The sequence below is a fragment of the Muscardinus avellanarius genome (assembly GCF_963383645.1).
Source record: "Muscardinus avellanarius genome assembly, chromosome: 2".
Taxonomy (NCBI): Eukaryota; Metazoa; Chordata; class Mammalia; order Rodentia; family Gliridae; genus Muscardinus; species Muscardinus avellanarius.
This window is the reverse complement of record NC_137787.1, coordinates 48,966,325-49,110,503: the sequence shown is the minus strand read 5'-3', so window position 1 is coordinate 49,110,503 and position 144,179 is coordinate 48,966,325. Positions and strand designations below refer to the sequence as shown.

General features: G+C 36.9%; 2 pseudogenes across 2 annotated transcripts; both read left to right on the top strand.

The window, feature by feature from the left end:
• The first annotated feature begins 21,578 nt into the window (after positions 1 to 21,578).
• On the top strand, positions 21,579 to 24,626 carry LOC308258702 (ubiquitin-associated protein 2-like; annotated as a pseudogene). The gene is made up of 3 exons: positions 21,579 to 22,068; positions 22,174 to 23,582; positions 23,626 to 24,626. The product of its transcript is annotated as a ubiquitin-associated protein 2-like (transcript).
• A 23,537-nt stretch (positions 24,627 to 48,163) lies between these two features.
• LOC308258701 (caspase-3-like) lies at positions 48,164 to 133,339 on the top strand (annotated as a pseudogene). Its single transcript has 2 exons — positions 48,164 to 48,855; positions 133,199 to 133,339. The product of its transcript is annotated as a caspase-3-like (transcript).
• Positions 133,340 to 144,179: the final 10,840 nt, after the last annotated feature.

Below are 144,179 nucleotides of genomic sequence, written 5' to 3'. Positions count from 1 at the left end.
AACTTTTGAATCCTATTAAGAATTTGCATTTTATTCTCAATTTTTTTCCTCCTTTTACATTTTGCTAGAAATTATAAGAAATAATACATCAACTGGAATAATACAATGACAGAATTTCCTCCATTTATGTCATTTTTATTACTGCTTAAAAGTCCTAGAATTGCAGGAGAGTAAAGTCAAATACTTTTATTCTCTTAGATCTACTACCAGGATCTAGGACCCTGTTTCATTCTGTCCCTGGGCCATTCCATTATGCTTATAATTCTGCAAATATGCAATGTTGTCTTTAGCCTCCGGTCTTTTTGTACTCACTTTCCCTACCTCCCCTTCCTGTTAATCTTATTTATCCTACAGATAGAATACTTTCTAGAAAAATCAGCCTTTCTGCACCCTTAAGTTTGAATTAGCTAATCTTCGTCTGTGCTATATCTGAAAGAATCTAGCACTTACGTTATCAGTGTACACACAATGTTGCGTAACTGCCTATGTACTTATCTATATTCATTACTACTTAGAAGGGCCGTAAACATAGGAAATGCACACAGAGTGTGGGATCATTAGACCTACCACTTTTATTCATTGGGGATATGCAAAAATTAATTATTTTAAGCCGCCTTTTTCTACAAAAGATTAATATGTCTTTCTTCCACTAAATTAACTAATTAGACTGGCAAAATCTCACTTTGCACATTTCTCGCTCCGGAGAATAGTTTTCGCACATTTAGCTTTTATACTGTTTTTCCCCTAAGAAACTCGTTTGTCTTTTTCTTTCTGAATGAGGAGGTAGGCCATGAAAAGGAGGATGGAAAAGAGCTATTCTTCTCATCTCAGTCCACTGACATATTTTCAATATTAAGCAAGTAATTTTTTAAAGAAGCCTAAGTTAATGGCTGCCTCTCCAAGAACTCCGGCCTGCCCTGGACTCTCTGCCCTCTCACACAGTACAGCATATTTGCCTGATGACTTGAAAGTTTTAATGGTGGCATCACATGACTTGAATAGAGTACAAGAACAAGATCCCAACCAATGCTCTGAGTTCATTATGGGAACTATTCAAAAGCATCCTGCTCAGAAATACAGTGAAAACATAGATGGCATTGTCCTTAAATTAGAAATTTTTGTCTGGTGCTTGAAATGAATTTGTAATTATGCGAATTTACAAAGGCCTATTTATTCACACATTTTCTGAAATGTTCAAACTTAATGTTCATTTTAAACCCAGCAATGACAGGAATGATATGCAGTTCTGAACCAAAACTCTCCTTTGCCTTTCTGTAACAGATTGTTTGAATCAAATGTTCTTGGTCAAATTCACTTTTTATCTCCTTGGCAGAAAAACATTTTCAAGACAAATAAATAGTGGTTTCATAAAAATGCAAATATGATCAGGGTAGTCTCCTACTTAAAACCATTCTGTGGTTTTGCTCTGATCTTGGCCTGAATTCCAATTATTTTCAACTAGCCCATGAGGCCCTTCCTTTCTCATTTCATCTTATGCTACTTTTTCTTTTGCCTTCTGGATTTTAGCTATGCTACTCTTATTTCCTTGGATGTCAGTGTCCCTTCTAGCCTTACAAATTGAACCTGTCAATTCCTCTGCTATACTACCCTAACTCTTAATCAGTTTATCCTAAATCCATCTCTTATTTAGAGAAGAGTTCACTGATCTGACAGTCTAGTCAAGTTTTTTCTATTGTCTATTATCTAAAATGTTTCTTTGATAATGTGTAATTTTATAATTTGTGTCATTCTTTAACTTGAGACTCCTTCAAGTTAGTGCTTAAGTATACTGATAATGGAGATCCAATATGGTTATTATTATATTCCTAATATTTAGCCTTGCTTCTGATATCTGGCAAACACAGAAGTGTTTACCAAATGGATGCATAATCTAAGGTTTTAACAGAGTTGGAAGAGACCGATGGGAAGTCGTTTCTTCTAGGCTCCAATTTTTAGGACAAAATAGTACTGTTGGTTAATTTTAGTATTTATCATAGTTTGCTGTAAAACTGTGGTTTCTACACATTACTTGGCCATGAAAATAATGGAGACTCAAGTCGCATCATTTCATGAAAAACATACTCATTCCAAAAAAGATTGCAGGAATGATCATATTATCAAGTCTTTTGAATTGTGACATGTGATATCATAGCAGCTCTCAAACTCCTCATCCCAGGCTCTGTTTGACTCTTGTGTAGGTCTTATTAATACCAAATGGACAAAGCATCACTTATGGAAAGTAGTTTAGAAGGCAAAGTCCTATATCGTAAAATCCGTTATAAAACAGAACATGTGGTCTGTGGACACAACCTAAAGTTTCTAGTTATAAGAAACAGTGGTAAGGGCATCATGAAAGAAAATGTCATCTATTAGAAACTCATCCATGCTAAAAACATAAAAAAACAGGCTATGAGTGTGTAAACTGCTTGGAGTGACAAGGTAAGAGGTTAAAGCTTTAGACAAAGCAACCAGGAAAGGTCCTAAATAGGTAATGTTATCTGCAAAAATTAATTGAAGAAAGTGTTTTTAAAACATTATTAGATATCTCAAGTACAAATGAGAAAGGTAAAGAAGTTGAGGATGTATGCATGGATATATTATATTTATATTGATGCTATGACAAAACACCATAAATTAAGCAGCTTGAAGCACTATTTTATATTTCTGTATTTAGAGTTCTGACAGGTGTCTCCCTCTGAGCTAAAATCAAGGATTCAGGTCATGTTCTTTTCTGCAGGCTCTAGGAGAGAAAAAAATCCATTTATTTGCATAGCCCCATATGCTTAAGGCAGTTCACATTCATTGCCCCATGGTTCCCTTCTTCCATCATCCAACCCAGCAATGAATGTATGTATCTTCATGCTTTTCTTCTAGAGTCACATGTCTCTCTGACAAGGGCCAACAGAGGCTGTACACTTTTAAGAACTTGGGTGATGATATTATATAAATCAGGATCATCTCCCTTTTTAAATCCTTACCTCTAACCATGTCCATCATATTTTTTCCTCCATGGCTTTCTGTTAATTCAGAGCAGAGATCTAATTTTGACAATTTTGCAAATACATTGGTTGTTTTTTATTTTATTTTATTGGTGGTACTGCAGGTGGAACCCAGAGGCTTTCTACCTCCGGGCTATACTCCCAGACCTATTTTATATTTTTTATTTGGAAACAGGGTCTCACTAAGTTGCTGAGAGCCTCGCTAAGTAGCTGAGGTTGGCTTCGAGCCTGTGCGATCCTCCTGTCTCAGCCTCCCAAGTACAGGGATTACAAGTGTGCGCCACCACGCCCAGCTCTCATTGGTTGCTTTTTAAAGTAGATTTTGAAAGACCCACACTCCACCTTTAAAGAAGCTCCCTGCCTTGATGCTATGGAGTACACAGACTCCAGGATGGATGGAGCCACAAATGAAGTGATTTCTGTGGTGCACTAGGGAGTTCTTCTCATCCTTGAATGAGGTGGTTGCAAGGTTGTGAAAGTGAGATTAGAAGGACTAGAGGCCCGGCCGGATGGTGCATGCTTGTAATCCCAGCATTTGGGAGGCTGAGACAGGCGGAATCCTGTTCAAGGACAATCTCAGCTACTTAAAGAGGTCCTTTGCAACTCAGTGAGACCCGGTTTCAAAACAAAGAATAAAAAATAGGGCTGGGGGTGTAGCTCAGAGGTAGAATGCCTCTGGATTCTATCCCCAGTACTGAAAAAAAAAAAAAAAAAAAAACCACTAGAGGCATGTTTTCCCTTTCCACTGACTGACTTCAAACCCTGTCAGTGCTTATTTTCTCTTTCATTCAATATGAGTATGAGAAGAAGCCATAGAATTTTCATGCTTTCACTTACCCCTATTACTAATTTAAGAGATAAAAATGCTTCACTCTTTAGCTTTATCCTGATGTCAATAGCTATTTTTAACTTTCAGTTTGTAAACAAGAGAAACTTGTTCTCATGTAAACCATTCTGGATTGTATTTGTTCTTCTCCTTAGAGTATTTCAGTTATTGTGTAATTCCCAAGCACTTGTCATATCTGCACCTTCTGCTCCTTGGCTCAGGTGCATACATTTGTGAGGTTCTGCTGCTCAACTGAGAGTCACGGTTTACACAAATATCAGCTGCTCTATAAAACTTCAGGCTTTCTGGACTAGGAAGTCCTTGATTTATTGAGTTAGCTTTACTTGATTCAACCATGAGTCAAAGAGTTAGTGGCAAAAATATTGGAAAAGATTATTTTTTTCTAAATATAGAGTGAGCCAGTTGAGGGAATTTCCATTCTAGAAACACAGTTTAGTAGCAATTCCCTTCAAAACATATGCTTAAAAAACTAACATAGTGTTTTATTCTGTCTTTCCACAATTTGTTATTCCCATCTTAACCTGAAATTAGTAATGAAATATTGACTACATTTTCTCTAATGAAACCAATGCTTTTTCTTGCATTGTGTCATCTGTTCCTCTATGAGATTGGAAAAATATAGGGGAAAGAATTAACATGGAAACAGCATATATTTTACTATTTTTCTTCTAATTGGGGAAAATTAATTTGGTAGACCAAAATCATTTTAGTCATACTTTACTTTTTTTAGTATATTTAGAAATCTATGTCATGGTAAGTCAAATCTATAAATGCTTTGTACAATTCAGTAAGCCTAAGAGATAGTTATTATTATTATTATTATTTTTTTTTTTTTTTGGCGGTACTGGGGATGGAACCCAGGGTCATATCCCGGGCCCTATTTTTTATTCTTTATTTTGAAACAGGATCTCATTAACTTGTGAAGGGCCTCACTAAGTAGCTGAGGATGTCCGCTAACATGAATCCTCCTGTCTCAGCCTTACAAATGCTGGGAATACAAGCATGCACCACCACTCCTAGCTCTAAGAGATAATTTTAAATGAAAGCCAAGTAAATAAATACTTTATAGTATCTGACTTCATACTTATCTCTGATAAAAACTGGACTTATTTGCATTCAACAAAATATTTTCATCTTTCATCTTGAAGATATTTTTCTTCAGGCAAAAGGAGTCTTTAACAAGATATTTGTTGTATTATAATTTTAAAACATAATCGCTATATTTTTTTTGTCCTTTTTTTTTGGAACCAGGGATCGAACCCAGAGCACCACACCTGCAAAGCAGGCGCTTTGCCACTGAGCTACATCCTGGCCCCAATCACTATATATTTAATAACCTACTACCAATGTCTAGTAAAATATTAATTCTTTTTATAATTTACATAAAATATTTATCCCAATAGATTAGGCAGGGGTCTTTACCATGTGCTGAACTTTAGACCCATCATGTCAAGCATTCTCTCTGCTTTTGCCAGAATATCTACAGATGCTTCATCCCAGATTAGCTATGTTCTATCCTAATCTATTGAGTAAAAATCCTTTCCTGATTCAATCTCCTGTAAATTATATCCAAATCAATCACTTGTAATAACCTGTTTCTTAATCTATTTGGAAAGTGGCTTCATACAATGTGCCATCTATTCACTTATTTTCTGCAACATTTCATAAAATGTTACCTTTGTTTTGTGGCTCTTCCAATAGCCTATTGAATAGAGAATAGTAGGTATGTTGGTGCGTTACCTTTTGTTTTTCAGGGATTTACTTGTGTGGCTAAACATTATTAGACCATTAGTCACCCTCTTGGAGAAGACATGAAAAGTAATATTAGTTTATGATCAGATAGGTCTCACATAAGCAAACTTTCCCAATCTTTCCTCATTTATGAAATAATTGAGTACTAATAATTTTCACTTGCCTTTCACTTACTCTTGTTAGATCATTACCTTTTTACCCATTAGATCATTACTTTTAGAAAACTTTGGGTCTTATGCGTGTGTATATGTGTGTGTGTGTGTTGTGTACTTTTATGTTTGTCTGTCCTGTGAATCTCTTGTCCTTCCTGTTTATTTCTTCAGAGCTTTAGTACTTAGTCTCTTTGAAAGTCATAAACTCAGCAAGGAGATTTTTAATTGGCCTTGTTTTTTCACATATTTCCACATCCAATTGGATTTTATGATGTTTTTATAGAATTAATATTTTTTAAAATTTCTCCTATTGTAGGAAATTTTAAGGAATTATTATTGCTCAAAATTATCTCAAAGAAAGAACATCCCAGGTTATGCAATGTTGCCCAATCCTTTTAAGCAATCATAACCCATAGGCACTTTAAGGAAAGCATATTTTTTAGAAATGGTAATTGCAACAAAATAACATTTTGTAAACTCTATATCCTAAAGTTGGATATTCTTAATTTGCTGTGGTCTCCAATGCCAATAATTTTTTATGAAATAAATTGAGAAGTGGAGTTGATTACCCATCAAACAGATAATTCAACTCAGCAGTTCTGCCTGGTACTAAGATACAGGTAGAGTATTTTCTCCAGTTTCCTATCAGAACTGGAGACTTTTCTCCACTGATCTTCCTCAGAGTTCCTCTTACATCTCAAGAGATGATGTCTCCTAAAAGATATGTCCAGCCGGGTGAGACAGGAGGATCACCGGCTTGCAGCCAGCCTCAAAAACTTAGCAAGGCCCTCAGCAACTTAGTGAGACCCTATTTCCAAAAAAAGGGAGATAGGGGTATAGCTTAGAGGTAGAATGCTTCTGTGTTCAATCCCCAGTACTACACAAAAGAAAATATGTCCAGTTTGGTGAATAACTTGAAATAAGATGCTGTTCCAACTTACATACTTTTTGTGGAAATACCACTTATTAATTCTGTAATACAAAGCAATCATGGACTAAATGACAACATTTTTACTTTATCTTATCTGGTTTATTCACTTAAAGTATGCCTTCTGAGCCATAATATTTTAAAATGTCCCATGTTCCTCACTACTTCTCTTACCTAGAAATCAGTCACAAAACAGGCTTTAATATTCTTACAGACAGATGCTCCTAAATATAGTGGGACTAAAATATCCATGTATGGGGTTCAGACATCCTTAAAGTAGTAGTAGTATAGCAGTAGTAGTAGTAGCAGTAGTATTATTTGATACTAGGGATTGAGCACAGGGACAATGTACATTTGAGCTTCTCCCTTTTGCCTTTTTATTTATTATTATTATTACTATGATGATGATGATGATGTGTGTGTGTTATATGTGGTATGTATGTATGTGTGTGGTATTGGGGATGGAACCCAGGGGCATTGTATCTCTAAGCTATAACCCCAGGCTTATTCTATTCTTTCTTTTAATTTTGAGACATAGTCTTATTAAATTGCTGAGGATCTTGCTAAATTGCTAAGGCAGGCCTCGAACCTGTCTCAGCCTCTCAAGCTGGGATTACAGGCCTGTGCAACTACTCCCAGCTTCAGATATCATTTTTAAAATGTTCTTTAGGTTATTCTGATGGGAAACCAAAATGGAGAATCATACAGCTCTGTTGATTGAGAGAAGGAACATTTACCCCCACAGCATTATTATATGATTTCAAATATAACAAATATTTTTAATACTGAAATATAATATAAAGATAATCACTTTTTATAGACAAATACTAAAACCTAGAGAATTATAGAGATTTTTTCAAGTATAGAGAGTGTGTTGGGTCAGAAACAGGAATTTACCATACATCCACTTTAAAGCAATTCAGTTTATTGCATTCAAAGCCTCTAAAATAACACACATCTGAATACCTCCTCTTTAGTTAATATACTAAATTAAAGAACAGTAAAAATAATAAAAAAAAGTTGAGCTGAACATGGCACATACCTATAATTCCAGTACTTAGGAGGCTGAGACAGGAAGATCACAGGCTTGAGTCCAGTGCATAGTAATTTAGAAAGACCCTATTTGAAAAAATAAAATAGGGTTTGGGATGTGCTATAGTTAGATAACAATGTCCCTTAGAGAGCTCACTTGTTAGTGTTTGGAGCTGATATAATTGAGTCATGAGAGTTTTAATCCCAGAAGTAGATAAATTCATTTTAATGTATTTACCTGGGTGGTACCCAGAGGCTGGTAGGGTATGGCTGGAAGAGGTAAATTCTGGGGGTGGCCTTGGAGATTAAATGTTGCTCCTCCCCCTGCGCACGGCTCCCTCCCCCTCCCTCTCTCCCTCCCTTTCTCTCTCTTTCTTTCTCCCTCTTTCTCTATCTCTTTCTCTTTTTCTCTTTCTCCCTCTCTTTTCTCTCTCTTTCTCCCTCTCTTTCTCTCTCTCTTTCTCTTTCTTTCTCTCTCTCTCTCCCTCTCTCCCTCCTTCTCTCCCTCCCTCTCCCTCTCTCTTGTTTCTGGCCTTTATAATGTGAGACCCTGTTTCAAAAATAAAGAATAAAAAATAGGGCTGGGGATGTAACTCAGAGGTAGAATGCCCCTAGGTTACATTTTCAGTATCACACACAAAAAAAGAAAAAGATATGTGACTCTATTATTTGTTTCTTCTAGATGCTTTCAACGTCCTTAAACTGTCCTTCGGCTTCATTTTCCTCATACAGCCTTCTTAACTTGCCTTCTATTTTTATTACTTAGAAAACTCCTGATATACAAGCATTTAGTATTAATCTTATTTCCCTAGAATCTTGGACAATGCCTAGCATATAGTAGTCTCCAATTAATAAATATTTAATAGTAAAAAAATAAAATTAAGTTTTTGAGGGAAGAAATCCAGTCTTATAGCATTCATTATGCTTCTAGGATCTCTGAGTACTTATTATCAATAACAAAGAACATTGATTGCCTATTAAACATAATTCCACTTAAGCAATGAGCAAGCATGCCCTCTAACTCCAAACCAGAACACTTTTTATCAGCAAGCATTGAATAGTGAAATGGTATTCATAGTGATTTGTTAATGAACACGCTAAAAGAAGAAGATAATTGCAAATAAGGAAAGAATATATTAGAAAGGGGAGAAAAAAAGAGAAAATCTGAATTTTTTTTCAGTTTTGTATTTGGTTTTTCCAGTGCTTTGCTTTGAAACGTAGGAGGGAGCCATAAGTTGGATGTTTGCCTGGTGAGTTGATCAGAAAATTTTTAAATTTTTAAACAGCTTATTTTATAATTCATCATCAGGGAATATTAACTGTCCTTACTTCCATTATTCCTGGACATTAAACACAATATGAATCAATGTTGATCATTTATTGCAACATCTGTGTAATTGTATAAAAGGAAAGAGTCATTCTGGGGCATGACTGTATTGCATTAGAATTTCATTAAAATTGCAGACTATTGAAACAGAGCAGGTGTTTTCCCAGTAGATAACTGTGATAAGAAAAACGATCACTTGTCTTGCATTCAAGTAAGCCAATGCAATAATTAGGAAGATAGCAGTTTTAAAAAATTATAAAGCTCCCATTTAGTCAGAGTGCATCCTTGACTATAACTTGGTAATCACTTTTTAATGGGTTATTTGAGTAGCTGTCTGTGTGCTATCAGTAGTTCTCAGAAACTAAACTGACCTCTTAAGGACATCGGAATATTTCCATCTTAAAAATCTGCCTGCTTTTTGTCTTTTTGTAAGTAAAATCCAGGAAAGAAAAATGTATAGGAAATGATCACTAGATCATTTCACTTACACACACATACACACCACACATACATACACACACAGACACACACACACACAAATGCATGCACACACATACAAAACCTTTATTAAAAGTTGAAATATCTAATTGGAACTATAACAGTACCAGAACTCACAGATATCTTGATGTTCTTTTAAGAATTTTAGCTTCAACAGAGTGTGATGGATCACCCTTGTAATTCCAGTACTTGGAAGGCTGAGAAGGGGAATCACAAATTTGAGGACAGTGTGTGGTTAGTGAAACTCTGTTTCAAAATTTTAAAAAATTAAATAGAGCTGGGGGTGTATCTCAGAAGTACTAACCCACTCCCCAAATCCGTAGCATGCACACATAAACACACATGCGCATCACACACACACACACACACACACACACACACACACACACACACGATTTTAGCTTCAGACTGGGAAGTCAGCACAAGCTACCATTATGGTTTTCCTCATTCAAGATCAACCTGTGAGCTACCACATCCTGTGTCTATCACCCCAGGTGTGTTTGAAAATGTAATAAAATGGTTCAGCGACTTCTGTTTTTAATAATAATGATTATAATACTAACAGTAATGCACTAGCTCCAAAGCAGACATCTGTGATAACTCATGTTGACATGACTGAAACTGGTTTGACTTTTAAAGCAAGTTTCCACCTGGCCTACAGCTCTTCACTATCAAAGGGTAAGAAATCATTTCCCCTACCTGTTTGGCTCAGCTTAAAAATCCAAGATCAAAACCTCAGCTGGAACAGCAGGTGGGGAAGTACAGTCTGGCATCTTCAGGTTCAGCCAACTCCAAATGCCAATGTGAATCCAAGGCCACGTGCTCCCTTCAGAGACATATCACCTATCAGACTTGAAAATCCACAGCTCTTCTTCAAACTCATTGAACCTATATAACAAAATAATAAAATGTTAGCTGTCATTCTAAGGCAAAGTGAAATGGCTTGATTTAAATGTTTCTGGTGCTTCAGTTCAATTCAGCAGACACTTTATTTGGAATTTTATGTATGTGCAAAATAATGTAATATTTATTAGTGGACCTGGGGTTGACAGAATCAGGGAACAATGTAAAACTCAAATTTGGACTTTTAATTATTTGGATTCATGGTTGCTTATTAAAAGCAGAACATGCTAAAATGCAGTGGATATTCAAGAAAGCAATAACTGATAGATTGGTTCACCATGGAAAGTTTTTGTTTGTTTTGAAAGTATTTATTTATTTATTTATTTTTATTGGTGCATTGTAATCATACATCACATTGGAATACAAGACTTAAGAGGATATATAAGCACACATCATCCAATTAGCCCTCATCCAGCCCCCATCCCATTCCGTCCCCCTCCCTCGATCCCATGCTTGTTTGGTGATTAACTTTGATACATATGTTTATGTACCTCCTGCTTTTTAAAGAGGCTCCATCCTCCCCTATTCCATACCCTCTGATTGGTCACCTTAATTGATTCACTATAGGAGCCTTTCTATAGCTCGACCACTTCCTATTGCCCCTTTCCTCCTAGTTATTGCTGATTTAGGGGAAGCATCTGGTTTTAACTTACTGTGATATTTCTCTGTGCATGCTGCATTGAAAATACCGATCACACTCTTGACGGCCCCAGTTGTAGCCTGGCTACCCGGTGGACTGATCCAGACCTCGCTGGCTCAAGCAGCGGCCTTGCCTCATGGGAGGCCCCGATTCTGGTCTCACTGGCCCCGAGACTGGCCTAACCCCTCAGCTGGCTCCAATCCCAGCCTCGGAGGCCCCAGCACCGGCCTTCCTCACGGCAGGCTCTGATGCTAGCCGATGGCCCCGGCATCAGCCTAACCCCTCGGCAGGCTCCGATCCAGGCCTCGGAGGCCTCAGTAGCGGCCTTGCTTCACAGAAGGCTCCGATGCTGGCCGCTGGCCCCGGCACTGGCCTAACCCCTCGGCAGGCTCCAATCCCGACCTCTGAGACCCCGGCACCGGCCTTGCCTCGCAGAAGGTTCCGATCCCGGCCTCGCTTGCCCCAGTACCGGCCTAACCCCTCGGTAGGCTCTGATCCCAGCCTCGGAGGCCTCAATAGCGGCCTTGCCTCACGGAAGGCTCCGATGCCAGCCTGTTTGTTTGTTTTTAGAACTGAGGATGGGACCCAGGGGCATTCTACCTCTGACCTACACCCCCAGCCCTATTTTTTATTCTTTATTTTGAAACAGGGTCTCACTAAGTTGCAAAAGGCCTCACTAAGTAGCTGAGGCTGTTCGAATAGCGATCCTCCTGTCTTAGTCTCCTGAATGCATGCTGGGATTACAAGCATGTGTCATCATGTCTGGTTTCACAGAAAGCTTTTTATTTTTTTTAATTTTATTTATTTTGGGAACATATTGAAAATGGTATACATTTAGACTGTGCTTGGTGCCAACCCCCTCGGTTCCCCTTCACCTTCTCCCAACAATGAGTATCCAGGTTGACCATGCTATATTCATACTTTTATACATATTTGGATGTAGCTCCTCCATTAATCAACCTCAGCTTTCTTCCTCTCCTATCCTTCCAAAGCTTTTTAAATGAGTCATCATTTTAAAGAAGGGTAGGAGCAGCTTGGCATGGTGGCACAAATCTGTAATCCCAGTACTTGTAGGCTGAAACAGTAGGATTGCAGGTTCAAGGATAGCCTTAACAACATAGTGAGACTATTAGCAGCCTAGTGAAACCCTCTTTCAAAACAAAAAATAAAATAAGGCTGAGGATATAGTTCAAAGGTAGAATGAACTACATAACCCCTAGTACCTAAAGGAAAAAAATAAAAGAAGAATGATAAAGAGCTAGAAGCATAGCTCAGTGTGTATGAGGTCCTGGTTTAGTCCCCAGCACAGGAATTTAAAAAAGAAAAAGAATGGTGCAAATGAAAAAATAAAAGCAAAATAAATCAAAATAAGGGAAAGTATAATGCAAGGTCATGTGAAATGTGTTAAGGCAATATTGAGGGGTCCAGGTTGGCCAGAGTGAGGCACCTATGAACAAAAATAAGAAATGAATCTGGAGAAGCAGGAAGAGGAGGCTGGATCTGGAATGCCTTAAATCCAGCCTTACAAGTTCCAACTTGCTACAAAAGTTGGAACTATAGACAGCAAGGAGTCTATAGACAGCGCAACTTGTTTTGTTTGGTTTTAGCGGGAGGGTAAAATTATTAGAGTTCTAGTTTTAGAAAAAAATAACCCTATAGTCTTATACAGGGTGGAAGGGGGCGGAAGAAACATTCTGTCCATGCAGAAATAAGCCCTGAATTGAAAGGATGACAGTAAAAACAGAAGAAAGGGAACTAATATAGGTAAATTATTTCTATTTTAAAATCTGGAAAGAAAAATACTTTCACATTTACATGTTCAACTATTACCTTGTCACATTTTGACATCACTAAAGTATATCACTAACATACCTGCAATAATTTATCCTGCTCTGTATTAAAATAGTTTGATGGCAACATGAAATTTTGCTTTTATTTGTTCTATGTATATATGAAAATATTCTGAAAGTTACAAAAATATTGGAACTTAAGGAGATAATTGGTGGCCAAACATATACGCGGTTATACATTTGTTTTCATTCAAAGGCTTGTTTGTTTGTTTGTTTGGTTGGTTTTGTTAGTGTGAGTACTACTAGAGGTGGAACCCAGGGGCATTCTACCACTGAGTTACACTCCGATCATTTTATTTTTTTCATTTTCATTTTCAGTTTTTGTTTGTTTTTGCAAACAGAGTCTAAGTTATTGTGGATTGGCCTCAAATCTGAGATCCTCATGTCTCAGCCTTCCAAGTACTGGAATTGTGGGCATGTGTCACCATGCCTGTCAAAATACTCAAAGGTATTTTTAATAATCAACTTTGGGTTTCAAGCTAGTAGCTGAAAGAAAATGGTAACAGTTAAAAGCCATCTACACATGAGTTAGTCAACCACTACCAGGGAAGAAACTCGAGACTAATAACAAACTTAATTTACCAGTACTATGATAGAAACTTGTTAGGAACTGCTAGATATGGGTTAGAAACCAATAGTGCTAGAAATTTATTAGGAAATTGAGGCATAGAAGAAAACAATCACCAAAAATAGAAATATTCCTTAGAACTTTCATTAAAGTAGTAAAAACATCGAGTCGGGTGTGGTGGCCCACACCTGTAATCCCCGCACTTGGGAGGCAGACACAGGAGAATCGCGCAGGTTCGAAGCCAGCCGCACTGGTTTAAGAGGCCCTGTTTACAAATAAAAATATAAAAATAGGTGTCTGGAAGTGTAGCCCAGAGGTAGAAGGGTTTCCAGGAACCCCAGTACCACACACACACACACACACACACACACACACACACACACACAAATATATATATATATATATATATATATATATATATATATATATACAGTATACTTATATAGTCACCATACATATATGTTTATATATAAAGCACATATTTATGTGCTTTTTGCTTCATATATGTATATGTATATTTAGATATTATAAACTAGGCTAAGATAAATAAGTTGTGACAAAGAATGAAAGGAAAAATGCAAAATCTTTTTTAACTTAGACCTGTTCCACAGTGGGAAAACTCTGTCACATGAATAGAATAAATATAAATCAAGTCAAAGCATATCTATAATACCTATAATAATATGCCTTCCACAAAGCCCATCGCTATAAAAATACATGGAGAAAATAAAGTAGAACTTTAATAAGATGAAGTATAAATCTGGTAAGATAATAATTAAATACAATAAACCACTAGTGGAGGTCTCCTTCTCCATGATGTAGAAGTAAATAGACAAATCAGACACTCAGATTTGAGAAGATTTATCAGAGACTAGACTAGAACAGACTTACACAAGCCAAATTATCTGCAGATATGACATAATATAATCCTAATAATGGGTGAGGATGTTTTATAGTCTGTTCTAAAAACAGATGGAGCTTGCAGGGCATGTTGTCACACACTTCTAATCCCAGTACTTGGGATGCTGAGAAAGGAGGACTGAACGTTCTATGCCAGCTTCAGCAATTTAGTGAGACCCTGTTTCAAAAAATAAAAATAAAATAAAAAGGCCTGGGGCTGTAGATTCGAGTTAGAATGCCCCTGGGTTCAATATTCAGTCCCCCCCACCAAAAAAAAAAGGAAAGAGAGAAATAGATGTAGCTTAACATGGCCATAACAGAATTTTTTCTGTTGAAAACATTTTTTATTATAATCTAATCTTAGAGTACTATTTACTTAAAATTGCTTTGGGGTGATACTGGTGATTGAACCAATAGTGGTCTACCACTGAGATAGAACCTCAGCCCCTTTATTTTTTTTATTTTGAAAAAGGGTTTCATTAAGTTACCACACACTAACCTAAAACCTGTGATCCTACTGTCTCAGCCTCCCAAATACTATGATTAAAATCCTGCAACACCACACCCAGCTCCTTTAACTAAAAAATTAAAAGCAAAACAATAAATAAATAAATAAATAACATACACACTGAACCTCATCTTTCACAAGATAAAGTTCATTACTATGTTTTAACACTTTTTAAGACTTTATTTTTAGGAAGAAATAAAGTTGTAGACTTACATTCCTTTGTAAAAAATAATAGAGAAGCTATTCTATACTCTTCATCCAATGTCTTCTACTAACAATATATTTCCTAACTGTAATACAAAGTCATAACCAGGAATTAACATTGATAAAATCCATTTACTTTATTCAGATCCATCAGTTTTATGTACACTCATTTATGTGCATATATGAATTGAATACTATGTAATTAGTCATGTGTCTTGATCTCTGTTCACCACCTCACAGTCAAGATACAGAATAGTTCTATCACAAGGATCCCTGAAGCTCCACTCTTATAAGACACAGCCATCTTCCTTCTCCCTTGATCCTGACAGTTCCTACCAGCATTCTCACAACTGTACTCTAAAACAACCTGCCCGCATATCTTAGAGGACGGAAGACTTATTTTCTTAAGGTTCTTGATTCAGTCCATGTGAGGATGGGGACCGCGAATCTCAGGGTATGGTGGCAGGAAACAGAAAAAGGGAGAGCACATGGGCTGCACTCACATCAGGAAAATCAAAAGCAAGAGAGAGTGAGCAGAGGGAGGAGGAACTATTTATATAATCCTCAAGGGACCCACCACTGGCCACACCCTACTGGCCTGAGTCATCAGGCCAATAAATCCATTACAATAGATATATCCACTGCTGGGACTGTAACACTCAAGGCTCAATTATATTAGCTCCAAACATTAATAAATGGCCCATTTAGGGGACACTTTATATCTAACTATAACACTGATGCTGTCAAGTTCTAATCCGGTCTCCTTTTCTGCAGTACTATTGTCTCAAGAGTGCTGTACAAATGGAATCACCCAACATTTTACTTTGTAACATGGACTTTTTTCATTCAGCATCATTTCCTTGAGAGCCCTCAAAGGTGTCACAGGGCTCCACGGTTTGTTTCTTGCTGAGTAATAATTAACAGTGTCAGGTAAAGTGATTCTTTCTCATTTTATTATTCTTTCTCACAGTTATTTTTAGCTGTTCTTATTCATTTTCCTTCCCATCTAAATTTTAGGATTTTTTCTGTCTAAAAAGAAAATCTTGCTAGGATTTTGATAGGAGTGGCATTCAACCTGAAGACCAGTTTTGAGAAAAGTGACATGTTTCCAGGTTGAGTATTTCAACTCATGAATAGAGTCTGACTCTCTTTGTTTATATACTTTAAAATTTTCCTTTTATAAGTATTTCATAATTTTCGGCATGCACATCTTATATTTTATTAGATTTAATTCTAGGTTTTTTTAAATTTTACTGGAGACATTATAAATGTTCTATAGATGTTCTCATTCATATGTAGAAATGCATTGGTTTTTATGTGTTCATCTTGTGTTCTAAAACTCTGTCCAAGTCATTTGCTGCAATTTGCCTTTTTTGTTTTTGTTTTCTCTAGATTTCTTGAATTATTTGAGTAGAAAATAGCATCTTCTACAAATATAGGCAATTTTTCCCTTCCTTACTAAAAAATCTGTAGGCCTTTTGTTTCTTTTGCTTGGTTCTAAAACTTTTTAAGTATGAAATTATGAATAGAAAACTATCAAAATTTATAATAATATGATCCACTCAATTTGATTTCTTCTGCAAGGTAATTAATTAATTTGGATAAAATTAATTATGAGAGAAATTAATAGTGTAAACATTTCTACATTATTTTGTAATTGATGCAAGTCAGAACTAAAAATAACATTAGTAAAATTGGTAATGCAGTTTTTAGCAGGTTTTTCTCAACTATGTTAAGAATGTTGTCAAGAAAGTAAAAACTTATTGAGGAAGGAGATAAAACAGGCTTGAGAAAGAAAGCAGGCTGAATAATGTTATGTTTGAATATGAATGTACCACCACTTTAGCATACACGAAAAGGGTGGAGGGGACAGAGAATGGTAAACAAAGGGAACCACGCCAAGATGTGGTGTGTGCAGATATGAGTGTATCACTTTGACTCTCACTACTGTGTCTAACTATAATACTACAATAAAAAAGAATATAAAATTTTTCTCAGTAATAATTTCTAAGAAACAAATCAGAATAACTAGAAATATAGCAAACACTCAACTCTACAGTGTATAATATTACTAAAGAGACTTTTATTTTAATCACTTTAAATAAAAGCTAATAATCTTATCACAAATTATTATACTCAATTTTGAATTTATTGTGAAATTATAGCCCCATAAATTCTTATTTTATAAAATAACTATGTGAAAGAAATAAAGTAATATTATAAACAAGCCTAATTCAACCTTCAAATAATACTTTCAAAAATAAAATTTTACTTAAGTTTAGCTTTGCCTTTCTACTAAAGAACTCTTGTATTGCCAAATATTTGGAATCAGGACTTCAGAGAGTGTATTTAATTATTAATTGGTGTAGGACATAATGTACCTAAGTGTAGTACAAAAAAGATTGGCCAAGAGGATGTTCTAGAGGAAAGATTTTTATTGATTAGTCTGTAATTAAAATATATGAATCCTTTTAGATCACTGTATCATCTATTATTGTACTATGAAAACTTCTTTTAATTCACTCATTTTCTGGTTTGTTTGGAAAATACCATGCTAAGATAATGAACATGTTAAATTTCTCATCATTCAGCTGGGGACCACTAACATAGGAAACACTGCTTTACTTGTTCAACAGTGCTTGGTTTTCAAAGGCTCAGTGAAATTGTAGCACTGTGTTCAGGATCCCCTTCCTCTCCTCGCAGCCACTGTTCCTCCGCTGTTGTGCTAGTGAATTGCGGAACTCGTCTTACTGTATAAATTCTTCTTGGCTTAAATAGCAGCTCAACAACTATTTATATCCTTAGGGTGGTGTTCAACACATGCTTACTTTCTTACACCCTCACCTGCTTCTCAATACTGAGACACAACCAAATTATACCTGTAAGCACATCAGGGATTGACACAAACATAAAGAACTGTTTTAGATCCATCAAGCTACCAACTTTTTACACATCATACAATATAGATCACTGTATAAAGAATGGAGAATAGCTATTCAAATAATATTAATTTTAGTTGCTTTAATTCATTTTAACACAATGCTAAAATTGTTAATTGTTAAATATTTCTTAATTTGCATTTTTCATACATGAGAAAGGATAGTCAGAATGTAGCATCTTATAAACTTCCATGCCACAACAGAATTTTACAATAAATTATATTTTATGTTATTGAGAGCTATTAGTTCTTATTTTTAAAAATTGCTTACCTATTATATTACTTTAAAGTAAACTAATAAACGAACAGATTATTTTGTAATATTTTATCAATTGTCCCTAATTATTCAAACCACTGTTTTGCTATTTCATTAGTCTTCCCAAGTTCAAATTCTTAAATTCTTCTCTCATTTTGTGTATGTGTGTGTGTGATGCTGAGGATTAAACCCAGGGGAATTCTACCCCTGAACTAAATTCCCAAACATTTTTTATTTTTTATTTTGAAACAGAGTTTCATTGAGTTGCTGAGGGCCTCACTAAATTGCTGAGGCTGGCCTCAAATCTTCAAGTCTCCTGTTTCAGCTTTCCACATACTGGGATTACAGGTATGGGCTGCCATGCTCGACTAAATTCTACTTAACAGAACATTTGCTGAACTTTATTATTCACTGCGTATAATAATAAAATGTTAGTGGATGCATTTTTACTCCAAATATTATCATACCAATTTTCACATAAAACTGTCCATTTCATTATCTCACCATAACCAATTGAATCCTCTTTCAATAAAAACATGCCAAAAAAATATTGGTTTGTTTTAAAGCAACTCCTGACTTGTATTTTACATAGTCATTTCTAGATTTCCCAGCTGGGTAGCATTTTTCCTGGCTTTTTATAACTAATCAAATCAACATATGACATTTAAAAATGTGACATATATTAAAAGAAAACTGTGCCCAACTTGGTGGTACATGCCTATAGTCCAAGTGACTCAGGAAACTGAGGCAGGAAGAACACAAGTCTGAAACCAGCCTGGGAAAATTAGAGAAAATTTGTCTCAAAATTAAAAAATAAAAAAGGGCTGTGGCCGGGCGTGGTAGCGCAGTTTGTAATCCCCACGCTTGGGAGGCGGAGACAGGAGGATCGCGCAGGTTCGAAGCCAGCTGTGCTGATTTAGGAGAACCTGTTTCCAAATGTAAAAAAATATTAAAAAAAATAGGTCTGGGAGTGTAGCCCGGAGGTAGAAGGGTTTCCAGGAACCCCAGTACCACCAAAAAAAGGGGGGCTATGAATTTAGTTCAGTGATAGAACATCCCTGATATCAATGTCCAGTACAGATAAAGAAAAAAGAAAAATAATCTCCCTTTTATATCTATACTGGAACCTTGGGTTTTTTTTAGAGTTTATAAAACTTTACTTTGACTACATTCCTCTCAACAAAAGATTAATCATTTGAAACACTGCTGAGGTATCTTAATGAGATAATAAAGTATGAAATATTACTAACATGATTATGAGGCAAAATTTTACTTAATCACGCAATCTTCAAATGCATAAAGAAAATTCTAGTGCATTTTATCATTTATTTTCAGACCCTGTAAAATGCCTTCACTTATCATAGGAAGTGTCTGTGTTTCCATCTCAGAAAATATGAGGCCTCTTCCTACATACAGACCTAGAACAGGTCATTCTATTAACCATTCCAGAGGAAGCCTGGTAGGATTTAAAAAAAAAAAAAAAACAGGTGTTAAGGCCATCTAATTATAAGGGGATTTTTGTAAGAATTTTCTCAAGGAATTAAAGATTATGAAACAAAAGATGAATAGAGCTTACCAGAAAAAATGCAGATAATTCTCTCCTCTCATTACAGGAGAAAGGCTGTGCTTTATCCCTGCTTATTATACATACTTTATAACAAATGGTATTAACTCTGACCTAACTTTGTTTGTGGCAAATTATCTAGACTTATTAGCCTGCTGTTCAGCTACCTCATTTAAAAACATATAGTCAGACACTCACAATATGCTGTGAAACTAACGGGATTTTCAAGTTGAATATGTATGAACAAATTAATGAAGGAAAGACTACCACTGATAGATGTTCATATATTAGAATACCAATACCAACCTCAATATGCATGAGGAGGCGGAGGAACTGGGGAGGGAGCCCGCAGGAAGTTCTTCAAGTACTAGGTGCACATATATGTCTCCATCATTCTGAACTACATCATGAGCTGAGACGACAATGCACCCGTAAAAGTAGATAGATAGATAGATAGATAGATAGACAGACAGACAGACAGACAGACAGATAGATAGAATTGTGAACTATGTATTGGACAGTTAACACTACAGGACTATAGAAACTCTGGATTCCACAATTCTTGACAAATATGAAGAAGCATTTTTGCCACCACATATAAATACTTCAAATTTAATATTTAGGTTAATTTAGCTTTTGCTGGCAATGAACAAACATCATTCTAGTTATCACAAATAATTAAAAGTTTGAAGAATAAATCTTATGATGCATACACTTTGGATTGTCTTCACAACCACTTTCTTAAAGTGCCCATCTTTGGCGTAATTTTCAAGGATCCTTATTCTGTTGTATAATTCCCTGGATATCATCAATCATATACCTTCATAAAGCTAATTAAATATTATTCCCTGTGAATTAGTAACTATAAACTATAAGGTCTGAGTTCTTATGACCTGAGTTATATTAATGGAAGCATATTAAGAGAATTTTCATTAAATTTGGCTTTTGTTGTCTTAGATGCCAATTTGATTATTGGAATCTATGTATAGATTCTAGTACATCACAATAAATATGCATTTTGAAATAAGTCATTTGTAACCAAATTAATTCTACCTTACATATATGGCATACAAATTCATAAAGCACTGAATGGTCAAAGTTGACCATGGACTAAGAAAAATCTGGAAACATGAGTAAATCTGAAATCTATGGAAATGCTGATCCCAAAATTGCACTCCATGTTTCACTATTAAAGAAGTTCAGTTAAGTTTTGTAAGCCTTCTTTGGGATGATCTATGACACTTTTTCTCAACTTTTTCTATTTTTTTCTATGTAATAGCTTCAACTAAGACAAAATTCCAACTTTGGAAGTTTTCACTTGTTATCATCCCTCATAGTCCAGACTTTCTACCCTAACTTCTTAGCTTCCATTCTTATTGCTGCTTTCATTTTTATAATTTTCTTTAAATTCCCAAGAAGAAAAAATTACTATTTCATGCCTAGGTTGCTATAGATGGATGGCCAGTGGGCTGAGTGCTTCTAAGCTACCTGATGACCCCTTGTTCATTTAGCTATGACATAACAGCATTTGTGTAGTAGCATGTTAAGACCAATATAGAACAATGATAAAAATTACTTTAGCTCCGCCACGGCTGCTGCTTTGTAAGAGGCACATTGGCAGGGAACGAGTGGCAGCGGCAACACTTCCCAAGCCCGGCGAGAGCAACAGTGATTTTCTATTTTGTACATACACCATTTTGTATATACTGTATATGATCACTTCAGTGAGCAATGACCGTTGCCGAGGTGGTTTGGATAAAACACATATTTCAGCGACACAGACAACCCAACCACAGAAACAAGTGGTACAGGCAACAGCTGAACAAATGCATCTCGCTCAGGTGATCTTTGATAAGAAGGATTCAGATTTTGAAGCTAAAGTTAAACAGCTTATAGAAGTGATGGGGAAACATCAGGATGAATGCAGAGTGGCCCTACATGACTGGAATAGAGATGTGAACAAAGCTATCAACATATTGCTGGAAGGAAATTCAGACATGACTTCGTGGGAGACTGTAGGGGAGGGAAAAGAATTTTGGAAAAGAACGTTCAGAAAACAAAGAGAAGAAGAGAGAAGAGAAATGACAAAGAGAAAAGCCAAGGATGGGGGAACAACTGGAAAGGAAGAGGTGGCAGTCATGGCAGAGTACAGAGGTGAAGAGAATGGAATTGATTCTAACCAAGGGGACAAACCTTCAGACCGTGACAGATGAGCCCATGGTACAGGATATGGACGTGGCAGAGGGAGAGGGGCTGGATGGTTTGCAACCCCAACTATGGAGACATTTAATCCTGCTGACTATTAAGATTCTACAACTACAAATGGGTGTGGGACAAAACTAGTAGTTTGGGATGCTACTCAGAATGGTGGCAATGAGGGACATGGTGCCTGGAAGAATTCTGTGGAGGAGTGGACCGAAGATCTTACTGAAACAGATGTCTTTACTGCCTCATCGGTGCCAGCAGAGAATCATGTCACACCTGGGCAAAGTATTGATCTAGTTGCCTTGCTCCAGAAGCCAGTTTCTCCCAGTCAAGCCTTCAGAGTCAACTCCTTTGAAGCCTCCCAACAGCAAGGTTTTGGCCAGGCGCTGGTCTTCACAAATTCTCAACACAACAATCAGATGGCACCAGGGAAGGGCAGCTCCACTACCGCCAACTCCTATTCTCCTCAGAGTCTGTCATCCATTCTTGGCTCAAGATTTGGAGAGCTTGCACCATCAAAAATGGCAAACATCACAAACTCCCAGATTTTGGACCAGTTGAAAGCTCCAAGTTTGGGCCAATTTACCACCGCCCTCAGTATCCCAGCCCTCAGTCATTTTGATTTCAAGTCTCAGCCTGAGCCATCCCCAGTTCTCAGCCAGATAAGCCAGAGACAGCAGCACCGGACCCAGGCAGTCAGCCTTCCTCCTCCTGGTTTGGAGTCTTTTCCTTCCCAGGCGAAATGCCAAGAATCTGCACCTGGCAATAGTACCTCAGCTGTGAGCAAACTCTTGCAGCTTCCTAACATGGCAGTTGAGAACATCACTGTATCTGCCCACCAAGCACAGCACAAACACATCAAACTCCCTAAGCGGCGGATACCTCCGACGTCAAAGATTCCGGCTTCTGCAGTGGAAATGCCCGGCTCAGCAGATGTCACAGGATTAAATGTTCAGTTTGGAGCCCTGGAATTTGGATCAGAATCCTTCCTCTCTGAGTTTGGATCAGCTGCAAGCATTGAAAATAGTAATCAGGTTCCCATCAGCTTGTATTCAAAGTCTTTAAGTGATCCTTTGAATACCTCTTTGCCAACAACCAGTGCTGTACAGAATTCCACCTATACAACTTCAGTCATTACCTCCTCCAGTTTGACCAGCTCATCGCTGAGCTCCACTAGTCCCGTAACATCTTCTTATGACCAGAGCTCTGGGCATACAAGAATCATGTACCAAAGCTTTGTGAGTCCATCAGAGTCAGCTAAGAAAACAGTTATGAATGGACAAGGTGGTGGTCAAAGTCAACAGACACTAGACACTATTTCCTTCATTCCAGCTCCAAAGACAACAACCCCCCCTCTGTCCTCCCAGCTGTAGGCTCCCTGCCCGGCACCACCCCCCTGCACTACATTTCTGCCATCTGCATCCCAGCCTGGTGACCTGTCCAGCAGCCCCCTCTCTCAGTGTAGTAATTCACTCTCCAGCCACCAGAACAGCCTCCCCTCTGGGCATTCAGTGCCGCCCTCCAGCTTGCCACACACAGCAAAGCATCCCAAACCTGCCTCAGGGGATGCTTCCCCTGCTACACAACTAGTACCTCATGGGCCCTGGAGGACTGCTGCCTGCCTACCCAGTCTATGGCTATGAGGAGTCCCAGATGCTGCAGTTGCGGCTGCCCATGGATTACTACAGGATCCCCTTTGCTGCACCCACAGCCCTTGCCAGTCGAGATGGGAGGCTTACTAATAATCCATATTCAGGTGACATCACAAAGTGTGGCCAAGGTGACTCTGCATCCCCTACGCCTCCCACCACACTATCTCAGCCACAGCAGAGTCAATCCCAGACCCACCATACAGCCCCACAGTCCTTTCTGAATCCTGCACTGCCACCAGGCTACAGCTACACTGGCCTCTCCTACTACACAGGTGTGCCCAGTACCTTCAACTATGGGCCCACCATGTTCATCCCCCTGGCCTCTGCCAAGCAGCACGGTGTGAACCTCAAGACCCCCACCACCACTTTCCAACAGGCCAGTGGGTATGGCCAGCACAGCTAGAGCACAGGTTACAATGACCTGACCCAGGGGACAGCAGCAGGAGACTACACCAAGGGTGCATATGGAGGATCTGCCCAGGCACCAAACAGGCCTGCAGCTTCTGGGCCTGGCAAAGGAGTGTCAGTGTCTTCAAGAACCACCTGCCTACCTCATATGACTGGCTCTGTCTACAACAAGACACAGACTTTTGGCAAGCAGGGATTCATGCAGCGACTCCTCCACCTTTCAGCCTGCCCTCAGCCTTGGGCTCCACTGGGCCCCTGGCCCCTGGCGCAGCCCTTGGCTATGCACCCCCACCCTTCATGCACATCCTGCCAGCCCACCAGCAGCCCCACTCCTAGCTGCTGCACCACCACCTTCCCCAGGATTCTCAGAGTGGCTCAAGTCAGCACAGCTAGCCCAGCTCCCTGCAGCCCAAGTCTCAAGCCTCCAAACCCACCTATAGCAACTCTTCATACTGGACAAACTACACCCCCAAAGGAGGGCTGGTTCTGGGGTAGGGCTTCCCCTGGGCAGGAGAGAATTCACGGAGCACATTTCTGGGAGCCCTGTACCCTTTAAACTTCTGAGATGTGTAGCATTCAGCCGAGCCTCTGTAGGGAGCTCCCAGACTCCCCATTGTATGTAATGTATTTATGTATATATTTGTAAATGTGATAAAAACCTGAGGGAATGGTTCTAGCTGCAGATGTCAGCCAAGTTTGCTCTCCATATCCAGATGCCTTCTCACTGTAGTAATGCCCCCAGACCCTTTTACCTTCAGCCTTTCCACATGGCCCCTGCCCCCTGACCATGGCTGCTAGGGCGGCCACTGGGAGGACTGGCTTAAGCTAGGTTGGGTATTGAAGTCAAGCACCAATGAAGAATCACGACTAACTTATTTCACTCCTTTATAAAACACTGAGTTTTCATCCACCTGTACTTACGTATACCTGTGGGGTTTTGGGCTTTTTTTTTTTTTTTTTTTTTTTGGATTGGTCCTTTTATCAACATCTCATTCTACCAAATCTTGATCTGCAAATAGCAGAGATGATCCCCTGCCCAACATAAACCTGTACTCAACTTTATAGAGTGGGGTTTCTGCCTCTGGTCTGATCCTGTCCCATCCTTAGAGACATGGCTTCTTCTGGCTGATATTTTTTTTTTTTTTTTGTGGTACTGGGGTTCCTGAATGCCCTTCTACCTCTGAACTACACTCCCAGACCTATTTTTACATTTTTATTTGGAAACAGGGTCTCCTAAACCAGCTCGCGCGGCTGGCTTCGAACCTGCACGATCCTCGTCTCTGTCTCCTAAGTGCGGGGATTACAAGCGTGCGCCACCATGCCCGGCCTGGCTGATCACTTTTAAAGTAATCTTAATTGGGTCTCAGAGATGTTCAACTGGTCAGCTCCCCTTTAAAAATCAAAGATCTGCTTCCAATTTAGTGAAAGCCCAGCTCCAAACAAAGGCTCCTCTGTACCAGTTGTCCTGAACCAGGTGGGCAACTGTTTCAGGGTTTTGTTTTGTTTTTGTTTTTGTTTTTGTTTTTTGGTGGTACTGGGGTTCCTGGAAGCCCTTCTACCTCCGGGCTGCACTCCCAGACCTATTTTATATTTTTTTATTTGGAAACAGGGTCTCTTAAGCCAGCAAGGCTGGCTTCGAACCAGCGCGATCCTCCTGTCTCCGCCTCCCAAGGGCGGGGATTACAAGCGTGAGCTACCACGCCCGGCTTTCAGGGTTTTTTGTTGCCCAAACTCCACCTAATAAAGTTCTGAGAGCAAAAAACAAATTAATTACTTCAGAAATATTAAAATTAGAAAGTGTTGAACTTACAAGAAAATTACTCCAAGCTAAAAATAATTTTGTTTTAAAATAGGATGGCAGCATAGCTCTCCTTGCTATTAGAATTTTAATAATTTCTAGAATTATAAGATGCCAATGCTTTATTTAATCACTAGATATTTCACATTATCATGGGAACCTAAAATTGGATAATTTGACAGATAAATTACCCTTTTTGGTTTACAGTGACTGGTTATCCTATATTGCTAAACTCATCAAAACTTCAAATTCAAATGACTTCTGGTTGTCTAGATATATTATCTATATTATAGACAAATACTGGAAAGGAAAGTACAAGAGAACTTTCTCCCATAAGTCTTATTTTGGAGAAAAATATCTTTTTTTAGGATTTGTACTTACAAATTATTAATCATTCATAGCTGTAATGGAAAGAAAGAAGTAAACTAATTTAGCTTTTTTAGCCAGAACAAAGATAATTTAGCATTCTGCTAGAACAACAAAGTAAGAGAAAAGAGTTATAAATGCCTTGGGAAACCCAGTCACAGTGTATACCTTGTCATATTAAGTTCCTCAGAAAATGGAGGATTCTAATTGAAAACTCAACAGAAATGGAGTAGAAAATTAAAAAATGTGGTCTAGGTATGGCCAATATTTTTTATGTAAAAATATCAGGTTTCAGAAAAATAATTTCTTTTTTTTTAGCTGCATTTGAAATCTTGTAAGCTAAAGATCCAAGTAGCCAAGTATCCCAAACAAAAATAACACAACTTCTGGGAAGAAGGCAACTGAAGGAAGCAGCACATACCAGTCCTGTTGACATTGACCTCCATTGTCTCAAGAACAGCACTCTACAAAGCCAGAACACACTATCAGTAGAGAAATATAAACAATAGGTACAAGGGAGAGGGAAAAAGAAGATTAGAAGACTGATCAGAGAGCAGAAAAGAAACCTACCTGCCTTGTAGTGGCAGGTGCCACAACAGCAACATCTTGCCTCACAGCACCTGACTCCAGAGACAAAAAGGAAAACTGAGGACCTGACATGAGCAGCTGCAGACCATCAGGGTTGTAAGCCATCAGTTCTTCTTGCACAAACACTGGTTACAACCTCCAGCAGTGGCAGCCTACTCGCCATGCCCTCCAGGAATCCAGAGCTGAACTCAGTACCAGAAAAGAAACCTGCCTGCCTTGTAGCTGAGGGTGCCCTGGTGGTGACATCTTGCTTCTCTGCACCCAAATTCAGAGACAATCAGGAAAACATCTAAGAACCTGAAGTGGGTATCTGTAGATCATGGGAACTGTGAGTCATCAGTTCCTCCTGTGCAAACAATGGCTATAACTTGCAGCAGTGACAGCCAGGCCTACCATGCCCTCCAGAGATCCAGACCAGTGTACACCAAAACTGTGAGTGAAGCTGCAGTCTCCACAGGAGAACACCCAGGGAAGTACCCCCAGGGACTCACACAGTCATGATAAACTCCCTGGGTCTGAGACTTTGAAGTTCAACTCAGTGAAGGAGGGGATGGAATCTACAATTTGCAGCTGTGGTGGCTGAGCTTACCACGCCCTCCAGAGATCCAGAGCTGCACTCAACAACACCATAAGTGAAAGTGTGGTTCCCATGGGAGAATGACCAGTGCTGTGTGAAATCAAGAAATTTCTAGAAACAAAAGGCTTATAAAACTGATCAACAAAGTCAGCAAAGTGTCTGGATACAAAATCAATACTAAAAATACAGAAACTTTTCTATACACCAACCATAAATCCACTGAAATAAAAAAATCCAGAAAACACTTCCATTCAGGATCTCCCACAAAAAAGTAAAATAAAATAAAATACTTAGAAATAAGCTTAACCGAGGAGATAAAAACCTCAATAAAGAAAATTACAAAACATTGAAAAAAGAAATTGAAGAAGACCTTAGAAGATAGAAAACTCTTTCATGTTCATGAATAGGGAGGATTAATATCATCAAATGGCCATACTTCCAAGAGTGAACTACAGATTCAATGCAATACCCATTAAATTACCAATATTATTCCTCACAGACATAGAAAAATCAGTCCTTAAATTCATTTGGAATTACAAAAAAAATCAGAATAGCCAAAGTAGTTCTCAGCAACAAAAACCATGCAGTAAGAATCACAATACCTGACTTTAAACTATACTATAAAGCCATTGTAATAAAAACAGCTTGGTACTCACACAAAAACATATACAATGACCAATGGAGCAGAATAGAAGAATCAGAAACAAATCTACACACTTACAACCAATTAATTTTTGACAAAGGGGCCAAAAACATACAATGATGTTGGCAAAACTGGTTAACCATATGCAGAAAAATGGAAATAAATCCCACTTTCTCACCCTGCACAAGAGTCAATTCAAGATGGATCAAAGACTTGGAAATGAGACCAGAGACCTTGAAGCTCCTTGAAGAGGGCATGGGTCCAACAGTGCAACACATAGGCACAGATAAAAAACTTTCTCTTCAAGACCCCAAAGGCACAAGAAACTAGAAAGCAAATCAATACATGGGATTGCATGAAACTGAAGAGCTTCTGTGCAGCAAAGAAAACTATCAAGAACCTCAACCGAGAGCCAGCAGAATGGGAGAAGATTTTTTCCAGCCACTCCTTTAATAGAAATCTAATATCTAGAATATACAATTCAAGCAACTGAGCAGTAAGAAAACAAATAACCCAATAAAAAAGGGGAAGTGAACTAAATAGACACTTCATGAAAGAAGAAATTCAAATGGCCAATAAATTCATGAAAAAGTGTTCAAAATCATTAGCAATCAGAGAGATGCAAATCAAAACTACCCTGAGATTTTACCTAATTCCAACTACAATGGCAATCATTCAAAACACAAACAACAACAAATGCTGGTGAGGATGTGGAGAAGTGGGAACTCTAAAACACTGTTGGTGAGATTGCAAATTAGTGTAACCATTTTGGAAAACATTATGGAGGATCATCAGAAGAATGGAAACAAGCCTACCACTTGATCCAGTAATACCACTTCATGGTATCTACCCAAAAGAAAGGAAACCAAACTAACAAAATAATACATATATATCTATGTTTATAGCTGCACAATTCACCATTGCCAAACTATGAAACCAGCCAAGATGTCCATCAACAGATGAATGGATTTCAAAACTGTGGGATACGTACACAATGGAATTTTACTCAGCTATAAAGAAAAACACAATTACATCATTTACAGGAAAATAGATGGAGCTGGAGGACATTATGCGAAGTGAGATTAGTCAGTCACAAAAAAATAAGAAATTGGATGCTCTCCCTAATATGTGAAAGCTAGAAAGAAATGGGTCATAGGAGGAACTCTAGATGAAGAAGGATATTCTATAGATGAGCACATAAGGCAACCTGAGGGGTGGGGAGGGGGAAATTCTCTAATGCACATTTATGTATTTTAACAAACATATCAAAGTCAATCACTAAGCCAAGCATGAAAAAGAGGGAGGGGAAAGAATGGGGTAGGAATTAGGTAAGGGCTAATTGGGTGATGTGTACATATATGTCTCCACCATCTTGTATCTCATTAAGATGTATGACTATAATGCACCAATAAAAAAATCTAAAAATTCAAATTAACTTAAAAAATAAACAATAACTATTTTGCTATACATGTAAGAGGATAAAATCTCTTATGAGTTTTAAGATTATTATTGGGTATTTGTGTCATTTTTAATAGATATTTAAAATGTGAAATTTTCAAAGTACATTATAAAGTAATGAAACAGTAAGCCTAATTCAAATGGGAATAAGTCAAATTAAATGTTAGTTCTATAAATCTCAGTGCAAAATTGCAAAAAGCAGAACCTTCCTTATATATACTTCTTACCATAAATAAACCATTGATCAAAATATTGGTCTATTTATTTTAAAGTTTTATATGGCACAAATGAATAGCTTGAATATCAGCAGCCATGACATTTTTCCTATCTTAAATCCTATAGTACAAAAAGACAAACCATATAGTGTAGTGTTAATTTTGAATGGAAAATAGAATATGTCAAAAGAGTTATAGCTATCAATCTTGGGTGTGATGAGAGAAGACTAAGATGCTCTAAGTAACCCAAATTTGACATGCTTATTTACTTATTTTCATTTTTCTGGGTCTGGGTATGGAACCCAGGGTCATCTGACCTCTGAGCTACACCCCCTGAACTATTTCTTATTCTTTATCTTGAAACAGGGTCTCACTAAGTTGCAAAGGGCCTCACTAAGTACTTGAAGCCATCCCCAATCCACGGTCCTCCAGTCTCAACCTCCAGAATGCTGGGATTACAAGTGTGTGCCACCATGGCCAGCTTCAAATTTGACATGTTTAGTAAGAAATCACCAGTTTTATAATAAGTTGTGTAAAAGGAATGCAAGAAATTTATCTACAGCCATGATGTAAAATCAGAACAGAACTGAAATAAAGATGGTATAGGAATATTTCTTCTGAAATTATTTTTTGCTTTACAATCATATAACTAAAACTCCTCAGGTTCCTCTCTGAATACCAATCAGTTGGATAAAAGGGTGAGTTATCATTTCTACATGTTGGAGCTAGATGTGTAGAGCTGTTTCTCTCAACCAAATTTTGCACAGCCAAATACTCTGCTGCACAGATTATGTAAAGGAACTGAGGACTGGAGGAAAAATACCACTGGATTTCACAATTGGTAGGACACAGATAACTTTTGAGTTTGAGTTTAAGTAAAGTGCTGATACCAGAAGGCAGATCAGAAGGCATTAAGAAATATGTGTGCATTAAAATAATTTGTGATAATATAGATTATCCTTACAAGAATAAAGAATAATTGGATAAACCAATGAGCCTGTTTTCTTCAGATCTTCAAGCATATCAACGCACCCTCCATACTGCTCTGCTTCTTTTTCGTCATCTTCCTTTCACACTGCCCTTCCTCCCTGCTTCACTTACGAGCATCCCCACACTCTGACGATTCATCACTTCCTCTCAAAAGCCTTCAGTAGCCAACATGGATAGGACTGCCTTCCATATAGTAGAAATATAGGAATAATTGTGTTCTATTTAATTTTCTGTATGAAATCCCTGATTCTAAAACCCTGCAAAAAAGATCCTATGTCAATTTCACTCTTTACTGTATTTTCAGTACATAGAAAGTGCCTGGCACCGTCAATACTGTAAAAAAATAAGTGAATACATAAATTCCTGAATGTATTATTGAGAACCATGTTTTGAGGTTTTAGTAGGTTCTGAGAAAGTATGTTTGTTTGCTTTTTTGTGAGTTTAGGGAGGAGGAAGATATTGAAGTTGCTATTTCAGGATAAGATTATTTAGTTTTCAGTTTTAATCAAACTGAGGCAGCCAATGAAGAGAATAAAGGCACATCTAACAGCTGTTTAGTGAATTAATGCCTTGGAGAAATGATTCTCAAACTTTAAGTGCTTACAAATGACCAGGAGAGCATGTTAAAAACAGAGCTGATCCAGGAAGTCTGGTGCATGTAACTCTGCGTTTCTGCAAAGATTTCAAGCAATAATGATGCTTTAGTCTGGAAGCTAACTTTTAGGCAACACTGTGCTGGGAAAGGTAGGAGCGAGTGGGTCTAAGTCAGCAGCAAAAGCTGTGTTTACCCTGGCAAAGAAGAGACATTCTGATCCACACAGACAGGGAGATAGATGAATGGAGACAGAGTTTCAAAAGTAAAAGGAGAAAACAAACTAAAGAATTTTACCAATAAATAGATGGTGTATTACTTAAGTGTTAAAGTCCTGAGGGAGACCAGGACTGCACAAAAGGAAATGTCTCAGATTTCCAATGCGGGAAAGGATGTAGGACAGTATTCTCAACTTTGGCCATCTAAGTCATTTGGGAACTTAAAAAAAAAAAAAAAAAAAAAAAAACCTCCTATGCTTAGACTACACAATAAACCAATTAATCATAATTTCTTGATGAATTCGGACTTCCAGGAAGATGGCGACTGAGAAAAGCGGGGCTTAAGAGCCCCGCTAACAACCAATCACCATTACCACAAAATCAGCGCCTTTCATCGCCAGAAAACACCATCACCAGAAAAACAAAGAAATCACCAGGCTCCAGAGAGAAAGCGGACTGAGAACAGAGCTCAGAGCCACAGAGGAGATACACCGGCCTCACACCTGAGGACACGGCAGCAGCGCTTTACTGCCGGCAGCAGCGGCGACTTCACCGGACGGCTACAGCAAGCCGAGGTGAGCTGCTGCGGAACAGCCAGGCAGGATTTCTTGGCGCAGGGAGCATCTAAAGCTCCCAGTGGCTGAGCTCAGCACATGCTGCAGGGATTCAGAGTGGAACTCAAAACCAAGAAGAAATAAGCCAGCCTCATGGCCAAGGGCATAGCAACGGTGCCATATTGCCACCAGCAGCAGCAGCAGTGAATTCACAGAGTCCAGTACAGCTACATCTGCGTACTCAAGAACAGTGAGTCAAATTGCGGGACACAGAGGAGAAATCCCAGTACTGTACTCCCTGGGACTTGACCCAGTGGGGGAGGGGCGGTGGCAGAGATATCACACCATAGGAGAACGTGCAACCTGGCAACCCCCACAGTCTAAAGCAGCCTCTATTGACTCTCTGGGTCGGAGACTCTGTGATACAACCCAGTAAAGGAGTAGTGGGGTCTGAGATACCACAGACTCGAGATTCAGAACACCTTAAGTGAAGTCATAGTGACCCAAGGGAAGAACCCAGAGAAGGCACAAACTTCTGAAATCATGGGAAAGAGGAATAATACTGGAGCAATGAATGCCCACAACCCCACAACATCAGAACCCGATAAAACAAAAAATCAGAGATTTCTAGAAGATCAAATCAGGAAAATAACTGTAGAAATAATAGAGGTGCTTCAAAAAGAACTCAGAGAGAGCCAAAGAGAGATAAAGGATGCAATTAATGAAGTAAAGGCCTCAATTCAAAGCACAAACAACCGATTAGACCACATGGAGAACAGAATCTCACTCTTAGAAGGTGATCATTCCAAAAATGAACGCATAGTTTCTAATCTAGAAAAAAATATCCGACAGCAGGAATCTGACATTGAAGAAATATGGGCCCATTTTAAGAGAGCTAACCTAAGAATAATTGGAATAGAGGAGGGAAAAGAAAGTGAAACCAAAGGGATCAACAATCTCTTCAAGGAAGTAATAGCAGAAAATTTTCCAAACATAGAGCAAGAGGTTGATACAAAGGTCCAGGAAACTTATAGAACTCCCTTTAGACAGGATCGGAGAAGAGGATCCCCACGCCACATAATTGTCAAAATGACCAATGTGGAAGCCAAGCAGAAAATCTTAAAGGCAACAAAAACAAAGGACCAAGTGACATTCAGAGGCAAACCAATTAGAATCACTCCAGACTTCCCAAACCAAGTCATGAGAGCCAGAAGGGCTTGGAGTAACATATTCCAAACTCTGAAAGAAAACAACTTCCAGCCAAAAATTTCCTACCCAGCAAAACTTTCTATCAAATTAGATGGAGAAATAAGAAGCTTCCATGACAAACAGAAACTGAAGGAATTTATGTCTTCAAAACCAGCACTAGAGAAAATACTCCAAGAGATTAACTACAAAGAAGAAATAGGTAACACACACCAGAACCAGAAAAACAAGATTTTCCATCCAACAGACAACTAAGATTGGTTATCTGTGGAGATTCATTATTTATGGAGTTTGTATACTCTTCTGTTGCCTGTGCCATTGAAATCATATCCAAGAAAACACTGCCAATTTCAATGTTGTGAGGTTTTATGATCCAGCTTTTCTCCTAAAAGTTTATAGTCTTAAGATTTATATTTAAGTCTTTTATCTATTTTGAGTTAATATTTGTATATGGGATTAGGTAAGGGTCCAATTTTATTATTTTCCATGTAATTATTATTTTTCAACAATATTTAGTTAAAAGATTATTATTTCCACCACCAAATGTTCGTGGAAACCTTGTCAAAAATAACTTGACAATATAGGGAAGAATTTAGCTCTAGGCTTGTATTTAACTCCAATGGTTTATATATCTGCCTTTAGAATAGTACTACACTGTTTCAATTATTGTAGCTTTATATGGTTTGAAATCAGAAAATATATATCTTCTAGCTTTTTTCTTTTTCAAGATCATTTTGGGTATCTAGAGTCCATATTCCATATTAGGATAGATTTTTTTTCTGAAAAATAAATATATAAATATATGATAGTTTCATCTAAAAAAATAGAAAAAAATATTCTCTGGTAAGAAAGAAAGTAAAAAGAAATATTGAAATGTTATCTTTAAGTCATCAAAAGCTTGGTATCAGACAAATGAAACTGTTATGAGAGATTATCATTTTTAATTTTGGATAAATTGCTATAATACTAGACGTCAACCACTAAGCCAAGCATGGGAGGGAGGGATGGGGAGAGAATGGGGTGTGGATTTGGTGGGGGCTGACTGGGCGATGTGTGCATGTATGTCTACAAAAGTTTGTATCCCACTATGATGTATGAATACAATGCACCAATAAAAAATAAAAAATAAAAAATAAAAATAAAATTAAAAAAATCATAATTTCTTGAGGTAAATTCAGGTATTAGTATATGTTAGAGATTCCTGAGTGAATATCTTAGGTACCCCAGGATGAGAAATACTGTAGTCAAGGATTATTCCAGACAATTGGGCAGCTGCCACAATTTGAAGCAGGTGGAAGCTATTGTTCTCCTTGGGAACCTCACTCCTTGGTGGAACATACATGACACTAAGTCTCAGAGTGAAATTTTCCACATTTAATAGAAGGCACAGAAGTAAAGCCATGTTTATGCAAACTAGATAAAATCTCAGCTTTTCAGCCTTTTAGGCATTCCAACTAGCTTCTTGATGAAACTTTCAACTGGAGCAAATGCAACAAATACTTTGCTGGAAGAATCGCTGTGCTTTCTAGTTGGATCAAGAAACAAAATCCTCTAGCAAAGGAAGAGGACAAAACTTAATGGGACGCTGGGACTAGGGTGCTCCTACAAAGTTCTGGGCTTGCTGAGGAGGTTTTCAAACTCCATCATCAATACACATATGTTATTTCTATTTTTAAATGTTTATATATTTTTGGTACATTGTAATTATATATTATAGTGAGGTTCAAAATGACACAGGCATACATACACACAGCACTTGATGTGTTTCCCGCTAGATGCCACCCTACTCCCTCCCCCATCTAGTACTTGTTAGTGAGATTGATAGTGAAACCTTCATATATGGACATAACATCATTTAAACCACTTCCTTCTCCAATTCTCCATTTCCCTCCCCACATCCTTTCCACACAGGTCACTTTTAACCAGTCACATATCTTGGACAACACTCATTTTGGATAATGAAAATTTATTTTTACCATTCATTGTGTTAATTAACAAGTTCAATAGCATAAACTTAGATAGCACTAATCGAATGGCTTGTGGTACCTGTGGCTGAAGTGCTGGCGTGCTGGCCTTTGATTAGAGCCTAATTAACCACCCTCAAATTTGAGGGTGCTAATTAACCACCCTCAAATCGTAAACAACTCATTCTGTTATTTCACACTTAAACAACACTTCACAAAAATCTGACTCAAGTTACTAGCAGTAAGCATCATCATCTTGTCTCCATCTGATTGAGGAGGAGTGGGGGTTAGGACTGTTTGTTTGTTACTAGTATGTGACTGGTGGATGCTCAGTGATCTGGAGTCAGAGTTTTAGATATCTTAATGACACAGAAGTTGCTTATGAAAACGAATGGTACAGGTCCAATGTGGTGGCACGTGCTTGTAATCCCAGTACAGGAGGATCACAGGTTTGAGCTCAGCTTCAGCAACTTAATGAGAACCTGTTTCAAAATAAAAATGAAATTAGGACTGAGGCTGTAGCTCAGAGGTAGAATTCCCCTGGGTTCAATCTTCAGTACCATAAATAAATAAATAAGTAAATAAATAAATAAATCTAAGTCCAATAATTTTTTCAAATTAGTGACCAGACAGATATTCTAGTAAGTACATATCTTATTTGCTGCTCATCTGAGCCTAGGATTCATCTCTACTTTACATAAAAATATAAGTGCTAGCTGGGCATGGTGGTGCATGCTTGGGAAGCTGAAAAAGGAGGATCACAAGTTCATGGCCAGTCTCAGCTACTTAGTGAAGCCCTCCGTATGCCCCTGTGTTTAATCTCTGGTACTGCAACAAACAAACAAACAAGTGTTTCTCCATCATTTTAGTGGGCCCTGACTTTCCAGCAATGCATATTACATGTGAGTCAGTGAGAGATATATTGTTTTGTTAAAATCTGTTAAGCACTGCTTAAAATTTCATAAAATAATGTTATTAATGGCAAAGTTGCTAGTATTAGCTGCATAATCAACACAACACACCTCTATCAGTCTGTATTTGTGTTATTGCAATTACAGTACTATTAGATATATGTGGAAATATCCAGCTATTTCATTGTGCTTTTGAGTATAAGTTGTAGATGATATCTTATAAGATAAAATGCATTTAATTGTATTATAGCTGTCCTTTTATTTTTCTTTTGTGTTACAGCCATATTTAATTTGTTATAGTCCTTCAACATTTTAAAAATCTTGTGTTTAATTAGGACATATTATTTATTAGTTTCATTTCATAATAGTAAAAAGAGTTCAAAGTATTATATTACTGGTCTATACTGAACTATTTGAAGGTAAAATGTGGATTATATAATAACTGAACAAATCTACTGAAATCTACTGTGAACATGGCAAGAACTAAGCAGAAAAAAGAGCATGCTTCCTAAATTAAACTCATTACAGTAGTTGGTTGATAAAAACAGTTGTTTCTGAAGATTATGACAGAAGAAAGGAGGTAATAATTGCTTTCAGTAAGCAATTAAACTTAAAGTATGCTAGATGTAATATATGTGTAGATAAGCTGCGGAGAAATTTTTGTCCACTATCAAAACAATACCAGACAAAGTTAAACAGGTAAAGCTATTATAAGAAAAAGAAAGGCCAGAATATAGTATGAACTTGGCCAGACATAGTGGCACATACCTGTAACCCCAGTGCTTGGGATGCTGAGACAAAAGGACCATAGGTTCTGAGCAGCCTCAGCAACTTAGTGAGACCTATTTCAAAATAAAAAGTAAAATAGGGCTGGAGGTATAGCTCAGTGGTAGAATGTCCTTGGGTTCATCCTCCAGTACCACCAAGTATTAAAAATAAGAAGATTGCAGTCTGGAGGACAGGCATAGCAATAAAGTGAGACTCTCAGTGACCTGGCAAGACTGATTCATTAATGGAGGGGCCTCGGAGTGTAGCTCTGAGGAGGTAGAATGCCCCTGGGTTCCATCCCAGTACAAAAATAATAATAGTAAAAATCATCATCATCATCATCATCATCATCTTATAAACTCAACTCCTCTGAAAAAAAGGGTGTTCAAATAGCTGGGATAAGGATCACAGGGCATTTGTGTTTGCAAATTGATCTTAAGCTAAGGAAAATAAATTTTTTCCAATCCTGATATTAGGGAGTGGTTTTATAACTTAGAGCAAGGCAATGACTAAAATTAGAAGCCTAATTGCTTATCAAGAGGAGAGAGGGTAATGCTACCTTCCTTAATGTTTACATTACAAAGAGATAGCAACCTGGTTTTGCAGAAAGACATTCCTGGATTGTAAAACTGGCCAGAAGTTTTTCAAAGGATTTACATCTCAAAGAAAGAATTTACAGCTACAATTTTTCCAAATAGAAGGCTAAAAGCAAAGGGAGGTCAGAACCTAGAGTCAGCAAGAAGGCTGTGTAGACCAGAGTTTAGTCAGTGGGGAAACTACCAGATTGCCACCAAATTATTCACCCCAGGAACCATATGTTTATTCTAACAATAATGCAATTCACCCAAGGTATTTAAAATTCTAATTTTGATTAAAGATTTGAGTGAGTGACCCAGGTTTCCTGGCATGTTTGTGCTTATTGAACTTTAGAGACTAAGACAAAGATTTAATGCCATATAAACTCTGCAGAAAATTCTGTGATTGATATTGTACATCAATGTTCTGATATGTTCTGATATGTCTGTTAAAAATGATCACATTTGCCGGGTGGGCGTGGTGGCGCACGCTTGTAATCCCCGCGCTTGGGAGGCGGAGACAGGAGGATCGCGCAGGTTCGAAGCCAACACACTGGCTTAAGAGACCCTCTTTCCAAATAAGAAAAAAGTATAAAATAGGTCTGGGAGTGTAGCCCGGAGGTAGAAGGGCTTCCAGAAACCCCAGTACCACCAAAAAAAAATTATCACATTATATTTATATCTTAACATACAGGACAGTTATTGCATTTTATTTCTATGCAAACATTACTATAAATGATATACTTTATTTATCCTGTTAATATAAACAATATTAATAATCATTTACATGATTTGCAATATCATAAATTTTTCTTTATAAATTTCAATTCCATAGACAGTAGGTGCATGTCATATACCCCTTAAAACTGATAGATTTCTGCTATACTTTCATTTAAAATACATTTTCATTTATATTATACTCCATTGCTAAATCATTGATGGCTTACTTCAGAAATATTCATTACAATTTAAACATATGGGAAAGTATATGAAGCCCTCATTATTATCTCTACTTGAAAATATCTATTTATGCAAGACTGGAAGTTGAATGTTCTCTTATGAAACTATTAGGCTAGGATTTATTTATCCCTAAGGATGGAAATAATTGTATCTGTATAGACCTAGCTTTATAATAGGTTTAATATTTCTAAATTTGCAGATAAGTTATATTATGTTTTTCCCTAGGCCCTAGGCACCAATAATAAGTATTTGAAACAGATAATGCTATTTCTTTCTCTCCCTTCTTTATTACTGTGCACATCATCTACCTTTCATATTTGTCAATGGTTGACTTAAACACAGTTTTGGAAGACAGAATATATTTTCTGAGAACAGGGACAAAAAAATGAGTATTTTCCTTTCAAATTCTTGTGGCAAATCTTTCTTATTTATTTTTTGAGTTGATATACTTCTAGAGGTTGCAAGCTACTTAAGTGAACCAAATGAACAATATTAAAATTATAAAATGCATAAATAAGTAATTTTTGTGTTAAATAAGAATTGGTAGAACTATGAAAAAAAACAAGATTACTGGGTACATTTACAAAAGATTATAATCATTCTTAAAGATACAAATTTTTTGTCCTCAACATCTCAGAAATAATAAAATAAAAATTGTCTAAAGTAAAGTAAATCTCTTGCATTTGAAATGGAAGTCTGAGTAGTTGTGTGGGAATTGGTGAGTCCGCAAACCTCTATGGCAAGCCAGGCTTGGTGATGCACTCTTGTGATCCCAGTACTTGGGACAGCTCCAGAAATTTAGTGAGACTTCGTTTCAAAATAAAATAAAATAAAACAGGACTGTGGGTATAGCTCAGAGGTAAAACGCCCCTGGATTTATTGCCCAGTATTACAAAAAAATAAATAAAATAAAAAACCTCCAAGGCTGCCTGCTGAGACGGCAAAAGCAATAGATTTAGAAACAGGCAGACAGAAGGAAACTGAAATTTAGTCATATAATTTACTGGCATATTTCTTATTTATCTTATATTGGAAATAAAGAATGACCTCTTTTCTTTTTTGCCTATATAAACATTGAATATGCCAGGCATGGTGACTAATGTCTGTAATCTCAGTACTTGGGAGGCTGAAACAAGAGGATCACAGGTTCCAGGCCTGTCTCAGAGAGACCCTGTTTCAAAATAAGAAATAAAATAAGGGCTGGGGGCATAGGATGAAGCTGCAATGCCCTTGGGTTCGATCCCCAATACAAAAATCTGAATGTGATTATAAAATTGATCTTCACATTTCCCATAATCTTAATTGTATCTAGATTTTGTATTGCTTGATCTTCTTTATTCTCTTGCAGTAGTTTGATATTTTTAATCTGTTTCTCTTTAGTTTTTATGTTTCTCTTGCAGTCTACAACAGAAAAGTAACAGTGCCCATAAAACTTTTTAATTGAAAATGTATGACTTGATGGGTCACCTTTCAACACATCATGTAGTAGTAACTATTGCTTCTGATGTTTTTCTTTATCCAATATTTTCCTTCACACTGTCCATAAATTCTACTTATGGGATAAGACAGGTTCTCTTCTATCCATGCTTTTAATTTCTTCTATTTTCTAAATTTTTATGACTATGTATTAGCATGTCAATATATCAAGTCACAAATTCATTGGGTTTAATATAATGACACTGATCTGAAGATAATAATAGTGTTGATTTTTTTGTATTTTTTTACTTTTATTGGTGTCGTAATTATACACATAGTAAGATTCAAAGTGATACAATCATAAATGTATACATCATTTGGTCTGCTTCTTTCCATACACCCATTCCCTTCCCATTTGCTTTCTTCCCATACATATTAGTGAAAATAGTAATGATTTTTAAAACAAATAAAACTATTTGCCTTGCGTCCGTTCTCTCCCTCTCTACAAGAATCACAATTCTCTCAGATTCCTCCTTGCTAGTTTTCATTTTCCCTAGGACAGTGTCTCTTAGCTGCTTACCATCTGTTTATCTTGATTATCATAGGCTGCATCTCTCTTTTACTCTTGCTCTATTTCCAAGTGATGTCTACTGCCAAAGTTATCAGTACTTACACCAAGGGCAGGACCATTCGTGCTAAAGACACAGAGACCCCGTGCCTGTTTCCCATTCTGAAATGTAAGCAAGTCTGAATGAACATTATATGCTGCTCTTGCAAATCAAAGGTTGCTCTTCAGTTATAAGTAGTGCTTTCAATTTCAATGCCTCATGTAAAAATTCAAGCAACGTGCACTAGAGCTTTCTTTTTCACTCATTGCAGCTTTCTCTTTCTAAAGTTTAGATGTAGATCGATGGAGTTGCCACACAAGATAATCTAATGAAAGCCAACGGCTTAATCTCAAATCAGTCTTTATCTGATGCAGCATCCTTAAGAAACATACTTGTGCTTTTTTTTATTTTTCAAGTTTTTTTTCCCAAAGAGACTTCTTTGTCCTTGAAGAAGCACTATATGAGCAGAAAAAAGAGACATATTTTGTCGCCCATCATAAGGTTTGCAGCAGACACACCTGCAACAAAACACATGCTAAGTAGACAAATGCATAATAAATTCACTCAGTGTTTTATGTAACACAGGCAGCTTCAGAAATGAAAACTCAAAGTCCCAAGAAAAGTTGTTTACTTTTATGCATAGTTTCCTTGAAGACTGGACAGCCACATAGATTGCACAAAAGGGTATGATCTAACGGTGATGGACTGAGAGGGGAAGCCCAGCCAGGCATATCTGTTCGGGTTTTTCTTCATTTCTCTGGGTAAATATTTTCTCCTTCTAGGAAAAGGATGGTATTCCTTCTGGAATGAAGGTCTTATGGCATACTGTCAGACAAAGTAGTGCAGAAATTTACTTTAGGACCAGTTCCTGAACAAAAAGCCAGAGGAAGGTTAAAATAATATTTTTAGGACTTATGGCTTTCTCCGGGAAAAAGAAGTTCTAATTTCTATGATCTGCCTTAGAAGAAGAATTCTAGTTTCTATTGCCTTCCTTAGGGGAAAAAAAGGGGGCAGAAGTTTAGGGGAGACTGCCTTTGAAGTGGCTTAGAAGGTCATCCTATTTTTTTTTCCTTTAAAGGTCTAGGCATTCCAAACTACCACTTGTTGGGTTATAGTTTTCTGGAGTCAACAACAGATATCCACAGGGATTAATTTTCCACATGCCTCTTCCTCCCTTTTACAACAGGTTAGATAAGAAAACAGGTTCAAGTTCTACTGAGATGATTTTGAGTATTTTTAGCACACATCAATTAAAGGACATCTTAAGCCTCAAAGAGTTTGCTGTTGATTGGCTGGTTTGCTTGATTTTGTATCAAACCTAAGTAGACAGTATCAGTTGATAGAAAAAAAAAGTACCTAATTCTTAATCACTGGAAGTTTTCCACCTGAGATGGACTTATTGGAATATCAGATCTATGAGAGTACCCTACAAACAGGACTTAACAAATCCCCTTTCAAAGAAGCAAAGGACATATCTCAATGTGTCACTAGCACACTAACATCAAGATGACAAAGACAATTTGAATTTATACTATTTTATATTTTATATTTTATATTTTAATTATTACTATGACTATGATAAATTCTAAACTAAAAGAATCTCATCTTTATCGCTTTTATGTTTTTGAATAAAAACACAAAGGTGTCAAAATAATAAGAAAATTACTCTAGTGGGTTACAAAAACTGTTTTAATTTAGCAATATGGAAAAAGCTTTGCTTCATAGGTAAGATACCATGGAACCAAAGTACTTATATGAAATTGATAACATGTTGCTCTATTATCTAATAAATAAGAGCTATTCTGTTAGCACTTGTTATAAAAGCTACTCAGCCAGTGCTGAAAGCAAATTATTCCAGGAGTGGTTTTTATAGAGTGTACTTTTGGCAGAGCTACTTTGGCTCTTCTCGTTTTCTTCATTTTACCATTTAAAGGTAGTTATTGCTGAAAGAAAAGAAAAAGTAATTTTTTTTGTACTGGGGTTGAACTCATATGTTTTCTAACTCCAAGCTACACCCCCAACCCAATTTTATTTCTTTACCTGGAAACAGGGTTTCACCAAGTTGCTGAGAGCCTTTCTATGCTGCCAAGGCTGGCTTTGAACCTGCAATCCTCCTTTCTCAGCCTCCCCAGTATTGGGATTACAAGCATGTGCCACCACATCTGGCTAAAACATAGTTTTGGGTTTATATATTTTCAAAGATATTGCACTGTAAACCAGTTCTCATGGCTTGTCCTTTCTCAGCTCTAAATAATATTTTGTACAAATAAGCAGATGATAAAAGGCCTCATCCAATCTGTTATTAGTCAACATCAAATATGGCTTCATCTCTTTCAGTACACTTTCTTTGGGTCCTGGATTATCTCCCTCTATCAATCAGCTGTTTTGCACAATAAGCCACCCCAAAACTCAGTGGTTCAAAACATCAATTATGAAACTTTAGAATTCTGCAGTTTGCTGGAAGGTTGACTAGTCTAGGTTGGCTTTCCTTGAAGTATTTCTGCTGCACCTTGTTTTTATCCTTATTCTCCATCAGGCATAAGGGAACCAGCCAAGACTCATGTCCATGGTAGAGGGGCATAAAGGAGGACAGGCTAACAGGAACATGCTAGCACATTTCAAATGTATAACACATCTACTTTCATTTTGATGGCCAAAGCAAATAACTTGGGTAAATTCACATCAGTGGAATAGATACTACATCCTTGAAAGTGAGGGCAAGAAAGAGAACATTTATGAATAAAAATTTAATCTACCACATTCTCCTAAATCCCTATATTCTGTCCTCATCTAGTCCTGTAGCATTATTTCTTCTATCAGGGCCATGAAACCTGGGATAGTTCTATGTTTTTTCTTTGTCTTTGTTGTTCAGAAGTTTCTTACTCACAGAGACAGTTTTTTGAGTAGTGCCATCTCAGAGTGACTCCAGCTTGTTACCTTCTACAGTGCTTTTATTGTCTACAGGTAAACTCAGAATCTTTGGGCCACCTGACTTTGAGAATTGAGGCCTCTTCCACAAACATCCTGTCATTTTGATTCACAATAAAAGGCATTTCAAGCAAGTATATCACCATTTGTTTTTTTCAAACAAAATATGGACATTGATCTCTATGCCCTCTCCACACTCCAGGAGAAATAGATTGAGACTTATCAACATATTCTCATCATGCTGGTATCAGAAATGCTTATACTCTTTATGTAGCTCTCTGAAGTAGAAAGGTATCACAATTTACTCTAAAAGTTTAAATATCCTCATTTCTACCACCCAGAAGATCTCGAAGCAGTAATGTATCACATTCAACAACCTTTTGTCCTTGTGCATATTTCAAGTCTCCAGCATAGAGCAGAGGTATGTCTCCAACATGCAGAAGACAAGTTTCCACACTTATGAATTTATTAGTGTTTTCTCTCTTGACCTGTCATTTAATACTGGTTACTAGACAGAAGCTTTCCTGTTATAATTTAAAGAGTTTATAGAATGCCTCATTGCTTAAGCATATTTTTTCTATCCATGTACAAAAATATATAGAACTATACAAATAAAAATGTTTTCTTTGAGTCATCAACTAATCTGTAGAAAGCCCACTTTTAAGAATTGTGGACTTCCGGGAAGATGGCGACCAAGAAAAGCGGGGCTTAAGAGCCCCGCTAACAACAAATCTCCATTACCACAAAATCAGCGCCTTTCATAGCCATAAAACACCATCACCAGTGAAACAAAAAATCACCAGGCTCCAGAGAGAAAGCGGACTGAGAACAGAGCCACAGAGGAGATCCACCGGCCTCGCGCCCGAGGACGCAGCAGACGCGGCAGCAGCGCCATACTGCCGGAGGCACTGGCGAATTCACAGGACGGCTACAGCAAGCCGAGGTGAGCCACTGCGGAACAGCTAGGCGGGATTTCTCCGCGCAGAGAGCATCTAAAGCTCCCAGTGGCCGAGCTCAGCACATGCTGCAGGGATTCAGAGTAGAAATCAAAATCAAGAAGAAAAACGCCAGCCCCATAGCCGAGGGCATAGCCGCGGCGCCATATTGCCACCAGCGGCAGCAGCAGCGAATTCAGCGAGGCCAGTACAGCTACATCTGCGTACTCAAGAACAGTGAGTCAAATTGCGGGCCACAGAGGAGAAATCCCAGTACTAGACTCACTGGGACTTGACCCAGTGGGAGAGGGGCAGTGGCAGAGATATCACACCATAGGAGAACGTGCAACCTGGCATCCCCACAGTCTAAAGCAGCCTCTATCGACTCTCTGGGTCGGAGACTCTGTGATACAACCCAGTAAAGGAGTAGTGGGGTCCGAGATACTACTGACTCGAGATCCAGAACACCTTAAGGGAAGTCATAGTGACCCAAGGGAAGAACCCAGAGAAGGCACAAACATCGGAAATCATGGGAAAGAGGAATAATACTGGAGCAATTAATGCCCACAACCCCACAACATCAGAACCCGATAAAACAAAAAATCAGAGATTTCTAGAAGATCAAATCAGGAAAATAACTGTAGAAATAATAGAGGTGCTTCAAAAAGAACTCAGAGAGAGCCAAAGAGAGATAAAGGATGCAATTAATGAAGTAAAGGCCTCAATTCAAAGCACAAACAACCGATTAGACCACATGGAGAACAGAATCTCGCTCTTAGAAGATGAGCAATCCAAAAATGAACTCATAGTTTCTAATCTAGAAAAAAATATCCGACAGCAGGAATCTGATATTGAAGAAATATGGGCCCATTTTAAGAGAGCTAACCTAAGAATAATTGGAATAGAGGAGGGAAAAGAAAGTGAAACCAAAGGGATCAACAATCTCTTCAAGGAAGTAATAGCAGAAAATTTTCCAAACATAGAGCAAGAGGTTGATACAAAGGTCCAGGAAACTTATAGAACTCCCTTTAGACAGGATCGGAGAAGAGGATCCCCACGCCACATAATTGTCAAAATGACCAATGTGGAAGCCAAGCAGAGAATCTTAAAGGCAACAAAAACAAAGGGCCAAGTGACATTCAGAGGCAAACCAATTAGAATCACTCCAGACTTCCCAAACCAAGTCATGAGAGCCAGAAGGGCTTGGAGTAACATATTCCAAACTCTGAAAGAAAACAACTTCCAGCCAAAAATTTCCTACCCAGCAAAACTTTCTATCAAATTAGATGGAAAAATAAGAAGCTTCCATGACAAACAGAAACTGAAGGAATTTATGTCTTCAAAACCAGCACTAGAGAAAATACTCCAAGAGATTAACTACAAAGAAGAAATAGGTAACACACACCAGAACCAGAGAAACAAGAGTTTCCATCCAACAGACAATTAAGATTGGTTATCTGTGGAGATTCATTATTTATGTTAGTCTTTTACCTATCTCTAAATGGTATTGTTTGCCTTTATTGTTGTTAATTTTTAGGATTTCTAGTTGGAATATTAATATACCTTCAGATATAGCAATTGGAAATATTTTATCCCATTCTATTAGTAACTGTTAACTCTGTTTACATTGTCTTTGGATATACAATTTTTTTTTTTTAGGGAGTCTGTATACTCCTCTGTTGTCTGTGCCATTGAAATCATAACCAAGAAATCACTGCCAATTTCAATGTTGTGAGGTTTTATGACCCAGATTTTCTCCTAAAAGTTTATAGTCTTAAGATTTATATTTAGGTCTATTATCTATTTTGAGTTAATATTTGTATATGGGATTAGGTAAGGGTCCAATTTTATTCTTTTCCATGTAATTATTATTTTTTAACAATATTTAGTTAAAAGATTTATATTTCCACCACCAAATGTTCGTGGAAACCTTGTCAAAAATAACTTGACAATATAGGGAAGAATTTAGCTCTAGGCTTTTATTTAACTCCAATGGTTTATATATCTGCCTTTAGAATAGTACTACACTGTTTCAATTATTGTAGCTTTATATGGTTTGAAATTAGAAAATATATATCTTCTAGCTTTGTTCTTTTTCAAGATCGTTTTGGGTACCGAGACTCCATATTACATATTAGGATAGATTTTTTTTCTGAAAAATAAATACATAAATATATGATAGTTTCACCTAAAAAATAGAAAAAAATATTCTCTGGTAAGAAAGAAAGCAAAAAGAAATATTGAAATGTTATCTTTAAGTCATCAAAAGCTTGGTATTAGACAAATGAAACTGTTATGTGAGATTATCATTTTTAATTTTAGATAAATTGCCATAATACTAGATGTCAACTGCTAAGCCAAGCATGGGAGGGAGGGATAGGGAGGGAATGGGGTGGGGATTGGGTGGGGGCTGACTGGGAAAAGTGTGCATGTATGTCTACAAAAGTATGTATCCTACTATGATGTATGAATACAGTGCACCAATAAAAAAAAAACGAAAAAAAAAAAAAAGAATTGTGTACTTTGGGAAGCATAATCTTAAGTTACTAATTATATATATATATATATGTATATATATATTTCATATAATGTGTATATATGTACATTTCATATATGTGTGAGTATATGTGAATATATATATTAGATACACACATGTTTGTAATTGCAGAAGTATATATTGGTGAGGAGTATAGCTACAAGGGGGGCTGAAAAAATTTTGGAAATTAGAAAAAGACATTTTTTTGTCCAAAGTTACCCCTAACTGGTAAAATTATGTAATGTTTCCATTGCTGACATGTTAATAATTTTTTCATATGTACAGTTTTTTTTTTTTTACTTACCAGTAAAGACTCAGTCAACAATTGCTGCAGAGCTGAACCTAGAATAAAGAGCTCATATGATTCTTATACCTTCGGTCGCCCACTTTGGAGAGGGGAGGGGTAAACACAAGATTTATTAGACCTAGCATAAAAGAAATACAGAAAGCAGGAAAGGTGATTAATTAATATACATCCCCCAGCTCTCTTGTCTGTTAAATGACTCGCGGAGGCTCTCTTGTTCACGTCAGGGAGACTCAAGGTTGCCTTGGGAATGCTCTGTTATCTTTGGAAAGGTCAGCTTTCTCATGGGCAACTAGGGGGAGGGGTTGGGGAATATATATATTTAAGATAAAATTTAGATACTAAATCTAAATCTTTAACAATAAAGTCAAGACTCTGGGTTTTCTATCTCATTTTCCCCCTTTTTAGAATTCCCGATACATTTTAACAAGAAATTCTCAGCCTTTAAGTCCCTTTATAGTCAGAGCCACAAGAGTAACATATGGAGGTGGATCCCTCCCAGACATCAAGGTTTTTAGCTCTCTCTAGACCACACCAGTCTTGGCCGAGTTCTACCCTCTTGCTTCTACATATGAGATAAAACAATGGCCCGTGACTTAATGACACTGGTTGATCTTACTTTAACACACACATGCGCATGCGTGTGCACACACACACACACACACACACAAACACACACACTATAAAAACAATAAGAATGTGTAATTAAATTGAATAGATACTTCTCAATAGAAAAATATAAATATCCAATAAATCATGCAAAAATGTTCAACCTTATTAGCAATCAAGGAAATGCAAATTAAACTATACTAACTCCACCTAAAATGCAATCATCAAGAATATAAAGTCGGATAGGCATGAAGCATAGCTGTAGTTTCTGCTGTTTGAAGGTTGCAAGCTCTATACAGTGATAAAAGTAGCCATGAAGAACATTGAAAATTCAGTGGATTCAAAATCCACTAAAAATTTTGAACCAAATGTCATACATGGAAGCAAATCAGTGGACTCTAGAATTTCATTGGATAATAGTTATAAAATGGATTATCCTGAAATGGGTTTATGTATCCTCATTAACAATGAGAACTTTCATAAAAGCTCTGGCATGTCATTTTGGACTGGTACAGATGTAGATGCAGCAAACCTCAGAGAAACATTCATGAACTTGAAATACGAAGTCAGAAATAAAAAATGAACTTACAAATGAAGAAACTGTGGTATGGTAGCACAACATTTCAAAAGAAGATCATAGCAAAAGAAACTGCTTTGTTTGTTTAATTCTAAGCCATGGTGAAGAAGGAAGAATTTTTGGAACAAACGGACATGTTGACCTAAAAAAACTAAGAGTTTCTTTAGAGGGGATTATTGTAGAATGCTACCTAGAAAACAAACTTTTTATCATTCAGGCCTGTCGGAGGACAGAACTAGACTGTGGCATTGAGACCAACAGTGGCTCTGATAATGAAATGCCATGGCAACTTCTTGTATGCATATTCCACAGGGCCCAGTTACTATTCTTGGAGAAATGCAAAGGAGGGATCCTGGTTCATCCAGTCACTTAGTGCCATGTTGAAACTATATGTTCACAAGCTTAAATTTATGTACATTCTCATTTGGGTTAACTGGAAAGTGTCAACAGAATTTGAGTCCTCATTCCTTGATGCCCATTTCAAAGAAACAACCTTAATGCATTATGTTTATTCTCACAACTCTATTTTATTATTAAATAAATGATTGTTTGTATGCCAAGTAGGATTACAATATAAGTGATATTTCTATTTTTCTCTCATGCAGATCTAAATTCTATATTCCAGAAGATACTTTCAAATATACCACTTCCTAAACAATAGAACCACAATGAACCTACCTCAAATTCAAAATTAGGTAGTTAAAATTGAAATTATGTAGTACTAAATAAATGTGAATAATGGTACAACCAGTATGAGGACATAACTATAAATTTACATCTTTCATAATTAGCAATATTTAGTGTTGCAATGCTATGAAATTTCAAGTAATTTATGAAAAAGATACACATTGCAGTAATTAATTTTCATAATATATCCCCTATTTGCTTAAGATTGTGCATTCTTGTTTTTGCCAAACTGTAGAAATGATGCTATGAAATAGTATATCTTAGAACTGGATAATCCTAGACGGACATCGTGGTGCACACTTATAATCCCAGTCCTTGTGAGGCCGAGATAGGAGAATCACAGGTTTGTGGCCGGCCTCAGCTACTTAGTGAGGACCTCTCAACTTAGTGAGACTTTGTTTCACCACAAAAAAATTTAAAAATAGGGCTGGAGGTATATCTAGGAGGTAGAATGTTCCTGGGTTCAATCCCCAGTACTGGGGGATAAAAAAAGAATTTGGAGGATCCATGGGCATGTTTAAAGTCCTGAATATTCATTTTAAAATTGATATATGAGCTGGGCATGGTAGCACATGCTTGTAATCCCAGTACTTGGAAGCTGTGACAGGAGGATCACAGGTTCACAGCTAGCCTCTACTACTTAGTGAGGCCCCTAGTGAGACCCTGTTTCAAATTAAAAATAAAAATAGATCTTGGGGTATAGTTTATAGGTAAAATGCCCCTGGGTTTAATCCCCAGTTCTGGAAAAAACTGATAAATGAAAGGGGCTACAACTACATCTTTATATCATTTATCATAAATCATTGTTTTGTGATGTTTGTCCTGAGCATTTCTCTGTTTAAAAAAAAAAAAAAGCATGTTTACTGTTGATAAAGAAGCTAAATATTTTATCTGGGAGAAAATATGAGCAAATAACAACATGAAATATTTATAGTAAAACAGAGACATAACTATAAAATGCTAAGATCTACAAGCATGTTTCTTCTTACTTGTTCTTATGCAAATCAGATGATATTTACAGACCAGCAAAATATCTGAGAGCTATGATGAAAAAAACTCAAACTCTGATTATTAGAATAATTTTAACAAATGCTACAAAACATACTTAAATATCATTTGTATAATAATCATTGGAATGCAAGGAAAGAATGATAAATATTAGAAAAAAATAGATAACTCTTTGTTTTGGGTGACTGGCTAGTCTCACAGATTAGCCATCCATTGTTCTAAAACTTATATCATTTTGTTCTTTTTTATTGCTGAATAAAATCCCATTGTGTGTATATCCCATAACCCATTCATCTGGTATGAACACTGGTTGGTTCTATAATTTAGTTCTTATGATTGTGCTGCAATAAAAATTGATATGCACATACTACTATAATATTCTTTTTTTTTTTTTTTGCGGGTCTGGGGATCGAACTCAGGGGCATTCAACCTCTGAGCTATACCCCCTGCCCTATTTTTTTATTCTTTATTTTGAAACAAGGTCTCACTGAGTTACAGAAGGCCTCACTAAGTAGCTGAGGCTGTCCACGAACTGCGATCCTCCCGTCTCAGCCTCCCAAATGCTGGGATTACAAGCATGCGCCACCATGCCTGGCTCCTACTACTATAATATTCTGATTTTAGAGTCTCTTTGGAAAGATACCCAAGAATGGTATAGCTGAATTAAATGCTGGATCTGTTCCTAGTTTTCTGAGGAATCTCCACACTGATCTCCACAGCAGCTGCAACAATTTTCAAATCCCACCAAGAGTATATAAGAATTTCTATTTCCCCACATCTTTGCCAGTGTTTATTATTTGACTTCTTGATTGCTGTGACAATTGTGGTTAGATGAAATTTTAGTGTAGTCTTGGTTTGCATTTCCCTAGTTACTAATGATGTAGAATATTTTATATAAATTTATTGGTCATTTGTATTTCTTCTTCTGTGAAGTGTCTATTTAGTTCACTTGCCCATTTTTTAATTAGGTTATTGGGATTTTTAGCAGTGTTTTCTCAAGTTCTTTGTATAGCTAGATCTTATTCCTATACTGGAGAAGTAGCTGGCAAGAATCTTTTCCCATTCTGCCAGCTCTCTGCTCAGGTTCTTGGTGGTTTCCTTTCCTGCATAGAAGCTCTTTCATCTCAGTGCTCTTTGGTATGTGTTTATTATCATTTTGAATGCATGTTTATTATTGTTATGTCTTCCTAGATATTGGCGATTTCCTTTTTAAGGTGTTGAGGATCAAACACAGGGCCTTGAATATGCTGGACAATCTCTCACTGAGCTACATCTGACCTCTATATTCATTGTTTCATCATTATAAAATTGTATTCTCCGTTTCTGGTAACATTTTGCATATGTGGATTCTTCGAAACTCTAAACACATTTTGTCATGTCCAGTGGCTACAAGACTTACTATGATTGAAAGACTTTTTTTTATATAAGCTTCCAGGCATTTGTGTAAATGGGTATGGAGAAGAAAGAAACTTAAAAGCCACAAACTCAGTGTTTTTCCAGATATCTAGCCATTTTTCTTCAGTAAATGCTCCTCTGATAGCTGCAAGATTCTGATTACTTTCTAGAGACCTGAAAAAGATGATTTTGACAATTTTTTTTACAGTGTTCTACTTTCTTTTATGGAGGGCTACATTTTCACAGGACATTGTAATTGAATGATGTATAATGTCAGAATCCCTGAACAGATTACCAAAAAAAAAAAATTATGGGGAATAAATTTGGTATCTTTCAAAAAGCAAAATAAACAACAAAATAAACAGTATCATATTCAGGCTGAAGAAGAGATTTCCAATTTGCTCTGCTGTGCTTCTTATGATCGTATTTTTTTTTTCTTTTTAAGCCTTTTCCTTTCATTTGCATGCCATGTTTAACCAAATCAGACCAAAGTGGTTATACAAGCTACCTCCAACCTAGCAGCAATCATATCCATGTTCAACCTGAAACATATAATTAAGTTTCACCCCATAAAACTGTCTAATAATTATTTAAAATATAAGAGGACTCTACTATGGAAAATATGTTTAAATGATTTTATTCTGAAAAGAATTACTGGCAATTTAACTCATCTCTGCTTTGTTATTTTATGCTTGGAAGCACTGACCTTTCAAAACTCTCATTTTCTCCTCAATTTCCACTTTAGTGTATGTAACCTACACCTACTCTCTAATGTACCTAGATCTGGCTATTGATTCATCTCTTTTCTCAATTCTCTGCTTTTTTATATATTGGGCATTGAATCCAGGGGTATTCTATCTCTGAAATACACCTCCAGTCCTATTTTATTTTGAAATAGAAGATGACCAAGTTCCTGAGGGTCTCTCTAAATTGCCACGGCTGGTCTTGAACCTACAATTCTCCTGTCTTAGCCATCCAAGTACTGAGATTACATGTATATAGCACCATGTGTGGCTAATCATCTGCATTTTATCAATCACTAAATTTTGCCCATTTATGCCTTGTATTTTTCCACAACTTCTCTTTCTTTTTTATTCCCTCATTTCTCATTGGCAAAAATATATACATATACATATACATACATACACACACACATATATATATATATACATATAACTTCATATATATATATACACAAATATATAGATAACTTGTGTGTGTGTGTGTATATATATATATATATATATATATATATATATATATATGTATGTATCTTTGCTGTTCCAAGAGGCTGTGTGAATTACTGAAGGGCTTCAAGACAGTGGTGTGGGAATTTTTAAAGGGAAGAATTACTCCAATTGTATCTTGTGGAAAAACCAAGCCACCAATTCTGACACTTCCAGTGAGGTGCTAAATTCCTGATGAGTATGTTGACTCTTCTAAAGGCTCCCTCTGCACTGTCCTTCATCCCTAGGGTCAGCAAGATATGCACTTTGAGATTCTTTTGCCATAAACATGTGAGTGGCAACACAGTCATTGTTATTCCTGCCTTCATTGTGACCCCCTTAATAGCATCTCAGTGTAGTTTAGGACTGTGGCTCAGTGATGGAGACTCACGCACAGGAAACCTATGACCACAACAGCATCAATAAGCTTTTAAGAATAATGCACTCTTCACAGATCAAGAGAATAATTAGCTGAAATTATAGGCTGTAAGAATTTTTTTTTTCAGAGCTGGAACTATTCATTGATAAATTATGTGTGAAATGAGAGTTGAAAATAAGATAAATAATAAAGATAAAAGTTATTCTTGAATTTAGCACTGAAAATATGGCCCCAAATTATATATTAGCTCAAGAATTAACATAATCCTTAAACTTCTGAGAGGTAGATCATAAATTATTTTGATGTGTTTACTTGGTAGAAAGATAAAATAGGACTGTAGAAATTAAGTAACTATTTTTTAGTTTTTCTATTAAAGATATAAAGCTTTGCCCCCAGAATTGTGTACATATGCCTTTACCACTTTAGTGAACTCTCCAGGTTACTTTACTTGTTTTTATTGGTGTTAAGAACTGCAGTTACTTTATTTCACCAACATTGTCTGTAACGATATTTGGTTTACATACTTTAAATTACAAAACTACAGCTCAATTTGTGGCAATTGTTTTCCTAATTCAGCATCTCTATTCCACTGTTATTTTTTTTTCAGAAGTTGATACTTTCCTTCTCTCATAAAAAGCTACTTTTATTTGAGCCTCCTTCTGCTTCTAGAGCAATTTATTTTATGCTCATAAACTCTCCCAGTATGTTTCCTAATAAACATTCATTTTTCATAAACCCTGCAATCTGTTGCTTTGATTTTTAAATATCTGCTTAGAAATATTATAATGAAAATTGATAACCTTTATTCACAAAAACTGAAAAATAACCAGCTAAGAGACTTTCTTTGTGTAAATTCAAAGTATGAAGTTTCTTTTTCTCATTTAAAAAGTGGTATATGAGCCGGGCGTGGTGGCGCACGCTTGTAATCCCCGCGCTTGGGAGGCAGAGACAGGAGGATCGTGCTGGTTCGGAGCCAGCCTCGCTGGCTTAAGAGACCCTGTTTCCAAATAAACAAATATAAAAAATAGGTCTGGGAGTGTAGCCCAGAGGTAAAAGGGCTTCCAGGAACCCCATTACCACCAAAAAAAAAAAAAAAAGAGTGGCATATGATAAAGTCATTTTATAAATTTTTTGTTTTGTTTTGTTGTTTTGTTTTTGTGGTGTGTGTGGTACTAGGGATAGAACCCAGGGGCATTCTATCTCCAAGTTATACCCCAGCCCTATTTTATTCTTTTATTTTGAAATAGGATCTCACTAAGTTGCAGATGGCTTTGCTAAGTAGCTGCGACTGGCCACACACCCGAGATCCTCCTGTAACAGCCTCACAATTATTGGAATTACAAGTGAGTACCATCACACCTGTCTTAAAATCATGGTTTTACAGAAAATGTCATTTCCAATTTTCAGGTAACAATGGAAGCCTTTGAGATATTAGAGACAGTAACATGTCTTGCTAGTACTCCTTTTAGATACAACAAGGTAGGAACTATAGAACACCTCCACATGGAACACAATAAGCTTCTTTCTGCATTTTTAATGACACCAACTCATTCTGATGCTATAAATGTTAGTTAATTAGTGAATAAAGGGTGTGTATATGTATGTGTTTGTGTGTACACAAATCTTCAAGAGAATGTCTCTAGATTAGCCCTTCTCTGTTTTCAGCAACTGAGGCCCTCACAGCAAAGCCTGGATAACCAGAAAGAGGAAGGAGCCTTCTCTGAGGAATCAGGAAATGAGTGGAAAGAACTGCTTTTCTATGGAAATGGCCATAAAACTTAAAAACAAGACATGTAAACATAAACCTCACATTCTGGGTTCTCTGAAAATAGCAAATTTCTGTTTGTAGTACCAAACTACTGACTTTTATTGAGGTATTTTTCCCCTAGTGATTCAGCTAATAACAACTTTTCATTCTGTATATTTTTTTTTTAGAGCTGGGGGGCATAATAGTCCGTTTTCACTTAGTCTTCAATAAAATGTTTAAAGATAAAATAACATGTAGAAAACATATCTTCATTTCAAAAGAAAACCAAAAGTAAATACAAGGAGTTTAATATGACAGTCCTAAGCAAGCCATCCAGAGTCAGTAGGAACAAGTCAGAATCCAAATCCAGGTCTTTTCCGACCTGTTTTATTCTCTAATAATAGGAAAACTCAGTTAATTTTTCCCTTGACTGAATTCCTGTCCTTGGGAAGGACTCATTCCTAGCCTGCTACTTAAACTTTAAGATGGATCCTCAGTATGCTAACCAAGAGATAAGGACTGACCTTGGGTTGGCCTCAGTTATCTCTCTCTTCCTCACCCATCCTTTTAAAAAAAATCACCCATTATTGCTTCATTACACAGTTGGTCAGACTCTCTGTTGTCTCTGTAACCTCATTTTAAAGCTTACCTTTAAGCTTTAAAGCTTAACCACATGACCAGGCTGCCCTATAACACCTGTTTGCTGTCTCTTGGATCTCAGGGCCTTTGCACTGACTGTCTTCTCGGTAGGTGAGACGTTCCTCCTCCAAGACACTCTCTTTGCTCACTCCCTCAGCACCGCCAAGCTTCTGCACAAATATCACCTTACCTGGGAGAACTTTTCCAACTGTGCTGTGTGGAGTAGATCTACCCAAACACCAAGAATCTCTGTGTCTCTTCTGTGTTTTACTGCTTCTCCACAGTTCTCAGCATCATTGGACATGCTAAATATTTTCCATGTTTATTTTTAATCATACTACACACTAGGAACATAATTTCCATGAGGATATATATATATATATATATATATATATATATACTTTTTTTTTTTTTTTAGTACTAAGGATGGAACGCAGGGTCCATTCTACCTCCAAGCTCCACCCACAGCCCTATTTTTTATTCTTTATTTTGAAACAGGGTTTCACTGAGTTGCCCTCACTAAGTAGCTAAGCCTGTCCGAAAACCGCGATCCTCCTGTCTCAGCCTCCCAAATAATGGGATTACAAGTATGCACCACCACACCTAATATGAGGATAAATGTTCGTTTGCTTTGTGCGCTGCTTTATGCCCAGGACTTAAAAGACTGCCAGGCATGTAGTACATTTTCAATAAATATTTGTTGACAGAATTAATGATCACTTAATGCTTCTCCCCAGGCACACATTCTTCTCGCTTCTTTCACTGCTCAATTTATATCACCACTGCCTTTTGTATAAAACTATTATGCCCCCCAGCTCTAAAAAAATATACAAAATAAAAACTTGATATTAGCTAAATCAGTAGAGAAAAAAAAACCTCAATAAAAGTCAGTGAAGCAATGGGTCTTTGTTGGCTGGGTACATATCACAGGGAAAGAACCCTACACCCTAAATGTAGTAATAGGCCCCACTCTATCTAGGCAGCGTGACACATACCTGCAATCCTAGTACTTAGGAGACGGAGACAGGAGAATGACAGGTTTGAGGCCAGTGAGCAGTGTCTTAATAAGACCCTATTTTAAAATAAAAAATAAAACAGGACAGCTCAGAGGTAAAATGCTCCTACGTCCACTCCCCAGCACCACACAGGCACACGTGTGCATGCCCGCGCGCACTCACACACACACACGCACACACACACTTTCTTCCTCTCTACCTTGCACTCAACAGTAACATTTTATTTCCTTTGTTTGTAAGTGCAGTCTCCCTGTGAATTTCTTGAGCTCAGAGAGTATGCCACAGTTTTGTTTCCCTCAGGATAGACACTGGGACATAGGAGCTGCTAGGAAATGTTTACTTAGTTGACTTAAATCAGATTTACACTGAAAGGAGGGCAAGAACTCCAAGAAGCTAGTGACCTCCTGGTATCTCCGGAGTCTCAATGCTCCAAGCACTGTTTACAGAGAGCAGGGGGCCAGGGAATGTGGGATGAATGAATAAAATGGTTAATAAGGACAGAGTTGGAAAAAAGGTCCAAGTCCAGACTAAAGGAAAAACTGAGTTGTTCATACTAAAGTGAGAAAAAAATTTAAACCTACAACCAACAGGCAAAAATGCTTCTTCAGAAAGAAATTAGGGCATAGGCACCTTATTACCTCTTTGTCTGGAGTCATTCCATGGATCCAGCAGCCGATTGCTGGTCATTAAGGCTCTCCCAGGGGGCACTTACCTACCATGCCTCTCTGTCCAAACTGCTTCCTTCTGCCTTCTTTCATAAGGAAAATACATCACCAGCCAAAATCATATCTCAACCCTTATTTTAATTAACTTACATCTTTTAACACTCTCAGTAGGGCTTTTTTTACAACTAGGTTCATAGGGCCAGTTTCCAAGCACAATGATTAATATTTCAACATTAATATTCACACATTGTAGTTTCGAGTATTATCCACCTAACGGAGGCTCTCTGTATGTACCTTAAACTTAACACTTTTAAAGTATTGAACATGCTATAATAATTAATTACTGTCAAATTGCATATAGAATGGAAGCTTCAAGTCTCAGAGAATTTTTTTTTGTTAAGAAATACAAAAAATAGTTTCATAGAATTCCCCATGGAAATCCAACATTCTGACAGATGCTTATTAACCACTGTGAGAGATTAGATAAGTGTGCAAAGGCACTGAAATAGCTCTTTAACCTGAGAAGCCAAATCCCATAAACCCAGCTAAATTGACTCTACTCAAACTGATTTGATCAGAGAATCACTTACCAGGAATCAGTGGCATTTGCCACTCCTGGTAAAAATAGTCTCCTAAACTGCTTTTACCTTTGAATCAAGGACAGCAGTGGAAGATAAAGGAAAGTATCAACAGTGAATGATTCTGAACCATCCCTCCGAGTGCTTCTAAAGGATGTAGACAAAGATAGTTTGAGCTGGTGTACATATAATTGCAAAACACTGCCCAGTAGGAAATCAATAGTAAAATCAAAATCACTTTGTGGGTTAGGGTTTTTTCAAAGTTATTATATATGCATGCATTTGTTTATACATATAATAGTATGTGTCTATGTTAAGAAATGTAATAATTTTATGAAAATTCCAAAAAATTCAGATTATTATAATGTGATAACTATAGCTATATTTTATAAAAATTCCCAAAAGTTCATATTATTTTAATTCAAAAATTTACATTTGTTTTATGAGGTTGTTTTAATTGCCACTGCTAACATTTACCCATCTTCCTTGATGAGAATCGCTATGATAAATGCTTTCCATCCATCATCACATTTAATCTTCACGAGAATCCTTGGAGGCAGGTTAGTATTATTTCCCACAAGAGTTTAAGAAACAGATGCAACTCTGTTAAAATAAGGTTTCTACATCTAATGTATTTACAGATAACAAGCAGTTAATAGGTTGGTAGGTTTAAGTTAGAAAAATTCTAAGAAAATCAAGGTATAAATCAGTGCTAACTGAACTGTTGCAAAACCTATGGGAGCCAGGCATGGTGGCAGCATTTGTAATCCCCGCACTTGGGAGGCAGAGACAGGAGGATTGCGCAGGTTCAAAGCCAGCCGTGCTGGCTTGAGACCCTGTTTCCAAATAAAAATATAAAAAATAGGTCTGGGAGTGTAGCCCGGAGGTACAAGGGCTTCTAGGAACCCCAGTACCACCAAAAAATAAAAAATAAATAAAATAATAATATAATAATAATAATAATAATAATAATAATAAAAACAAGGCTGGGGTACACCTCAGTGGCCAAATGCCCCTGGATTCAATCCCCAGTATAAAAACAAAGTTAAGCTCAGCATGGTGGTGCACACCTGTAATCCCAGCATTTGGGAGGCTGAGACAGGAGGATCAAGGTTCACAGATAGCCTCAGCTATTTAGTAAGGCCCTTACAGCCCAGCAAAACCCTGTTACAAAATAAAGAATAAAAAAGTAAGTCTGGGTGTGTTGCTCAGAGATGGAATGCCCTGGGTTCCATTCCCAGTACCAAAAAAAAAAATTAATATATAGTAAAGTAGAAAAACTTTCAGAAATGACTCCTTTATGTAGTTTTTGCTTCAATATGACACCAATCTTTTTATATAAAAAAATTGGGAAAGGGCTAAATGAGTAACATGTGCATGTATGCCTATATTATCTTGTGCCCCACTAAGATGTATGACTGCAATGCACCAATTAAAAAATTTAAAAAATAGCCAGGTGTAGTAGCGCACACTTGTAATCTCAGTACTTGAGAGGCTGAGACAGGAGGATCGCACAGATTCAAAGACAACCTTAGATACTTAGTGAGGCTCTAGCATCTTAGTGAGACCTTGTTTCCAAATACAATATAATATTGGTCTGGGAGTGTAGCACAGAGGTAGAAAGCCTCTGGGTTCCATTTCCAGTACCACAAAAAATGTTTTTAAAATAATAATAAAAAAGAAAACTATTCTGTGAAATATAAATATTTAACGTATCCAAATCTTGTATCTACCTCCAAAATATTTATGTAATTAATTTTATAAAATGTGTACTTTTATTATAATAATTTAGTTTTAGTTTTGAATATGTAATAGAAGGGAATATTTGAAACTAGGCATGGTGGTACATACCTATAATCTCAGTACTTTGAAGACTGATACAGGAGGATCACAAGTTTCAGGACAGCCTCAGCAATGTAGTGAGAGTCTCAGAAACCTAGTGAGACCCTGTTTTAAATTTAAAAAAATATTTTTTTTTGTGGTGGTACTGGAGTTCCTGGAAACCCTTCCACCTCTGGGCTACACTCCCAGACACACACACACACACACACACACACACACACACACACACACACATATATATAATTTTTTTTTTTTTTGAAACAGGGTCTCTTAAGCCAGTGCGGCTGGCTTTGAACCTGCGCCATCCTCCTTTCTCCACCTCCCAAGCATGGGGATTACAAGCGTGCGCCCCTATGCCCGGCTAAATTTTTTTAAATTAAAAATAAATAAATAAAATGGGCTAAGAATTTAGCTAAGAGGTACAATGCCCCTGATTTCAGTCCCCAATCAAAAAATAAAAGAAAGAAAAAGAAGGCAATCTTTTCCCTCAATAAACTGATTTTAATCATGTATATGTGTTCAATTTCTGTTACTCTAATGGAATATTTGAGTCTGGGTACTTTATAAAAAAAAGAGTTTTATTTAGCTTACAGTCTGGGAGGTTGAAAGTCCAAACAGCATACCATGGACTCTGATGAGGGACCCCCTTCCTGCATTACAATATAGCAGATGGTATCATGGAAGGTGTGCTTGTGAGAAGTGGTCACATGACAAAATAACCAGAAGAATAATCAGGAGACTTTCTTCTTCTTCTTCTTCTTCTTCTTCTTCTTCTTCTTCTTCTTCTTCTTCTTCTTCTTCTCCTTCTCCTTCTCCTTCTCCTTCTCCTTCTCCTTCTTCTTCTTCACAGTACTGGGGATGGAACCCAGGTGCATTCTATCTCCAAGCAACACCCCCAGCCCTATTTTTATTCTTTATTGTGAAACAGGGTCCCACTGAGTTGCAAAGGGCCTCCCTAAGTAACTGAGGCTGTCTGCGAACCTCAAACTTCCTGTCTCAGCCTCACAAATGCTAGGATTACAAGCATGTGCCACCACACCCAGCTATCAGGAGACTTCTTTTACCACAACTCTCATGAAAACTAGCAGAAGTCCCATGATAACTACATCAGTTTCTTCAGAGGGCAGCACTCTCAGTGACAAAATTACTGCCTGGTAGTCCTCACCTCTGAAAGGTTCACCCTTCTCAGTACTATTACACAGGGAACAAGCCTCTCAACACAGGAACTCTTGAGGGAGAAACCAAACCAAACCATAGCACTAGGATCCTCCTACTTCTGACCTTCTGGTTCCATGTTTTTTTTTAAAAAAAAAAAAAAGAGAAATTAAAAATTTAAGCAACTTGAAAACAAACCAATTTTCACAGAAAAAAGAATATTTATTTACAGACTCCTTTGAAGAAAAATGTTTATATATTAAGAAATTTTATCCACTGGGCAAATAGGTAAGATAACCAAGAAAGAGCAGTAAGCTTTTGTCTATGAATTGTAGATTATATAATAGCCTTATATTTTACTTCAGTTTTATTATGCATTTCAAAAGAAATTGTATGAGAGTCTTATTGTTTATTGTAGTCATATTATGAATTTCAATAAAGAATATCCTTAAAAGTATAATTGTAAACCAAGCCCAGTGGTGCACACTTGTTATCCTGGTGCTTAGGAGGCTAACAGGAAGATTTCAGATTCATGGCCAGCATGTGGTAACTTAGCGAAACCCCATTTCAAAATAAAAAGCAAAATAGATCTGAGAATGTAGCTCAAAAGTAGAATGCCCCTGGGTTCAATCCCCATTGTCTTTCTGCCAGCCTGCCTGCCTGCTTGCTGCCTGCTGCCTTCCTCTCCTCTCCTCTCCTCTCCTCTCCTCTCCTCTCCTCTCCTCTCCTCTCCTCTCCTCTCCTCTCCCCTCCCCCCCCTCTCTCACACACACACACACACACACACACACACACACACACACACATACAATAGCAAGTATTCCATTTAGAAACACCAAAGCCTCAGGTCTGGTGATTTTTTTATGCTTCTTCCTGAGATATAATGCTGTATAATACATTATTAGCATTTTCTTAAGATAACCATCCAAAGTCCATTCAACAATTACTAAGGCTCCAATAATTACAGCTCTAAATGAGGGTTCTTGAAACTAATTTGATCCACCATACACCGAATCAGGAATTTTTTTATATTTTCTATGACAATCTCCTTATATATTTCTCTTTGAAAAACAACATCTTTATGACCCTGAGACCTACCAAACTTCTTTCCCTGCCTCATATTTTTAGACCTTCCTATAGTCTCCTAAGGATTGTATATTTTTAGAGTATATGTGAGTGTGTGTATGTATGTGTGTGTGTGTGTGTGTGTGTGTGAAAGAGAGAGAGAGAGAGAGAGAGAGAGAGAGAGAGAGAGAGAGAGAACTCATTCCATTCCACTCTCCATAAATCACATTTTTATCAAGCTTTCCAATGAACACAAACTAATCATAAAATCCTCTTTGTCTCATTTATTGCCCTCAACTGAAATAAATCTTTCTTGGAAATGATCCTTTTTTTTTTGAAGCCCTTTCCAGGGGAAGCTATTTTTATGTTTTATGTTTCATAAGCCATTTGGCAATATCAGTTGCTACCAAATTCCCAAGTTCTGCCATTCACCTACATTCTTATCAACCTCCCAAGGTCAATACAAAATTTTCACCTGGGGAAAAAGAAATTCTCTGTACCCTATTTTCCAACATTATCTCATTATCCTGACATCTTCAAAATATTAATTAAATTTAACTGGCTTCCTTAACTTTTTTCTGTTGATGTCTAGAGCCATCTGACTTCAGCTTTATTCTTTTACAACTAGCTGCTAGCATCCTTGAACATGCCATGCTTAATCTCAGGGCTGTGTCTTTTTACAAACTATCTTCTTTCTTTAGAAAATGTGTATCAATTGGGATAATTTCAGGTGCAAGTGACAGAAAAAAAATGTAAACTACCTTAAACAATAGGACATATATTGGTTGATATAACTAAAGTCAGGAAGTCAAGCTTCAGGTTTGGTTGACTCAGAGCTCAACAATGTAATCAAATTCATGACCTCTATCTTTTGGTTCAATCATCCACTATACTAGCTTTTCCCTAAATATAACTGTCATGTCCCTAGGATGTCTGCAGTTAGAATCAACGAGATGCTTTTCTTATTGGCAACTGAAGTTGGATTCTCACCCTCTGGAAAAGCTAGAACTTCCCTTCTAAGAAACTCTCAAGCCTGGGCACAGTAGTGCACACCTGCAATCCCAATACCTGGGAACAGGTCTATAGGTTCAATAATATTGAGAGTCTCTCAGAACCCTAGCAAGATAATGTTTCAAAAACAAAACAAAAAAAAAAAAGAGCAAGGGTATTGCTCAAAGGTAGAATGCCCCTGGGTTCAGTTCAAAAGAAGGAAGAAAGGAAGGAAGGATCTAAAAAAATTTTTTTTACCCCCCCCTTTGGTACTATAGTTTGAACCCAGGAACATGTTTACCTCTGAGCTATACATACGGCCCTTTTTATTTTCTTTTTTCTTTTGAAACAAGTTCTGACTAAAATGCTAAGGGTCTAAGTTACTGAGGCTGGCTTTGAATTTGCTATTCTCTTGTCTCAATTTCCCAAGTACTGTGTTTATAGGTATGAGGCACTCCACATCTCAATCTTTGTTTAAAAAATGGTCGCATGTCTATTCCTACATCAGTTAGTGTGGGAAGGAAGAGGTACTACTTTGACTCGTCAGCAGCACTTAGGACCTGACTTAGGAGCCAGAAATAGGGATTTGGAAAACTACGTAAGTATATATGATGAAAGAAGTGTCACCTATGTTAAATATTAACTCATTATACAGGAATTGAAGTCAAGAACAAAGTCAAGAAAAAGAATTATGTCTATGATCACAAGGGCAGCAGAATGTATAACTAATTCCTGTTTGAGAAATACGTTTTACAAATGAATGCTCTGCAGGAGTTAAGTGCTTCAAAGACACAAAGCAGAATTTTCTTTCTTGAAGAGAGTATAAGTTAGAGATGATTCCTTACCCATCTGAAATGCTTTTTAAGGTTAAATGAAAAAGTCTTTGGAGAAATGCTGGGGTTCCATAAAGCACAGTTTGAAAACTATTTTTATATTCTTTCTTGAGTGATTTCAGTTATCTTAGCTAGGTTACTCCGTGTAGCTGATTGTTATCAAATATAACAATTGTGTTTGATGTTCCCTGTTACTGATTGAAAACAATCTATATAGCCTAAATATCAAAAGCACTTGGATCATAGTTGATATTTAATTATGATAATGACAGAGCTCATTGTAATTCTATTTGGAATGCAGTACATTTTAACTTTGCCTAAAGATATATATCACCAAAGTTTAAAGATAAAGCCTGTGTGTTTCTCATGAAGTATATAATTCATTCATCTACATCAAAATTTAGAGTTATCTAACTTATCCTGAGAAATGGCTTGGCCAAAGAGAATTCTTTCTTAGATAAATTCATTTTGATCCACTGTCTCACCCTCTGTGGACCATTGTTGGTACCACTGGGCTTCTTCTTTCATTCTTTCATTCTTTTTTTTTTTTTTGGTAGTTAAATGCATCACCATATTGAGTCATTGAGTCTGAAAGACTCATTTACATTTTGAGTTATTTACATTTTGGATCCTTGACATTTTGATTAAAGGTTTAAAGACCAAACCTGTAGGCACCTACATTTCTCTGCATTATGCATTTTCCTGTTCCCTTATTGATGAGATATGAGAAAGGGGGATAATAAATGTCATGTATTTTTAGAAATCAGGCCAGACTCCCTACAAGGACACTGCCTTTCTATAAGAGTAGTCAGAGATCAGTCACATGGAGAAGTTCATAAAGTGTATTAAGCTAGGATATCCAAATTGTTTTCTGTGAGTTAGCAAGATTTGACCTATTAACTTCTTATCAGAGACAACCACTGTAATATAAAAATAAAGTGAGCAGTAGAATTAGTTCACCTTTGAAAAATCTCAGTTTCTACTTCCTGGACTTCAGAATTTGTGCGGAACTTATGTTCTGCTCAAGTCACTGCAGAGTTTCTGGACAAAAGTAACACCAGGAGGCAGGAGTGATGGTACACATCCCAGCTTGGAAGGCTCAGACAGGAGCATCACAGGTTTGAGGCCTGCTCAGCAACTTAGTGAGATCCTCTTTCAAAATAATTTTAAGAGGTTTGGGGTGTATCTCAGAGGTAGAATGTTCCTGAGTTCAATCTCTAGTACCAATAAATAAATAAATAAATAAATAAATAAATAAATAAATCCAGGATTATATGTCAGAGGATCAAATTCTCAGCTTAGTTGTCATTGTACTGGTTACTTGTTTTTGTCTAATAAAGTCAACAAGGAAAACAATGAGATACAGGGTGTGTGCACTACATTTCTCATCTCCTTGTTCATAGCAGGTATCATTAATCAGAGCTGGCCCCTTTTGGTACAACCTACTTTCCTGATTCTATGCATTAAAAAGAAAGATTATTTTGAAAGCTATAATACCTAAGACAGATACAACAATAACCTCATCAACCAAACAGAATGAAGAAAGAAGGGCTGCCCTAAGGAAATGAGAACTTAAGAACTGAAGAAAATATTAGGAGGCAAAAGTTTACATATAAATTAAGATATAACTCCATTTAGGAAAGTAAGGTTTAAACATGGAATGCATAAGGTCAGAATAAACAAACATGGAAGAAATGGGAAAAAACTTAAGAATGGATTTTGAGAATAACTGTGTGTGTGTGTGTGTGTGTGTGTGTGTGTGTGTGTTCATATTTGCTCAAGATTGAACCCAGAGGCATTCTACCTCTGAACTATACCCCCAGCCTTATTTTATTTTTTTATTTTGAAATGGGGCTTCACTAAGTTGCCGAGGGTCTTGCTGAGTTGCTGAGGCTGGTCATGAACCTGAGGTTCTTCTGTCTCAGCCTCCCACGTATTGGGATTACAGGTCTGTGCCATCATGCCTGGTGAGGAAACATAGAATCTTCATCGAGTTTATCAAATGAGGCAGAGTAAGAAAAAGAAATGTTTGAATATAAGTTACATAACTGATGAACTGATAAAGTTTTAAAAGTCAAGCAAAGAAGGGAAACACAAAACTTGAGGAAAGAAATAGTTAAAATAAGGTTAAGCCAGGCTTGGTGGTACACATTTGTAATCCCAGGAGTTGGGAGTCTGAGATAAGAAGATCACAGGTAAGAAGCCAGCCTCAGAAGCTTAGTGAGGCTTTCCACAACTTAGTGAGACCTTGCTTCCAAATAAGATATAAAAAACAGGAGAGTTCCGGGAAAATGGCAACCGAGAAAAGCGGGGCTTAAGAGCCCCGCTAACAACCAGTCTCCATTACCACAAAATCAGCGCCTTTCATAGCCAGAAAACACCATCACCAATGAAACAAAAAATCACCAGGCTCCAGAAAGAAAGCGGACTGAGAACAGAGCCACAGAGGAGATAACCGTCCTCACGCCAGAGAATGCGGCAGACGTGGCAGCAGCGCCATACTGCCGGCGGCACTGGCGAATTCACGGGACGGCTACAGCAAGCCGAGGTGAGCCACTGCGGAACAGCCAGGCGGGATTTCTCCGCGCAGAGAGCATCTAAAGCTCCCAGTGGCCGAGCTCAGCACACGCTGCAAGGATTCAGAGTGGAAATCAAAACCAAGAAGAAAAACACCAGCCCCACAGCCGAGGGCGTAGCAGCAGTGCCATATTGCCACCAGCGGCAGCAGCAGTGAATTCAGCGAGGCCAGTACAGCTACATCTGCATACTCAAGAACAGTGAGTCAAATTGAGGGCCACAGAGGAGAAATCCCAGTACTGTACTCCCTGGGACTTGACCCAGTGGGGGAGGGGCGGTGGCAGAGATATCACACCATAGGAGAACGTGCAACCTGGCACCCCCCACAGTCTAAAGCAGCCTCTATCGACTCTCTGGGTCGGAGACTCTGTGATACAACCCAGTAAAGGAGTAGTGGGGTCTGAGATACTACTGACTCGAGATCCAGAACACCTTAAGTGAAGTCATAATGACCCAAGGGAAGAACCCAGAGAAGGCACAAACTTCTGAAATCATGGGAAAGAGGAATAATACTGGAGCAATAAATGCCCACAACCCCACAACATCAGAACCCAATAAAACTGAAAATCAGAGATTTCTAGAAGATCAAATCAGGAAAATAACTGTAGAAATAATAGAGGTGCTTCAAAAAGAACTGAGAGAGAGCCAAAAAGAGATAAAGGATGCAATTAATGAAGTAAAGGCCTCAATTCAAAGCACAAACAACCGATTAGAACACATGGAGAACAGAATCTCGCTCTTAGAAGATGAGCAATCCAAAAATGAACGCATAGTTTCTAATCTAGGAAAAAATATCCGACATCAGGAATCTGATATTGAAGAAATATGGGCCCATTTTAAGAGAGCTAACCTAAGAATAATTGGAATAGAGGAGGGAAAAGAAAGTGAAACCAAAGGGATCAACAATCTCTTCAAGGAAGTAATAGAAGAAAATTTTCCAGACATAGAGCAAGAGGTCGATACACAGGTCCAGGAAACTTATAGAACTCCCTTTAGACAGGATCAGAGAAGAGGATCCCCACGCCACATAATTGTCAAAATGACCAATGTGGAAGCCAAGCAGAGAATCTTAAAGGCAACAAAAGCAAAGGGCCAAGTGACATTCAGAGGCAAACCAATTAGAATCACTCCAGACTTCCCAAACCAAGTCATGAGAGCCAGAAGGGCTTGGAGTAACATATTCCAAACTCTGAAAGAAAACAACTTCCAGCCAAAAATTTCCTATCCAGCAAAACTTTCTATCAAATTAGATGGAGAAATAAGAAGCTTCCATGACAAACAGAAACTGAAGGAATTTATGTCTTCAAAACCAGCACTAAAGAAAATACTCAAAGAGATTAACTACAAAGAAGAAATAGGTAACACACTCCAGAAATAGAGAAACAAGATTTTCCATCCAACAGACAACTAAGATTGGTTATCTGTGGAGATTCATTATTTATGTTAGTCTTTTACCTATCTCTAAAGGGTATTGTTTGCCTTTATTGTTGTTAATTTCTAGGATTTCTAGTTGGAATATTAATATACCTTCAGATATAGCATTGGGAAATATTTTATCCCATTCTATTAGTAACTGTTAACTCTGTTTACATTGTCTTTGGATATACAATTTTTTTTTTTATTTTTTAGGGAGTTTGTATACTCTTCTGTTGCCTGTGCCATTGAAATTATAACCAAGAAATCACTGCCAATTTCAATGTTGTGAGGTTTAATGACCCAGATTTTCTCCTAAAAGTTTATAGTCTTAAGATTTATATTTAGGTCTATTATCTATTTTGAGTTAATATTTGTATATGGGATTAGGTAAGGGTCCAATTTTATTCTTTTCCATGTAATTATTATTTTTTAACAATATTTAGTTAAAAGATTAATATTTCCACCACCAAATGTTCATGGAAACCTTGTCAAAAATAACTTGACAATATAGGGAAGAATTTAGCTCTAGGCTTTTATTTAACTCCAATGGTTTATATATCTGCCTTTAGAATAGTACTACACTGTTTCAGTTATTGTAGCTTTATATGGTTTGAAATCGGAAAATATATATCTTCTAGCTTTGTTCTTTTTCAAGATCATTTTGAGTACCTAGAGTCCATATTCCATATTAGGATAGATTTTTTTCTGAAAAATAAATATATAAATATATGATAGTTTCACCTAAAAAATAGAAAAAAATATTCTCTGGTAAGAAAGAAAGCAAAAGGAAATATTGAAATGTTATCTTTAAGTCATCAAAAGCTTGGTATCAGACAAATGAAACTGTTATGTGAGATTATCATTTTTAATTTTAGATAAATTGCAATAATACTAGATGTCAACTACTAAGCCAAGCATGGGAGGGAGGGATAGGAAGAGAATGGGGTGGAGATTGGGTGGGGGCTGACTGGGATAAGTGTGCATGTATGTCTACAAAAGTATGTATCCTACTATGATGTATGAATACAGTGCACCAATTAAAAAAAAAAGATCACGTGGGGGAGGGGAGGGGCCTGAATTACCAATAACCTAAAAAAAAAAGATATAAAAAACAGATCTTGGAGTATAGCCTGGAGGTAGAAAACATCTGGGTTTCATCCCCAGTACAACAACAACAACAACAACAACAACAATAATAATAATAATAAATAATGTCCACATATAAAGGATCACACAATCTCATGAATATGTATGAGGTGGGTGAAAGAGGAAGCAGAGTAGCAGAGTGGGATGTGGAGGGAAGAACTCCAAGTGATACAGGCATGCATTAATGTATCACTTTGAATCTCACTATCATATATAATTACAATGCACCAATAAAATATTTTTAAATTGAGGGAAAAAGTCAAGCAAAGAGTAGGAATGAGTTTTATTGCTAATGAATGATAACCTTACAAATAACCCTTACCTTGCATAGTAACATCTCTCTCTGTCTCTCTCACACCCATGGCCCGTACTGTTCCCATGGTGACCTGTAGGAGCTGCAAGCCATAGAGAAGAATTGGGCACAACCTGCTCCTCTGCACCCGGCTGCCCTGCCGCCAGGATGCTCCCTCCTCTCTTCTCTTCTGAGCACACTGACTCCTATGCTGCCTCTGTTTCTCTCAGAAGAAAATGTTTCCTTCCTTCTATTACATATAAAACACAGCAAGTGGAACTAGATTAAAAACTCTACCACCATGCCCACACTCATTTCTGCATCTGTCTCTGTCCTTTTCTTCCATTTTGCAGTGGAGATGGTTGTCCTAATTTTTTGTAGAGAGACAATTATTCCACCATCATATATGCCCTTTTTCTAAATGTCCCCAAATTCAATGCATTTATGATTTAGCCTATAGTCTTTAATTATGTCAACAACCTCCTCCTTTAAAAGACCCCTACTTTAATCCCTTTTATCCCTCCAGCTTCTGCCTCACTCTGAACTTCTTTGCAACATTATTTTCTCAAAAAAAGACTTGCCCTTTCCATTCATAGTAAGCAACCTTCCATCTATAGAAGCTAAGATCGCTGAAGAATGTTATGTCACCAAATACAGAGGACACTTTTCTTGCCTAAATTGAGTGAATATCTCCTCCAGTATTCTAAAGAGGAAATAAGCACCCTCCTTTTCTTTGAGTTGGAACACACTCATGAGGACACAGGCTATAGTGAAAACCTTGTGTTGAAATCAACAGTGTTCTAAAAGCTTTGTCCCACCTTCTTCTGTATTGCTAGGAAGATAGAAAAGGGTTTCTGTCTTATTTAAGCCACTGTGTTTGCAATTCTTTTTACTCTAACACCTAAGACTAAATCTTAACTAATATATTGTGGTTGTTGACTCTGAAATCTGTTTCTCCAAGTAAAGCTCAAAATTCCTAATAATCTAATTGATTTGTCTCAGAAACACACATTTTAATAAATCCAAAACTTAACTATTTTTTTTTCATACTGTAGACCTAACAAAAAGGCATTCTAGGCCAGACGTGGTGGCACACACCTGTAATCCCAGCATTTGGGAGGCTAAGACCAGAGGATCGTGGTTCATGAACACCCTTAGCTACTTTTTTTGTGTGTTTGGTACTGGGGCTCCTGGAAGCCCTTCTATGTCTGGGCTACACTCCCAGGCCTATTTTGTATTTTTTTATTTGGAAACAGGGTCTCTTAAGCCAGTGAGGCTGGCTCCGAACCAGCGTATTCTTTCTGTCTCTGCCTCCCAAGCACGGGGATTACAAGCCTGCACCACCACACCCAGCCCCTTAGTTACTTACTGAGGCCCTCCCCAACTTAGTGAGACCCAGTTTCAAAATAAAGAATAAAAATAGGGCGAGGGATGTAGCTCAGAGGTCAAATGCCCCTTGGTTCAAAACCCAGACTGAAAAAAAAAAAAAGCCATTCTACATCTGCGCTACATACTCAAACCACCACTCCACATTTTTTTGGAGAAAGAGTCTTGCTAAATTACCCAGGCTAGCCTTGAATTGTAATCCTGTTACCTCGGGTTCCTGAGTACCCAGTATTACAGGCATACACCACTATGCCCCTCTCTCAGACCTAACTTTTGGTCCTTATCCACAAACTTGATTTTTCACTATGTTTTCAGTCACTGACACTAACACCATCACACATTGTCCTTGGACTCAGCTGAACCCCTCCCAGTTCCTCTTGTTCTTGTTCTCTTCAGTATTCAGTCCCTTCCAGGTGATTCTGCTTTACAAATGTATCAGTAATCTATGTTTCTGTTCTTTTGCTACCACTAGCATAATTCATCCTCAATTGCCTGGACCCTTCCAATATCATTAGCAGGATCTACAAGGGCCTGAAGAATACAATACTTTGTATTTCCCAGTCTTTCAGTAGGACAGTGTCTGTACTCCCCCTAGGCCCCCTCTCCTGGACTTGTGTCATTTCCTTACAGCAATTAGACTGCTTTCCTGAGAAAGCCTTTGCCTGTACTCAAATACTCTTAAAGAAGAGGCAACTAAGTGCTATGCCAGGATGCTGTTCCGCTTCCTAAATTCCTGGGCTAGGGTTAAGGAGGATTACCCTGGTATATACTGCTGCAGCCTACTGATAATTTTTTTTTTCTTTTTTGTGGTACTGGGGGTGGAACCCAGAGGCTTCCCAGACCTATTTTTTATATTTTATTTGAAAACAGGGTCTCACAAAGTTGCTGAGAGCCTCACTAAGTAGCTGAGGCTGGCTTCGAACATGTGTGATCCTCCTGCCTCAGCCTCCCAAGCGTGGGGACTACAAGCATGCGCCACTATGCCCGGCTGATAATATATCTTTGAACAGTGCATCTGTCCTCATTTAATTTTCAGTTTACTTAATTACATACTCATTTTCCTGCCTAGGGTGGCAGGGGCCACGCATGTCTGTTTCATATTCTCTAAGTCAGCATTTGGAATCAGGCACTATTCCTTGTAAATATTTTGGTACTGAATGAAAAAAAATTCTGATTTTTAAGTGAGCAGTTGATGACCAAGTAAAGAAAATAGCTTTGCATTTTAAGCCTTATTCTAAGTATGCTTAAAGGGAGATTAAATTAGGACACTGTAAATTATTATATATGAATGCAATGCATTGCATTTACGCTCCAGCTTGTTTAGTAAACAAGAACACACTAATTTATGCTTGAAACTTTAGAACAAAATTTATTATTATTCATTATTATTATTATATGATTATTATTCTGTGGTACTGGAGAATGAAACCAGTAGCATTCTACCTCTGAGCTAAACCCCCAGCCCTATTTCATTTTTTATTATTATTTATTTATGTATTTATTTATTTATTTGGTGGTACTGGGGTTCCTGAAAGCCCTTCTACCTCCGGGCTACACTCCAGACCTATTTTATATTTTTATTTGGAAACAGGGTCTCTGAAGCCAGAGCGGCTGGCTTCAAACCTGCACGATCCTCCTGTCTCTGCCTCCCAAGTGCGGGGATTACAAGCGTGCGCCACCACGCCCGGCTCATTTTTTACTTTTGAAACAGGGTCTTGCTGAGTTGCTGAAGCTGGCTGTAAACCTGCAGTCCTCCTGTCTCAGTCTCCCAAGTACTGGGATTTCAAGTGTGCACCACCACAGCAGGCTAACAAGTTTTTCTTTTAAGAATTGTATTCTGCTTATAAAAATGCTGATGAGAAATTTATCAAACTATAGCAAGTGAAGTTGGGTGTGAAGGTGCATGCCTCTAATCCCAGTATTAGGAGCTGAGACAAGAGGATCACAGGTTCAAGGTCAGCCTCACCAACATAGTGAGACTCTTGGCAAGCTAACAAGACCCTGTTTAAAAATAAATAAAATTAACTAAATAAATAAATAAAAAATGATGGGGTATAGCTTGGAATATAATGGCACTGTGTTCAATCACCAGTAATGTGTGCACACACAAACACACACACACACACACACACACACACACACACACACACATACACACAGTGTATTTGTGGCAAATGAGTAGTAATGAATAAGAATAAAAAAATCAGAAAAAAATAGAGTAAGGAGAAATCTAAGACTAACATTGACTTATTCAGTGAATTCACATCACATTTTTCCTATAATCCCTTAACTTAGCAAGACAAGAAACAGTGTGATTTTTAAATTTTATTTCATCTCATATTTCTTCAGTTCACCTTTAGCTAATAAGATTACTAATCGTTTGGTTATTATTGGTGATGTGTTGTTTACTCCATCTACTTTTTGGCTCAGTGCCAAACTCTGAAATATAAAACAACTGTTTTGTGACTCTAATATTAAGTCTTTATATCACACAATCTTTAATACATTTGTGTCAGCCTGATTATCTAATCAATATAAAAATAAATAGCATTTTATTCTTGTTGTACATCTACTCTTCCTTATCTAATTGCTATATGCTAAAAGTTAATATATATTTTAAACCTGTAAGTCCAGTACTTGGGAGGCTGAGACAGGAGGATGGCAGGTTTGAGGAAAGCCTCAGCAAGTAGGGAGACCCTCATCAATATAGTGAGATCGTGTTTCCAAATAAGAAATAAAATCAGGCTGAAGGTTTAGCTCAAAGATAGAATACCCCTGGTTTCAATCCACACGAGACTAGTCCTTTTCACATTTTTGTATTAAAGAAATAATTTTGTAATAATCCTTCAGATCTTCCACTACCACCGTGACACCCAATAATATATTTAGCTTCATTCATTCATTTAACATAAAAGTTACTAAAAATTACACTAACCTCTAAAATGTCATAGAAACACTTCCTTTTAAACGAAGAGAGCTGACCCTGAGAGGATAGTCAAGGTGGTTTAAAGTATTTATCTCCCAAGAAGAGGACCTTTGAAGATCCCAAGATAAAAGTTAGAATTGTTCCATTAATCAGTATCTAAACATCATAGACATTTTTCTGTAGTTAAAAAGAAACCTATTTTTTAAGGGACAGCAGCACAAAACAATTAGGTAGAGCCAATCAGTAACAACTCACCACTCTGAGATTCAGATAAGTGATGGAGAGAAAAATAGGCAAGAGGGCTATCAATAAACACATGGCACATAGGAAGTCTTATCAGTAAGGGAGACGGGATAACTCATACTTATCTGACTAGGCTGTCTGTTATGTAGAGGGGAGGGAAGTGAAAAAATATATACACTACACATACAAAAATGTAAATGCTAATTGATTTTGAAGAATAAGTGCATTTTCTTTATATTTCTGCTTCACAGTTCTCTAACCATTCCTGGTTTCATCCTGAGACATATAAAGAACAGAAAACAAAGGAAATTCACTTATTTGACATTCAGTGCAGTGTCTTGCCTCAGGGACTGACTCCTGCGTGTTACTCCTTTAATGTTTCAAATGACTTGGGCTCATTTGGGTGTTTTACATATTAAATGATGTATTAGACAAGTTACAAAAAAGAAAAGATTTCTAAACTATCAACAGAAAACAAATCATAGTTGAGTGTCAAATTGACCTTAGGGAAGATAACAGGGTGCCAGATAATCCAGTTTGCACTATTCTTTTCTGAGTTTCACTCAGAAGTCATCTAGACCTGGGAAAATAATGCCCTTCAGCCACCCAGTCCTCCAATTAAACAATAGAGATAATGATCCAGGGCAATAATCTGGAGTGTCAGGAACAGCTTGAATGCATAACTCCAAAGTCACTTTAGAAAATTGCTAAATTTTTCTTCCCATCCATACATCTTCTTGACTGAGTTGTCGACAAATGTAAATTAACTTCTATAAGCTTCATATTCTCCAGCTTTCTCCAAGCATGCCGAAGACAGCGATGTTAAGAAAATCCTTCACATTAGTGAAACTACTGTCTGAGCTCAAACAAAGGTAAAGCTATCAGAAAGAAAATTAATTTACTCTAGAAAGCTAAAGAATCCTAGATTTCCTCTCCAGCCCATGAAATGGCAATGTTGACAACTCTCCCCTGTGACTCACAGTGAAGCACCATGGATCAGAATAAAGAATGGATGCAAAAATCTGCAGCCTTCAGGACTGTGCAAATCCAAGTGTCAGGACTGCTCTTTTGCTTATAGACCTCATTGAATACAATTGTAGTCAATATGACAAATAATTAGAGGATAGAAAATAACTAGAGGGTAGAAAATTTGCTATGATTGCTATCTGTAGAAACATTTCACAAGCCCAATCTCATTTATCAAAATGTAATCACAGAAATATTTTGTTTTAATCATTTGAGTAAGATTTTTTTTTTTTTTTGGTACTGAGGATTGAACTCAGCGCATTCTACCTCTGAGTTATACCCTAGCCCTATTTTTTATACTGTATTTTGAAACAGGGTCTCCCTAAGATGCTGAGGGACTCACTAAGTAGCTGAGTCTGGCCGTGAATCTGCAATCCTCCTGTCTCTGCCTCCCAAGTAGTGGGATTATAAGCGTGGTCAGACTGCCTGGCTTTGAATAAGATTTTTAAAAGACCTTTTTTTTATATATTGGGGAGTAAATCAAGGGGCATTCTTCCTCCTAGCTACAACCTCAACCCTTTTTTATTTTAACTTTGAACGGGGTCCTGCTAAGTTGCTGAGGGTATTGCCAAATTGTTGAGGCTGACCTTGAACCTGTGATCATTCTGTCTCAGACTCCCAAATGCTGGGAATACAGATGTGTACTACCCACGGTGCCTGGCTTAGACTGTATATTTTAGAGCAGTTTTGGTTTCATGACAAAATTGAGCAAAATTGAGTATTCCTATATAATGCCCAGCACAATGCACACACACTCCTCCCCATCATTAATTTCTCCCACCAAAGCTGTACATTTACTAGTTATCAAATTTACATGCCTTTCAATATCACCTAACATTGATAGTTTACATTAGCGTTTGCTCTTGTTTTATATTCTATAAGCATGGGCAAATTCATGACATGTATGCACTGTTTTGATCTCATCCAGAATAGCTTCCTTGCCCTAAACCCCTTCTGTGCTTGATTTTCCATCCCTCCATCCCCCTTAATGCCTGACAACCACTGATCTTTTTCTTCTTCATAGGTTTGCTTTCTATAGAGTAATAGCTAGAATCACACATCATATAGACTTTCAGACTAACTTCTTATGCATTTAAGTTTCTTCCACATGAAGTTTCTCTTCATGGCTTGATAGCTCAATTTTTAAGCATTGTGTAATAATCAACTACCTGATTGTACCGAAGTATATTTCTCCATTTACATCCTGAAAGATATCTTGGTTACTTCCAAATTGTTTTGCAGATATTTGTATAAATAGACATGATATTTCATCTTCTTTAGGTAAATGCCAAGGAGCAGGGTTCATAGATTATATGGAATTAATATGTTTAGTTCTATAAAAAAATTGTCAAACTTCTCAACTAGCTTTACAATTTTTCAATCCACACCAATAATGAATAAGAGTTCCTATTGCTACATGTAGTCTCTACCATTTTCTCTTGTCATACACTGAATTTTGGGCACTTTGACATGCAGTGGTATCTCAGTGTTGTTTCAATGTGCATGTCTGTGATTATATATGATGCTATGTTACTCAGCTCTTGGCTCAGTTTTAGAAGTTTCAACACATGGTTGACTGGCTTCATTGTTTTGGGCCTGAGTTAAGGCAGAATATCATGGTAGAAAGGCATGGTGGAAGAAATTTGTTCAGATCATAGTAGTGAGGAAACAAAGAAAGGGGAAGATCCAGGCATAAGATATAACACACATGGGCACAACTCCTCTAACAATATGCTACCTCCCGACTGTATTCATCACCTCCAATGATCCATTACAATTATTATTTTATCTGATAGATTCACCTACTGAAGATGTTAGAGTCCTAATAATCCAACTCTCTTCCCCAAAGTCCCACCTCTGAAGATTGCTGCATTGCGGACCAAGTCTTCAGTGTATGAGTCTTTGGAGAATATTTCAGATCCAAAGCACAGTAGACATGATGCATCTTTTAATATATATCACCTGGATATCTTCATTCATGAGCTGCCTATTAAGGAATTTGACCCACATTTTAATTATGTTTCTTATTTTCCTTTTGTTGAGTTATAAACATTCTTTGTATATTTTACATAACAGTCCTTTATCAGACATATATTGCAAGTATTTTCTCAGTCTATGGTTTGTCTTATTCTCTTCAAAGTATTTTGCTCAGATCAGACTTTAAAAAAAATCAACGTAGTTCAACTTATCAGTTTTTCTTTTCATGAATAGGACCTTTGGTATTGTATCTAAAATGTCCTCACCAAACCAAAGGTCAGCTAGATTCTCTCCCATGTCATCTTCTAGGAGTTTCATTATTGTACTTTACATTTGCATCCGTGATCCATTTTGAGTTTATTTTCATGACATAACATCTCTGTCTCCATTTCTTGGTATGTTTATATATAGTTGATCAACCACCATGTTAAAAAATATTGCCTTTCCCGTTCTTGCCTTGCCTCTTTGTTAAAGAACAGCTGACTATATTTGTGCAGTTTTGAGTTTTTCTTTTATTCCATTGATCTATTTGCCTCTTTCTTAGCCAATGTTACCTTGTTGATCACTGCAGCTTTATAGTAAGTCTTGAAGTCAGTATTAGTCCTGTAATTTTTTCCTTTTCCTTCAATATTGTGTTGGCTATTATACATTTTCTTTGCTTCTCCATATAAGGTTTAGAGCCAGTTTGTCAATAGCCAAAAAATAATTTGCTAGAATTTTGGTTAAGATTGCCTTGGAAAAAGTTTCAGTTAAGTTTATTCTTAAGTATTTTATTTTTGTGGGATATAATGAGTGGAAGTGTTTTCTGGGTTTTCTTTTCAGTGGATTTATGGTAGGCATAGATATTTTTTTTTTTCAGTACTGGGGCTGGAACCCAGGGGCATTGCACCTCCAAGTTATACCCTCAGCCTTTTTTTTAGTCTGGTTTTTCTGGGTCTTTTTAGAGTTGATTTCTAGTTTCATTCCATTATGTTCTGAAAAGACACAGGGAAGTATATCTCAATTTTTGAATTTGTTAATGCTTACTTTGTGGCCCAGGATATGATCTATCTTGGAGAAGGTTCCATGAGCAACTGAGAAAAATGTGAACTCTGCTGTAGTTGGGTGAATATTCTATATGTGTCTAATAGGTCCGTTTGATTTATGATGTTCTTTAGGTCTGAGTCCTCTTTACTGACCTTTTTTCTAGAAGATTGGTCTAACAGCATGAGAGGGATGTTGAAGTCTCCCAGTATTATTGTTGGGACTTATGTGTGACTTGATGTCACAAAGAGTTTGTTTTATGAAAGTAACTGCACCTATGTTTGGGGCATAAATGTTGACTATCATTATTTTCCCTTACTGGATTGTTACTTTTACCAGTAAATATTGACCTGCTTTGTCTCTCATAATAAGCTTGGGCTTGAAGTCCAACTTATGTGATATCAAAGTGTTTACTCCTGCTTATCTTTGAGTTTTGTTAACATACATTACCTGCTCCAGCCCTTTACCTTTAATTTATTACTTTTTTGTGTGTGTGGTACTGGGGGTGGAATCCAGAGAGTTTCTAACCGCCAGGATATACTCCCATACCTATTTTATATTTTATTTGGGAACAGGGTCTCACTAAGTTATTAAGTTGCTGAGAGCCTCACTAAGTAGCTGAGGCTGGCTTCGAACCTGTGTGATCCTCCTGTCTCAGCCTCCCAAGCACAGGGATTACAAGCCTGCAGCACCACACCCGACAGTTTATTACTATCTTTACTTGTGTTTTTCTTGCAGGGAGGCAATATATGGATTCTAATTTTTAATCCATTTTGCCACCTTATGCATTTTTATTGGGAAGTAAAGGATGTTTATGTTCAGTGTGATTATTGAGAAATGGTTTTTAATTCCTAACATTTTGAGTTTTAACTTCTGATTGAGATAGTGTTTGTTCTTCTTTGCTTAGTTGTTTGCTGGATAGAAATTCTTGTTTCTCTGTTTCTGCCATGTATTACTTATTTCTTCCTTGCAGTTTATCTCTTTGAGTATTTTCTCTAGTGCTGGTTTGAAAGACATAAATTCTTACAGCTTCTGTTTGTCATGGAAGATTTTTATTTCTCCATATAATTTGAGAGATAGTTTTTCAGGGTAAGAAATTTTAAGCTGAAAGTTGTTTTCTTTCAGTGTTTGGAATTTACTTTAGGTCCTTCTGTCTTTCATGACTTTGTGAAGTCTAAAATAATTCTAACTGGTTTGCCTCAGAATGTCACTTGGCGTTCTGATTTTGTTGCCTTTCAAATTCTCTCCTTGGTTTCTACATTGGTCAGTTTGACTATTTTATGGTGTGGTGAAACTTTTCTCTGATCTTGTCTAAAGGGGGTCCTATAAGTTTTCTATACCTGTTATTCTATGCCTATTATGTTTAGGTTAGCTCTTTTAAGATGGGCCCATATCTCTTCAATGTCCAATTCATGTTTTCTAAATTATATACTATCCGTTCATTTTTGGATTTATCATCTTCTAAGAGGGTGATTCAATTTTCTATGTGGTCTAATCAATTGTTTATAGTTTGTATTGATGCTTTCACTTCAATAATTATATCCTTTATTTATTTCAGACTCTCTAAATCCTTTTTCAGAAGTTCTGTATAATTTCTACAGTTGCGTTCTGATTGTCCTTCTTGCGATCTCTGCAATTCTGTGTTGTCAGGTTCTGTTATTGTAGAGTTGTAGGAGCTCATTGCTTTCTTGTTATTCCTCCTCATCATGATTTCAGAAGTTTGTACCTGTTGCTTTGGATAGATTTCTCTCAGTCTCTATGTATAGAGACTTGGTATATCCAAGGGCAAGTTGTGTTGTTTTCAACAGCTAATGTTGAGGGAGGAGGAAAGTGAAATTGTAAATGCAAGGATAGGGTAAAGCCACAGATAGGATCAAATAGAATGAGAGTATGAGTTTGGTAACGTAGTATATAGTAGAGGTTAGAGATAGTAAATATATAGACAGAGTCTAGTAACCAATTAGATTATTTAGTGTAGTGATATGAAGTGGATTTAATAAAAGACAAAGAAGAGAAAAAATGAGAGAGAAATAAAAAGAAAAGGAAATGAAAGAAGAGAATAGGTATGAATAAGGGAAGAAGTTTAAGAGAGGGGTTGGGAAGCCAGTAAACAAACAAGCATACACACTCAAAGAAAAAAGAAACAAAAAATAAAAACAACAATAACAGCATTAGTTGTGGTATATTATTCTTTTTGTATATTGTCATGTTTGATTTGATAATATTTTGTTTTAAGAATCTTTGCATCTATGTTCATGTGAGCTATTGAATTAATTTTTTATAAAATCTGTCTGATTTGGGAATTATGGTAATGGTAGCCTCATAGAATAAATTAGGAAGTATAGCCTGTGCTTCCATCTCCTGGTAGAGATTATAGAAAATTGGTATAATTTCTATTTAAATTAGATTTTAAGAGCTGCAGTATTCATGATGTTATCATAACTAATTAATAATCACAATTTTTGTGACTAATATAGTATATAATTTTGATTCTGAATACTTTCTGTTAAAACAGTATATTGCAAAGATATATTATTCAAACTGAAGTACTTCTCTATTCACAATACCTTTTGATTCCTTTCAACCTAGTTATATATTAAAGCTCTTTTTACCATGCACTTTAAAATAAACTGTTTGTAGAGGGCATTAGTCAATTTTTGGCTACCTAGCATCAGAACTTCTTCACTATGCGTAGAAAATGTCCCACTCTATGGGTCTTGATAGAAACCAGAACCTACTCCTATTAAACCCCTATACTAGAAACTTGCTTTTATCACCTTGCTAAGAGCTAAGCCAGGAAGGTGCATATTAAACAGAAGCTAGAGATTCAAACACAAATTGAAGAAATTTCATTCAAGTGGAGTGTCACCAAAATATAATTTCCATCAGTGTTTGTGGCGATATGGCACTCTTAAGAACCAGCAGCCTCAGAGGTAAAAGGTGTAACAAGATTTCACTACTGTTATCATCAAAATTCTCCTCACTCAGTTCTGTCTTTCATTATTTTAATTACATATATATTTAGTTTATATATCACTTTTCAGTATTCTACAGCCATTTTTTATTGTGTTGGGAACTCAATATCACTTATATAAATTCCAAAGTCAAGCAAAAGATGATTGATGTTGCTCATACACTACTAATATATGGACACAGAAGAATATGTATTGACTTTTTGGAAAATAAGATAAAGACTAATTTAGAATTAGAAATAGGAAAATAAAAAAATAATTAAAGAAAATGTATAATGAATAATAAATCACCTATAACTAGTTGGTTACAAAATTGCATTGAAAGATAATTATTTTAATTTATGGAGAACTATATGCCAAAAGCCATGTCTACCACCAAACTAGCAATTTCTTTTTTCTGGTACTGGGGATTTAACCCAGAAACATTCTATCTCTGAGCTATACAACCAGCCCTTCTTACTTTTTATTTGGAAACAGGATCTCACTAGGTTTCTCAGAGTCTCACTATTTTGTTGAAGCTGTCTTTGACGCTGCAATCTTCTTGACCCGGCCTCCCCAGTACTGGGATTACAGGCATGAGCCATAATGCTCAGTCATAAAGTAGATTTTAATGTGGATGTGGATAAAAAACCTGAGGCTTATGGAGCTTTATAATTGTATTTTGTCACATAGCAAGTGTAAAGTACTTATGAGAACTTGAATCTACTTGATCTTAAAAACCCAAGGTCTTAGCTAGGCATGGTGGCACAAACTTGTAATCCCTGTACCTAAGAGGCTAGGACATGAGGATTGCAGATTCAAAGCCAATTCATGATAACATTGTTAGATTCTATTTAAAAACAAAAAATTCTATTTAAAAACTGAAATTCTATTTAAAAACTAAACTAAAATTATGTTTAAAAACAAAAACTAAAAAGGGCTGTATATGAAGCTCAGTAGTAGAATGCCTCTGCATTCAATCCCCAGTACTGCACACATGCGTGCGTGCGCGCACACACACACACACACACACACACACACACACACAAATTCAAACTCTTAAACATCATAACACTTAAGGTGTACATGCAGCTAAAATACTAATCATTAAAATTATGTGTAGACACCTATAGTCAATTCATCTTTGAAAACAAGGGCCAAACTCATATGCTGGATAAAGGACATACTTTTCAACAAACGATACTGGGAAAACTGGCTATCCATTTGTAGAAAGATGGAATTAAATTCTTACCTCTTACTGTACACAGGAATCAACTCAAGATGGATCAAAAACTTAGAAATTAGACCAGAGACTGTGAAATTATTACAGGAGGGCATATACTCAACACTACAACATACAGGCACATGCAGTAAATTTCTCAACAAGACCTCCAAAGCACAGAAAATTAGAGCAAGAATTAACAAGTGGGATGGCATCAAACTAAAAAGTTTCTTCTCATCAAAAGAAACTATCAAGCTGGACATCGTGGCACATACTTGTAATCCCAGTGCTTGGGAGGCTGAGACAGGAGGATCTCACAGGCTCAAAGCCAGCATCAGCTATTTAGTGAGGCTCTCAGCAACTTAGTGAGACCCTGTTTCTAAATAAAATATAAAACTAGGTCTGGGAGTATATCTCAGAGGTAGAAAAGCCCCAGGGTTCCACCCCCAGTACCAGAAAGAAAGAAAGAAAGAAAGAAAGCCATCAGGAACCTAAAGAGAAACCCTACAGAATGGGAGAAGATCTTTACCAGCCACCACTCTAATAGAGGGCTATCCAGAATATACAAAGAGCTCAAAAGACTCTACACTAGCAAAAAAAAAAAAAAAAAAAAAAAAAAAACCACCCAATAAAGAAATAGGCAACTAAATTAAATAGATACTTCACAAAAGAAAAGATACAAATGGCCAATAGGTACATGAAAAGATGTTCAATATCAGTAGCCATTAGGGAGATACAAATCAAAACTACACTGAGATTCCATCGAATCCCAATCAGAGTGGCAAGCATAAAGAAATCAAATAACAATGAATGCTGGCGAGGATGAGGGGAAGAGGAACTCTTTTATACTGTTGGTGAAAGTGCAAACTAGTTCAGCCACTATGGAGATCAGTGTGGAGAGTCATTAGAAAATTGGGAATTGATCCACCATATGATCCAGCTATACCACTCTTGGGTATCTTTCCAAAGGGGTTGAAATCAGAGAACTACAGTAACATATGCATACCCATGTTCATAGCAGCACAATTTGTAATAGCCAAAATATGGAACCAGCCTAAGTCTCCATCAACAGATGAATAGATTGCAAAATTATGGGAAATACACACGATGCAATTCTACTCAGCTATAAAGAACAAAATCATGTCATTCGCAAGAAGATGGAATGTCCTGGAGAACATTATGTTAAGTGAGATCACCCAAGCACAGAAAGTGAAGGGTTACATGTTTTCTTTAGTATGCCCAAACTAGGGACTATTAGGAATACCAGAGGGACTCCAGATAATGAAGGGGAAGCCTCAGCAAAGCAGAAATGGAAGGGTAGGAGATGAAGAAGGCTGAGGTTGATTAATGGAGGAGCTACAACCGAATATGTATAAAAGTATGAATGTAGCATAGTCAACCTGGACACTCATTGTTGAAGGGGTGGGGGGAATTGGAAGGGGAGAAGGCACCAATAACAGACTAAATATTTGCCATTTTCAATATGATCCACATAAAACTAAAAATTTAAAAATTAAAATAAAAAATAATTTTAAAATTATGTATAGAAATATCGTTGCTACACATCAATAATAATTATAATGAAAAAATCAAATATTGTAAGAGAGTTTAATGTAAATATTGCTCAAGAGTCCAGAATTTAAAATATGCCCTTGCAAAAATTTCTTTTCAATTCCCCAAATAATGATTCTATCCCAGTAACTCCTGTAAAATAGAGTAAATTAAAATACAATGAGTTGTAAGATTTTTTCAATAGATTTATGAAGCAATGAAAAAGCAATTGAGTAAATTATTTCTATTTTCCATCTTAATACATATATTTGCTTTATGAAAATGCATAATATTTTATAAAATTAAATATTATGCCCACTTTCCTCCTGTCCATGAAGAACTTCATCTATCTTGATATATCTCCATGCTCTGACTCAACAAGATACACACACACACACACACACACACACACACACACACACACAGCACTGCTTTGTCTGTAATTTCTGCTACTATTCAACATGATTCAACAAAGTGAAATATAATACTTAAGACAAAGACAATGTTAAAACTGTAGTATTTGTCCTTAGTCTCCTAGCCTTCCACCATAACACTTTTGCTAACTCTTTTATGTACTTAAAATGAACCCTGTTTCAAAATAACAAATAAAAATTAGGACTGGGGTGTAGCTTGGAGGTAGAATGCCCCAGATTCTATCCTTAGTACTGCAAAAATAAATAAATAGCCAGGTGTGGCAGCACACACTTGTAATCCCTGAGCTTGGGAGGAGGAGACAGGAGGATCACACAGGTTCAAAGCCAGCCTTGCTGGCTTAAGAGACCCTGTTTCTAAATTTAAAAATGTATAAAATAGGTCTGGGAGTGTAGCCCAGAGGTATAAGAGTTTCCAAGAACCCCAGTGCCACCAAAAAATAAAAAATAAAATAAATAAATAAATAAAATGAATCAAGTGATATATGCAAAATCATTGTTATTAATATTGTTACTAATTTTGTGAATAATAACCAGAAAACAGAGCCTTGCTGTCTTAGAAAATCACAGCCCTGCTGTGTGAGGAAAGCCTTTTGCTCATGAGAGAGCACAAGTGCAAATATTCAAAGCATTTATTCCAATTAACTTTATTACTGTAATAATTTAAAACTCATTATGATGGAGGAAGGCTGTGGGGAATGTGGAGGGCATGCCCCTCACAGGGTCCCCACAAAGACTGACAACCAGGGTCAGGTCCCTTGGACGCACACAAAGCCAACTGGTCGCTGGTGGCAAATGGACAGAGACCACTAGCCCTTGTAATTTGTATTTGGCATTCCTAGTCCATACAAGTATGATAATCAGGCACAGAAGTGAAAAACACATTTTCTTTTTCTAAAAGAGAAAGATGAATGCTGTTTTATACAAATTATAATGGTTTTCACAAATTTTAGATTTTTAAAGAACACTCCTGAAGAAAATGCATCACGTCTCAAAAATAGTTTTTACTTATGTGCTTTGTACAATTTAATTCATATCTGGATTTTAAAAAATTATTTTAATGCTGAGTCTTGTGTTAAATGAAAATCTCATTTTTTAGAATCAGCCACATAAATTTTATTTTTTAGAAAAGTTTGGCACTATACTTTTTGCTTTATAGTCATATCTTGCTTATTTTTGCTAGTAAATAATTTTAACTTTATTCAACAAACATAAGTCTTAAAAACATAGGTATCTTAAAAATCAACTTAATCTTTTGTTGTGTGTGTCATGCTGGAGACTGAACTCAGGGGCATTCTACCTCCAAGCTAAACCCCCAGCCCTGTTTTATTTTTTATTTTGGAACAAGGTCTCACTAAGTTGCAGAGGCCCTCACAAGTTGCTGAGGCTGGCCGCAAACCTGCAGTCCTTCTGTCTCAGTCTTCCAAGTACTGAGATTACAAGCCTGAGCCACCATGCCCAGCCAACTTCATCTTAAAACAGAAAATTTTGAAACCACTATGTTTATTCAATAAAAATTCCTGATTGCAAAGACAGTTTGATAGATACACCAGAGAAACAATCTTTTAGTACATAATTTTTGGTCAGCTAAATCTGAATATTATTTACTCTAAATGTTTGGAGTACTTGGATCTAGAAATCATGGTAAATGGTATTGCTAGCAAATGTTCCATGAAGATGAAAATAAACATAACGATGGTCAGTGTTTCTGACTCCATGGAAAATCAGAATCATCTGTCATTTTATAATGATGTTCACATCACCCAGGAATTTTTCAAATAAGCTTTGGAATGAGAGAAGTCCTCTAGGAAATGACTGCTTTCTATGTCCCCAGAAATCTGTCATCTCCACTTGGTAAACTTCACACTCACTGTGGAGTTATTACAAATTAATTTTGCTACTTGTCATTTCAGATGTTTTTTAACCTGCACTTGAATAATGTGAACCTGCACATGAATAACTAATGTTGAATTATCTGGCCAAATAATCTCACATGGAAAGCTTATTATTCTAACTCTTAAAGTTTTTCTTTCTATTTTAAAATATAAATACGTGCATGCATGTGCATATGAAGGGGTAGTTATTTGTGTGAAGGTGATATTATATGATAAATATATGCTTCTGAAATTAAAAAATTCTAATCCATAAACTTACCAGTATTTAGATTTTCTTATTATGCTTTCCTGAACTTATAAAGTGTTCTTAAATCTTATTAAATTATCTTTCAAAAAGTTGCTACTTTTTGTTGCAGAAGTAACTTATCACTTTAAGCATGGTTTTCCTGTGTCTCTGTTTGTTTAGGCTTGGGGTTTGGGTGGGGGTTCCTTGTATTGTGTGGGGTTTTCTAAGAGAAGAGGATAGTGTTGTGTAAAATTATGCTAAATTGAAATTATGGATTCTAAGAGCTTACTAGACTTTGAAGGTAATTCTATTGCAAATATTTAATGTTCAAATTCCAGTGTCATTATATTTGGGCAACCCACTATAGGGATTTTTTTTTACATATTGAGTTAAATTAATGTTGAATTGGTGGCATATAATTTTAATTTCTTTACCAGAATAAAGACCTTTAATTTTTTTCTGACATTTTACATGTGGAATGGCTGAGCCTTTTCATCTAATCAATTTCTCCAGACACATTCTAGTGTAGATGCCACTTAAGACAGTGTCCATAAACATAACCAATGCATTGAGTGATATCATAGCATACCTTAGTTGATGAATTAAAGAACAAAGCATTTGAAAGAATGCATCCTTTTCATATAGTTTCAGGAATTTGTAGAAGTGAAATTGTTTGAAGAATACTCTGTCTCATCACTCCTTCTGACCTCTGGTCAATAATGGCCAATTAATTTTAATAGAAAAACACCCACCTTACTCATTTCTTTATTTTATTCCCATTTTGCCATCACCATAAGCTTAGGCTTTGGTTTATCAGGTCATCTCTTACCTGGGCTGATACACCAGCTGCCTCCTGGATGTTTCTATTTTCAGTGACCTCAAGTTCCCCCACCCCTTATTTTCATCACCAACACCTGTCAAAAGAGTCTCCCTAAACACAAATCTGATGGTACTACTGACTGCCACACATCAAATACTCTACATGGGCTTTATCCTTGTTTCTCAAATGATCAAATAGCCCTTCAAGGTAGCATTTGGTATCTTATTCTATACTTGATACTGAGGTTCAAAAATCATATCTAAATTTCCCATGATTGTACACCTACTATGTGGAAAAACTAATTCAACCAGAGGTCTGCTATATCCATATACCACACTCAGAACATCAGGGTCCAATGGTCACTTTCCTGCCTCATCAGCTGCCATGGATCTTATCGTAGAGTGAAATTTGGCAATTTGTGGTTTCCTAGTTTATTATTCTCTGTTATATTTCTTTTCTCTCTGTAGTGTCTTTTGTGGAATTGACCAAAGCTGGGAAGTTCAACCTGGTCAGTGCACTTAAAAAAAAAAAAGGCCTTGAAAGGGCATGAGACATGGCTTTGTTCCAGCTGCAACAATTGAAGCAGGGGGTCTAGGCCTCCAGTATCCAGTGGTGGCTGACTGGGTCCATGAAAGCTTTTATATTGAGATTCCCACATAGGAGATCTACCTAGCACAGATATATAGCTGCATATCTTTATCAGCACACTTGACTTCCTCTGTCCAGTTTATATACCAAATCAGAACAAAAATGGCAACTGGCCAAGGCAGAGTTATATATGATGATATGGCATCCTCAAGGAGAACATGGTTTTCATGCAACAGTGGCCTTCACCAGAAGGAGGTGAAGAAGTACCATGTTCTCACAGTCCCCACGGTGCCCCTGCCTCATTATTGATTAAAGATAATAATGTTGAAGGCAATAATGGTAAAAACAGTACGTTGTAACCAGGTATGGTGTCACATGCCTATAATCACAAGTGTTTGGGAGGCTAAGACAGGAAGATCCCTGGTTCAAAGCCAGTACACGGTAACTTGGTGAGACCTTGTTTCAAAATAAATAATAAAAAAAAGAGCTGGGGAAGTAGCTCGGAGATAGAATGACCCTGGGTTGAATCCTCAATATAAGAAATTTTTAAATAGTATACTGTTCCCTTAGGCTGCTATAATAAAGCACCCAAACTAGGCCAGTCAAAACAATAGAAATGTTATCATCCCTGGGTTCTGGAGGAGAGAGAGACAAAGGGAAGGTATCATCGGGCCACACTCTCTCACTGCCAGCCTCTCCTACTTGCAAAAGGTCTTAGCATTCCCTCCTTTGTTTTCATATAAAGAATCTTTTCCTCTGTTGTCCCATGGCCACCTTCCTTCTGTAGGTCTGTATGGCTCTCCTTACTCTCTTCTGAATGTCTCTACCTCTGTGTCTCCTCTTCCTATAAAAACATCTTTGCACTGGATTAAGGGCTCACCCTGCTCTGCTAAGACCTCAATTTATATCTTTGTTACATCTTTAGAGAACTCATTTCCTAATTGGATCAATTCATCAGTATCAAGGTTTAGGATTTCAAATGTGTGTGTGTGTGTGTGTGTGTGTGTGTGTGTGTGTGTGTGTGTGTGTTACTGGGGATGGAACCCAGGGGATTTCTTTTTCTGGGCTGCACTCCCAGACCTATTTTATATTTTGTTTGGAAATAGGGTCTCACTAAGTTGCTGAGAGCCTCACTAAGTAGCTGAGGCTGGCTTCAAACCTATATGATCCTCCTGTCTTAGCCTCCCAAATACTGGGATTACAAGTATGCGCCAACATGCCCAGTTTTTCAATGTGTATTTCAATATATGCTTTAACTGAGACAAAAGGTAACAAACAGTAAATTTAATAAAAGTAATAGCAAATTATTATAGACATAACAAATCCACACTCAATTTTAAATTCAGTGAAGTATTTTTTTTACCTTGAGCAACTTCCCTGATAACTCCAGTCCATCTCAGTTTTAGGCAGAGATAGCTATCCTGTCTTCTGTGAAGCTCTAGGTAGTTCTGAAAACTTCTAACACAGCATTTACACATGTTATACTTATCTGTGTTCATATATATTTCCCTCTAGACTGTGAAATAAGAGAATCTCTCTCCTTCAGCTTTTTAACCTAAGCACCTCGCATCATTACTAGCATGTGGCTGGCAAGAATGCATTAAACAGCAGTTTGATTAAACTGATTCTCTACCATGTCATCATATTGAAAAATTCTGTATTACCAACAGGCTTGTTTGTATATTAAACTTATCATGTGAGCAGGCACTGTTCAATTGTTAAAAACTGTGACTAGTCTGAGATTGTTTTGTTCCTGCTTACAAGCTAACAAGTTAGCCTCTCATAGTTTCATAGATGGTAACATACAAGAATAGGCATTGGGTTCACAAACAAAGGGCATTGTTACTCATGGCACAGCAGGCAGGATGAGCTGCAACTCTGCATCTGTTCTCTGGATTTCCCAGGATCTACAAGGTGAGATGGAGGTAGGCCCTTGTGGATGCGGCACACACAGTGGAATGTGGAGGTTAGAAAACCTTAGCTAGGTGTGGTGGCATACATCTGTGATCTCAGTACTTGGGAGACTGAGATAGGAGGATCACAGATGGCATACATGGCATACAGATGAGCCATGGAGAATTGTATCCCAATAATTAGTGGCTTATATTCATTAACTCACTCTTTACTTCAACATTATTTTATGCCCTTTTATGGATAAGCAAACTAACAAACTTAATCATCATAAGTTGTCACACATACCACGAGTGTTTGGGCTTCCTTTGCCTGTTTTTTTTTTTTTTAATCTTGTTTAGGATTGCAGAATATCCGTGTCTCACCATTTTTATATAACAGATATTTATTATGTGCCAGAAACTATTTAATGTGATTTTTTTCTCCACAAAATAACTCTAAAATACAGATGTCAAATGAACGAAAACTAGACCAACCTCCCCAAAGTGGTGTAACTATCAAATGAATTATGGAAAGCATTTTTCATAGTCCTTTGTGTTTGATAAAAAAAATGGACTTTTTTCAGATTGTAAAACAGGGCATAGAATGATTAGATGTGTATACAAAGTTAAAAACTTAGAAGAAGCAGAGCTAAGTTTGAACCCAGCTTTTCTGACTCCAGGGCTGACTCTCTGGAATACCATGCTGTGATAAGTGCATTCTTTAGACGTGCCTTCCTCCTCTTCTCATGGTCTCTTACCTTCCTTACTGTGTGAACCATGGCTCCCTTGCTGTTCCTCTGACCCTGGCTCTGCCACTCTGACTCCCTTTCTTTCTTGACTCTTCACATGTCCTATGGATGCCAGTGTACTGATGGCTCTCTGGGAGTCTCTAGTCCCATCCATACATCTCTGTATATCTGTTGGGTACTTTCAGAAAGTAGATATGGCACACCATGTGCTGAGTGCTGAAACACCTTCCCTACTTCAGAGACTTTCAAGTGCTTACCATGTAATTATCCATGCCAGGCCTAGCCTCCATGTGGTACAAGATAAATCTACCACAACAGAAGCAGTACTTTATTGAAACAGACTGAAATGAAATAGAACTAAATAAAATAGGAAATGTTAAGAGCGTGTTACACAAGAGAGGTAAGCAATCAGTGTGGGTTTGTATATGTACCTTAGATCCCAGTAGAAACTGTCAAAGGTTTGAAAGCCACTTCTTCAGTAAAATCACACTTACAGAAATATGCCTACTGATAAACCTCTTCACTCTGGAATCGCCCTCTCCTACCCCCAGCGTGGTTACCCAGTGGCAAATCTTCTAGTAGAAAGTCTGCCTTCCAGCACTATAGACTGTCACATACCCAACCTGCGTATAGGAGCAGGGAGCACCTACTCAGGCTCTACCACTACAAACCTGGCGCAGGCATTAGGACAGGGGCTTATTTATCTGAGAAAGAACCCAATATTAACAAAAATAAGTCTATTCCTTTCTTAAGAGATAGAAACAGAAATATGTATGCTAATAAAAATCTATTTTCCTAGGATGACCATTTCTCTATGGTTACACATGCTCAGACTTCTTACAGAATCCATCCCTTTGTAGTCTCTAATATAGTGAGATTCATCTTTTTAGGATATTTTCCTAATTTCCACCAGTAATCAATTAGGAATTATCAATTAGTCTTTATCTGATTTTTTTCAAGACAAATGTTGCTTTTGATAGAACCATATGTAGCAAACCCACATCTACCTCACAAAATACAGGAAATGTGAAACAGTGTAAGGTGTGGTGCCCTGGAGAGCTCACAAAGCAAGTGCTGCGGCAGAGGAGTTGCACACATCTACTGCAGGGTGCTAAGGGCTGAGTGTGCCCTCCCTTCACAGCGGAAGCTTAACTCCCGGGCCCTCAAAATATGACTGCATTTGGTGATAGATTCTTTCAGGAGGCTATTAAGGTAAAATGAAGTATTGAGAAAGATGATTCCAATGTGACTGATGTCCTTACCGGAAGAGAAGAGGACAAAGACAGGCCCAGGAGTAAGGATAGAATTGCTGTCTGCAAGCTAAGGACAGACAGGCCAGATAACACTTGCAAAGTTTGTTGTAAAATCAATCTCTTGATCTAGTGATGTCATTTAAAGAGTTATCAGTGAGTGGTGACATTATACTAATAACCCTCTTTTTCTTCCTCCTTTTGTGAATAAATGGATTAGCAGTCAAGTTTCACGTTGTATCAATTAACCCCTAATATTCAGACTGGAAGGTTAATTTTCAAGTATGGTGATCTTTTCAATCACATGTATTAATAATAAGTAATCATTTCTTAAGAGCATAATGCCTCACAAATAATAGTATAAATACAGTCTGTGTTTGTGTACATCGACTACAAATTAAAGTGTAGAGAGCTTCTAAAATTTGTTTTATGGATTGGGGATTAAACCCTGGAGCATTCTACTTCTGAGATACATATTGCCAACCCTTTTTTATTTTTTATTTTGAAACAGGGTCTCAATAAGTTGCTGACAGTATCTCACTAAGTTGCTGAGGCTGGCCTCAGCAATCCTCCTCTCTCAGCCTCCCAAGTATTGTAACTCAGGCATGTGCCAATGTGTCATCTAAAATTATCTTTAAGGCCGGGCGTGGTGGCACAGGCTTGTAATCCCCGGCCTTGGGAGGCAGAGACAGGAGGATCACACTGGTTTGAAGCCAGCCCCGCTGGCTTAAGAGACCCTGTTTCCAAAAATAAAAAAGTATAAAATAGGTCTGGGATTGTAGCCCGGAGGAACAAGGGCTACCAAGGAACCCCAGTACCACAAAAAAAATTATCTTTAAAATAAGAAATATTACTAAGTGGAGAGAGTACTATAATTACTTATTAGAAATATCTACCCAGGCATGGTGGCACACACTTGTAATCCCAGCATTCGGGAGGCTGAGACCGGAGGATCGTGGTTCGCAGACAGCCTCAGCTACTTAGTGAGACCTCTGCAACTCAGTCAGACCCGGTTTCAAAACAAAGAATAAAAAGCAGGGCAGGGGGTGTAGCTTGGAGGTCAAATGCCCCTGGGTTCCATCCCCAGACCTGCAAAAAAAAAAAAAAAAATCTTATTAGGGCTGGGCGTGGTGGCTCATGCTTGTAATCCCAGCACTTGGGAGGCTGAGACAGGAGGATCGCACAGGTTCAAAGCCAGCCTCAGCTACTTAGTAAGGCTATCAGCAACTTAGTGAGACCCTTTTTCCAAATGAAATATAAAATAGATCTGGGAGTATAGCCCAGAGGAAGAAAGCCCCTGAGTTCCACCCCCAGTACCACCAAAAAAAATAAATAAATAAAAAGAAATGTCTTATTAGGTATGTAAAATGTTATTCCTACTGACTATATTTCATGTATTGACTTTATTATTTTATTTACCTTTGGGGAGTGCTAGGGATTTAACCCAAGAGCATTCTACCTCCAAGCTACACCTCCAGCCCAATTTTTTATTCTGTATTTTGAGACAGATTCTCACTAAGTTGCAGAGGGCCTCACTAAGTCGCTAAGGCTGACCACGAACCCAGATCCTCCTGTCTCAGCCTCCCAAATACTGGGATTACAAGAGTGTGCCACCACACCTGGCTACTTTATTGTTTTATAACATATTGTTTTAATACATGGATGTAAAAATACATAGAATAGATATATATAGGTAACTCCAGACCTTCATCAAACTACTTAAAAGTTGTAGGAGATTCTGATATACTACTTCTATACTAAGGTTTCATAAATTTTCTAGAAAAGTAATTAGAGTTAGTGAAGAAAGAAGGAATCTATTTTAAAGTGACAGAAAAGCAATGCAATTTTAGAATTATTCTGCATTAGCAATTTTTCTGTGTATACATTTAGAGATCCTTAAAATGTTCTTCTAGATATACAATATAAAAGATTAATCTCTTTGGAGGGGTATTAGGAAAAACATGTTATGGATGCCCTGGACAAAGAAAAAGTTGCAGGACAATGGAGAATAAGTATTGATTCTGACAAAAAGGTTTGACATAGTTTAAAGCAAAGCAAACTTTGACCTCGTAATTAAGTTGTTGATGCATCTGTGAGGAGGGAGCTAGGATGCCTATTTCAGGGACTAAAACACAGAGGATGGGAGAAAGAAAGGCAGGACTCAGCTAATGTATGGTGAGTCTGTGATGAGCTTTTGGATATGGAGCCAGAACCTGACATTTCTAAGGCCTTATTAGATAAGCATGGAACATTTAAGGGAAGAAAACAAAAGAAAAGTACATTCAGCATACACATTATCTGTAGCAAAGTCAAACACTGTGGCAAACATCTCATTCAAATATTATCCATATTTCATGTACTTACTTTATTGTTTTATTCTAATGTATATAAAGATATGTGTACTAGAGGTTACTCCACACCCTTATATTCAAACATATTTTTCAAAAAAGCCTAAAATTTTTAAGTGAAACTTGTTTACATAAAGATTATTCTAATGATTCTATCCTCAAGTGTAGAAACAGAGTACTATTTGGAACTGAACAGAATTTAAAACAAAGTATTTTTCTAATAAAGTACAATATCTTTTTTATAGCTACTATTTAAAATACTGTCTCGGACTCCCATGTACTAGGATTGCAGGCATGCGCTACCACACTCAGCTACTAGATTGTATATTACTTAATAATATTACAAAAACTTTGCATGCACCATCTCATTTAATCTTCACAATTATCAAAGAATGACTCTGTATAACAGATGAGAAAACTATCATACAAAGAGCAACATTTTGTCTAAAATCATACAGACAGGAAGCTGGAGAGCTAGATTGTGAGCCCCCCCCCCCCCCCCCCCCCCCCCCCCCCGTCAGACTACAGAATCCCAGCTCCTCTACACTGTGTCAAGGTTTTATAGAACCTTCCATTTCTGGTCATCCATTTCAAATACCTTCCATTTCAAAGCTGGTCATCTGAACCAGCTTTGAAAGAGCAAGAGTGAGGGGGGAGTTATAGGCTCAAAAAACTAAGGAAAAGATATGGTGGAGTTTATCTCAAGGACAAATAGATTTTGTTCTGAAACAATGTCAGAACTCTTTCTTATTTCAGACACTATCAAACCCCATTCTGTCCTCCAGACTTTCTTGCTAAGTGGGTGGGGAAGGCTACTGACCACACTGGATTCCATCTTCTTTTATATAATCAAAGATCATCAAAGGGTATGCCTGCCAAACAATGACTGTAGTTTATTTAAATATAACCCAAAAAAACTCTACTCTTGTTCTTCCCCAAGAGCACAGAACAAGATTAGAGGAGAGGACAGAGTTTGGTGGAGCAAGCCATTTTAAACATCAGAAGTTGCCCAGAGGGGAATGGTAGAAGCAGGCTAGGTAAGAATAGAAACTTTTATGTCAAGGAAATCTAAGTTCAAATAGAAGTGCTGCAACCTCTTAACTGTGTGATTTTTAGCAAACTGCTTGACCTCTCTAAGCATTCATTTCTTTATCTGGAAGTACAGATTTTGTAAGTAAAAATCTTTAGAGCTTGGATGAATCACGAGGGTTCTCAAGCCAAGACACACTAAGAATTTGGTGCATAATATACTGATAATCTTTAACTATTTATTTAGCTTTAATTTAATTGGAATCAGGTAAGCATTGTGCATTGTGTACCACTTCAAGTTAAAATTGAAAAAATTTGAATTTGTTACTTGCATTAAAATGATGCATTATTAGTTTATTGGAATTGTCTTTCAATTGTATTCACTTATACACTCTAACATTAATACAGAGCTCAATTATTTTTATCCCCAAGAGAATAAAAAGATATAAAATGTGTTGTTTATTTTCCCAGTGTCAGCTACCTGCAATTGTTAACTTCCTGTCACTGACAGCTGGCTATTTTCAGGATGAGTGGCAAAACCTAGAGTTGCAACATACAATTTGTATATCAAGTATTCAACTTATTTTATATACATACACACACACATACACACACACACACACACACACACACACACATATTCTCATTATTGGTTCTTCACAGTTATCTGGCTGGTTTACTTCTCAATCCAGTTCTGTTTCATGAGGGGAAAAAGTCAAATAATTCATGCACAAAACTTAACACAATGTCTACTGTATAAATATGAACTCTTTGATCTGTATTTACCCTCACTCATTAGTATGCATTATCTGTATGCAAAATGAGAAGCTTGAGAGGAAACAAAGAGGTAAGGAAAGGAGAAGAGGACTGCAAGAGAGATGTGAGGAGACAAGAAACACATCAGACTGTTTCACAATTCTGCTTCCCCTTTACAGCAGCCAACATGATCCAGAAAACACATTTCTCCACTCCCCACCCTTTTAAATTTCTTGTTAAGAGTAGTTTTTCTAAAATGCTTATATAAATCATAACCACTGAGCTCGTTCTCTTTGCTGACAGGATAAAATTCAAATGGCTACAAATGGCATTTGAGGTTTTATTCTCTAAACTTTGCCCTTCCCTCCAGTATCCTTTCTCCCAGCATCCAATCTTTTATACTATGTTTCAAGGGCAATGAAGTGTAATTGGAAATTTTGAATGATCCATGATTTTTTTCCTATGATTTCACCCATCTCCAATTATCACTCCACCACTCCACCCTGCCCATAAAATTTTATCTTCATATTTTACAGCTCAGCTTCTTTAGGAAGCCCTTCCTCAATCTCACATAGGTGACTGCTTTTTTACCTGAATTCCCTTTTACATCATAGCTTACGTGTTCAAATTTAATTGGTTATATGTCTGTCTTTCCAGGTCACCAGCGACTATTCTGAAAGTAGCAACTACCTTCTGTTACTGCTTTGTATCCCTGGAGCTTACCTGAGTGATTAACAAATCATTGGTTGAATGGCTTGTTTATTAAGTAAGTAACTAAATGATTAAGTTAATTAACCTCTCTTTAATGCTGAAAATTAAAGAAAGTTCTTTAAAAATCCAAATATTGTAGGGGGAAGATATTAAGTAAATAAATAAATAAGCAAACAAACAAACAAACCCAGGGACAGTCCACATCCAAACTACAGCCTCAGGCCTATTCTTATTTTAAGTGCTGAGGCTGGCCTGGAATCTGACATCCTACTATCTCAGCCATCCAGCTACTAGGATTAGAGGCACAGGACACCACACCCAGCTAAAAGGAAGCAATTTATATGAAGCTTCTTCATCTGCATCTCCAACTTATCCTATTAATAAGTTGGACCAGAAATACAGTAAATTTTTAGTACATTTTATTTTTAGGAATTTTAGAATATGTCATCTACTTAAATTATTATTCTATGATTCAGAATTTATAACTTCTGAGATTTAGTCATATATTCTTATATACACCATGAACATTTCCAAGTCTTTGACTTCGATGTCAGCAGTTTCAACCACATCATTACTCAAAGACTTTCTCTGTATACTAGTAGATGATACCTGTTGTCATCTTCTAAATTGCCACAGTGCTTATTAAACATGTCATGCTTTTGAGTTTTATCTTTCTACATTTCTGACATTGTCATCTGAACTCTAATTGATTGAGGAAATATCTTTTATCTTTGTTTTCTACAATTTTATCCTCAGCACCAGACACAGTGCCTACCACAGTAATTGGCATTTAATAAATACATGTTAAAACAATGAATGATAATGAAGTGTTCACATGCTAGCTCATTGATTAAAATCAAGGTATAAGATATAGGAGGTTTAGAGTTTATAGATGGAAATATGAAGAAAGTACAATTAAGGACTATAGAGATGACTTAAAAAGCTCTCTCAGTTAATGAATATAGCAGAGTCTGCTCCACTTCTCTAAGTTCTCACAGGCATTAGTTTCCTCTGGCTGATATAAGAGTTGCCACAAACTTAGTGGTTTCACTCAATACAAATTTATCATCAAACTGTTCTGGGGGGTCACTGATTTAAAATGGATTTCAGTGCACCAGCAGGATGTCAACAGGGCTACATTCCTGTGAGAGGCATACAGAAAATTAGTTCCTTTTCCTTTCCAGCCTCTAGGACTCACCCATATTCCTTGACTCGTGGTCCCATTACTCTATTCTAGGAACTAGCAAAGTCAGACCAAATTTTTCTCTTGCTCTGTGTGCTTGCCTTTCTCCACTCCTCTTATGGTATGATTACAGTAGACCTACCTAGATAGTCCAGATTAATCTCCCCATATAAAGCAAACAAAAGTACATCTGCAACCCTGATTTTCCTTTGACAGTTAATCTAACCTATTTATAGGCATCAGTCATTAGGGCATAGATGTTGTTGCTGGTCATTATTCTGCCTTCATCACTAAGAATAATAGACAGAGTAACTAATCTCTGTAGGATACCACCAGGATTCTAGACAGACCCAAAAGAAAAAGAACCATTAAAAAAAGCAATGATGATAGCTTATGAGAAAGAGAATAGGTATAGATGTAACAGCCATAATCCTTTTTATTAGCCTGAGGCACAGGTAAACCCATATTTTTTTACTAAAAATTAAATCAGAGCAGAAGAAGCCATGGTTTTAGTGGTCCTTGCAAACATCATACAAAGAAGGTACAGATATATTAAGAAATATAAAACCTAACTAGAATTTCCTCATGAATAAAAGTTTTAAAAATAATTAAAATTTTATTAATTAATAAAACAAAACTTTTGGGAAGATGGCAACCCAGAGAAGCAGCACTTAAGAATCCTGATGATACTTGATCTCCATTGCCTCAAAAACAGCTTTCTGCAAAGCCAGGAAATACTATCATTAGAGGAATAAAAATGATAAATACAAGGAACAGAGAATAAGAAGATTAGAAGACTGACCAGAGAGCAGAATAGAAACCTGCTCACCTTGCGGCAGTGGGCACTACGGCAGCAACATCTTGCCTCACAGCACCAGAATCCAGAGACGAAAAGAAAAACAAGGATCTGAAGTGAGCATCTGCAGATCAATGGGTTTTAAGTCATCAGTTCTTCCTGCACAAACACCAGCTACAACTTCCAGTGGCTGAGCTTACTACACCTTCCAGGGATCCAGAGTAGAGCTCAACACCAGAAAAGAAACTCATACCACTCATGGCTGAAGGTGCCACTGGTGGCTGAGATCACCATGCTCTCCAGAGATCCAGACCAGTGCTCACTAAAATTGTAAGTGAAATTGCGGTGGCCACAGGAGAAGTCCCAGCATTTCACCCCCAGGGACTCCATGCAGCCGCAATAAACTCCTGGGGTCTGAGATTTTGCACTTCAACCCAGTGAAGGTGCAGTGGTGGCTGAGATTACCACACCCTTCAGAGATCGAGAGAGGCTCTCAATAACACCATAAGTGAAGTTGCAGTTCTCACAGGAAAACACCCAGCCTGGGACCCCAAGGGACCTGTGCAGCCCCAATATACTCCCTGGGTCTGAGACTTTGCATTACAACCCAGTGAAGGAGTAGTGGCAACTGAGATTAAAACACCCTTGAGAGATCCAGAGCAGCACTCAATTACACCATAAGAGAAGTCATGATTACTGCAGGAAAATGCCCAGCCCAGTGCCCCCAGTGTCTCCTGTAGTCCCAATAAACTCCTTGGGTCTAAGACATTGCAGTACAACCCAGAGAAGGTGGGAATAGAGTCTGCTGTTGGACATAGCAGAGGCTCAGACAGACTCAAGGTCTGATCAGTGCAAAGTGTAGGGGGAGACCTAGGTTTAACACTAGACCCAACTAGTAGGATCTCCAGGATCACCACAGACCTTTCAATCGTGGTGAATGGGGAGAAGTCAGACAAGCCCAGTCCTCGTTATGGAGAACAGAGACTCTTCTGCATACCTGCTGACACCTCTAAATTCAGACATAATATCCACAAAAGACAAGATGCCAAGACATTAGAAAAAAAAAGCCTGAGAACCCTGAAAATATGAGAACTAGGAAGAGTAAAGATATAATGAAAATAAAAAATACTGACCTACAACAAATGCAAGAAGGAGAATTCCAAATCCTGATTTTCAATATAACGAAAGGCCTCAAAGAAAGTGTACAGAAATGAAAGAGGAAATGGAGACGCTAAGAAAGATTCAGAAAGAGGTCTGGAATGAAAGGAAAGAGTCAATAAATGACACAAAGAGAGCAATAGAAAGAAATTCTAGAAAATTAGATGAAATGGAAAATATACTATCACTGTTAGAAGACAGTTCATTCAAAACCAAAAGCACAGGTAGCAGTATACAAAAGTCATTACAGCAATAAAACCTAAACATCTAACAACTATGGGACAATATGAAACATCCTAACTTATGGATAAATAAATTGAAGAAAGGATAAAGATACAGACCAAGAGTATTTGTAATCTCTTCAGAGAAATAATTTCAGAGAACTTTTTAAACATGGAAAGAGACTTGGACTTGCACATTCAGGAGACATACAGAGCACTGTTAAGACAAGATCAAAGAAGGACTTCCCCACACCATGTAACAATCAAAATGACCGAGATAGAGGCCAAGAAAAAATCTTAAAAGCAGTGAGAACAAAAGAACATATGACATACAGGGGCAAGACAATAAAAATTACCCCAGACTATAAAACCCAAGTCAGGAATGCCAGGAGAGAGTGATATGATGTGATCTACACCCTGGAAGAAAATAACTTCTAACCAAAACTGCTATATCTAGCAAAGTTATTCAAAATTGATGAAGAAACAAAAGTGTGTCAAGATAAGTAGAATCTCAAAAAATTCATGAATTCAAAGCCAACACTAGAGAAAATACATAAATAAATAAATCATAAAGAATAAAAATAAGATTTCAGAATCAGAAAAAAGATGAAGTTAGCCAGGCATGGTAGCGCATGCTTGTAATCCCTGTGCTTGAAAGGCTGAGACAGGAAGATTGCACAGGTTTAAAGCCAGCCTCAGCTACTTAGTGAGACTCTCAGCAAGTTAGTGAGACCCTGTTTCCAAATTTTAAAAAAATATATAAAATAGATGTGGGAGTATAAGCTGGAGGTAGAAAGCCCCTGGATTCCATCCCTAGTGACACAAAAAAATGAGATTAAATTGATCAGTGGGGCATTTAAGTAAAGCAGAAATAACATTATACCAAAGAGTAGATAGAACACAAAATGACAGGAAACAAAAATCATATTTCATTAATAATTGTGAACATCAAAGGACTTACCTCACCAATCAGAAAACATAGACTGACAAAGTGGATTAAAAAACATAATCCAAATATATGCTGTTTGCAAGAAACTCACCTTAGAACCAAAGACATTCATAGCCTGAAAGTGAAAGGATGAAAAAAGATATGTGATGCTAATGGAGACCAAAAATTGGCAGGGATAGAACACTAATATCCAACAAAACAGAATTTAAGCTAAAACACATCAGAAGAGACAAACCAGGGAACTTCCATTTATTAAAAGGAACAATTCACCAAGAAGATATAATAAATGTTTATGATATAATAAAAGTAAATGTTTATGTCCCAGATGTGGGTACACCCACATTTGTAAAACAAACCCTCCAGGACATCAATCTCAAATAGACTCAAATGAAATAATATTGGGGGACTTCAACTCATCTCTCACATGACTAGATCGATCTTCAAGGCAAAAGATGAGTAAAGACTCTTCAGGACTAAAGAAAATTTTAAACCAAATAAACCTAACAGACATATACAGAATATTTCAACCAGGAACAGCAGAATACACATTCTTCTCAGCTTCTCATTGGTACCATCTCCAAAATAGATCATATCCTGGGCCACAAAGCAAGCACCAGCAAATTCAAAAGATGTAATATACTCTCCTGCATCTTTTCAGACCACAATAAAATGAAAGTAGAAATCAACAACAGAAAACCAAAAATAGCTATTTAAATACATGGGGATTGAATGATACAGTATTGAAAGACAAGTGGGTAAGATCAGATTTATTTCTCAAATTAAATAAAAATAGAGACACAACTTACCAAAATCTATGGGAAAGTGGTGTGAAGAGGAAAGTTTTTTAGCATTGAGTGCCCACATAAGAAAAACAGAGAGTCGCCAAGTAAACAACCTAATGACACATCTCAAGAACCTAAAAAAAAAATACAAGTCTAATCTCAAAGTCATCAGAAGGCAGGAAATTATTAAAATCAGAGCAGAAAAAAATAAAATAGAGAACAAATAAAACCAATTCAAAGAATCAACAAAACAAAAAACAGGTTCTTTGAAAAGATTAATAAGCTTGACAAACCCCTAGAAAACATAACCAAAAGAAAGAGAGAATCAACTCAAATAATCAAAATCAGAAATGAAAAAGAAGACATCACCACAGATTGTGAAGAAATTCAAAGGATTATCAGAAACTATTTTGAAAATTTATACTCCAATAGACTGGAAAACATGGAAGAAATCGATAGATTTCTAAGCACATATAACCTACCTAAATTGAATGAAGAGGACATAGTAAGCCTAACCGAACCAATAGCAAGCAAAGAAATAAAAACAGCAGTAAAAATTCTGCCATCAAAGAAAACCTCAAGCCCTGATTGGTTTTTAGCTGAATTCTACAAAACCTCCAGTGAAGAACTAATCCCAATACTTCACAACTTGTTCAGGGAAATTGAAAGAGATGGAATTCTCCCAACTTTCTTCTATGAGGCCAATATGACATAAATCCCAAAACCGAATAAAGAAACCTCAAGAAAAAAAAATTACAGACCAATATCCTTGATGAACATAGATGAAAAATTCTAAACAAAATACTAACTATATGCATTCAAAATCATATCAAGAGAAGTGTACACCATGATCAAGTTGGTTTCATCCCAGAAAAGCAAGGCTGGTTCAACATACACAAATCAATACATATTATTCACCACATAAATAGAATTGAGAACAAAAAAACCACATGATTATATCAATGTTGGCTGGAAAAAGCATTTGACAAAATCCAACACCCATTCATATTAAAAACACTGTAGAAAGTTGGAATAGACAGAATTTGTTGCAACTTAATTAAAGCAATATAAAATTAACCCAAAGACAACATTCTATCAAATGGGGAAAAACGGTGAGAATTTCCTCTAAAATCAGGAACAAGACAAAGATGCCCACTATCACCACTCCTTTTTAATATAGTCCTTGAGACTCTTGCCAGAGCAATAAGACAAGAGAAATAAATCAAAGGAATTCATAGGAAGAGAGGAATTCAAACTATCCTTATTTGCAGATGACATGACTCTTTACATAGAAGACCCAAGTAACTCAACCATAAAACTACTGGAACTGATTAACCAATTCAGCAATGTGCTGAGATACAAAAATCAACCTAAAGAAATCAGTTGCTTTTCTATATGCCAACAAAGAATCCACAATGAAAAAAATAAAGAAAACAATTCAATTCAACATAACTTCAAAACCAATAAAATACCTAGAAATAAACCTAAGAAAAGATGTAAAATACCTCTATAATAAAAAGTATAAAATATTAAAGAAAAAAATTGGAAGTTGGCCTTGCTCACCAATAGGTAGAATAAAAATCATAAAAAATGGACATTTTGCCAAAAGCTATCTACAGATTCAATAAAATTCCTATCAAAATACCAACAACATTCTTCATAGACCTACAAATATCAGTCATAAATTTCATATGAAGAAAGAAAAGACCCAGAATAGCCAAAGCAATCCTCAGCTATAAGAACCATGCAGAAGGCATCAGAATCCCTGACTTCAAACTATACTAAAGAGCAATAGTAGTAAAAATAGCATGGTGTTGGGACAATAGGCATACAGACCAGTGGAACAGAATTGAAGATAGAGTAACAAATACACACACCTACAGTCAATTAATCTTTGACAAAGGGGCCAAATTCATTCGCTGGAGAAAAGACAGCCTTTTCAACAAATGTTGCTGGGAGAACTGACTATACATTTGTAGAAAGAACGAACTAAATCCTTACCTCACACTCTGCACAGGAATTAACTCCAGATGTAAAAAGTCTTGGAAATTAGACCAGGGACTGTGAAATTATTAGAGAAGGGCATAGGTTTAACACTCCAACATATAGGCACAGGAAGTAACATTCTCAAAAAGACCTCCAAAGCGCAGGAAATTAAAACAAGAATTAACTCGTGGGATGGCATCAAACTAAAAAGTTTCTGCTCATCAAAGGAAAATATCAAGAATCTAAAGAGAAAGCCTACAGAAAGGGAGAAGATCTTTACCAGCCACCACTCTGAGAGAAGGCTAATATCCAGAATATACAAAGAGCTCAAGACTCTACACTACCAAAACAAATAACCCAATCAAGAAATGAGCACCTGAATTGAATAGACACTTCACAGAATAGATACAAATGGCCAACAGATATGTGAAAAGATGTTCAACATCAGTCATTAGGCGATGTAAATCAAAACTATGCTGAGATACCATCTAAGCTCAATCAGAGCGGCAAGCATAAAGAAATCAAATAACAACAAATGCTGATGAGGATGTGGGGAAAGAGGAACTCTTTTACACTGTTGGTGGAAGTACAAACTAGTTCATTTGCTATGGAGAGGAGTTAGAAAACTTTGAATGGATCCACCATACGATCTAGCTATACCACTCCTTGGTATCTTTCCAAAGGGTTTGAAATCAGAGAACTACAGTAAAATTTACATACTCATGTTCATAGCAACACAATTCATAATAGCCAAAATATGGAACCAACCTAGGTCTCTATCACAGATGAATGAATTGCAAAATTATGGGAAATATACACAATGAAATTCTATTCAGGTATAAAGAAGAACAAAATCATGAAGAACATTATGTTAAGTGAGATCAGCCAAGCACAGAAAGAGAAGGTATATGTATTTTCTCTAATATGCCCAAACTAGGGACTGTTTAGGAATACCAGAAGGACTCCAGATAATGAAGGGGAAACCTCAACAAAGCTGAAATGAAAGGGTAGAAGACAGAGAAGGCTGAGGTTGATTAATGGAGGAGCTTACATCTGAAATATGTGTAAAAGTATGAATGTAGCATGGTTAACCTAGACACTCATTGTTGGGAGGGGTGAAAGGGAAGTTGGGGGCAGAGGGCACCAAGCACAGTCTGAATGTATGCCATTTTCAATATGAACCACATAAAAATTAAAAGAAAAGAAAAAACAAATTAAAACATCAGATGTAGTGAGTGTTCTAGGCGAATCATTTCTCTATCTAAAAATGAAAGTTCTAGATGACATAGCCTGATATGGCGGCACAAGCCTATAACTCCAGTATTTGGGAGGATGAGACAAAAGGATCACAGGTTTATGGCCAGCCTCAGCTACTTAGTGAGGTTCTGTTTCATAATAAAAATAAAATATGGCTAGGCTTGTAGCTTAGAGGTAGAATGCCCTTGGGTTCAATACTAGCATACACACACACACACACACACACACACACACACACACTTCTAGATGACAAAAGGAAAGGATGCTCCTCAACTCATTTTATGAAACAATAATATCCCTAAAAAAAACAAAACAAAAAAGAGACAATAATGGCCAGTTTTATTTAGAAACATCATTTAAACATTTTAATAAAATATTATTATTCAGGAAGGGGAGATGGCAACTAAGAGTATAAGCCCTGCTGACACTCAATCTCCCTTGTCTCAAAACAGCACTCTACAAAGCCAGATAATACTCTCAGTAGAGGAATAAAAATGATAAACACAAGGGAAATAGAAAAAGAAGACTAGAAGACTGACCAAAGAGAAATAAAAACCCACCTGCCATGTGGCAGTGGACGCCAGCACCACTGCAATCTTCCTGCACAGCACCACACTCCAGAGATGAAAAGAAAAACAAGGATTTGAAGTGAGAAGCTGCAGATCCAGGGGTTGTAAGTCTGCTACAGCTTCCAGGAGCTAACCACGCCCTCCAGGGACCTAGTATGGAGCCCAACACCAGAATAGAAACCCACCAGTCTCACGGTGTGCTATGGCAGTGCCATCACACCAGCAGCAGCCCAGCTCACTATGCCCCTCAGAGTTCCAGACCAGCATGCACCAAAATTGTAAGTGAAGCTGAGTCCTGCAGGAGAACTTCCAGTGCTGTGCCCCTAGGGACTCGCACAGCCATGATAAACTCCCAGGGTCTAAGATCTTGTGGTTCAACACAGTGAAGGAGGAGTTGGTGGCAGAGATTATCACACCCTCCAGAGACTCAGAACTGCGCTCAATAAAACTGTAAGTAAGGTAACGATCCCCATGAGAAAACACCCAGCCGGGCACCTTTAGTGACTCATGTAACCCTGATAAACACCCAGGGTCTGAGACTTTCCAATACAGCCCAGAGAAAGCAGAAGAGGGGACAGCTGTTGGACATAATAGAAGCTCAGACAGAGTCAGGCTTTAATCAGTGGAAAATGTGGAGAGAAAGTCTAGCTTGACCCAACTAATAGAAGCTCCAGGATCACCACAGAACTCCCAATCATGGCAAATGGGGAGAAGTCAGACCAGACCAGCCCTAGCTGTAGAGAACAGAGACTCCTACATTGGCTTGGACTCAGAGGCATACATTCACCAATGGTGACAGGAACAGATTGAGACTTGAAACTGGTGAAAAGCATGAAGGGTGACTTGCACTTAATACTTAACCCAGCCCCAAAGGTATTGGCCACCTGAATAGACTAAGAAAATCTCAGAGAATCAAACTCACAGCAAGAAGAGTGCTGGTGGTACTCAGTATTTGCACAGAGGGAGACTGAAGCAGACCTATCTGCTGAATAGTCATTTATTTATAGAGTTGCATTAATTCATTGTTGAGGTTGTTTTGAGTTTTTTTGTTCATTTTTTTTGTGTGTGTGTATGTATGCCTGGTTGGTTTTTTTGTTGTTGTTTTACTTTTTTTCTTTTGTTTTGTTTTTTGTTTTTAACCTATTCCCAAACCCTCTCTCAAGCTTCTTACTTTGTAAATACCAACTCTCTTCTCACTATCCCTTTCCTATCTTTTTCTGCTTTTTATCTCTCCCTTGTCTTGTATTAAACCCATTTCATATCATTATACCACAAACTCTACATTGGTTACTAGAATACTACTTCATTCTTACTATCTCTAATATCTAGTATGTACTACTTTACCAAACTCATACTCTCATTCTATTTGACTTTATCTGAGATTTTACCCTATTCTTCCATTTACTCCCACAATTCCCTCCTTCCTCAACCTTCACTGTTGAATACAATACAGACTACCCTTGGACATACCAGCTGACACCTAGAGACTGAGAGAAATTTATCAAAAGCAACACAAGCAAACTTGTGAAATCATGAAAAGGAGAAACAAGAAGGGAGCAATGAGCTCCCACATCTTCACAATTACAGAACCTGATAACACAGAATTTCAGAGATTTCCAGAAGGTCAAATCAGGAATGTAACTTTAGAAATAATACAGGAATTCCAAAAGATATTTAGAGAGAGTCTGAAAGAAATAAAGGATGTAATCATTGAAGTAAAGGCATCTATTCAAACTATAAACAATCGCTTAGACCACATGGAGAGTAAAACCTGCCTCCTAGGAGATGATCACTCCAAAAATGAACACATAGTTTATAATATAGAAAAAACAATTCAACAGTGGGAAATAGACATCGAAGAAATAAATATGAGCACATCTTAAAATAACTAACCTAAGAATAGTTGGCATTGAGGAGGAAAAAGGTGAAACCAAAAGGCTCAACAATCTTTTCAAAGAAATAATAGCAGAAAATTTTCCAAACATAGAGCAAGAGATTGACACACAGGTACAGGAAACTTATAGAACCCCATTTAAAAAAGATAAAAGGTTTCCCATACCACATAATACTCAAAAGGACCAATGTAGAAGCCAAAAAGATAATCTTAAATGCAACAAAAACAAAAGACAAGTGACATTCAGAGGGAAACCAATCAGAATCACTCCATACTTCCCAAACCAAGTCATGAGTGCCAGAAGAACCTGGAGTAACATATTCCAAACTCTGAAAGAAAACAACTTGCAGCCAAAAATATTTTACCCAGCAAAACTATCTCTAAAATCAGATGGGGAAATAAAAATTTTCCATGATAAACAGAAGCTAAAGGAATTTATGTCTTCAAAACCAGTGCTAGAGAAAACACTCAAAGAGATTACAAAGAAGAAACAAGTAATACACACCAGAACCAGAGAAACAAGAATTTCCATCCAGCAGATAACTAAGAATAGAAGAACAAACAGTATTTCAAAGATAAGTAAAATCTCAACATGTTAGGAATTAAAATCATCTCTCAATAATCACACTGAATGTAAATGGCCTCAACTCCCCAATAAAATGATGTAAAGTGGCAAAATGAATTAAAAACCAGAATCCATCTATATTCTGCTTACAAGGAACACACCTTACACTTAATGATAGAAACAAACTTAAGGTAAAGGGCTGGAGCAAGGTAATCCATGCCAATGGACCTCAAAGACAAGCAGAAGTTATAACTATAAAACCAGATAAGTCAGACTTCAAGTGCAAGTTTTTTAGAAGAGAAAAAAATGGTCATTTTTTTTTATTGGTAAAAGGAACAATCCAGCATGAATAAATAACAATAATCAACATTTATGCCCCAAACTTATGTACAGCTACTTTCATAAAACAAACTCTTTGTGACATTAAGTCACATATAAATCTCAATACAATAATACTGAGAGACTTCAACACACCTCTCAAACCATTAGATTGATCTTCTAGACAAATGGTCAGTAAAGATACCTCAGAACTAAAGAAAACCATTAATCAACTGGACCTGTTAGAGACATATAGAATATTTCACCAAACTACAGCAGAGTCCACATTTTCTCAGCTCCTCAAGGAACCTTCTCCAAAATAGATCACATCCTGGGACAGAAAGTGAGTACTAACAAATTCAAAAACTGTAACATACTTCCCTGTGTCTTTTCAGATGATAATGGAATGAAATTAGAAATCAACCATAAGAAGACTCAGAGAAACCACATAAACATGTGGAGACTGAACACCACACATTTAAATAAAGAATGGGTAACAGAAGAAGTAAGGGGTGAAATCAAGAAATTTCCAAAAACAAATAAAAACAGATATACAACATATCAAAAACACTGGGACACATTGAAGGCAGTATTAAGAGGAAAATTTATAGCACTGAGTGCTCACATAAGAAAAACAGAAAATTATCAAATAAATAACTTATTGACACACCTCAAAGCCCTTGAAAAACAGGAACAATCTAACCCCAAAGCCAGTAAAAGACAGGAAATTATTAAAATCAGAGTGGAAATAAAAGAACTAGAGAATAAAAAAAAAATACAGAAAATCAACAAAACCAAAAGCTGATTCCTCAAAAAATTAACAAGACAGATAAACCACTAGCCAGTTTAACTAAAAAAAAGAGAAAATCAACCCAAATTATGAAGATAAGAGATGAAAAAGGAGATATCATAACTGACAATGCAGAAATCCAGAGGATTATCAGAAATTACTTTAAAAAATATACTCCAACAAAATGGAAAATCTGGAGAAAATTGACAAATTTCTAGATAAATACAACCTTCCTTAACTAATTCAAGAAGACATAGAAAATTTAAACCAACCAATAGCAATCAAAGAAATTGAAACAGCAATAAAGACCTTACCATCAAGTAAAGCCCAGGACCAGATGGCTTCCCAAGTTAATTTTATAAAACCTTTATAGAAGAGCTAATCCTGATGCTCTTCAATCTATTTCATGAAATATAAATTGGACTCTCCCAAATACATCTATGAAACCAACATTACATTAACAAAACCAAATAAAGACAGTTCAAGGAAGAAAAACTACAGGCCTATATATCTGATAAACTTGGACACAAAACTGCTAAACAAAATACTAGCAATGTGCATTTAAAACCACATCAAGAAAATCATACACCATGACCAGGTAGGCTTCATCCCAGGGATACAAGGCTGGTTCAACATACAAAAATCAGTCCATGTAATTTATCATAGAAACAGAATCAAAGACAAAAAATCACATGATTGCTGGGTGTGGTGGCGCACACTTGTAATCCCCGCGCTTGGGAGGCAGAGACAGGAAGATTTCGCAGGTTTGAAGCCAGCCGCGCGCTGGCTTAGGAGACCCTGTTTCCAAATAAAAATGTAAAAATAGGTCTGGGAGTATAGCCCGGAGGTAGAAGGGCTTCCAGGAACACCAGTACCAACAAAAAAAAAAAAAAAAAAATCGCACGATCATTTCAATAGATGCTGAAAAAGCCTTTGATAAGAATCCAACATTCATTTATGATAAAAGCACTACAGAGAATCAAAATAGAAGGAATATACCTCAACATCATAAAGGCAATCTAAAATAAGCCCGCAGCCAACATCATATTAAATGGGGAAAAACTTTAAGAATTCCCCCTAAAAAGAGGAACAAGACAAGAATGTCCATTATCACCACTTTGCTTCAGTATAGTACGTGAGACACTAGCCAGAGTAATAAGGAAAGAAAAGAATATCAAAGGAGTACAAATAGGAAAAGAAGAACTCAAACTTTCACTATTTGCAAATGACATGATACTTTACCTCGAAGACCCAACAAACTCAACCAAAAGACTTATAGAACTGATCAACAAATTCAGCAAAGTGTCTGGATACAAAATCAATCTTTAAAAATCAGAAGCTTTTCTGTACACCAACCATAAATCCACTAAAAAAAAATTTCAGAAAATACTTCCACTCAGGATTTCCCACAAAAAAATAAAATCCTTAGGAATAAACTTAACCAAGGAGATAAAAGACCTCCACAAAGAAAATTATAAAACATTGAAGAAAGAAATCAAAGAAGAACTTAGAAAATGGAAAGATTTCCCATGTTCATGGATAGGCAGAATAAATATCATCACAATGGTAGTATTTCCAAAAGTGATCTACAGCTTCAACACAATACCCATTAAATTACCAAGATCATTCATCAAAGACATAGAAAAATCAGTCCATAAATACATTGGGAAAAAAAAAAAAAACCAGAATAACCAAAGTAGTTCTCAGCAACAAAAAACATGCAGAAGGAATCATAATACCTGACTTTGTTGGTGGGATTGCAAATTAGTGCAATCACATTGGAAAAGAGTATGGAGGATCCTCAGAAGAATGGAAAAAAATTTACCATTTGACCCAGCAATACCACTTCTGGGTATCTACCCAAAAGAAAACAAACCAAACTACCAAATTAATGTATGTGTATGTTCATAGCTGTACAATTCACCATTGCTAAACTATGGAACCAGCCAAAATGTCCATCAACAGATGAATGGATTACAAAACTGTGGGATATGTACACAATGGAATTTTACTCAGTCATAAACAAAAACACAATTACATTATTTTCAGGGAAATGGATGGAACTGGAGGACATTATGCTAAGTGAGATTAGTCAGTCACAAAAATAAGAAATTGGATGCTTTCCCTAATATGTGAAAGCTAAGGAGAAATGGGTCATAGGAGGAACTCTAGATAGAAAAGGAGATCCTATAGAGGAGCAAATAAGGCAACGTAACTGAGCACATGATATACTTAAACATATAGATGTCAACCACTAAGCCAAACATGGGAGGGAGGTATGGGGAGGGAATGGGTTGGGGATTGGGTAAGGGTTAACTAGGCGATACATGCATGTATGTCTATGCAAGTTTTTTATCCCATTATGATGTACAAATACAATGCACCAATAAAAAATTTAAAAATATATTATCGTTCAAAAACAACTAATATAAAAATAATAAAGTTTTGTTAAATCTCCAAAATGAAAAAAGAATTGAAATTCTGAAAAATATATTAATAACTTTGTTATACATAGAAATTAATGATGGAAAATCACGCTATCATTTCAAATAAGTAAGAATAAACATTGAGAAAATAGTATATATATACTATCAAAACACAAAATAGAAATGATTTAATGTACATTTATACAGTTTCATAAAAAATATCCATTTATATTATAAAAAGTTTCCTAACATGAAGAGCAAATTTTATCATTTATAGGATTATCTTATATTCAGAATTTCAGGTAAAATAAATTTACTAAACAAATAGAAAATGTGTAGCTGGGTGTGGTTTCACACACTTGTAATCCCAGCATTCGGGAGGCTGAGACCAGAGGATTGCGGTTCATGGACAGCCTCAGCTACTTGGTGAGGCCCTCTACAACTCAGTGAGACCCAGTTTCAAAATAAAGAATAAAAAATAGGATGAGGCAGGGGGTGTAGCTCGGAGGTCGAATGCCCCTGGGTTCCATCCCCAGACCCGCCAAAAAAAAAAAAAATATATATATATATATATATAACATATACATATATATAAATACATATATATATAATACATATATATAAGTACATATATATTAGCAACCATAATATTTTCATCACCCTAAATTCCTATTACTAAGATCAGCATTTAAATGATTCTTCTAAAAAAATAGAATAAATGATTCCTTTATAAACAATTATGATCTACTCAAGGATGAACCAATTTCTACCCCTAAACCAAAAGACTGTTAATAGGTTTTCTCTTTTTTTTTTCCTCTTCTTTTTTTTTTCTTTTTTATTTTGGTGGTATTGAGAATTGAACCCAGGGACATTTTACCTCTGAGCTATACCATCAGCTATTTTTATCTTGAAAGAGGATTTCACTAAAAGACTCTGCACTGGTCTTGAACCTGTGATCCTCTTGTCTCATCCTCCCAAGTACACTCCCAAGGGATTATAGGGATGCGCAATGTACCCCACAACATCTTTGAAATAGTAGAATTGATTGCTTAATTTCTGACTAGTCAGTTTCCTACCAATATGATTAATTCATATTTAGATACTTCTTTTAAGAAAACCTGAGTGTGGGTATGATAATATTCTGTATGTACCTTTCAAGTAATCTGCAACTTAAAAGAGGTGATTTTTATTAAGGTAAAATGAAGAATTTTTACAGGAATTTAAAACTGTAAGTTGAATAAATATTACTTCTGGAGCTCAATTTTAGGCATGTGAACAGTTGGGAGATCTGTCCCCTTTCTCTTTCTTTAAGGCTTTGGCCTTTCTGAATCTAAAAACACTTTTAATCCTATATTTCATTTTACATAAGTAAAATTATTTCATTTAATACATACCATTTTACCCATTATAATTATTCTCATATATAAGTATCCAATATTTATATGTGATAATTTAAAATATATTTGTATTCTTATTCAGTACTAATGAAAATATAAAACAATAATGGCTTAATATGTATTTATATAGTTTCATGGAAAACTACCCCTTTCTTTCCTGACTTTCTGTATCAAGATAGAATATCAAGGTATAAAATAATACTATTTATGACTTCCGGGAAGATGGCGACCGAGAAAAGCGGGGCTTAAGAGCCCCGCTAACAACAAATCTTCATTACCACAAAATCAGCGCCTTTCAAAGCCAGAAAACAACATCACCAGAGAAACAAAAAAAATCACCAGGCTCCAGAGAGAAAGCGGACTGAGAACAGAGCCACAGAGGAGATCCTCACGCCCGAGGACGCGGCAGACATGGCAGCAGCGCCATACTGCCGGCGGCACTGGCGAATTCACGGGACGGCCACAGCAAGCCGAGGGGAGCCACTGCGGAACAACCAGGTAGGATTTCTCGGCGCAGAGGACATCTAAAGCTCACAGTGGCTGAGCTCAGCACACGCTGCAGGGATTCAGAGTGGAAATCAAAAACAAGGAAAAAAAACGCCAGTCCAACAGCCGAGGGCGTAGCAGCGGCGCCATATTGCCACTGGCGGCAGCAGCACCGAATTCACCGAATTCAGTACAGCTACATCTGCGTACTCAAGAACAGTGAGTCAAATTGCGGGACACAGAGGAGAAATCCCAGTACTGTACTCACTGGGACTTGACCCAGTGGGAGAGGGGCGGTGGCAGTGATATCACACCATAGGAGAACGAGCAACCTGGCACCCCACACAGTCTAAAGCAGCCTCTATCGACTCTCTGGGTCGGAGACTCTGTGATACAACCCAGTAAAGGAGTAGTGGGGTCTGAGATACTACTGACTCGAGATCCAGAACACCTTAAGTGAAGTCATAGTGACCCAAGGGAAGAAACCAGAGAAGGCACAAACTTCCGAAATCATGGGAAAGAGGAATAATACTGGAGCAATGAATGCTCACAACCCCACAACATCAGAACCCGATAAAACAGAAAATCAGAGATTTCTAGAAGATCAAATCAGGAAAATAACTGTAGAAATAATAGAGGTGCTTCGAAAAGAACTCAGAGAGAGCCAAAAAGAGATAAAGGATGCAATTAATGAAGTAAAGGCCTCAATTCAAAGCACAAACAACCGATTAGATCACATGGAGAACAGAATCTCGCTCTTAGAAGATGATCATTCCAAAAATGAACGCATAGTTTCTAATCTAGGAAAAAATATCCGACATCAGGAATCTGATATTGAAGAAATATGGGTCCATTTTAAGAGAGCTAACCTAAGAATAATTGGAATAGAGGAGGGAAAAGAAAGTGAAACCAAAGGGATCAACAATCTCTTCAAGGAAGTAATAGCAGAAAATTTTCCAGACATAGAGCAAGAGGTCGATACGCAGGTCCAGGAAACGTATAGAACTCTCTTTAGACAGGATCGGAGAAGAGGATCCCCACGCCACATAATTGTCAAAATGACCAATGTGGAAGCCAAGCAGAGAATCTTAAAGGCAACAAAAGCAAAGGGCCAAGTGACATTCAGAGGCAAACCAATTAGAATCACTCCAGACTTCCCAAACCAAGTTATGAGAGCCAGATGGGCTTGGAGTAACATATTCCCAATTTTGAAAGAAAACAACTTCCAGCCAAAAATTTCCTACCCAGCAAAACTTTCTATCAAATTAGATAAGGAAATAAGAAGCTTCCATGACAAACAGAAACTGAAGGAATTTATGTCTTCAAAACCAGCACTAGAGAAAATACTCAAAGAGATTAACTACAAAGAAGAAATAGGTAACACACATCAGAACTAGAGAAACAAGATTTTCCATCCAACAGAAAACTAAGATTGGTTATCTGTGGAGATTCATTATTTATGTTAGTCTTTTACCTATCTATAAAGGGTATTGTTTGCCTTTATTGTTGTTAATTTTTAGGATTTCTAGTTGGAATATTAATATACCTTCAGATATAGCATTTGGAAATATTTTATCCCATTCTATTAGTAACTGTTAACTCTGTTTACATTGTCTTTGCATATACAATATTTTTTTATTTTTTAAGGAGTTTGTATACTCTTCTGTTGCCTGTGCCATTGAAATCATAACCAAGAAATCACTGCCAATTTCAATGTTGTGAGGTTTTATGACCCAGATTTTCTCCTAAAAGTTTATATTCTTAAGATTTATATTTAGGTCTTTTATCTATTTTGAGTTAATATTTGTATATGGGATTAGGTAAGGGTCCAATTTTATTCTTTTCCATGTAATTATTATTTTTCAACAATATTTAGTTAAAAGATTATTATTTCTACCACCAAATGTTCGTGGAAACCTTGTCAAAAATAACTTGACAATATAGGGAAGAATTTAGGTCTAGGCTTTTATTTAACTCCAATGGTTTATATATCTGCCTTTAGAATAGTACTACACTGTTTCAATTATTGTAGCTTTATATGGTTTGAAATCAGAGAATATATATCTTCTGGCTTTGTTCTTTTTCAAGATCGTTGTGGGTACCTAGAGTCCATATTCCATATTAGGATAGATTTTTTTTTCTGAAAAATAAATATATAAATATATGATAGTTTCACCTAAAAAATAGAAAAAATAGATTCTCTGGTAAGAAAGAAAGCAAAAAGAAATATTGAAATGTTATCTTTAAGACATTAAAAGCTTGGTATCAGACAAATGAAACTGTTATGTGAGATTATCATTTATAATTTTTGATAAATTTCTATAATACTAGATGTCAATCACTAAGCCAAGCATGGGAGGGGGGGATAGGGAGAGAACGGGGTGGGGATCGGGTGGGGGCTGACTGGGCAATGTGTGCATGTATGTTTACAAAAGTATGTATCCCACTATGATGTATGAATACAGTGCACCAATTAAAAAATAAAATAAAATAAAATTTTAAAAAAATAAAATAAAATAATACTATTTATGATATAATGTTACCATCAATATAATTTAACCTATTAAAAACAAATATTGTTTTAGATTTGTCCCAATTAAATTATACATATTTACATAACTAAATATATACATATATACATAACTAAATATATACATATATACATAACTAAATATATAGTACCTAATGCTGCAAAAATCAAAACTCCATATATATATATTTTTTGTAGGTCTGGAGATAAAACCCAGGAGCATTTAACCTCCAAGCTACACCTCTTGCCCTAATTTTTTATTCTTTATTTTGAAACTGGGTCTCACAAAGTTGTAGAAGGCCTCACTAAGTACCAGAGGCTGTCCGCAAACTGCGATCCTCCGGTCTCAGCCTCCCAAATATTAGGATTACAAGCATGCACCACCACACCCAACTTTCCATATTTATTTTTGAGAAGTCAAAAATAGCATCATCTATTGATGATGGATATAGATTGTGTTTTCTATACTGTTTAGTACCTTTCCACAAATCTTCAAAATCCATGTGAAAGTGACACACTTTATTTTACTGATGAAAAAAGCAGGGCATACAAACTGCATCCTATTTTTTTTTATCTTAAGAATCTCCCAGAACGCCTTTGGCAGAGTCAAAATTTTATTATTCTCCAAATGTACTCCTAGAGAGCTTCTTTAATGATTTGCACACAGGGTCTGCCACATATCTGACAGGATAAGATGTGTTTGGCAGATGCTATCAAGACATAATCTGAGTGCAGAGCTCCTCATGTTTGAAGTGATTACACTTAAGAAATATATGGTTTTGTTATAAGAACTTAAGTGTTCAGAAAGCTCTAGATGTAATAATGATTCCATAGTATTTATCTTTAATTTGTTCATTACAGTGTTATCAAGTGGCATATGTATGTTATCAAGTGGCATATGTATGTCAGGCACCAATTAGGTGCTCAGAAAACAAAAACTAATAAAATTAGTTTCTTAACTGAGGACTCTGAGTTTCATTTTATACAAACCTGAAAAAATGAATACAAACAGCATAATTATTACACACAATAATTTAATGTTGTAGATAAAATTTTACTTGTCATAATTACTCGATGGTAGAACATATTATTGTGCTTAAATATACACTGTCCTTTCTAGCTAGAGAAGGACAATCCAATACTTCCCTAACCTATGGATCCCAGGTATACCCATATTATTTGTCCAACTTATGGAACATAAGAATAAATTATATATAACACAAAGGAGCATACATGTGAAAAATGATATTCTCATTCCTTCTTCCACTTTTACTGTTAATGTTTCTACTAGAAGCAACATCATCCTCCTAAATACTAAAACAAAGTTACTTAAAGAAGAATCATTGCTGACCACAAATGAACATGCAATGTGAGTGAGGAATGAACCTCTCAGTCATAGGAGTTATTTGTTATTACAGCAAGAGCTATCCTATCCATATTGAGACAATCCACTAGAGGTTATGTTTCAAGGAAATGAAGTCATAAGATCATGTGAAGTGAAATTGGAGCCTCTGAAGTCATAGTTGAAACCTAGGAGGTGATTCTTTAGTTTCACTAAGAGGACATCCCCTCCACTTGAGATTCAAGGAGTTCATTTGCTCTTATAAGACTGACCAATGCTTTTGTCATTGAAGGTGGAAAGAGGAGTAGGAGGTAGGAGAAAATAAAACAACAAAAAGTAAAGCACAACGTACATGTGAGGCTACTGTGGGAGCAGGTGCGGGGCTGTGAGAATATCATGGCAAGTGATTTGGGTTTTACAGGCCTTGAAATTAGCTTTGGTACCAATATACACAACTATATAATTAAGCGCCAAGTTATTGACATATAGTGACTCTCTGTCAGAAATATTTCTGTCATGGAGTGAAGCGCAAAATGCACATGGAATGCAAGTAGAAAAAAAAATTCAGAGCAGCATGACAAACCTCCAGTGTCCCATTATTTCTGCTTTCCCACATAATTATTACATCCCTGCCTGCTGACTGACTGCTGCATTTTCTGTTGGCAAGCGGCCTCATTTGATGTGCCTGAATTGGTTTGCATCCCTTTAGGGCTCGAGAACCTAAAATATAATCAAATATATGAGACCATGTAATATACAAATTTTGATAAAATGATCTGTGGTAAAACCTAGGAACTCTTTCAAGCTCTTCAAATGATTGTAAACTACAGTCAGAATTTAGAGCCATTGGAATAGAAGGGTAAAGAACTACTTCTCATATATGTATTTCAATGAGGCATTTCAGAGATAATACCATACATTTAGTTTACAGCCGACCCACGAAACCCATCAGGGATTTGTTTCAGGATCCCTGCAACCAAACCCATGGATGCTCAAGTCTCTTATTTAAAATAGCATAGTGTTTGGCACATAACTTATGCCGATCCTCCTGTATAATTTAAATCATCTCCAGATTACTTATAATACCTAATTAAAGTAAATATTAGATGATTAGTTGCTACACTATATTGTTTGGATAATAGTGAAAATAGTAATAAGTCAGCACATATTCAGTGCAAACAGATTTTTTTCAGACTATTTTTGATCCACAGTTGGTTGAATCCATGAATGTGGAACCTGTACATACAGAAGGCTGACTGTACTTTCTATCTTTTCAATAACTACCATGGTTGAAATTTTAGGATGAAAGGTGAAAAGTCAGAAATAATGACAATTGGTGCTGTCTGCAAACAGGACAGGACAGCACCTGGTCAAATACCACAGACAGGCTGGGTGTGGTGGTGTACACTTGTAATCCCCGCGCTTGGGAGGCTGAGACAGGAGGATCGCACAAGTTCGAAGCCAGCCTCAGCTATTTAGTGAGGCTCTCAGCAACTTAGAGAGACCCTGTTTCCAAATAAAGTATAAAATATGTCTGGGAGTATAGCCCGGAGGTAGAAAGCCTCTGGGTTCCACCCCACTACCACAAAAAAAAACACAGAAAATATTTATTCAGTAATTCCTCAGTTTATATGTACTGTCACGTGTCCCTGGCACTGTACTAGTCAAATGTCAGTGTCACTGTATTTTAGAGCTCCCTCTGTTCCTACAGAGCAAACCAGTCCAGAACCCAGGACTCTAACTACCATGTCTCTGTATGTTTCACCACTTAGTATGTGCATCTTAGAGAAATTTAATACTTTTCTCCTGTTTGTGCATTGTCGGTAAAATAATGTGAATAATTTGAAACTGAAGTTTACTTGATCAAACCAAGAAAAGTTTGTTCAGATTACCTCAGTATTTTATATTATCTCTCAATCGCACTATCCATTTAGTCATTTTTTTTATTGGTGCATTGTAATCATACATCTTGATGAGGTACAGGGTGGTAGAGACATACATGCACACATCACTCTTTTTTTTTTTTTTGGTGGTACTGGGGTTCCCCCTTCTACCTCCAGGCTACACTCCCAGACATATATTTATTTATTTATTTATTTATTTATTTATTTATTTATTTATTTGGAAACAGGGTCTCTTAAGCCAGCACAGCTGGCTTCAAACCTGCGTGATCCTCCTGTCTCTGCCTCCCAAGCGTGGGGATTACAAGCGTGCGCCACCACACCCGGCCACACATCACTCATTTAACCCTTCACAATTCTCACCCCATTTCCTCCCCCCCTTCTCATGTTCATCTTAGTGATTAACTTTGATAAGCTTGTGAACGTACATCATATGCATTAGGGTGTTTCCTTCTTCTCCTATCCCATCTCCCTCACTTATGTTGACTTCTTTACTCAGTTAAGGTTTCTTCTCCTTTGTCTGGAGTCCTTCCTATGCCTCATTTTCTCCCTAGCTTCTGCATATTAGGGAGAACAACCGACTTTTCACTTTTTGTGACTGACTAATCTCACTTAGCATAATGTTCTCCAGTTCTATCCATTTCACTGAAAATGACATAATTTTGTCCTTCTTAATGGCTGAGTAAAACTCCATTGTGTACATATCCCATAGTTTTGTAATCCATTTATCTGTTGATGGACATCTTGGCTGGTTCCATAGTTTGACAACTATGAATTGTGTGGCTATAAACATAGATACACACACATTAATTTGGTAGTTTGGTTTCCATTCTTTGGGAGGATACCCAGAAGTGATATTGCTGGATCATATGATAGATTCATTTCCTTTCTTCTGAGTATTCTTGATATTGATTTCCAAAGTGTTTGAACTAATTTGTAATCCCACTAACAATGTATTAGAGTCCCCACCTCTCCATATTCTTGCCATCATTTGTTGTTTGTGTTTTTTCATGATTTTCATTCTAATTTGGGTTAGGTGAAATCTCAGAGTAGTTTTGATTTGCAACTCCCTGATTGCTAATGGTGTTGAATATTGTTGCATACATTTACTGGCCACTTGTATTTCTTTTTCGTGTAAAGTGTCTATTTAGTTCATTTGCCCATTTTTTGATTGGGTAATTTTTCTTCTTAGTTGTGAGTTTCTTGAGTTCTTTATATATTCTAGATATTAGCCCTTTATCAGGCAAAATATTCTCCCAATCTGCTGACTCTCTGTTGAGGTTCTTGATAGTTACTTTTGCTGCACAGAAGCTCTTCAGTTTAATGCAGTTCCACATATTGATCTTTCTTTTCATTTCTTGTGCCTTTGGGTCTTGTTGAGAAAGTTTTTATCCGTGCCTTTGTGTTGCAGTGTTGGACCTATACCCTCTTCAAGTAGCTGCAAGGTCTCTGGTCTAATTTTCAAGTATTTTATCCATCTTGAATTGACTCTTGTGCAAGGTGAGTAAGAGGGGTTTATTTTCATTTTTCTGCATATGGTTAGCCAGTTTTGCCAACGCAATTTGTGGTCTTAAACATTTCACTGATTTTAGTCATATGTAAGCATTTCTAACTGCAATAAGAGTGAATTTTAAATTTTTTGTTCCATTCCTTGACTTTGGGAAACTTAATTATAAATAGCAAAATATATCAATGCCTGTAACTTTGATTATATTAATTATGTTTAAATTCTCCAAAATTTTAGCCAGGCATGGTGGCGCATGCTTGTAATCCCAGCATTCGGGAGGCTGAGACCGGAGGATCACGGTTGGCGGACAGCCTTAGCTACTACTTAGTGAGGCCCTCTGCAACTCAGTGAAACCCTGTTTCAAAATAAAGAATAAAAAATTGGGCAGGGGGAGTAGGTCAGAGGTCAAATGCCTCTGGGTTCCATCCCCAAACCCTCAAATAAAATAAATAAATAAATAAATTGTCCAAAATGTTAAATATTTCTAGAGCAAAAAAAAAAAATTTCTGTGGGAACCAAAGAAAAATGAGCAAGAATCATAAAGATAAGTAGTACTACTAAATATTTTTAGGTACAGAAAACTCTTGATTGCTAGAAGATTTACCTTGTTTCAAATGTTCTCAAGAAGCAGTATAGTGGGAGGCTGTTAGGGAATCAAACTATTTCCTAGTTTGAAATCAATAATTTGGAGTTCAAGCTTCAACTCCTCTCCCACCTCCTCTAATAGCTGCTAATCAAGGATAATTAGCCATATTATAGCTCCTTAGTGGGGAGAACAGAAAGAGGACACAGCTGCAAAACCAGGATGAGAAGTATTTCTCAAACTTTGCTGTGCCTGCAAATCACCTGGGATTTGGGTAGAATTCAGATTAAGAACTAGCAGGTCTGGGACTAAGCCTAGGACTGATACATTTTCAACAACCTCCTACCTATGTGGCTGATCTTTGCATCACAGTTTTGAGCAGGCATTGGGTAGTTCTATTTTAGTAATATATTAATTTTAGAATTTTACTGGTGCAGTGTAATTATACATTATTGTGAGTTCCAAAGTAATACATTTATTACATGTGCACAATATCTTTGGTTATTTTTCCCTTCACATTCTATCCCACTATCCTCCCCTCACTCCCTATATAATGCTAGTGAGGTTGGTAGTGATGTTTTTATATGTTATCATAATATTATTATTTCTGTTCTGTTTCCTTCCTTGAACCTTTCTTCCCTCCCTGACCATCTCCCCCAGCCTCTCTTTTTATTCACACGAGGTCTTTTTTTCTTTCCTATTTTCTCTCTAGTTTCCACACATGAGAGAAAGCATACAACCCTTGAGTTTTTTAAATGATATTTTATCTGAGACTTATAACTTCAGTTAATTGAACATTCACTCTATTTTTTCTTGCACTAGCAAAATAGTTTCTTTATAAATTCATATGCTGGATAAATACAGCCTTTTCAACAAATGGTGCTGGGAGAACTGGCTATTTGTTTTTAGAAATATGGAACTAAACCTTTACCTCCCCCCATTCACAGGCATCAACTCGAGATGAATCAAAGACCTGGAAATAAGAGGAGAGACTCTAAAGCATTAGAGCAGGGCACAGTTTCAACACTCCAGTCTATAGGCACAGATAGTCACTTCCTCAACGAGACTTCCAAAACACAGGGAATTAAAACAAGAATTAACAAATGAGATGGTATCAAACTAAAATATTTCTGTTCATCAAAGGAAACATCAAGTATCTAAAGAGAAAGCCTACAAATGGGAGAAGATCTTTACCAGCTACCCCTCTGATAGAGGGCTAATATCCAGAATATACAAAGAGCTCAAAAGATGCTTAGCAAAACAAATAACCCAATTAAGAAATGGGCACCTGAGTCGGGCATGGTGGCGCACTCTTGTAATCCCTGCGCTTGGAGGCAGAGACAGGAGGATCATGTAGGTTCGAAGCCAACCACGAGCACTGGCTTAGGAGACCCTGTTTCCAAATAAAAATGTAAAAATAGGTATGGGAGTGTAGCCCAGAGGTAAAAGGGATTCCAGAAACCCCAGTACCACCAAAAATAAAAAATTAAAAAAAATTTAAAAATAAAAAGAAATGCGCACCTGAATTGAAAAGACACTTCACAGAAGAAGAAATACAAATGGCCAATAGATACATGAAAAGATGTTCAACATCAGTAGCCATCAGGGAGATGCAAATCAAAACTATGCTGAGATTCCATCTAAGCCCAATTAGAGTGGCAAGCATAAAGAAGTCAAACAACAACAAATGCTGGCAAGTATATGGGGGAAGAGGAACTCTTTTGCACTGTTGGTGGAAGTGCAAACTAGTCCAGCCACTATGGAGATCAATGTGGAGATTCCTTAGAAAACTGGGAATGGATCTACCATATGATCCAGATCTACCACTCCTGGGTATCTTTCCAAAGGGATTGAAAGCAGATAACTACAGTAACATATGCATATCCATTTTCATAGCAGAACAATTTGCAATATGGAACCAACCTAGTTCTCCATCAACAAATGAATGGATTATAAAATTATGGGACATATACACAATGGAATTCTACTCAATAATAAAGAAGAACAAAATTATGTCATTTGCAAGAAGATGGAAAGATCTGGAGAACATTATGGTAAGTGAAATTAGCTAAGCACAGAAAAAGATGAGACTTATGTTTTCTCTATTATGCTCAAGCTAGGGAGTATTAGGGATACCAGAGGGACTCCAGTTAATGGAGGGGAAACCTCAGCAAATCCAGAAAAGAAGGGTAGGCGAGGAAGAAGGCTGAGGTTAGTGAATGGAAAAGCAACATTCAAATATGTGTATACATGTGAATATAACATTATTAACCTGGATACTCAGTATTAGAAGGGAAGAAAAAGGGGAAGCAGGGGAGGGGGGAGATGGCACCAAGTACCTTGTGAATTTATGCCATTGTCAACATGATCCACTTTATGGTGTGAGACTATAGTGCACCGGTAAAATAAAAGTAAATAAATAAATTGGATAAAATTAGTTTTACCGACTCAAATTGTTACACTAATCTAGCAATTATATGACATAAAGGTATCTTATTGGATCTAATATGACTTAAGTTCAAATCCTAAATACTAAAATCTAAAGAAATCCAAGAATCTAGTATGTTAATGAGTGACAGTAAGAGAACACCAGGCTTGAATATCAGCTTTGTTGCTTCCTGGTTGAGAGACTCTGTTTTACTTCAGTTGCTCACTTAATAAAAAGGCAAAACAATAAAATTTTACTTGGTAATGTTGTAGAAGAATGTTGTAGAAGACTAGAAATTTTAGTATGTATAAGATGCCTAAAAATTGTGCTGCCACTTAGAAAGCTACTTATTAAACAAACCATCAAAAACTAAACAGTAAATAAAATATTAGAGATGTCTGTACTTGACTTGATAAAAAGTGTATTGTTGGACTTTTGTGACCAAAAACCTGACAAGAACAAATGAAAACAGGAAAGGTTTGCTTTGGCTCACCATTCCATAGGTTCAGTCCATAGTTGGCTGGCTTCAGGACAGAAATATCATGGCAAAAGGCATGGTAGAGGAAATTTCCCAGCACTTGAAATCTAGAGAATAAAGAGAGAAGAGCCTGAGAAGATTAACCTTCTAAGGCATACCCTAAACTCCTCCATTTCTGTCCCATCTCCCAGTAGTTCAATAAACTCAATGGATTGACCCTTCAAATGGATTAATCCAATGATGACATCAGCCCCCCCATGCTTCAATCATTGCCTAAAAGCCCTAATGCATTAATGAAGCATGCTTTTGATACATGAGTTTGGGGAAGACATTTGGGGTCCAAATTATAGCAGTATGCATAGCAGTTTCCAGTTGGAATCATTACAATCTTCCAGTGCCGGGTGCAGTAATAAACACCTGTATTTCCTGTACTTGGGAAGCTGAAACAAGAGGATCAGAAGTTTAAAGCCAAGTTTTATCAATTTAGCAAGACTCTGTTTCAAAGTAAAACATAAAAGCCAGGCATGGTGGTGCATGCTTGTAATCCCAGTGCTTGGGAGGCTGAGACAGGAGGATTGCACAGGTTCGAAGCCAGCCTCAGCTACTTAGTGAGGCTCTCAGCAACTTAGTGAGACCCTGTTTCCAAATAAAGAATAAAATAAGTCTGGGAATATAGCCTGGAGGTAGAAAGGCCCTTGGGTTCCACCCCCAGTACCACAAAAAAATAAATAAAATAAAATAAAATAAGGCTGACAGTGTAGCTCAGTAGTGGTTTAATCCTCAATACCAAAAAATTAAAAATAAAAATAAAACATTCTGAAAGTTTCATTTGTTATCAATAGGACCTGATTTAAATTTTTAATTTACTGGTAACTTTATATGGCTGAAAGCAAAAACCAACACAGCATAGAGAGCTTTGGGTTTTTTTTTTAAGTCTGAGAAATGCCTCAAAAGAAAATTAAAACTCTAAAATTCAACATTATTTGTGAATTAAGCCTGACAACTATAAAGGATAAATAAAAACTCTTAAATTTTATAGTACAAGTCAAAACCAGCTACAATTCCTTTCTAAGAGAAGACATTCTTTATAGAAGCATGAATCTTGAACTTATTTTCTGGTATTTTAAAAATAATAGTATTCAAGCCGGGCATGGTGGCATATGCTTGTAATCCTGGCACTTGGGAGGCTGAGACAGGAGGATCGCACAGGTTCAAAGCCAGCCTCCACTGGCTTAAGAGATCCTGTTTCTAAATAAGAAATATAAAATAGGCTGGGAGTGTAGCCTGGAGGTAGAAGGCCCCTGGGTTCTATCCCCAGGACCACAAAAAAAAAGACAAAAATCATAAAAATAATATTATTCAATAATACTGTTTGAAATTTTCCTTTGGAATTCCAAGAAAAATCACATGTAGTAACACCACTTCTGTACTCTCCTACCTGAAAATAATTTTTGGGGGGTGGGAGGGACTGAGGATTGAATTCAGGGTTTTCTACAACTGAGCTACATCTCAACCTTTTTATTTTTATATTGAGATGGGGTCACTAAGTTGCCCAGGCTGGCCTCAAACTTGTCATCCTCCTGTCTTAGCCTCCACTAAGTAACTTGGATTATAGTCATGTACCTCCCTGCCTGGCTGAAGAGAAAAAAAAAAATTAAGTTAAACAAAAACAGTAAGTTTCTTTTATAAATCCAGTAAATAAGGATGGTGAGCCCTGAGGAACAGGGTAGGAGATGAGGCTTATGATTGCCCTACCTTAACTACCTGGAAATGCTCACTGAGCTTGATCTGGAAAGACTCAGGGCAGATATGCAGTAAGGACTTAGGGATCTCCCTGATGCAAGTAGAGTCAGGAGGCTGAGGAGGCAAAGTGACTGATTCTCAGGGCTGGGGGCAGAACAGAAACAGGCTTCAGAGAAAAGGAGTGTAGAGTCTTCACCAATGTGAATGTTCATCAGAGTACTGATAAGTGCAAGTGAGAAAACTACCCAAGGTCCACAAAAGATATACCCCAAAGGATTAGAAGGAACAATCCCTAGGTGCTCACATCAAGCCAGAAAACAGTTCCTTTTTCCAACAGCCAGAGTGGAAAACTGACTGAATTATGGTAAACTAGCTAACATATTTAAATGGCTTTTACCTAATTCATGGTGCAAAATTAACCCTAGGCTAAATGTTTCTTTGATAAGGCCAATAACGCTTAAAAGCAAAGCTCAAATAGCATCTATACAGTATAATTATTTCTAGGGAAAATTTTTCAAAAATATCAATGGTCTGAGTAAAATGGCAAACACTTAAAATCCCAGTACTTGAGATGCAGAGACTGAAAGATCACAAGTTCAAATCTAGTCTCAGCAAGTTAATGAGGCCCTCAACAACTTATCAAGACCCCATTTCAAAATCAAAATAAAATAGCGCTGAGGGTACATCTTAGAGGTTCAATTCTAGTACCCAAAACAAACCATAAAACAAACAAACAAAACCCTTCATGTAACAAACAGACCCAATACCTAATAAGATAAAATGCATAGTGTTTGGCATCTAATCTGGTTTGCAAAGAGACATGAAAATATAACACAGCCAGGCATGGTGGTGTACCTTGTAATCCCAGCATTTAGGAGGCTGAGACAGAAGAATTGTGGTTTATGAACAGCCTCAGCTACTTAGTGATGCCCTTTGCAACTCAGTGAGACTCTGATTAAAAATAAAGAATGAAAAATAGGACTGGGGGTGCCTCAGAGGTAGAATACCCCTGGGTTCCATCCCCAGTACCACACCACACACACATACACACACACACACACACACACACACACACACGCACGCGCACGCACAGAGTTAAGAAAACAAGTCAATCAGTAGAAACTCTTCTATAAATAACTTAGATGACAGAATTAGCAGATGATAGCTTGAAAACATTATTGTAACTATATTACATGTTTACAAAATACTAGAGAAAGATTGAACATATTAAGGAGTGTTAGGAATAGAAGACATGAGTCAGAATTCTAGGGTTTAGAACTCTAATGTCTAAGATCCAAATACACTGGATGGAATTAGCAGCAGATTAGACATGATAGAAGAGATTTTTTGTACTTAAATATACATAAATAAAAACTATCCAATTTAAAACACGTAGAGAAAGACTAAACAGTGTGCACAGCTTTGAGGAGTTGTGAAAGATTCCAAGTGGCTTAGTGTAGTAAATATAATTGAAGTCCTTAAAAGAAAGGAAGAAGAGAGAGAAAAAAATATTTGTAAAGACAATAGCTGATTTTTTTTCAATTGTGATAAAAACTATAAGCCCATAGATCTGTGAAGACCAACACCAGTACAAGAAACATGAAATCAATTTTCTTAAAACCAACAATAAAGAAAAAATTCGAAAAGCATGTGAGAAAGAGACACATTAAGAGGCATAAAAATAAATATGACAACAGAAATATTACTAAAAACAAGGCAAGCCAGAAGAAATTAGACCAACCTCTTTCATATGCTAAAAAAAAAAACCCTGTCAATCTAGAATTCTCTGCCCATGTAAAGTGTGTTTTATAAATGAAGTCAAATACATTTTGGTTAACTTGCATACTCATTGTGGGAAGGGGGGAAAGGGAAGCAGAGAGGGGGAGAAGGCAACAAGAGCAGTCTGAATGTGTGCCATTTTCAATCTGTTCCACAATAAAATTTAAAAGAAAAATGTAAAAAGCAGGGCATGGTGGCACACACCTGTAATCCCAGTACTTGTGAGGGCAACACAGGAGAATTGCAGCTTCAGCTACTTAGTGAGGCTCTCTGAAATTTAGTGAGATCCTGTTGCAAAATAAAGAATGAAAAATAGAGCTGGAGATTTAGCTCAGAGGAATAATGCCCTTGGGTTCAGTCCCCAGTACTGCAAATAAATAAATAAATAAATAAATAAATAAATAAATAGCCTCATCAAATATTAAGTAGGAATTATAACAAAAATTTATATCAAGTCATGTGTCATGGTAAAAATTTTGAACTCTAAAATCATGAAAAAGATGTATACACTTTTAGGTAGGAAAATGCAAGTTACTTGCAAAGAAAAAGAAGCACTTAGGCACAGTACCTTATCTGATGGAACGCAACAGATTAATACTCACACTACTGAGAAAATAGGATGATAACCTGAGAATTTTTTAGTCAGACCAGCTATCAGTCTCCTGGCAAAGAAAAAGATATTTGTGAATAGTCAATGATTCAGAGGATTTATCACACACATTTATCATTGGGGAATACTAGTTAAGAAAAATTATAATTAAAACACGGATTTGCCAGAGCTGAGAATTCAAGATAAGGAAAATAAAAGGGAAGGAAATATTAGTAATGACCTTGGCAATACATATGTAGCTAAATCTAAAAGTATAATAGACTATCAAGAAATATGAGCTTATAATAAAATATCATAAATGGATAAGCTACAAGAAAAAAGTATACAATTCGTAAACAACTAAAAAATTAAACTACCTAACATAATCTATGAATAGAATTAGGAGCCAAGAAGAAAAAGGCAAAGAATAAATGTCCCAACAACATAGAAAGATGCAGCAGAAGAGAAGGGGAGAACTGGGGATATGGCTCAGTGGTTGAGTGCTTGCCTAGCATGTGTAAGGCCCTGGGAGTCCAGAACACCGATTGTAGTCTATGGGGTATGGGGGGGAAACTAAGCTGTCCATACTATTGGACAGAGTCACTTAACTGTTGTGGTCTTGGTCTTGGTACTCTATTAACAAATATTTATTGAACAAATACAAACAGTACATTGTTTACATATAAACAATTCTATGTGTTGGGAACACAACATTTGAACAAAGCATACAAAATTTTGATTTTCATGTGTTCCAAATTTCAATTTTAAAGAAAAAACAGTGAACCAGTAAATACATATAAATGAATATATGAGTCAATGGATTAATAAGAAAGATAATGCCACTGTGTGTTGAACTCTTTAAGGAAGCTTACAGCTTTAAGGAAGCTTGGATGATTTTCTGAAATCCTTGATCATTATAAGAAATATTAGTGTCACTGATTATAAATTTACATTCTGTTTGACAGACTATAAATCACATAGTTCGGTGACCACATTTGCCAGTATTTCACAGAAACAATCAATGAATTCCTAACAGTAGAGCCAACTCCAGAATGTAAGGAAAAACCTACCAGAAAGTAGAAAAAAATAAATCTGCAAACTCATCTGCAAACTGTTTTTTTCTATGTTACAAAACTTTAATCTACTCAAATCAAAATAAGCCTTCATTTTGATTAAACTTTCATTAATAAACTTTACTAAATATGAATAAAATAAGGACTAAATGAATAAATTAGTGAATGAATAGTAACCTGCATATACTCAACTCTCAACTCTAAGTAGCACAGAAAGAAAATAAATTTTTACTTTAAAAGATCCGATTTATTTTAGAATTTCTTCAGAATTTCTTTTGTCTTTCCCTTTTCCAATGTTCTTCATATAAAATGAATTCAGATTCCTTTGCAGTCATTAATCACCCAGTAAAAAAGAGGAAATGTATAAAATATGCAAATTAAAGATTTTTTAATCCAAGCCTTTTTATTGTGCTTCGTCTCTGAATAAGAAGATATATGTGTATTTACATGCAAAATAACTAGTTTAGATTATTAAAATGTTTTAGTAGTCTTACCTATTGTTCCAGGTTTTTTATTTTTCTATACTAAGGACAGATAAAATATTATTTAAAAAAAGATTCATGGTTTTCTCATTAAAACTTTTTAAACACAACTACAACAAAGATGAAAGGAAAGCAGTTTCAATATGATTAGCAAAAGATTTGCATTTAGATTATATAACTTTCTACAAAGAAATGAGAATATTAGAAATAATAGCACACTATACAATAACATACTACACACAATTGAAAGAATAAACAAGTCCTAAACCTGGATAAATAAATATGTCATGTAAAGGTTATTCACAAGTTGTATAATTTGTATAAATTTAAAATTTACACAACTTTCGGAGACTCTTTCATTATCTGCACTTACAAATCATTTTGAAGGTCATTAATTCATTCCTTTAAATTTGTGTAAATTTAAATTGATTAAATTTAAATTAATTTGTGTAAATTTAAAATTTACACAAATACTGTAAATATATGTAGATAGAATAATGACTCCAAAGAGAGAGGTACAGACATTTGTTGAGAAAATCTATAATTTTTTCTTTGTAATGACAAATCTAAAGTATAGGAGATAGATACTTTGGGTTGATTAAAATATTTTCACATTTATTTATTTATTTATTTATTTAATTAATTAATTAATTAATTAATTAATTTATTTATTTATTTATTTATTTATTTATTTTTTGGTGGTACTGGGGTTCCTGGAAGCCCTTCTTCCTCCGGGCTACACTCCCAGACCTATTTTATATTTTTGAAACAGGGTCTCTTACGCCAGCGTGGCTGGCTTCGAACCTGCGCGATCCTCCTGTCTCCGCCTCCCAAGCGCGGGGATTACAAGCGTGTGCCACCACGCCCGGCTTTATATTTTCACATTTAAATGATAGATTACACCAGGCATAGTGGCGCAAGCTTGTAATCCCAGTACTTGGGACGCTGAAAGAGGAGGATCACACAGGTTCGAAGCAACCTCAGCTACTTAGTGGGACCCTGTTTCCAAATAAAAATATAAAATAGTTCTGGGAGTATAGCCCAGAGGTAGAAAGCCCCTGGGTTCCACCTGCAGTACCACACACATAAAAATTACATGGCTTTTAACTTTGGAGCATAAGATGCTATAGAGATTGCCTTGTGTTACTCTAAGCAACAGGCAAAAAACAAAAATAGATTATTATTTTTAAAGGTGTAGTAGCTAACAACATTTTTTGGTCTTGAACTCTAGAGCTAAAATTTTACCTACAATAAAAAGTTTATCTATGCTCCAAATTATTTTTACACGTTGTTTTATGATATCTTAGATAAAATCAGAAAAATATGTGTTTATTCTGTCTTAAAATAGATAATGTCTCTCTCTCTCTCTCTCTCTCTCTCTCTCTCTCTCTCTATATATATATATATATATATATATATTTTTTTTTTTTTTTTTTTTTTTTTTTTTTTGCAGTACTGAGAATGGAACCCAGGGGCATTCTACTTCTGAGCAACATCTCTAGCCCTATTTTTTATTCTGTATTGTTTTTTGAATAGGATCTCACTCAGTTGCAAAGGGCCTAAGTAGCTGAGGCTGTCAGCAAACAGCGGTGTCTCAGCCTCCCAAATGTTGAGATTATAAGCATGCACCGCCACTCCTATATTATAAATAAGAAAACTACAATTCCCAGAAGCCCTGGCTCTGAATTCTAGTTAGGGCCAACCAATGCAAAGCATGCAAGTGAGGCTACAAAGCAGAATGAGATGAGAAGTCAGCCTGTGTTACTCCACAGGATCTCAACTTCTGCTGGCATCTGTGACAGTAGACAAGACTTATCGGTGTTTTCCTTACCCACAGAACAACTGCTTATTGCACGTATTAAAATCCCATGTGCTAGCCGGGCACGGTGGCACATGCTTGTAATCCCAGCATTTGGGAGGCTGAGACAGGAGGATCAGGGTTCAAGAACAGATTTGGCTACTTAGTGAGGCCCTTTGCAACTCAGTGAGACCCTGTTTCAAAATAAAGAATAATAGCTGGGCGTGGTGGCGCACGCTTGTAATCCCCGGGCTTGGGAGGCTGAAACAGGAGGATCGGATCGCACGGGTTTGAAGCCAGCCTCAGCTACTTAGTGAGGCTTTCAGCAACTTAGTGAGACCCTGTTTCCAAATAGAATATATTAAAAAAAAAAAAAAGGTCTGGGAGTATAGTCCAGAGGTAGAAAGCCTCTGGTTTCCACACCCAGTACCACCAAAAACAAAATAAAGAATAATAATAAAATAAAAGGGGGTAGGGGTGTAGCTTGGAGGTAGAATGCCCCTGGGTTCCTTCCCTAGTACCACAAAAAAATAAAAATTTTAAAAATAAAATCAAATCCCATGTGCTTTCAACTTCTACCAGGTGGCCCTGGTTTCTGGATTTAACAACAATGCTTTTATCCTTCTAGCATAGAAATTATAACAACTTCTGCTATTACAGATTTCTGGGTTGTCTATTCATTCTTTGGGATTTTAGCTTCTCTCCATTGTATAAACATTCTCTGTGTTAAATTTCCTTTGATATCCTAGAGTGGTTTCTGATTGCCTGAGTTGTTTCTATTTGAAACATCAGCTTGGTCAAGAACACAAACATCAAAAACATCAGACTTGCACTGGTTGATTGCTATTATTAGAACCTCTTGAAGTAACAAGTCCGAAATACATGAATAATAAAATAGAAAATTATTTTATTGGGAGATCTTACTCAATTAGAGGGAGTGACCAACTTTCAGAGACTCTTTCATTATCTGCACTTATTGTGAAGGTCATTAATTCATTCCTTTATTCATTCGACAAAATATTTAATAATCGACTATTTTGCTAATGAATCATAATTGGTACTGAAGATTTAATAGTAAACAAAACAAATTTGCTTTCAAGAAACTTAAAGTAGTTTTGGGTGTGCTAACACACCATTTTAATTTCATTACTTGGAAGGCAGATATAGAAGGATTGCAGGTTTGCAGCCAGCTTCAGCAACAAAAGGCCCTCTGCAATTTATTGAGACCCTTTTTCATAATAAACAGTAACACAGGACTAAGAGATAAAATAGGGCCCAGAGATAGATCATCCCTGCATTTAGTGCCCAGTACCAAAAAAAGAAAGAAGAAAGAAAAGAAAAGAAGGGAGGAAGGGAGGAAGGAAAGAAGGAGGAAAACTTATTGTGTCAAACTTCCCAAATGTTTATCAACAAACAAGTAACATAAGCCAACTGTGGTGGCATATGCCTGTAATCCCAACACCTGGGAGACTGAGAAAAAAATGGTCATAAATTCAACGCCACATGGTAATTTAGCAAGACTTTGCTTCAAAATAAAATAGAGACTTCTGGGAAGATAGCAACTTGGGGAGGTAGCACATACCAGTCCTACTGACACCCAATCTCCATGCCTCAAAAACAGTATTCTACAAAGCCGCCAGACAATACTATCAGTATATTAAAAAAAAATGATAGATACAAGGGACAGGTTAAAAGAAGTTTAAAGACCAATTAGAGAGCAGAAAAGAAACCCACCCACCTTGCGGCAATGGACACTGCGGTGGCACCATCTTTCCTCAGCACCCAACTCTAGAGATGAAAAGGAAAACAACCGAGAACCTGAAGTGAGGAGCTGTAGATCATTGGGATTGTAAGCCTTCAGTTCTTCCTGTGCAAACACCAGCTACAACTTTCAGCATTGGCAGCCAAGCTCATCACACCCTTCAGGGATCCAGAGTGGAGCTTAACACCAGAAAAGAAACCTGCCCATCTCCCACCGCAGCAGCGCCATCTTGGCTCACTGCACCTGAATCCAGGAACAATCAGGAAAATATCCAAGAACCTGAAGTAAGCAGCTGAAGATCATTGAAATTGTAAGGCATCAGTTTCTCCTGCACAAACACCAGCTACAAATTACAGCAGTGACGGCCAAGCTCACCACGCCCTCCAGATATCCAGTCCTACACGCAGCCAAACTTCAAGTGAAGCCTTGGTCCTGCAGGATGATGCCCAGCATGCTGCTTCCAGGGGCTGCACAGCTGCGATAAATGCCCTGTGTCTAAGAATTTACAGCTAAACCCAATGAAGGAGAGGTTGGAGTCTACAACTTGGAACAGTGGCGGCTGAGCTTGCCACACCCTCCAGAGATCCAGAGCTGCATTTAATAACACCGTAACTGAACTAGCGGTTCCCAGGGAGAATGCTCAGGACGGTGCCCGCAGGGATTTGCACAGCCAGGATAAACTCCACGGTAAAATCTACTGTAAAGAAATACAGAAAACACTTCCACTCAGGAATTCCCACAAAAAATAAAATATTTAGAAATAAACTTAACCAAGGAGATAAAAGACCTCTACACTATAAAACTATACACTATAAACTATACACTATAAACCTCTACACTCTAAACTATAAAACATTGAAAAAAGAAATCGAGGAAGAATTTAGAAGATTAAAAGATCTTCCATGTTTATGGATAAGCAGAATAAATATCATCAAAATGGCCATACTTCCAAAAGTGATCTGAAGATTCAAAGCAATACCCATTACATTACCAAGATCATTCCTCACAGACATAGAAAAATCAGTCCTTAACTTCATTTGGAACAACAAAAACCCAAGATAGCAAAATTAATTCTCAGGAAAAAAATTCTCAAAAAACATTGTGGAAGAATCATAATATTTGACTTTAAAGTATACTAAAAAGCCATAGTAATAAAAAAAAACAGCATGGCACTGGCATAAAAATAGATACATAGAAAAATGGAGTAGAACAGAGGACTTGGAAACAAATCCACACTTACAACCAATTGAATTTTGACAAAGAGGTGAAAAAGATATACTGGAAAAAAGATAGCCTGTTCAACAAATGGTGTTGGCAAAACTGGTTAACTATATACAGAAAACTAGAAATAAATCCCACTTTCTCATGCTGCACAAGAGTCAATTCAGGATGGATCAAATACTTGGAAATTAGACGAGGGACCTTGAGGTTCCTTGAAGAGGGCATAGGTCCAACATTGCAACACATATGCACAGATAAAAACTTTTTCAACAAGACCCCAAAACAAAGAAACTAAAAGGTGAATCAATACATGGGATTGCATGAATCTGAAGAAGAACTTTTGTCTACCAAAGGAAACTATCAAGAACCTCAACCAAGAACCAACAGAATGGGAGAAAATTTTGCCAACTATCCCTCCAATAGAGGACTAATATCTAGAGTATACAGAGAACTCAATAAACTCATCACTAAGAACACAAATAACCCAATAAAATGGGCAAGTGAATTAAATAAATATTTCACGAAGGAAGAAATTCAAATGGCCAATAAATGCATAAAAATGCTCAACATCATTACCAATCAGAGAGATGCAAATCAAAACTATCCTGGGATTTTACCTAACTCCAACTAGAATGGCAATCATTCAAAACAAAAACAACAAGCTGGGCATGGTGGCGCACGCTTGTAATCCCAGCACTTGGGAGGCTGAGACAGAAGGATTGCACAGGTTCGAAGCTAGCCTCAGCTACTTAGTGAGGCTCTCAGCAACTTAATGAGACCTTGTTTCCAAATAAACTATAAAATAGGTCTGGGAGTATACCCAGGAGGTAGAAAAGCACCTGGGTTCCACTCCCAGTACCACCAAAAAACAAAACAAAACAACAAGAATAAATGCTGGTAAGAATGTATAGAAGTAGGAACTCTAATACATTGTTGGTGGGATTGCAAATTAGTGCAACCACTTTGGAAAACAGAATGGAGGATCCTCAGAAGAATTAGAATGAACTTACCATATGATTCAGCAATACCACTCTGGGTATCTACACAAAAGAAAGGAAACCAAACTACCAAACTAATGCATGCGTATCCACGTACATAGCTGTACAATTCACCATTGCCAAACTATGAAACCAGCCAAGATGTCCATCAACAGATGAACAAATTACAAAACTAATGGATATGTACACAATGTAATTTTACTCAGCCATAAAAAAAAAACACAGAGTCACATCATTTACAGGGAAATGGATGAAACTGGAGAACATTATACTAAGTGAGATTAGTTAGTCACAAAAAATAAGAAATTGGATGTTCTCCCTAATATGCAAAAGCTAGGGGAAAATGAGTCATAGGAGAAACTCTAGATGAAGAAGGAGATTCTAGCCAGGTGTGGTGGTGCACACTTATAATCCCAGCACTTGGGAGGCTGAGAGAGAAGGATTGCACAGGTTCAAAGCCAGCCTCAGCTACTCAGTGAGGCACTCAGTAACTTAGCGAGACCCTGTTTCCAAATAAAATATAAAATAGATCTGGGAGTGTAGCCCGGAGATAGAAGGCCCCTGGGTTCCATCCCCAGTACCACCAAAAGAAGAAGAAGAAGAAGAAGAAGAAGAAGAAGAAGAAGAAGAAGAAGAAGAGGAGGAGGAGGAGGAGGAGGAGGAGGAGGAGGAGGAGGAGGAGGAGGAGAGTCTATAGATGAACACATAAGTCAACCTGAGGGGATGTGGGGGGGAGGGAAATTCTCTAATACACATGATGTATTTTAACAAACATATCAAAGTCAATCATAATCTGATGGGGTGTGTTCATACAGCGCCTAAGGAGATTCGCCTGAGCGGCCTACGGCCTAAGGCAAAACTTTAAGTAAAGTGATTCAGCAAAAAAAGGGGCAAAGATGGCGCCTGGAGGAAGCTAGGAAGGCGTGGTTTCCCATTCATTATGGGTGGGGAGACTGAGCGGTTTTGCCCTTTCTACCTTTAAAGGAGCTTTCTGCACACATGAATGGCTCATGTACTGGCCTGGGATTGGCTGTAAACTACGTGCTAGTGATCTTTATCCCGGATAGGCTAGGCTATTTCTCATGGAAATTCCCCTCGTGGCTTGGTGCTATATAAAGAACTGCTTGGAGAGAAATAAAGGAGATCTCACTTGACTTGACTCCCGGCTCGTGGGTTTGTGTTCGAGTCGTCGGTACGCATCATCTCGCCAAGCCCCGTCAGCTGTCGGGCTGGATTCCTGACACTAAGTCAAGCATGAGAAACACGGGGCGGGGGCGGGGGGGGGTATTAGGCCAGTGCTAATTGGGTGATGTGTGCATGTATGTCTCTCTCATCTTTTTTTGTTTTGTTTTGTTTTGTTTTGTTTTGTTGGTGGTACTGGGGTTTCTGGAAGCCTGTCTACCTCCAGGCTACACTCCCAGACCTATTTTATACTTCTTTTTTATTTGGAAAGAGGGTCTCTTAAGCCAGTGCAGCTGGCTTCGAACCTGTGCGATCCTCCTCTCTCCGCCTCCCAAGCGCAGGGATTACAAGCGTGCGCCACCATGCCCGGTGTCTCTCTCATCTTGTATCCCATTAAGATGTATGATTACAATGCACCAATAAAATAAAAATAAAAATAAATAAATAAATAAATAAATAAAATAGAGCTCAGGTTTATAATGAAAGGTAAATGTCCCTCAATTTAATACACACACATACACACACAGATTAATATAAATCTTATTTATTATAAAATTAATGAAATTAATAAAATTATCAATAGCTATTCTGCCAGTGAAGTCTCTCAAAAAATATTAGCTTTATGATAAGGATTTTCATCATGTTCTTTTTTGTTTGAAATAGATATGCAGGATCTTTATTTTTTATTTAAAAGTTTCTATGGTTTAGATGTTGAATGTATTCCACAGGTACATGAGTTAAAGGATTGATCCCCAGGGTTGCTCTATTAGTAGGTCCTGTGGACAAAGGTCCTGTAAGTAGGTCCTTAAGTCATTTGGGATATGATCTTAAAAGGGATTGTTGGACTCCATCTGCCTTCCCCTTCCTCTTTTGATTTTTTTTTCTGGCTACAAGGTGAGCCATTCTCACCATCCCATCAGGGTCACTAGATGTCTATAAGCAATGGTTGCACCCAATCTTGTCCTAAAGCCTCTAAAACTGAGACAAAATTACCCTTTTATCTTTATACATTAATGTCTCACTTTAGGGGTGTAGATCAGAAGTAGAATGTACACTTAGCATGCATGAGGCCCTGGATTCAATTCTAGCACTAAATAAAAAATTATCTTATATATTTTGTTATAGTAGCAGAAAACTAAAACAGTATATATTCTTTAATATATTCTATTTCATGACATCACCAGAGAGGAGGACAGATTAATTTTCTCTACTTGTTGACTTAGAAGAAAATTCCAGTTTACTCCAAAGGACTCCTATCCATGTATAATTGCATACTTATTTATTAATAGAGCAGCCCCCAGTCTATTAGTCTACAAGTTAACATCAGACCTCAAAGCCAGATACTCATGTCATTTTAGAGCTGCCAGCATAAACAGATGATTACACACAAACAGCAAAAGAGCTGATTTTATTTATTGTTTTTTATTTTCTTGCTTGTGTATTTTTTCTATACTGTGGCTAATTTATTAGTTATACAAACTGCTTCACTTGATTGGGTTTTAAACATCATAGTTCTCAGCTTTGAATATGACCTATTGATTATTTGTTTATGACATAACTATTGTGCATTTTTTCCTACTGTACATTCACTTACACATGGTCCCCATGTGTAAATTTCAAAAGAGGAACTGTGTGGTAGCTCAGAGCAACAAGGTATTTGATAAGGTATGCATCTGCTTTTAAGGCTCCAGACATACAAAGACAATTTAGGAGAATGCTTTATAGTGTCTCTATGTTTTTGATTTTACTATATGAATTCTAATGAGGCAAACCACAAAGCAATAAAAGTAATCCCTTGAGACATAGCTACTTAGTTGAGAAAATATAGTTGGAGTAATTATAATGCATTGCTTGGTTTTTATTTTACTAAATTTATGATAGTTTTAGACATTCAATGTAATATTTTACTTCCACCTTGGTTTTACTATATTAAATGCTATTGGAAACAAAAGTGAATCAGATAAAACTCTGCCCTCAAGAATCACATAGTATTGGAGAGAAACCAGACATCAGCATAAAGTGTCACATGAGCAAAGCTGGCAGGTAAAAGGCAAAGCATTGGTGCAAAAGGGATTAAAATTTGTGTAAAGAAAGTGAGGATATAGAGGTGTATGTTTTCTTGAAATTTTCCATTAAAATATTACTGTGGTCTCTGCTCTGTGTTTTGATTTATAATATTATCAGGAATAGTATAAATATGTAAAGCAACTAAGCAACTAGTTTGGGTCAAACAAGTGTTTTTTTAGTGATAGACTTGAAGGAGAGAGGGGAATAAGGGAGAAAGAGCTCAGAAACAATGGTCCTCACACTCTGTATTTGTGTTAGGATTCTACTGATTTCAAACAACAGAAACTCTAAACATATATGCTTTATATAAACAGATTTCATTGGTTAACTACAATACTGCTAGTCTCTGAAAAAAATAATCTGGAGCTTGGGTCCAGATGACATCATTTACTAAACTCAACATTTTAACAATCTTAAAAATTGCAGGAGATCCACATGTGACTTCATGTGGCCATGTAGGGTTGAGGCACGAGGAAGACAACATTGCCTAGCAAAAGCAAGCCAGTGATGCTGATACCTAGGAGACCTGAGAGTTATCTTCTCTGACAAGCCACTAGCCTGAGTGTCACCATTGACCTTTTCTGACTCTATATTTTGGGGGGGAACTTTACTTCCCAAAGACTTGAGAGTATTCGTTGGGAAGCACTCATTTTCACAATGTACCAAAGCTAGTGTTTTATAAGACAAATTCATCCTTGAGAGAATGTAGGGTGCCATTCCCTTCCATATCACTCAGAGAAATACTAAGAATGCATAAAACCAGAAAGATTTTTCTTAGAATCAACTGATTTCTTCCTTGCTTACAGCATTTTCAAACTAAATCCCCAAAGACATGTCTATATTACACATTTTATCACTGACATTTAGAGTCTACAGATTTGCTAAACAATTTAATGTGCAAAGCCATCTCATCATAATTAGCATAAACCCACTTTAGAAGATAAGTTTTTTAAAACTGTTTTCCATCCACAGTCTGATACAAAGTCACTTACTTATTCATTTATTTATCACATACATAGAGAATTCATACTGTATCAGACATGTTAATTGCTAGATATATAAAAATACAAAGATGAATATGAAACTCTTACCAACATTTTTTAAATAACTGTTTAAAACTATTAACCTCAATTCATACTTAAAGAGTCAGATTTCTACAAGTTTACTATAGTGCATTCTAATAAATACTATAGTTAGTGTACAAAAAAGTAGATGTAGAAAAAAGAAGAAATGTTATTCTATAGAAGACACAAATATTCAGACTGGGCGTGGTGGCACACACTTGTAATCCCTGCGCTTGGGAGGCGGAGACAGGAGGATCGCGCAGGTTCGAAGCCAGCCGCGCTGGCCTAAAGACCCCGTTTCCAAATAAAAATATAAAAATACGTCTGGGAGTGTAGCCTGGAGGTAGAAGGGCTTCCGGGAACCCCAGTACCACACACACACACACACACACACACACACACACACACACACAAACAGAAGACACAAATATTCAAAATGAAACCTTATAGGTTACATTATTTATATTATTATTTAGATTAATTTATGTATAAGTTGTTTACACTAATATATAATGCATATATGTATATATACATATACATGTATACATATATATATGGGTTTTGTCAGAAAGAAACAAAAATAACCCTCTTTAATATCTATCTATCCATATATTTCTACTTAGAAACAGTATTTTTTCTTTACCTTTGGAAGATATGTTACTTGTTTAGAATCCCAAGTTGATATTATTTAAATGTCATTCCATTATATTCTGATGTCTATAGTTTTTATTAGGTATTCATTTGTAAGGTTTTGTTTGTTTGTTTGTATGTATCTGTGTTTTGCTTTTTAAAAGACAATGTACCTTTTTTCCTCTCTCTGAATATTTTTTCCTTTTTTATTTTATTTTATTGGTACACTATAGTCTCACATCATAATGTGGATCATATTGACAAAGGCAAAAATTCACACAGGACTTGGTGCCCTCTCCCACCACTTCCCCTTCCCCCCAACACCGAATATCCAGGTTAACCATGCTACATTCACACTTTTACACATATTCAAATATAGCTCCTCCATTAATCAACCTCAACCTTCTTCCTCTCCTACCCTTCCATTTAAGCTTTGCTGAGGTTTCCCCTTCATTATCTGGAGTCCCTCTGATATCCATAATACTTTCTAGTTTGGGCATATTAGAGAAAACATATGTCTCTTCTCTTTTTGTGCTTGGCTGATCTCACTTAACATAATGCTCTCTAGGTCTTTCCATCTTTTTTTTTTTTTTGTGGTACTGGGGGGTGGAACCCAGGGGCTTTTCTACCTCCAGGCTATACTCCCAGACCTATTTTATGTTTTATTTGGAAACAGAATCTCACTAAGTTGCTGAGAGCCTCACTAAGTAGCTGAGGCTGGCTTCGAACCTGGGCGATCCTCCTGTCTCAGTTTCCCAAGTGCAGGGATTACAAGTGTGCACCGCCACACCTGGCTCTTTACATCTACTTGATAATGACATGATTTTGTTTTCTTTATTGCTGAATAGAATTCCATTGTGTTTCCCATAATTTTGAAATCCATTCATCTGTTTTTGGAGACCTAGGTTGGTTCCATATTTTGGCTATTGTGAATTGTGCTGCTATGAACATGGCTATGCATATGTTACTGTAGTTCTCTGATTTAAATTCCTTTGGAAAGATATACAGGAGTGGTATAGCTAGATCATATAGTGGATCCATTCCCAGTTTTCTAAGAAATCTCCACACTGACCTCCATAATGTCTGAAATAGTTTGCACTCCCACCAACAGTGTAAAAGAGTTCCTCTTCCTCACATCCTCTCTAGCACTTGCTGTTATTTGTGTTTTTTACACTTGCCACTCTTATTGGGATTAGATGGATTCTCAGTGCAGTTTTGATTTGCATCTCCCTGATAACTAATGATATTGAACACTTTTTCACATATATATTGGTTATTTGTATCTCTTCTTTTCTGAAGTGTCTATTTAATTCAGTTGCCCATTTCATAATTGTGTTATTTGTTTTGCTAGTGTAGAGTCTTTTGAACTCTTTGTATAGTTTGGATATTAGACCTCTATCAGAGTGGTGGCTGGTAAAGATCTTGTCCCATTCTGTAGGCATTCTCTTTAGATTCTTGATGTTTTCCTTTGATGAGCAGAAACCTTTTAGTTTAATGCCATCTCACTTGTTAATTCTTTTTTTAATTTCCTGTGCTTTGGATGTCTTGTTGAGAAAGTTACTATCTGTGCCTGTATGTTGGAGTGTTGAGCCTATGCCCTCCTGTAATAGTTTCACAGTCTCTGGTCTAATTTCCAAGTCTTTAATCCATCTCAAGTTGATTCCTGTGAATAGTGAGAGGTAAGGATTTAGTTCTATCTTTCTACAAATGGATAGCCAGTTCTCCCAACACCAATTGTTGAAAAGGCTATCTATTCACTGTAGTAGATTTCTGGAGTATATTCCAATGTCTCTCGTTTGCTCTGTAACCTATTGTCAGCTTTTGGACACACTTTGTGAGTGTTTGCACCCCTCTCTTGCCTCTGACTGCTTTGTGCTCAGGTGTCAGGACGTTGGGTGTCACTGTAAACAAGTTCCATGTAAGCACAGGGTTCTGTGTTTTCCCACCCTGGGCTTTGTGCTTTCCAGCCCTTGGCTCTGCACTCTCTGGCCCTAGGCTGTGTTCTATTATGCCCTGTGCTCTGTACCTTTGGGCCATGTGCTCCACCCTCTGGCCCTGGGCTCTGCATTCTCTGCCCTGTGCTCTGAGATCTTGGGTCTTGTACTTTGTGCTTTCAGACACTCAGCTCTGCACTTTTCAAACTGGGCTGTGTTTTTTCTGACCCTGGATTCTGCACCTTCCAGCCCTGGGACTGCACCTCCCTACCCTCACCAGAAGAAGGTGTGCAGTGTAGTCTTAGAGCAGCCTCCCTGTTACCCTGTGCAGGTACCACAGACTGAGCACCATGAGCCTTTCCTCTGTGTCTGGAAGTTATAACCTGACCACCTCAGGGGTGGGCCACCAGATCTTAGCCCACCAGGGTCCCTGCAGCTGCTCTAGGCAGTCATATGCTGAGTAAGGCAACATAAGAAGTTACCTTGCTATCCTGTGGGCTGGGTCTTTGGAGGGCACAGTGCCCTGCTGCAGGTGCTGGCTTCTGGTGAGCACATGGACTTTTTGATCTTTTTCTTCCTCCCTGAAGTGTGGTGCTGGTCGCTTAAGATGTTGGAGCTCTGCAGCCACTTTCTGTACTTCAAGTCCTTGGTCTACTTGTCAGAATTTCTTAGGGCTGCGGAACTGGCAGTCATAGTTTGGGCCAGAGGCCCAAGATGATTCTAACAGCCACAACAGGTCAGTCGCACACTTGGGCTCTATGCTGTGGATCTCTGTTCAAAGTATTGGATTTCCTTCTGCTGTGATTCCCTTTTTTTGTGTTTTTGTTCATAAATATCTTCTGATGCTTTTTTGTTTGTTTGTTTGGTGGTACTGGGGGTGGAACCCAGGGGCTTTCTACCTCTGGGGTATACTCCCAGACCTAGTTTATATTTTATTTGGAAACAGGGTCTCACTAAGTTGCTGAGAGCCTCACTAAGAACCTGTATGATCCTCCTGTTTCAGCCTCTCAAGTGTGAGGATTACAGGGGTGCGCCACCACACCTGGCTATTGCTTTTTTTTTTTTTTTTTTTTTTTTTTTTTTGGTCAAAGAGCTGCCTTCTATATAGTTGATTTTTGTTTGTTACAGCTACTGAGATGTGCTGTGTCCCACAATCGCCATTTTTCCTCCTCCCTCTGAATATTTTTAAAATGTTTCTTTGGTATTTGCCTATTATCAATTTTGATGTAATTATTTAATGTGATTTTTCTATTTTTCTCGAGTGCAAATACCTTCTTAAATCATTTTTGGAAATTTGTAAACATTTATTTCAAATATCATATTCTCTTTACTTTTCGTAGAGCAGTAGAACTAGAACTTGATTGCAACCAAGAAAACACAATGATTTTAGCCTCTATGATGTAACAAATATTTTAGTGAAAATGCAAAATGACCGTTTCTGTCCATCTTTATTCATGTAAGGATTTTAAAGTAAAAAAAAAAAAAAAAAAAAAAAAAAAAAAAAAAAAAAAAACACTTTAAAAGGGATTCAAGAGGCCGGGCGTGGTGACACACACTTGTAATCCCCATGATTGGGAGGTGGAGACAGGAGGATGGCGCAGGTTCGAAGCCAGCCATGCTGGCTTAAGAGACCCTGTTTCCAAATTTACAAAGTATAAAAAGATAGGTCTGGGAGTGTAGCCTGGAGGTAGAAGGGTTTCCATAAACCCCAGTACCATAAAAAATAATAATAAAATAATTAATTAATTAATTAATTAATTAAAAGGGATGCAAGAGAGGTGGGCATGGTGGTGCATGCTTGTAATCCCAGTACTTGGGAGGCTGAGATTGGAGGATAGAAGTTCTCAGACAGTCTCAGCTACTTAATGAGGCCCTCTGCAACTTAGTGAGACCCTGTTTCAAAATCATAAATAAAAAATTGGGCCGGGTGTGGTGGTGCACGCTTGTAATCCCAGCATTAAGGAGGCTGAGACTGGAGGATCATGGTTTGCGGACAGCCTCAGCTACTTAGCGAGGCCCTTCACAACTCAGTGAGACTCTGTTTAAAAAAGTAAAAAGACTAAAAATGTAGGGCTGAGGGTGTAACTTGGAGGCACAATGCCCCTGGGTTCCATCCCCAGTACCACAAACAAAAAAAATAATAATAATCAGTCAGGGTTGGGAGTGTAGCTTGGAGGTAGAATGTCCTGGGTACTGAAAAAAAAAAAAAAAAAGAAAGAAAGAAAGAA